General features: G+C 44.8%; 2 protein-coding genes and 1 long non-coding RNA gene across 11 annotated transcripts; 1 reads left to right on the top strand and 2 right to left on the bottom strand.

Annotated features, from left to right (window-relative positions):
* Positions 1 to 20,607: 20,607 nt before the first annotated feature.
* Positions 20,608 to 43,693, bottom strand: LOC108407526 (urea transporter 1). Of its 7 annotated transcripts, none has more exons than XM_037017005.2 (11): positions 43,572 to 43,693; positions 40,247 to 40,302; positions 38,130 to 38,287; positions 35,043 to 35,199; positions 34,321 to 34,510; positions 31,867 to 31,995; positions 30,809 to 31,001; positions 28,164 to 28,311; positions 27,863 to 27,997; positions 24,326 to 24,375; positions 20,608 to 22,695 (listed from the first exon to the last, which is right to left on the bottom strand). In XM_037017005.2, exons 3-11 carry the CDS (start codon positions 38,274 to 38,276, stop codon positions 22,519 to 22,521), a joined length of 1,326 nt encoding a protein of 441 aa, XP_036872900.2. In that variant the 5' UTR covers positions 38,277 to 38,287; positions 40,247 to 40,302; positions 43,572 to 43,693; the 3' UTR covers positions 20,608 to 22,518. The 7 variants fall into 7 exon arrangements, with proteins under 7 accessions (XP_036872900.2, XP_017532410.2, XP_073069078.1 ...); XM_017676921.3 differs by lacking the exon at positions 43,572 to 43,693 and adding an exon at positions 40,990 to 41,199; XM_073212977.1 differs by lacking the exon at positions 43,572 to 43,693 and adding an exon at positions 39,824 to 39,961.
* Positions 42,835 to 134,870, top strand: LOC140843436 (uncharacterized). Its single transcript, XR_012121208.1, has 3 exons — positions 42,835 to 43,507; positions 104,383 to 104,556; positions 134,572 to 134,870. It is a non-coding gene; the product is annotated as an uncharacterized lncRNA (long non-coding RNA).
* On the bottom strand, positions 82,152 to 131,662 carry SLC14A2 (solute carrier family 14 member 2). 3 transcript variants are annotated; one of them, XM_037016974.2, is made up of 19 exons: positions 131,501 to 131,662; positions 126,531 to 126,711; positions 125,352 to 125,541; positions 124,119 to 124,247; positions 120,036 to 120,228; positions 115,956 to 116,103; positions 114,760 to 114,894; positions 113,012 to 113,061; positions 112,334 to 112,508; positions 96,055 to 96,177; positions 94,705 to 94,787; positions 93,867 to 94,026; positions 92,951 to 93,140; positions 92,464 to 92,592; positions 91,571 to 91,763; positions 88,884 to 89,031; positions 88,115 to 88,249; positions 86,970 to 87,019; positions 82,152 to 84,128 (listed from the first exon to the last, which is right to left on the bottom strand). In XM_037016974.2, the coding sequence occupies exons 1-19, from the start codon at positions 131,648 to 131,650 to the stop codon at positions 83,928 to 83,930; spliced, it is 2,763 nt and encodes a 920-aa protein (XP_036872869.2). In that variant the 5' UTR covers positions 131,651 to 131,662; the 3' UTR covers positions 82,152 to 83,927. The 3 variants fall into 3 exon arrangements, with proteins under 3 accessions (XP_036872869.2, XP_036872878.1, XP_017532407.1); XM_037016983.2 differs by lacking the exons at positions 96,055 to 96,177; positions 112,334 to 112,508; positions 113,012 to 113,061; ... (5 more) ...; positions 126,531 to 126,711; positions 131,501 to 131,662 and adding an exon at positions 103,047 to 103,837; XM_017676918.3 differs by lacking the exons at positions 94,705 to 94,787; positions 96,055 to 96,177; positions 112,334 to 112,508; ... (6 more) ...; positions 126,531 to 126,711; positions 131,501 to 131,662 and adding an exon at positions 103,047 to 103,837.
* Positions 134,871 to 141,160: the final 6,290 nt, after the last annotated feature.

The following is a 141,160-nucleotide window of genomic DNA, read 5'->3' as shown; positions in this document are numbered from 1 at the left end:
GTTCATATAGGAGACTGTGTGCTTAAGATGGAGAAGAAACACCAAGCAGACTGCTGAATGTTCAGGTTCCCTACTCCCAAGCTTCCCTGAAAGATGTGTCTAATCTGTCTCTTTCTAGTCTTCACCCTGGAGTTTCTATGAGGTTACTAAATAAAAAAAAAAATGCAAACACATGTGCACATCTTAATGGGAAGAGGGGAAGAATGATGGGAGGGTGGGGAAGGGAGATCAGAGGATGGAACAGAAGCACTCTGGGGTTTGGGGCATCTTGGAGGTGGGAGGTCTGGGGGAGATCTGCAGGGGCCCTTTGGGTGTGGCAGAGGACCTTGAAGAGCATTGGATGTTGGGAAAGGGCATTCACCATAAACTGCCTGATGTGCACTGATAAGAATATAAAAATTGCTAAGTGCCAATGAGGAGTCTGTTTCAGACCTAGTGAGGGTGTCCCAGCTTTCTGTTGCCACCTAACAAACTACTCCAAAACTTTGTGACTTAAATCAATGACCATTTTACTGTATCTTATGATTCTATGGATCAGAGATGAGGGTGGGGCTCTGCTGGACGATCTTCTGCTCCACATGGAGTCTGTGAAGATCACGCAGTGGTCCTCTGATACCATTTTAAAAGAAAAAGAAAAGACCAATAAACATTTTTTGAGCACCTACTTAAGGTGATAGAGAGCTCAGACTCTGGAATGAGGATGGCACTGTCTCCACCTGCATGGCCTTGCAAGAATCACATGGCTTCTCTAAATGTCTGTTGTCACATTGGTAGAATAGAAAAACTTCCTTCTGGGTTTATTATGTGGTTCAGATGAGATTGTGCATATGAGTGCTCGTTAAATCTAAGTTGGTGCTGCCATTATTTTTATTTCTCTGGGAACAATACCTTGCTCCACGTGTGGGGGCACAAAGACATAGCAGGTGCAGTCCATATTCTTAAGCAGCTTAGTGAGACAAGCCCTGCACCACAGAGGGATAATATAATAGTACACGGTAGCTGTGGCAAGTGCTGGCTTATACCAGAAGCTTAGTAGAGGGGAGATACTGTGATCTTTAGAGGACTTCATAGATAGTGTGGTTCACATGAATGAATAGAAGGCAGGCATTGCAGGCTGCAAGGGAGGGGAGGGAGACGAGGAAAGCTGAAGGGACTGGGAAGGAGTAACAAATAAGGTTCTCTGGGGAGCAGTGGGTTAGTTAAGCCTGGAAGGTGAGTGCAGCAAACTGCAAGTTCTGAAATTCCACCCTAAGCCCTTTATCCTGTTTGTCAGTTGCTTCTCATAGTTTTCCTCTGAAATATTCTAAACAGGAGCTGGTTGGAGCCAAAAGCAGCAATTGTAAGCAAGGCATTTCATGGAAGTCTCATGGTTTATTTCAGAGATTCATGTGATTTTTGTGTTCTACTTAACAATGTCTCCATGTTTATTTTTAATATAAAAGTCATCCTTTAAATTACTTATTGAATAAAAAGGAAGGACCTGGCATGTTTTTCTCCAGCCTCTCTTCCTCTGGGCATGTTGCCTTGCCCTGCTGCGGGGTTGCTCAGCCTGGGGCTGTGTGGGGCTTGTGAAGCGCAGGCTGGAATGAGAGCAATGCTCAGGGGCAGCCCAATGTGGGGCATGGAGGCCAGGTAGCAGCTGCTGGAGGAGAGGGCTCCAGGGCCTGAGGTGAGGGCGAACAACACTCCACTATCTGCAGACCCAAGTTCAAGTCCAGATGCTGTCACTTACCGGCTATATGACCTGGCAAAGGTGTAATCATCTTCAATCTCAGGGCCCTCATTATTGGTACAATGAAACTATAACTGCCCACCTTGGAGGGTTGGTGAGATTTGATTAAAGGAGATAAAATACATAAAATGTGTAACAGTTCCTGCACTTAACAGAGACTTAGGGAGTGTGAGTCTTCCTTGCTGATCCTCTTTTCCTTCTTTCTCTCCTTTCCTCCCTTTCTCCAGCAGGATGGAGTGCAGGGAAAGAAGGAATGACCGTGTCTCCTCTTCCAAACCCTCCCAGTGATTTCCCTTGTACTGCTAATAGTCGTTTATCCTATGTTTCAGTTTTCACATCTGTAGAATGGGGAAACATCTGCATGGGGTTATTATGAGGTACAAATGAGGTCATGTATTAGTACTCAACAAAATTAAAGTCATTTAAATTATCCCTAGTGTCCTCCACATTTAAGATAACCCCCCTCTCACCCCATCCTCCATCCCTTTCTGGTTGCTGTCCTCTTTTTAAACTCTTTACAGATTAGCAAAGGTTTTCCAACTGACTGTCTCCACATCCTACTTGCTATTTTCTCCTAATTCCAAGACTTCCTAGCCTTTGCTCCCATCAAGCCAAACTCTGCCTCCTGAGGTCATCAGGGGTCTCCTTGTTCTGGAATCTCACGGACAACCTTTTGGAAGCCTTAGCCGCTATTAGTACTCCATGTTTCTTGAAATCTTTTCTTCCTTTGGATTCTGCAGTACCCACTCTCCTGGTTTTCCTCCTGCCTCTCTGGCTACTCCTTCCCAGCCTCTCTCATGCTCTTTCTTCTGTTGCAGTTTATAGGCTGATTTTCTCTGGGGTCCCATGTTCATCTACTCACACCCAGTGCTCTCCCAGGTAGGGTATTCCACTGACTTAGGGTTTGAGTTTTCATCTGCAGTGCAGTTTGCTTTCCAAAGTCCCAGACCGCTGTGGCTCACTGCCTCCTGGGAGCCTCTCCTTGGCTTCCCCTGCCTCAGCCTTTGCAACCTGTGTTGCACCTTTCAGTGAATGTCATCACCATCTCTGTTGCCCAATACGATCATCCTTGACTAGGCCCTTTGTCTTACTCTCCATGTGAAATGAATCACCACGTCCTAATTCTGTCTCCCAGAGTGTTTCAGAATCCTTCCACTCCAATGCCATTCTCTCGGGTAGACCTCCATCATCTCCTTCCTGGATTACCGCATTACCGGATTGCTTTTACTGGATCACTAGCTTTCTAACTGGTCTCCCTAGCTGGAGTACTGCTCTGCTCCAGCCCACTGTCTACACACAATTGGACTTACTCTCACTACTTCCCACTAGGCTCCAGATACACTGAAGTGCTTGCAGTTCATGCCGTTGGTTGGACATCTTACTTCTAGGCCTTGTGTGTTGATTCTCCTGACTAGAACCCACCAACTCCTCCAGCTCTTCGGTGACAAAAACCTCGTAAGCCTTTGGGACACAGACTTGTTTTGTCTCCTTTGATAAGCCTTCCCTAAAACTGTACTCTTACTATACTCTGTAAGTATCTTTAAGTTCTTGGTCAAACTTGAGACCTTGTGGTACTTTGATTGTTCAGATAGCAGTGAGATATGAGAATGCAGGAAGTCAAGAGGCAGAAACCTGTAGGTCTTTAATTTGCTCTTTATTTGCTGTCTGTTTAAATAGACACCACTCAGAATATTAGGTGCATTGTTTCTAAGCCTTTGTAGGTATGATCCTTCAATGAACCATGCTAATCTGGGCCACAGAGCTGGTATAGTTTGCTTGGTGATGGGGGAAGATGCAGAGAGGGCTGTCGCCAATCCTCTGAGGGTGATTGTTCTAGCAATCGGAGGCCTATTTGGCCCCGTGCCTGTGTATGATGGGGGTCCTGTCAATGGAGCCAACCTGCCTCCAGCAAAGTGCATAGCACATCACAGGCCCTCAGTAAATGTTTATTGAGTGAAATCAGTGAAGCACAAGGAAATTCCAACTGGTTTTGAATTAATGGTCCAACGTGACATTCTTTCTTCATTTGACAGAAATTCTCAAAGTAGGGGTGAAGAAACTACCCATTCCTCAGCAGAGGATGAATGAATGGTATTTTTCTGTAGGCCATTCATGGGAAAGGCAGCAAGAGGGAGGGAGGAAAATATGTTTTGAAAAAAATCGTCCAGTATAATTACTGTTAAAGGCAGACAGTTGGCCCCCAATTAAAAAAATTTTTATGAAGGTACTATTGATATACACTCTTATAAGGGTTTCACATGAAAAAACAATGTGGTTACTACATTGACCCATATTATTAAGAACCGCCCCATACCCCATTGCAGTCACTGTCCATCAGTGTAGTAAGATGCCACAGATCCACTATGTGTCTTCTCTGTGCTACACTGTCTTCCCAATGACCCCCCACACACCATGTGTGCCAGTCATAATACTCCTCAATCCCCATCTCCCACCCTCCCCACCCTCCCTCCCACACCCCTCCCCTTTGGTAACTGCAAGTCCCTTCTTGGAGTCTCTGACTCTGCTGCTGTTTTGTTCCTTCAGTTTTGCTTTGTTGTTATACTCCACAAATGACGGAAATCATTTGGCACTTGTCTTTCTCCACCTGGCTTATTTCACTGAGCATAATATCCTCCAGCTCCATCCATGTTGGTGCAAATGATAGGATTTGTTTCTTTCTTATGACTGAATAGTATTCCATTGTGTATATGTACCACATCTTCTTTAGCAATTCGTCTACTGATGGACACTTAGGTTGCTTCCATATCTTGGCTATTGTAAAAAGTGCTGTGATAAACATAGGGGTGCATATGTCTTTTTGAATCTAAGAAGTTGTATTCTTTGGGTAAATTCCTAGGAGTGGGATTCCCAGGTCAAATGGTATTTCTATTTTTAGTTTTTTGAGGAACCTCCATATTGCTTTCCACAATGGTTGAACTAGCTTACATTCCCACCAGCAGTGTAGGAGGGTTCCCCTTTCTCCACATCCTTGTCAGCATTTGTTGTTCTTAGTCTTTTCGATGCTGGCCGTCTTTACTGGTGTGAGGTGATATCTCATTGTGGTTTCAATTTTCATTTCCCTGATGATTAGTGATGTGGAGCATCTTTTCATGTGTCTGTTTGCCATCTGAATTTCTTCTTTGGAGAACTATCTCTTCATATCCTCTGCCCATTTGTTAATTGGGTTATTTCCTTTTTGGGTGTTGAGGCATGTGAGTTCTTTGGATGTTAACCCCTTGTCAGATATGTTGTTTACAAATATATTCTCCCATACTGTAGGATGCCTTTTGGTTCTGTTGATGGTGTCGTTTGCTGTATAGAAGCTTTTTAGTTTGATGTAGTCCCATATGTTCATTTTTGCTTTTGTTTCCCTGGCTAAAGGAGATGTGTTCAGGAAGAAGTTCCTCATGTTTATGTTCAGGAGATTTTTGCCTATGTTTTCTTGTAGAAGTTTTATGGTTTCATGACTTACATTCAGGTCTTTGATCCATTTCGAGTTTACTTTTGTGTATGGGGTTAAAGAATAATCCAGTTTCATTCTCTTGCATGTAGCTGTCCAGTTTTGCCAACATCAGTTGTTGAAGAGGCTGTCATTTCCCCATTGTATGTCCATGGCTCCTTTATCGTATATTAATTAACCATATATGGTTGGGTTTGTATCAGGGCTCTCTCATCTGTTCCATTGGTCCATGGTTCTGTTCTTGTGCCAGTACCAAATTGTCTTGATTACTGTGGCTTTGTAGTAGAGCTTGAAGTTGGGGAGTGTAATTCCCCCTGCTTTATTCTTCCTTCTCAAAATTGCTTTAACTATTCGGGGTCTTTTGTGGTTCCATATGTTTAGAACAATTTTCTCTAGTTCATTGAAGAATGCTGTTGGTATTTTGATAGGAATTGCATTGAATCTGTAGATTGCTTTAGGCAGGATGGCCATTTTGACAATATTAATTCTTCCTATCCATGAGCATGGGATGTGTTTCCATTTATTTGTATCTTTAGTTTCTCTCATGAGTGTCTTGTAGTATTCAGAGTATAGGTCTTTCACTTCCTTGGTTAGGTTTATTCCTAGGTATTTTATTCTTTCTGATGCAAATATGAATGGAATTGTTTTCCTGATTTCTCTCTCTGCTAGTTCATTGTTAGTGTATAGGAATGTAGCAGATTTCTATGTATTAATTTTGTATCCTGCAACTTTGCTGAATTGGGATATTAGTTCTAGAAGTTTTGGAATGGATTCTTTAGGGTTTATTATGTACAATATCATGTCATCTGAAAACAGTGACACTATGACTTCTTCCTTACCTATCTGGATGCCTTTTATTTTATTGTGTTGCCTGATTGCTGTGGCGAGGACCTCCAGTACTATGTTGAATAAAACCAGGGAGAGTGGGCATCCTTCTCTTGTTCCCGATCTTAGGGGAAAAACTTCCAGCTTCTTTCTGTTAAGTATAATGTTTGCTGTGGGTTTGTCATATATGGCCTTTGTTATGTTGAGGTACTTGCCCTCTATACACATATCGTTGAGATTTTTTATCATGAATGGATGTTGAATTTTGTCAAATGCTTTTCCAGCATCTACGGAGATGATCATGTGGTTTTTGTCCTTCTTTTTGTTGATGTGGTGGATTATGTTGATGGATTTTTGAATGTTATACCATCCTTGTATCCATGGAATAAATCCTACTTAATCATGATGGATGATCTTTTTGATGTATTTTTGAATTCGGTTTGCTAATATTTTGTTGAGTATTTTTGCATCTGTTTCATCAGGGATATTGGTCTATAATTTTCTTTTTTTGTGGTGTCTTTGCCTGGTTTTGGTATTAGAGTGATATTGGCCTCATAGAATGAGTTTGGGAGTATTCATTATTTTTCTACATTTTGGAAAACTTTAAGGAGGATGGATATTAGGTATTCACTAAATGTTTGATGAAATTCATCAGTGAAGCCATCTGGTACAGGAGTTTTGTTCTTAGGTAGTTTTTTGATTACCAGTTCAATTTCGTTGCCTGTAATTGGTCTGTTCAGATTTTCTGTTTCTTTCTGGGTCAGCCTTGGAAGGTTGTATTTTTGTAGAAAGTTGTCCATTTCTTCTAGGCTATCCAGTTTGTTACCATATAATTTTTCATAGTATTCTCCAATAATTCTTTTTATTTCTGTGGTGTCTGTGGTGATTTTTCCATTCTCATTTCTGATTCTGTTTATATGTGTAGACTCTCTTTTTTTATTGATATGTCTGGCTAGGGGTTTATCTATTTTGTTTATCTTCTTGAAGAACCAGCTCTTGTTTTCATTGATTCTTTCTATTGTTTTATTCTTCTCAGTTGTATTTATTTCTGCTCTAATCTTTATTATGTCCCTCCCTCTATTGACTTTGGGCCTCATTTGTTCTTCTTTTTCAACTTTCATTAATTGTGAGTTTAGACTGCTTACATGGGATTGTTCTTCTTTCCTGAGGTAGGCCTGTATTGCAATATAATTTCCTCTTAGCATGGCCTTGGCTGTGTTCCACAGATTTTGCAGTGTTGAATTATTGTTGTCATTTGTTTCCATATATTGCTTGATCTCTGTTTTTATTTGGTTATTGATCCATTGGTTATTTAGAAGCATGTTGTGAAGCCCCCATGTGTTTGTAGGATTTTTCATTTTCTTTGCATAATTTATTTCTCATTTCATACCTTTGTGGTCTGAGAAACTGGTTGGTACAATTTCAATCTTTTTGAATTTACCAAGGCTCTTTTTGTGGCCTAGTATATGATCTGTTCTTGAAAATGTTCCATGTGCACTTGAAAAGATTGTGTATTCTGCTGCTTTTGGGTGTTGAGTTCTGTAGATGTCTGTTAGGTCCATCTGTTCTAATGTGTCATTCAGTGCCTCTGTGTCCTTACTTATTTTCTGTCTGGTTGATCTGTCCTTCGGAGTGAGTGGAGTGTTGAAGTCTAGAATGAATGCATTGCATTATATTTCCCCTTTTAATTCAGTTAGTATTTGTTTCACATATATAGGTGATCCTGTGTTGGGTACATAGATATTTATAATAGTTATATCCTATGGTTGGACTGACCCCTTCATCATTATGTAATGTCCTTCTTTGTCTTTGTTACTTTCTTTGTTTTGAAGTCTAATTCGTCTGATACAAGTACTACAACTCCTACTTTTTTCTCCCTATTAGTTGCATGAAATATATTTTTCCATCCCTTCACTTTTAGTCTGTGTATATCTTTGGGTTTAAAGTGAGTCTCTTGTAGGTAGCATATAGATGGGTCTTGTTTTTTTATCCATTCAGTGACTCTATGTCTTTTGATTGGTGCATTCGGTCCCTTTACATTTAGGGTGATTATCAATAGGTATGTACTTATTGCCATTGCAGACTTTAGATTCGTGGTTACCAAAGGTTCCAGGTTAACTCCTTACTATCTAAGAGTCTAACTTAACTCACTTAATATGCTATTACAAACACAATCTAAAGGTTCTTTTTTTTTTCTTCTCCTTTTTCTTCCTTCTCCATTCTTTATATCTTAAGTACCATATTCTGTACTCTTTGTCTATCCCTTGATTGGCTTTGTGGATAGATAATTTAATTTTGCATTTGTTTAGTAATTAACTGTTCTACTTTCTTTACTGTGGTTTTATTACCTCTGGTGACAGCTATTAAACCTTAGGAACACTTCCATCTATAGCAGTCCCTCCAAAATACTCTGTAGAGATGGTTTGTAGGAGGTAAATTCTCTCAGCTTTTGCTTATCTGGAAATTGTTTAATCCCTCCTTCAAATTTAAATGATAATCTTGCTAGATAAAGTAATCTTGGTTTTAGGCCCTTCTGCTTCATTGCATTAAATACATCATGCCACTCCCTTCTGGCCTGCAAGGTTTCTGTTGAGAAGTCTGATGATAGCCTGATGGGCTTTTCTTTATATGTGATCTTATTTCTCTCTCTGGCTGCTTTCAATAGTCTGTCTTTATCCTTTATCTTTGCCATTTTAATTACTATATGTCTTGGTGTTGTCTTCCTTGGGTCCCTTGTGTTGGGAGATCTGTGGATCTCCATGGCCTGAGACACTATCTCCTTCCCCAGATAGGGGAAGTTTTCAGCAATTACCTCCTCAAAGACACTTTCTGTCCCTTTTTCTCTCTTTTCTTCTTTTGGTACCTGTATAATGCGAATATTGTTCTGTTTGGATAGGTCACATAGTTCTCTCAATATTCTTTCATTCTTAGAGATTGTTTTTTCTCTGTGCCTCAGCCTCTTTGTCTTGCTCTTCTCTGTATCTAGTCTGCTTTTAAAACCTTCCATTGTATGTTTCATTTCTGATACTATGTTCCGTAATGATTTGATCTCTGACCGGAATTCATTCCTAACTTCTTGCATGTTTTTCTGTACCTCCATGAGCATGTTAATTATTTTTATTTAGGAATCTCTTTCAGGAAGATTCATAAGGTCAATTTCATTTGAATCTCTCTCTGGTGTATTCATAATTTTTCTTTGAACCAGGTTCCTTTGATGTTTCATATTTGTATATGGCACCCTCTAGTGCCCAGAAGCTCTACTCCCTGGAGCTGCTCACCTCCTGGAGAGATGTTGGGGTTCGCAGGGGAGTAGTGTTGGTGCCTGGGGGGAGGAAAGAGCTGTTTTCTGCTTCCTAGCTGCTATGCCTGCCTCCACTGCCTGAACCAGGGGGCTGAGCACACAGGTATAAGACTGTATGCTTTGTGTTTTAAGTTGCTGCAGGCAAGGCCTCCCTCTGCCTGGCTGAATGCCAGGGTAGGAATCGCTGTTTTGTGAGCCAGGTGGGGCTGGCCGGGAGGAAGGCTGCGTATCATGGAAGGGGGGCCTTGGAGCTGCCAGCCAGCCAGACGGCTGAAGCGGCTGAAGATCATGTTCCCAACCTGCTGGGCAGTGTGCACCTGGATAATTTTGTCTACCTGTCCTTTATCCAAAGAGCAGTAAGCTCTTTACAATCCTTGCCCCTTTAGTTGTCTTCTCGCTGTTAGGAAGTCTCTCAGATTGCCCCCCCTTCCTTTGTCCCAGAGCAGCCAGATATTGATCCCTCCTTTCCATAAGCAGCCTGCATCTCAGTGTCTCCAGGTATTCTGCCTGTCTTAGCTTTCCAACCCCACTAATCATGAGAGCACCATGAAATGTAGGTTTGTGCTCTCAGAGCAGATCTCCGGAGGTAGGTGTTCAGCAGTCTCAGGCCTCCACTCCCTTCCTGCTCCATTTCTCTTCCTCCCACCAGTGAGCTGGGGTGGGGGAAGGGCTTGCGTCCTGCCAGACCATGGCTTTGGGACGTTACCCTGTTCCGTGAGATTTGTTCTTTTCTCCAAGTGTATGCAATCTGGCGCAGCTCTCCTTCCTGTTGCCCCTTCAGGACTAGTTGCATTAATTATATTTTCATACTGTAAGTGGTTCTAGGAGGAAGCTCCTGCCTCACCTCTCATGGTGCTATCTTTAATCCCAGTTGGCCCCCAATTTTTAATGAGCACATGGTGATAAGAATAAAGACTGTGTTTTCGAGCTCCTCTTGCAGCTATGTGTGGCCATGTGACTAAGTTCTGGTGAACGTGATCTAAGTGGTATTGTGTGGCAGCTTCTAGAAACTTTACTGTAAACATAATTGGTACTTGCCTTTTTCCTGCTTCTTCTGTCTGCTTACTGCTTCTTGAATCACAGGTGTGATGGCTGGATTTAGAGCAGGGTTTCTCAATCTCAACACACTTATGGCTTCATTATTTCTTTGGGATATTTTGGGCTTAGATAATATTATAAGACATGCTGCTGTAAGGACATTTAGCAGCATCTCTGGACTCTACTCTGTAGATGCCAATGGAACCTCTCCCCCACCCTGGGTTGTGACAATTGAAATGTCTCCAGACATAGCCTATTGCTCTCTGAGGGAAAATGCCTTTCATTAAAAACCACTTATCTAGAACAGTTATCTGAGACCAGGAGGTACCCTTGGGAATGATAGAAGGAGCCTGGATCCCTGAGTACTTGGTGGAGCACAGCCATGGACAACTTATCTCCCATCTTTTCCATATAAGAGACTAAAATATCCCTCTAGATTAAGTTACTGTTATTTTGAGTCCATGTCACTTGCAGCTTAACTCTATGCAACTTAAGTCTATGTCAAACTTAATTCTAATTGATTCAGTTGCCTGTTTTTCTTTTGAAATACAAACTATTGAAAATAAAGCTCAATAAAATTTATTTGGTTCATAAGGATACACAAACAGAATGAAAAAGTACTATAAAGGGCCATGGTTTAAGAAAGTTCAACTTAAATGTTCAGGGTTGGTAGATTAGTTGGGACTCTTAGGTGAAAGAGACAGTTACACTTTCTATACTAGCTTAAGCAGCAAAGGTGAGGGAGCTCACAGAATCAAAAGGTAAGGAAGATGCACAGGAATCAGGGAGTATTATGGGGACCTCAGGGACTGGAACCAGAGACTCCAGCCTTCTAGAACACAGTCTCTCTCTTTCTGCCTGCTTCCCTGTTCTCTCCTACTCCAGATGGTCTTTCTCCACACAGTGGGGAACATGACCACTATTAGCCTTGGGCTCACATTTTCTTGTGTTACCAAGAAAGAAAAGAGTTATTTCCCATTCGTTCCAGCCAGAAGAATTGAGATAGGCAGCTGCTTCATACAACCATCTTGAACTGGTGCAGTGTGGTGAGTGTTTTTACCTGGCTTATGGGCCTCCCTCTACAGTCAGGAGTTCAAGGTTTGTGACCAGAAGTGTCAGGGGTGGGAGGTACACATAGCTAGACAAAGGCAAGAGCTATTTTGCTGCCCAGCTCACACCCCACTGTCTTCCCATATACACAATTTCAAAAATGTCTCTGGTTAAGAAAACAGCATGTTGCTCGTACCTTTTACCCACTAGGAGACAACTGAAGTGTGCTGAGTACCCTTTCCCCCTCAGATCTGTAAGTGCTCCTCCCAACCTCACAAAGGGATAAAAAAGTGATCCCCAGCATACCCAGTATGTAACTATAATGGGGGAAGGAAAGGGTAACAATAAAAACCTCCATTGAGAAAGGGGGAAGGAGGACAGGAGATGACAGCCATGGCCCAGAGGGTGGAGTGTCCTGGCGTGTCCGGAGCACTGAGTAAGCGGGCAGACACATTGTTGTCACACTGCTCTGACCATGGGTGAGTCCTTGGTCAGCCACTGTCGCTTCCCTGTGCTGTGCTCACTGGAGCCAATACCAGAGATCACGTTGGCCCCACCTGAGGGGCACTGGGCAGGATTTTCCTGCTGGGGCTGGGCCTTGAGGCCCACTACCTCCTGGCCTGGGCTTTGGGGCCTGGGTTCACCTTAGGGTTCCCATCATAAGCTCCTACTTGTCCAGCCTAGACTGTCGCTGGCAATAAAACTCTCACTGGTAATCCCTGGGGGAGTGTGACTGACCGCTAAATCATGTTTTCATCTGGACCCTGCCTTGCTGTTTTGTCCCTTAGCTCATCTCTCCGGACCTCAGTTTAATGGCTTTGTCTGGTTTTGCCTCAGATCCTCGGACCAGAGGTGATTTGCTTCCTGCCAGGCTCTCCCCTAACATATATGGGGCTGGGGCAAGAGCACAAAAAGAGTTCCATGGTCCACCCACCTACCCACCTTTTCTTCCCCTTCAGCCTGGTCCTGCACAACAGGGCCTCATGCACATATAGGGGCCACTCAGTGCGCACCTCCAAGCTCTGCTCTCCCTGACCTCTGTGAACTGTTTCTTAGCAGCACCATGTGCCAGGGGGTATGTAACCTGGAGGCACAGGGGCCAGTCAGAAGAATGGCTCAAGGAAGGGACCATTCATGAGCCCAGGAAGCAGATTCTGGGCTGTTTGGGTGGGATACTTTGTGATCTTAGGTGCCTGACGTGGTCTAGAAGGGCGTCCCAGGCTCCAGGGGGACATGTCCCCTGAAACCCACGGGCCTTGTCCTTTAGGGAAGAGAATGGCCAGAGGAAGGTCAGATTGGGACACTTTAAAGCATGGGGGATCAGGATAGGGCCTTCCTTGCCCGGGTTGAAATCCAGCACTTCTCCTGTCCCCAGGCTGCTCTTAGTAAGTAACGCTTAACCATGACCCGGGATTGCTAATATATTTTGGCAAGGAGTGAATTTATAATGGAATGTATTTGGGAAGGGCCTGGGGATCAGATATCCCTGTTTCCCTTCCTCCTCCCAGGTAGCTGCTTCCTAGTTGGGATGTTAATTTTAGTGCAAGGACAGACTCAGCTGAGAAGAGGCCTCCACACTGGTACCATGGAGGGGCTGGGACCTCCGAGGGGGCATGGCGAGTCAGGTTACAAGAGAGAGAGACAAGACACTGGAAACTGCTGCTGAAAGCAGCAAATCCTTTCCCTTATCCTGCCTCCTAGTATCTCTCCAGTTCACCCTATTAGCAGAAGCCAACAGGCAAACAAGGAATGTGGGTTGCAGAATCCTGGCATCACAGAGTATAGAAGGGTGCATTTGGAGCTGGGAGACCATAGCTTAATAACCTGTACAGGCAGAGTGCAGTTTTTCAACTCCCAGGGCTTTGTTGCATTTTCTAAAGGCAGGACAAGAATCTCAATGTGCCCATGTGTCCTGCTTTAATGTAAGCCCAAGAAAGTAGCCAGGGCACTCCAATATCCTGACGTTTGCCTGCTAAGCCTTTTCTAAAGCTTTAGCCATGGGGACACGGTTTGGATCACAATATACACCAGCTAATTGTTTTACCCCTTGTAGCAAAGGCTATCAGATTCCCAGGGATGGAGTGGGGAGGTCTTTCGCTAGCTCGCCACCCTGTCTTGACTCAGCCTGTTCCACCTGCCATGTGTGTCACTTGCAATATTCTGGATCAGTTTTGCTTGTTGGTTGCAGGAATAGAGTCTGACTCATTTAAGTGCCAACTGAGTTTACTGGAACAATAGGGGGATAATTCATGATGTGAAAGTGATGGTAACCTGGCCTTGAGGGGTGGGGTCAGAGAAGAAACCAGGATGGCTCTGAGTGTTTTGCAGCCTTTCTTCAAACCACTGTTGTCAATTCCAGCTCCAATTTCCTTCTATCTTGGGATGTTTGCTCAGATTTCAAATTCCTGCAGGGCAGGATCTAATTGGTTCAGTTTGGTTCAAGTGGCTGTCTCCTGCACCAATTCCACAGGCCAGAGGATTGGAGTACTATGATTAGCCAGGTCTGAGCCACTTGACTCCATTATGCCTGGGAGTAGGGTATTGAGGCTGGCAGCCCCAAGAGAACCCCATGGATGGGAAAGAAGCAGATCCCTTAAGGAAAGGGAGGTGCTGTTCCCAGAAGATGGTGGGAAGTTTGTTGGTAAGATAAAAACAGTCAATAACAATTAGGGTAGGCAAGCTTATGGGAAGAGGAAGTAACCACATTCTAAATGGCATGGAAGAGGAAACTGCTTCTTAGTCCACACGGACCACAGACTGCCCTGCTGGCACAGCACCCGGTGACTGGACTCCCTGGTCTGTGCCTACTGGCTTCTCTCTTCACTGTGATGTGCTTGGCAGGGAACTTGTTTTAATCACACATCATTGTCTTTGATTTCCTCTCTATGCCCCTCCTCCTCCTCTTTCCTTCCCTTTGCATGACTACTGCCCTATGCTGGATGACTGCCCTCCTGGGATTTGCCCATCAACACTAATCTTCCTAGAATCCCTTTTCTATAGGATTTGCTCTTGCTGACTATCAGGTGGGAAGAGGCCAGATAAACTAATTCCACCAGGTTTTTAATACCTGAGATCTTAATGAGTTGCTCCTGTCACAGTATAAGGCTTTTTTTTTACTGAGAATTCAAAGGATACATTTTAGGCTGCATTGGGGGCTGCTGGTAAAGGCATCTTAAGGCTTTGGTAGCTCTCAGATCGTACAAGTGTTGGCCTGATCTGGTCCAGGTGTGACTGTGCTGATTCTCATGACAGGCACAGGCACACTCCTCATGTACCTAACACTGAGTCCCGAAATAATGTTTTACATTAAATTACAATCAGCATTAGGCATACAAAGTCTGTCTACACTGGATTGTTTGACCAAATATATACCAGGCTGACATTCAAAAACTTTAGCTGGTCTGGCAAGGGTACTGAGCAATCAGATCCAAGGATGCTGCAGGGCACCTGTGTCGGGGAGCCTTTGAGGGCCGTGCACTGCACGGTGAGGAGCACGACTGTGGGTGGCAGGATACTTCCCATGAGGAGCATGAAGGTCAGAGGCAAGATAAGTGGGACAAGTGTGGACATTGAAGGAGGTTCCCAGGAAAAGAGAAGCTTAAGCCTTCCTCACATGGAGGGAGGTGGAGGCAGGGAGAATGGAGGGAGCAGGGCCTGGGGCACCACAATGTCAGCCTTCTTCTTTTAGCTTTTTTTGTATAAAATTTGGTTAGCTATTTCTAGGTTATCCTTACAGGTGAAAGGAGTGATCACACGTGAGGGTGGGTAAGGTGCCATCGTCTTGACCACGCACAGGGTGGAGTGAGCTTGAGCTGGGAAGTGATGGCTATTATAGGCTGACTGGATAACATAGATAAGTTTTGGGCATTAAAAAAAAATAGATTCTCTGCCACAGGCACTTGCTTGTCTCCCTAACCACCTGCAGGATACAGTGTCTACACCGTGAACATGTAGTAAAAATATGGTGTCCTGGTGAGAGCATCATTTGTTTGGACCTAGCAGTGGTCCTGGAAAGGGTGGTAGTCAGGGGATCCAAGTGAGCTTCCAAAACCAAATTCAGGAGAGCCAGGGAGGGAATCTGTGAATAGCACCTCTTCCAAGAAGCCATCCTCAATTACTCCAACTTCCTTGAGTCTCTGAGTTTTCTGAACCTGTATTTGCTTTTATGTAGGAGAGCACATTAGAATAATCTGTAGAGCCTTTAAAGACTCAGCAGGTCCAGGAAGGCATGGGAACAATTGTAGTTTTACAAAGACTCGTATGCATCTGATAAATGCCTTTGGTTGAGAAATTGTGGAGCATTTATAAGAGATGCCTGGGAATAGAATTTGCAAAATGGAGCCCATGGAAGAAACCTAAATGAGCCTTATTTGCTTAGCATAGTGTTAAAAAATATCTGAATGTGAATGCTTTGGTGGCAGTGCAATCTTTGATTTACCACAGTCCTCACTATTCCCTATGGCCTTATAACCAGGTACTTTGCTTTTTTCACTGCTTGTGACTCACGAGTACTTGTACATCTGTTAACTGCAACCTTCACATGGGCAAATTGGGAGGCAACCCACTTATTCCAATGGTGCTGCCCTAGCTCTGAGTGTTTCTGAGGCTCCTCTTCAGGTAGTGCCTTCAGAATAACTTTATACCACACACAAGAATATCAGTCTTCTCTCTCTCTAGCCATATTATGATTATTAAAAAAAAAAAAGAAGAAGATACCTCCCAAGGAGTAGAGGGTATTCTTGGAAAGGTTTGAAGTTTTACCGGAAATTGACATTTGCAATCTTTGAACTCACGGGTTTGAGATAAAGACCCCAAGATTAGCTAGCTCTGTTTCCACAATGCAACAGAAGAAAGGCTTCTTCCCATTCATTCTCTTTCTAAGGGAAGAATGAATTCTCCAGAGGTTTGAGCTCCAACAGCTTAGGGCCGTCAGAGCTGCCATGAGTCTTTGTAAACCATGAGGAGCCCTGTGTCTAGTCTGGCACTGTCCAGTGGAAATACGATGTGAGCCACAAATGGAAGTCATATACGTGACTTTAAATTCTCTGGTGACCACATTCAAAACGGTATTTTAAAGGTGAAATTAATTTCATAACATTTTATTTAATCCAATGTATACAAAGTGTTGTAATCTTAACATTTAATCAATATAAAAAATTGTTGATATATCTAACATTTTTTTGGTCTTGTAAGTTTGAAATCTAGGGTATGCTTTATGCATAGAGCACACGTCAAGCTGGGCTAGCCTTTTTTCGAGTGCTGCGTATGATCAGTTGTTACCACAGATCAGGCCTCTTGTTGAGATGCCAACATAGGGTCTCAGAGCGTCGAAAGGCCTCCTGGTTGGACTGGTCACTCCTATGGCCAGCCCGTGTGTGCTCTTGGGCCCCAGCATGCACCTGCTCTTGAGCCACTGATTCATATCCCAACCCCATTGTAGCCAGGTTTCCTGGCACTGTGCCAATTTTCCTCTGTGTGTCATTTCTTCCCTTTCAAGTCCTCGCATGTCACTGCGATATAATTCAAAGCTTCTATGGGCTAGGATCCAGTGGACCCAGCCCAAACAGGAAACTCGCTTTCTCATTGTTTATTGGGAACCGCAAAGCAGCAAATGTCAGGCACTTGTTTTCAGTGCTTCATTAAGCTGCAAATGGATTGAAACTCAACTGTTTCCAGTGGGGCCTTCTACCATGGAATGATTTAGAGGCTTTAACTGGTAGGTCAAGAAGGCTAATTAGAACATGAATTGACCCTAATCTCTCCTTGCTCTGATCATTATCATTGGCTGTGTCACCCTTTGCTTAGCATCTTGTTAGTCAGAGGCTACAAAACCTTGTGCAGAGCTGGGGTATCCTAAAGTACTCTGGGAAAATTCCAGTGAGTATTCCACAACATAACTCTGTGTAAAAGGTTTTGTTCTAGGTCTCTGCCCCAAACCTCTTTGTGAATCTCACAGTCTTGTCCATCACCACATGGCTTCCTCCAGTGTGCTGTGGGTACGCAGTTCCCATATACCGCTGTGGCAGATATATGTGTATAACACCACAGGCACTGTTGGCTGCTGTCCAATAGCGATTCTTCCTGCTTTTGCTGCAGTATGGCAGAGCTCACTTGCTACAGTAGATGACAATGCCAGATAAATGCTTTCCCAGACTCTTTTGCAACTAGGAATGCCCGAACTCCTTTGCATGTGACCCAGTTCTTCCAAAAAGTCACAAGTGAAAGTATTTTGGGAGAACTTCTGAGAAGGATTTTCCTCCCTGATAAAAAGAGAGACACAAGAGAGATACTCTCTTGCACTCTTATTGTCCCCTTTTTCCTGATGTGGTTGTGATGTTTGTCACCAAGGTGGCACTTTTGGGACCATGAGGCAAGCTTGAGGATAAATTGGAGTCTTCTGAGGATGCTGAGAATTAGGAGGAGGATGGAAAGAAACTGCATCCTTGACAATGTTGTTGAGCAGCTGCACCAAACCTGGAGCAGAACTTCCTTCTTTTAGGAATGAAACTACTGTTGCTTAAACCCCTTTTAGACAGGTATTCTGTTACTTGCTGCCAAAAGCATTAACTGGTATAGATACCTGGTATTTAACAATACATGTTTGTCTTCTGTTTCTAAGAAGGAAGAAGTTATTGGAATACTTCTTCAAACCTGTTGCCTGGCTACCTCTTGCTCATCCTTGTTACCACACTACTCCATCTACATATTTATTTGTCAGTTCATCTCATAAAGTTCTTGTGAGGTCAGAGTTCATGACCTTTGGTTCATTACCACAGTCCCCATTCCTGTTATGTAATAAATTGTCATTCAATAAATATTCACCAATTACTGAATGACTGGGGAGCTATTGAGGTGGAATCCCTAGAACTCAGCTATTGCCTAGAGATGAGAGAATGAAGTCAAGGATGGCTCACTGTTTCTGGCTCCTAGGTTGGCTCAAGGGTGCCATCTTTCCCCATGAGTCAACACCAGAGTGCAAATAGAATAGTTAAAGAAAATGAGTTTTGTCCTGGATGTGTTGAAATTGAGGAGGTGCTTTTGGAACAGTCCTATAGACAGTTGCACATAGGGTCTGAATTGAAGCTCCAGAAAACTGGCTGGGAAAAATGTGTAGCATGAGAAGAGACGTGATTTTCAGTGCTCTTGTCTCACTGTGGGGCACTACTGCCCAGCTTGTTGCCCAAGCTAGAAACCAAGAAGTCATCCTTGACACCTCCTCTCCCTCACCTCCCACATCAACCCATCACCAAGTGCTGCGGACTCCACCTCCTTTCTCACGCCCATAAACTCCTCTCCATTGGTCCTGCCCTACTGGCGTGAAGCCAGCTGTCTCTCCTGCACTACTGCAGTGGCCTTTTATTTCCTGAATCCATTCCAGTGCCTTTTCACTCACCATATTCCAGTCACATCTATCTTCTCTCTTTGAAAGCACCAATTTCCTTCTTGTCCCAAGGGCTTTATCCACAAAGTTCCCTCAGCCTAAACATCAGGGAGGCCTTCTCTGACTACCCGACTCCCCAACCTTGGTAATCTCGGAAAGTTAACTCTGTTGGAACACCATGGGGTGACTGGCTTTTGGTGATATACGCAGGCAAGTAAAACTTTAAAAGTCTGTGTATCAAAATTAAATTATTAATTAAAATGAGAAATATAACAACCAAGGATCAAAAACTCATGAGTGTGGACAAGTACGTTTTTCCCCTAGAAGGCAAATATACACAGGAGTGCCAAATAGCATGTGAGAACAGGATTATGCAAGGGGCATTATTTGATTGAGCTTAATGATCAAATTTGCTAAACCACGATACCCCAGTGCACCTATTTCCACCACAGAGATCTCTGTTGACACCTATTCCTGGGCTGCCGTCCCCAGTGCTGAAGACCCCCTGCCTATGTTTGCCTCCATCTCCTGAGCTGGAGTGGTTGACTTGTTACCCTATCAGGTGTAAGCTTGCTTTAGTTATGCTAACACCTACTTGGTTAATACTTAGTAAGGTTAAGGTCAGACCTGGGAGCTTTCTTTTCTTTTAGATAATGTTACAGATGTCTGCTCTAATCTATTACATGTATTTTATAATTCAATTTTAAGAGGTGTGAAAGCAGACTATTACAGGACTTTTATTCACTTCTTTAAAAGTCTATTCTTTAGACTTGTTGGTTTAGATTCTTTCAGGATCTGCACTGTTGATTGTTTTAGCAAATGGAACTGTAATCTTGAAGCTACAAGCTTTCTAATGATCTGGGGAGTTGTGGAGGCAGGTTCAGAAAGGAGATTTAACTCTAAAGACTAAAGTCTTTTGGAAGGAAGTTGTTAGATAAGAGGGAAGGCTGACAACATTCATACTCATAAAACCTTGTTCTGTAACTTAACAACCTCAAAAATAATATTGCAAAGCTGTCTGTAAGGAGCCCCCTTTGGAAGTTCCTGATCTGCCACAGAACTTTAACCTTCCATTTCAACATATTTCACGCTAATCAGGTGACATGGGTAACAAGGATATTGGAACCTATAACTCCTAAAAGTATATAGTGTTTGGGGTCTTTAGCAGAAGAGCCTTAAAACCTTTTCTCTGTTTTCTACCTCAGAAGACCACAGGGGACATTTAATGACCAGATCACTCTTGTAAATTTATTATCTTGAAACAATAAGTAGAAGTGATTTTGTTTTGACAGAAGGCGCTCCTGTGGGGCCAGTCCATTGTGGCCTCTTTTTGTTTCCTGTTTGGGTTGTTTTTGAAACTTGTTGGAATAAATTTCATGTTTCCTTTCAAATATGCTCACTGTGGATGAGAGGAGGTGGAGGAGAAGTGCTTCAGGTGGCAGAGACCAGCAGGGGAGCTGCACCCACAGGAGATGGCATTCAGAGAAGTAGCTGTGCTAGAAGGCTGATCCCTTGGGCAGGTGGTGGCCCAGGGCCGTCTGGGAATGCGGGGAGCTGCTCTTGGGGTATTCGCCTCAGAGTGTTAGGACCATGACCTGAACATCTGTAACAGTCCTCAGTAATCCATTCTCATTCCTGAGAGGGGAGAACAACGGGTAGCTGAGAGGATACCCAAGGGGATGGGCTCATAAACTGAAACTGAACACAGTTTGCCTAACTACATCTGGTGCTATTACCAAGAAAGGAATAAGGATTTTAGCTCTTCAAAATATAAGCAGTTATAAGGCATATATGACTTCTAAACAAAATTTACACAAAACTGAGCTGTGAGTATAATTTATTCGTATTCTTACATGGAGATTTGTTATACAGACAATAGGAAAGAATACTAGTGCTTGCTAAGAAAACAAATAAAATACTCAATTTTAGAATAATACTTAGTAACAAAAATAGCTTGAGAAAACTAATGCCATTTAAATTAGACAACGTACAAAGGCTTTTAAATGTTCCTATTTACAAGTCTGTGTGAGTGCAGGAGAGCAGGTGTAATTAGCCCCCTAGGCTCCATTCTGAAGAGCCATTTGGAGGCCCCGGGTTCCGCCATCCCAGGCTCTTCCCGCCTGGTAAGCCTTGGGTTGTCTTGGTGTTCTGTCTCCCTCTCCACCTGCACTCAACTCTTATTTCACAAATTCCCTAATGAGGGAGATTTCAGTTCAAACACTGAAGTTTTAGTTTTTCCACAGGAATACACACGACAGCTGCAAATTCATGGTTTCAAAAGGCTTTAGTCACAGGGTTTTCAAAATTGGAACAATGTTTTCCTGAGTAAAGGAAGATGTGAACTTCTCCCTAAAATATTTGTAGACTTACTTCCCTTCTATTTATTCATTCATCAAACTATGTATTTTACACTGAGCACTGCAAACCCAAGAGGAGAAAACCTTTAGGCTTTAGAGTCCCACAGTGTCACTTCCTGAATCTGCAAAAATCCTGAATGGAGACATTCTGAGGTGGAAGGTCATGAACATAACTTTCCATCACCATCTTCAGCATGTTTGGTTACAGGATCTTTGTAGGACTGGTAACTTGTTAATTAACAACAAACAAATAGAAACCCCAGGAGAATCCTTTACCTGTATTTCCTTTTGGTAGTTCAAATATCGTTGGTTTTTGAGTGAGAATATTGTGAGTGTTCAGAAAATAACGAATTTATTCTTAAAGTAAGAAATTCAACAACTTCTTAATACCTAGAAGCAATTTGACCTTAACTGTTAGTCAGTCTTTATAACATCTAAGACATCCTCTAATGAACTGAAGACATGGCTTTCTAGGACCCTCAGGTGTTAATGGTTTGATTCTGTGCATTTGTGGCATTTACAGAATTAATTTGAGGATTCAAGTAAAAATAACTATGCTGAGTATTTTATAAAAACATAACTTTTCTTTAATATGTAGGAATTGGTTAAGCCAGGAGCTTCCCCTTATTTTACCTCACTGAAAACAAATCCATTCATAAGAGATAATAAACTCTACATTAACAAATTCTTTGTAACATCCAAGAAAAGTGAGAATATGGAATAATTTGGCTTGATAGAATCCTTTTCTCCTGAAGCTCCGTCAGCCTGAGAAAAACACTACCATCTATAAGAGAATGGCACAGACATGGGCAACATTGAGGCGGGCCTGCTGAGGAGCCCATGAGCCAGAGCCGTGATCAGCTGGCACCCTTACAGTGCTTGCTGTGCCTGTTGTGTGTAACTTGCATTGATTTTAAACAAGTCAAACTGCTTATCTGAGAATTCTGCATTGATTTTGATTTTGCGACCATGAATTCCATTCACTTAAGGCTTAGTTGGTTTACAGAGCTTAATTTTTAATATTGTTAACATCATGTAGCCAACTAAACACCAAGAATATCAGTAAGTATCAATAGTTTGCTCTGGTCTGACTGCCTCTTCCGTTGGAGCATTTTGGCTTTACAATATATCACAGTGTTAGTGCCAAGGCCCCACTAGAGATTACAGTTCATAGACGGAGCATGTCATCTGGACATGTCACTCGCATGTTTGAGAACGTTCCTGGAATCTAAAAGAAAAATACAAAATGAGCGTAAGGACAGATCACTGAGGCGTTAGTACAAAAGTTGTTACTAGTGAAAAATAACAGTTTGCTGAGACACTGGCAGTCAGTCAGAAATGACTCGCGACCATGGCTGTGGATGGGAGCTGCTCTCACAAAGGGCTTTCCACCATTCCTTTTTTCTTGGCTTGCAGGTAGAATATGCGGTTTTCTTCAGGATAAGTGACTTTACTGAGGGGCATCCGGTAGATGTTGGGGTTATTCGTGGCCAGCAAGAGGAACAGCAGTGTGGCCAAGCAGAAGGGCCATGTGCAAGACGGCAATCCGGCCTGAGGAAGAAGAGACAAGCCACACACTCACTGGAGATCCTGTCGCGGAGCTGCTTGCACAGCGTACCACCCTTCTCTCTGTTCTTATTCAGCCCAGGGGGACACATCACTAGGGCGTTGCTCTGGACTCTGCTTATGCCCACAAAGGCAGAGTCTAAGATCTCAGGCTATTTAGCAGTGAGATCCCTAATGGTCAGTTATATCTCTATCTTATATATCTTTCCTTTCCTATCCTACATTCAGACTTCCTACATCATCTGTGCAAAGACGATGCCTGGCACACAGAGATGACACTTAGCAAACCACCAATGGCTCCTAACCATTCATCACATATGCATTTTTTGATTAGCTCAGCCCATGGCAACCTCTCTCCTCTTGACTTCCACCCAGACTAGGTAGTGGACTCTATTTGCTTTACTTCTTTTTATTCCATCTCTCAAACAGACTCTAAGCTTCTTGAGGGTAAGTCCCTTTGTGCTGTCCATGGCAACTTATGCAATTCTGAGCACACGCCATGTACTTGGTTAGGTCTGGCCCTATGCATGGACCCCTGGGGTGTGATGGTGCTCAGACCCGACTGCACATCAGAATTCTCTGGAAGAGTTGAAACAAATGTACATGCATAAGCATCATACAAGATCCTAGGCACAGGGCTTCAGGATCCGTATTTTTCAAAATCTCCCTCACTTATGCTGTTTTGTAGCCTGCCCAATCCTGGCCCATGGACCAATGTCTGTGAACCTTTGTTGGGATGGGAAGGGCCCCATTGTTCTAATATTCTCCCCATCATGCCCATAGTGGGGCTCTGGCTTTCTGCCATAAAGATATTATGTTTTCAGAAAGAACCTTCCGAGATGAACTCTATGTGCTTTTGATTGTGTGACCCATTAGCAGCCATGACCACATCAGCATGGAATGAGGTATCAGAAACTAGCCTTGTATCATCTGCCATGGAGGGTGACGAAGAGAGAAAAAATTCAGGACAGGGGGAAATGGAGGACCCTCAAACAGTTGGGGATACTGAGTCCTGAGGGGATGGGAAGGAGAAGGTCAATGGGCAGGGCAGTGCTAAAAGGAAGGACAAGGATTTTGCCTGTTAAATAATTCAGTCAGGACATGGGTCTGAATATTCCGATTAATCAGTGGGGATTTAAAAAAAGACAAGGTATATGAGATGTTACTGACTTGATTAAAAAAAAGAAAAATAACCATCTGGGTCTTTGACCAATTATCCTTTCCTCCATTTCCTGACTTCTCAACTACTACATAGTCCTGGCTTTCTGTTTGAGTGAAAGAAAAGGTCCTTCGGAAGACACGATATCCTTAAGGGGGAAAGTCAACTTGACACTCTGAGTATGAACTTGATAATATGTTATGCAGCCTAAGTTCCACTTCTTTAAATCAAGCAATCTGATATTTTCAGCAAGCCTGGCAGTTGTAGTTTGGACTAAAATTTACTGTGATGCAGGAAGTTGAGTGAGGATGGGCAGGTCCAGGAGATGGAAAGTGGTGGCTCTCACAGTCATGGACCTGCCCCAGGGCACTCCCCAGGTGGACTTCAGGGGGGTTTACTTATCACTGAAAACTGACCGAACATGCTGATGAGAAAGTGAGATGAAAGCAAACTCACCACAGCCATCAGGTTGGACATGCTGACTGCGAGGTAGGCAGTGAACAGGGCTGCAGAGAAAGAGCAGAGAACAACACTTGGTAAGTGGCAGGGTTCTGGGGAGCCGAGGGAGAGAAAAGGCCCTTGAGTGCAGAAGGGAAGGCTGCATGGATTTCAGCTCTTCATAGACAATGTGCATCCCAACAGACCACCCTGTCCTCCTATGACCACCGAGCCATGAAAAAGAAATACAAATGCACCTACAGTTTGCATTCATAAAACAACGCAGCAGAGGAATCCCCTGGCCACGCAGTTTCCGCCTTAGAGGCGGGGCGGGCAGCATTGCCTGGCTCTGCCAGATTTTCTCAAGTCCTCTTCCTGATAAAGCCGTTGAACTAATAAAAGAGCAGCTCTGTGATAAATGTCTGTTATTTATTTACATTGGCTGACAAGGTTAGTCTTTTGTTTGGCAGTGCCAGGGTGATATGGAAAGTTAAAATTTGCTTTGGTGTTTTACATGGGAGGTTTGCTTTATAAGGGGGGCTGGGGGTCTGTCTCAAAGCTATGTCTAGAGAGGAAAAAGACAGATGGTACCCAGTGTGGATGGAACAGGCACTCTCACCCACCGGCGGGGGCTGGGGAAATTGGTTTGGCCTTTGTGGAAGTGAACTTGGCATCTTTTGAAATTCAAATTGCCAGAGCTGGGATTTTGGTATCAGAGTCTGGACTTTTGAGTAGTTCAATATATACTGCCTCTACTGTTACGCTACACCAGAAAAGAAAATCTGATCTAGCTACAGGAAAGTAGGTGAGATAGGCAGAAAAACGGCCCCGAAGACATCCACACCCTCATTCCCAGAACCTGTGACGATGTCTCAAGGGATTTGCAGCTGTGATTAAATTAAAGATCTTGAAATTATCCTGGATTATTTATGTGAACCCAGTGTAGTCACAGGGTCCTCAAAAGAGGAGGCAAAAAAGTTATATCTAGGGAGTAGGATGGAGTATTTTCACCTTCTGCTTTATACTCCCCGATATGGGTGGAACTTTTGTGTTTCATCTTGAGCAATGAGCCTGTAAGAGAGAAAGTAAGGAAGGTATCCCTGCTTTGGAGAGGCTCACGTGCACACATCTTTGGCTTCATCCCTTTCCGTGGTCTGCCAAGCCTCATCAACAGTTCCTGGGCTGGAAACAGCTCTTGTTTCAGCTGTAGGACTTGCTCAGGTGTCCTTGTGCTGGCCCGGACCTCCCTCTCTGCCAGCTAGAATGCCTCTTCTCAATTTTTAGGACTTGCAGAAAAGTCTTCTCCAGGAGGTGCTTCCCGATGACCCTGAGCTGTGCCATCCCCCCAGGGGGTGCTGTGCCACGGGTGTCGCCTTGTTCCGCTCCAACCACCCCCTGGACTCCCATGGGCTCTCCCTCACTCACCCGGCTTCTGCCCTCGCCTGTAACACTCTTTGCTCAGGAACCACCTCTGACCTGATGCTTTTAAAACCCTAGCTCTTCCTTGTGTTGTCTGTGTTGTATCATGAGTGTTTAATATGTATCTTCTCCTACTACCAATACAGAAAAATAAAGGTATTCACCCCAAATAAAGGTCTGAAACCTCAGACTCATCTCAGAATAAAGATGCTAACCCCACTGAGCCCAGGTGGCCACACAATCTGTCTGTAGTTTTCTTTGCCTGAAGTTTGTGAACACATAAGGGAAAATGAGCAAAAAGTTTTGACAGGGCTATTCGGTGAAATAGCTGTGCAGCTTATAAAGAAATTGACAAAATGGCTTGTGGATGGCAATACCACAGCAAGCAGAGTTTTGTTAGCCTTGCTACAGGATCAGAAAATGACCACTGAATGAGGCCTTAGAAATTCTTGGTCCTACCCCACCTCCTGCCCAGTGCAGGAATCCATTCTAAATTCTGTCTGACCCATGACCTGCTGTTTTATTTTATTAAAAAAATTTTTTTTTTGGTTTTACTGGAAGTATAAGTGACACACAATATTATATTAGTTTAATTTGTATAACGTAGTAATTCAACCTTTGCATACATTTTGAAATGCTCACCTTGGAAGTCTAGTTACCATTTGTCACCGCACAAGGTTAACACACTGCTGACTATAGTGACTGTGCTGTACATCACATCCTTATGACTTCTTCATTTTATAAGTGGAAGCTTGTGTTTCTTGATCCCCTTCACCCATTTTACTCCGCATTTCCTCAACTTTCTTCCCCTCTGGCAAACACCAATGTGTTCTCTGTATCTATGAGTCTGGGTTTTTCTGTTTGTTTTTTGATTATACATGTGAGATCATATAGTATTTGTCTTTCTCTGTCTCACTTATTTCACTTAACATAACACCGCCAGGTCCATTCATGTTGTTGCAAATGGCAGAATATTCTTCATTTTTATGGCTGAGAAGTATTCCACTGTGTATATACGTGTGTATATATTTATATGGTCCACCATTTAATAGCAGCCTGGATACCTTGGATTGATTACTCTGGTGATAAACTGACTCTAGACAAATATTTCCATAAGGTTAGAAATAATTCTGCCCATTCCATTATCCTACCACCCCTTTGTCTCCAGGGAGAGTCATCCCCTTCACTCTAGCACATTCTCTTAGATACTTTTACTTGTATTGAATTAGACACCACAGGCTCTGGGTGAAAAAGCCTCCCCTTACAATGGCCTGGGACACCCATTAGCTTTTCAAGTCCAAATCACATAAGATCTGTTTTTACCCAAAGGCCTGAAGGCCGCTAAAGGGAAGCAGAGTAGTACAGTGGGTGTAACTATGGAGCTGTCAGCAAATGCGGGTTCTGGGTCTGCATTCAGCCCTAACTGGATGCCCTTCAGCACATCACTTTCTCTCTCCGGCCTCAGACCCCACGAGTTGGTGTGGAGATGCCCAGAACCCCTTCTAGCTGTGAGAGGCTGAGTCTGGCTAGAGCACGGGGGTTAGAAAGGATTAACACAGCAGCTCTCAAAATGTGGTCCACAGACCGAGAGCGCCAGTGCCATCCAGACCTGGGCAGACCCTCCCCTACCTCTAGCGATGAATCAGGGGCCAGAGGTGGGGCCCAGCGGTTTCTGTGTCTTAATAAGTCTTCCAAGTGAGGCCGATGCACACCCAGGTTTGAGAACAGCTGGGTTAATGTGCTTCTCAAAGGGTCACGTGTAATCCTACTGATTCGCCAGGGGGAATGGCTCTGTATTTAGCCTGAATTATTTCTTATTAGTTTCTTGGGTCAAACGATTAGCATGAAAACACAGGACAAGTCCAGGTTCTATGCCCCAACATATCTGTAAAATGGTTACTATGACTCAACTGGATGTGCTGTCTTCACAATAACTAATGAGACTTCACTCGGTGACCAGTGAGACCTGGTTCGCACAAGCACCAGGCAGACTGCACTTCTCCCAGGAGGGGATGTCACACACTCAGAGGGCAGAGGTCCTGACTGGAGCCCCAGTCCTAGTTTCTCACACAGTCCTTTTTTACAGTTTGTCTTCGATCTCAAGCAACCTTTCCCTCAGAGGCCCGGGATACTCACAGCAGGCGAGAGCCAGGAGGTGGGTTTGCCAGGTGAGCGCCATGAACATTCCCCCAATGGCAATACAGGCCAGAGAGCTGTTGAAACCCCAGAGTCCAGAGTAGATGTCCTCAAACGGAGCTGAAAGACTGAGTCCTATTAGGTAAGACAGGATGGGTCAGGCTGTGGATTGAAGTCCAGATGCTCTGGAAGGAGTCTGGGGGTGGGGGAAGCAGCTCCCTCTGGTCCCCTAGAAGCAGAAAGGCCTGGAGTGCAGGGGGCAGAGGAGTGCTCTGTCTTTGGTCATGAGGGTTTTGCTTACCGGCTGCAATGCCCAGCAAGGACCCGATGGCAGCATGCAGGCACATGAGCGGGGAGAAGAGTAGGATGGCACAGAGGAAGATGCCCCCTGTCCATGGATTGTCACAGCCAAACATCTGACCAATACCCACAGGCAGGGATTTCAGTAACTGCAAAAATGATTTAGAAAATGAGGCTGTTGAAAGAACTGACCAGAAACGCACAGGACACCCACAAAGTCATGTTAGATTGAGCATATCTTATCTTTATGGTCAGTGTTACTAATTTTTAAAATCTTCTCTTTACAGATAAATCTCCTTTGTTCTTCTGCTTTATCCTCAGAGGCACCCAGCCCTTCCCTGGTGCAGGCCAAGCCCTTCCCTGGTGAGACCCCTTCACCCCCGGGCGCTGCCTTTGCCCCGACACTCGGCTTTGGTTGCTGATAAGCACAGGGCGGTGTCACTACCCTCATGGTGAGGTTGGCTGCACCACCTGATGAGGATGGCAGAGACCACAGCTTACACTTCTGTGGCTTTCAACTGTCCATCAGCTCTGAGGCTAGTACATCAATGTCTCCCTAGGGTCAGTAGTAATATCATTATTCCCACACAACTTGGTGGTTAATGCTAAGGCCAGAGACCTGAAATCGAGTTATGTTACCCACAAATCAGAAGCAATTATCAGCAAGCTCATGAACCAAGACCATACTTACACTTCTGTTGTTAACAAAAACATGTATTAATTTAAGCCAAGATACCCTTAGCTTATTCCAATTATCAACAACTGTCAGTTCTCAAAACACAAGAATGCATGTAAACATCAGAATTCTACTTTCTGGCTGAGGCTTGAATTCAGCTAATGTGTTCACAGAATGGCAGTTCTCAGAAAGGTACAGGGTTTGATTCATGCCAGCAAATGATAATTCTTTATAACAACACCATTGGTGTGGCCAGGATGGCATTAGCTGTGTTCCCTTTTGACCAAGCCATTTACGGAAAGATGCCTTCCCCACCTCCCGTCTCCCCCACTCCCTTCTTCTCTAGGTCATAGGTGTATCTTTTGGCAAGGGAGGCAGTGCCTCTGATACAGGGAGGCCCTGTTTTGGCAGGAGGAGATGTCCTTCCCCTTCATGCATTAGGCTGGGTCTAATGCTGGCTGCAAACATTGGTCTGGTGCCTGCTCAGGGCACAGGACCATACTGTGGGTTTGATTATATTCTAAGATGGGCCCTCAATTCTTCCAGCCCTGCTGGATCTTCAAGTCTACACAAGAGCATTTCCTGTTTCTTGTAGAACAGGACACTTGACACAGGCAAAGACTGCTTAGGATTTTATGTCAGAACTGGACAGCAGAACTATCCCCCAGGTAGCCAAGGACAGGAGCATGAGATTGGGGATAAATGTGCCGATGCTGGGGTAGTAGTTCAGGGTGAGAAGAATGAGACCCCACTCTCCCAGCTCAGCACCACCCAATAAACCTTTCCATGATGATGGAATATTCTGTATCTGCGCTGTCCAATGCAGGTGGCTATTGAGCACCTGAAATGTGGCTAGGGAGGTAAGGAACTAAATTTTAAATTAAGTTAATTGTAATTAATTTTGCATTTAAATTGAAAGAGCTACAGGGGCTAATAGCTAAACTGGCCAGTGAGGTTTTAGGTAGATCAATTAATATCATTTTACAACATTATTTTTCATGGGTAGTTGTAATACATTTTTGGTTTTCGGTCTGAGTTCCTTCCAAGTGCTCCCAGTCATTTTCTGGTCAAGTAGCTGAAGAAGAGTTTCCTTGAGCTCCTCATGTTTTGCTCACTCAGCAAAGAGGATCACAAAAGGGGGTCCACAGCCTGAAGGTGGGGAAGCCAGTCTTCTGCACGTCAAAAAAAGGTAAGGCTTCTTTGGTGTTCTTCTGATTTCAAATGTTTTCTTATTTTGAATAATCAAGAAACCTTAAAAAGATTTATTAAATAAACACAAATAGGAAGAGTTGGAATTTGACTTGGTTTAGCCAGGATTTTTAAAATGGTGCTCTCTTTATGCACATCTGTAAAGAGGTACATAGCATATGTCCTATGACAGTCCTCAAACTGGCCCACATCACTATTATTTGATGAGCTTGTTAATACAGTTTCCTAGGCTAAACCCCCAGAGATTATGATTTAGGGAGTGTGAGATGGAGCTTTTGGTATCTAAAAAACAATGATTCTGACCTACCAAAACGTGAGAAACTTGAATTATTGTACGTATTCTGAGATCTACCATGAGAAGAACAGAATAAAGAGGTTCTGTAATGGGATCTAACAGTAAGTTCATTTGATTGGAGGAGGCAGGTCATGGAGGGCTTAACCCTGGGCTGGAGGCTGGCCCCCATCATACCCACCCACCCAAGGACCAAGTTGGAAACAGGGTGTCTGATTTCTAATGGATCTGGACTGTAGATTTAGCACTGCAGATTTTAAGAGGGGAAAAGTTAGCTTTGACCAAATAGTCACTTTAAAAAGCCCTTAGAGCCCAAAACTTTGTAGTAGAACATATGCATTAGATGGCAAGATGAAGGCAGAAGCTGGAGTCTCTAGAAGGTTCTGATGCCATGAACAATTACCCACAAGGACCCTGGGCATCTTCCAGAGCCAGGTGGGTGCAGATGTGAGAAGATAGTGTATCTCACCTGTAGAGCATTGAGGTCAGTCCAGGTGACATTGGGAACCGAGGTTACAGGTGTGAACAATTTGGCTGGAAAGAACGGATTGTAATGCCCTGTGGCCGAAATGTACATTGACAATGCCATGTTGAAGGGCAGAGTGAAGACAGGGAGGTCCCATTTGTGGAAGACGGAGTTCAATGCGCTTGAGAAAACTGGACTAGAAACAACAACAGAACATAATGAAGAATATGGTGTGAAGAGCCAGGCTGACAGGCCGAATCACTTTGCTCATCAGCAGGTATGTTCCTGAGGTGCTGGGCTGGCAAACTTTTCCCAGGATAAAAACCCCAAGCACACCTGGGATAAATCCTGTTCAAGAATAATGCTTGCATAAAGTCCACAATCAATTCTTAGCTTATTTGGCTTTGAGAAAACGATACTCTGGGGTTTCTCACAGTGAGTTATAAAATCCAGGTTTTAAAGATAGTTGTGAAGTATGTAAGACATACGAAATATAACACTATCTACATGGTTACAGCTCCCTGTGCACACTATGTGACCATACGCCCCTCCCTCCCAACGAGAGGCAACCACAGGTTATTCAGTGAATGTGCAGGTTTAGGGACCCGCTGTTGCAGGGAGTGGTTCTCAAAGCACTTTGATTGTACTTTAGAACCCCCTGGGAGCCTTTCAAACTGCCAATTCTCAGGCAACACCCCATTTCAATTGCCACAGAATCTTGTGGCAGGGAGTGGTGAGGTGTGTGTGGAGAGCCCTATGCATCCATGTATTTTAATGCTTTCTGTTTCCAATAGACATAACTTGAATCTAAATTTTAAAAAAATTATTTTTCTAAAAACTGCATTACATAACATAAAACTTACAATTTTAACCATTTTAAAGTGTGTGGTTCAGTGGCATTAAGTACATTGGCATTATTGTACAACCATCAAGGCCATCTGTTCACAGAATATTTTTCATCTTGCAAAAACTAGAACTCTGTACCCATTAAAACATAATTCCCCATTCCCTCCTCCTGCAATTTTTTTTAAAAGGCATTTTGAAAACCAGATACGACTCACCAAGTCATGGACATAGCAGATACAGGGAGTAGCAGCCACCAGAAGTAGTTTCCCTTGTCTGAAAGCACAGCCATGAGTATGCCCACCAGGGTGGCATTGTAGCCCTGGAGCCCTGCTGCGATCGCGGACCTGTGGGCAAGAGGCACAGCATGGATTTGCACATAAATGAGACTTGTAACTTACAGATCTTACTTACATTAAATAATGAGATTATTCTGAGAAATTTAATTCAAAGTCTATAGCCACCAAATACTAGTAAAAACATGAAAGAATAAGATATACAGAGACAAAATACAGATGTGCATATGGGACAACGCCCGGCAGAGGCATCATAGTTTATGGTAGAATTCTAGCATCTAGGGCAGGAAAGGGGAAATCAGCAAGGCAACCCGTTCTGCTTCCTTTAGGCCTTTCCTTTGGAAAGTTGTTATTTCTTTTAAATCACTAAAGTCCTCTGACTTGAACAGAACTTTTACATGAAACCATTTCCTAAGTCCGATTGTCTTGGTGAGAGATGTAAGACTGTTGAAATGTAAATTTACTTTCATAGTGTCTGTGACCTTATGAACATTAATCTTCCAGCACAGCATACATTTTAATCTTCCTGGAGTTCCATTTTGTTGTCTCCAATGCACACTTCCAAGTCATTGCAAAGAAAAACAATTACTTTTGTTTTACTTTGCATTTAATTATGTGCATATTTTGTATCTAATCCTTTCTTGCATCCCTTTTAGCTTCTCAACACTTAACCTTACTTCTAAAGGTTGTCTTATAGGTAGGGTTCTACTCCTGGCCAAAATGGTTCTCATTTCATTATTTGGAACCATAGCCCCATGTAAGCAGCAGAATGATTTCCACAGAATAAGCCCCAAGGCTGACAAGCCCAACCCTCCAGTGCTCTGAGGGGTGGCAACATCTGGTACCACGAAGGGCCAACATTCAAGGATGAAGTCTGAGGGGGTCTGCGGTGTGAAGATGGTGAAGTGAGTGGGTGAGGTTGAGTGCAGGGCTGAGTGGGAGGTGATGCAGACAGTGAGCCACACTGCAGGGGGCACCGAGTGGTGGGAGAGCTTTAACTGGTGCAGGAGTCACCAGGGTAACAGCAAGACGATGTCACGTGACATTCACCTGGGTGAGAGCATTGGAGGGGGGGCCTCCCTGCTCCAAAGTGCTTTGTTTTCCTTAACTAATCCTCTGGGACATGTGGGAGAGGATGTGATTTATACTGGGTTAGTCCAGGAAGTGATACTGCCCTCCAAAACTGGGACTATACATGACAGTGGAGAGCTATGCAAAAACTTCTCTTCTCTACAACTGACTTTGAATTTAAAGCCTGAGTTTGGTCAACAAAAAATTAATTGCAATGCCTACAAGCTGTGGAATGCCAATGTTAAAGCAACAGGAAGATGTATTCACTTAAAACAGAGGATTGCCATTTTAATACGGTCCTTTAGGACTGAGGAAAGTAAAAGAGATTTGAAAACTATCACATGTAAGCATTACTTGTTTTCTAAATAACACCTGATAAGGAAAATGGGTCAACTTTCATGGGAGCAAAACAGTGAAGGAATATTTGATATGGCACACATTGGACCACACCTCCAAACTGGACAGGCTGTTTCTTGACGTGCATTGGAATAGGATTTAACCTAAGAAACAAAATCACCCTCTACAGAGAACTCAAACTCCTCGGACCTGTTGGGAAAGTGGAGAATTTTCTGACTCTTTCCTGAGAAGCTCCTTAGGGCGATTTACAGTGTTACATGAGCTTAGTTGCATAATGGCCATCTACTGGTGATTATGCATCGCTCCTAAAGGAGTGACTAGTCAGGAGCCCTCCAGTCCTCTGCTGGGAGTCAATAATGGCCATCTACTGGTGATTATGCATCGCTCCTAAAGGAATGACTAGTTAGGAGCTGTCCAGTCCTCTGCTGGGAGTCAGCTCATCACTTCTTCAATGACACGTCAATTTCTAAAGTACACACTGTTTTTAATCTAACACATAGTTCAGACGACATACTAACACTTCCTAAGTCAGAGCTTGATAACTTGGAATTTATGGCTGTTCATCATTCCAGAAGCTCAGCTAACCTTTGCACTGTCTATGAAGAATACATTTGCTAAACTAAGCCTGGAAACCAGATATAATAGGATCAGTGGGGTTTTTAAGCCACTAAGACCTAGTCATGAACTCATACCTATTTTTGCCCCAACAAAATGCTGTGGATAAATACTTGATCAATCATTAAAGAAGAATGATTAAATGAATGATCAAAGAAGAGATAAAGGCTATAAATGATTCCCTGACCTCTGACTAAAGGCAAATACAGAGTACTGCGGAGTAAAGGTGGTTTCTTTTGGCAAGGGAGGGGCTTTATCAGTGCTGCCCAAAGTCACCGGCTGGCTCCCATGTTCCCAAAAGTGCCTAGAGCAGGCCCGGATGGCTGTGCCTACCTGTCCTGACTGAGCAACAGGGCCGTCAGGGTGGACACCACTGTTCCCACACAGCCACTGAGAGCCCACCAGGGGTTCTGGACCAGGAGTCCCACCAGAATCAGGATTCCGCTGATAGGGTTGCTGACGAACACCACTTGGGATAGGCCACGAAGAACCCAGTCGACGAACTGGAGCACCTGTGGTTTGTCTGGAAGAGATGAGATTTGCTGGGCTAAGGAGGCAGCCAGGCAAATGGTGCTCCTTTACAAGTCCAAGGCTCACCTTCTGATGAAGAGGAAACTAATTTTTGATACTCCTTAGAGCTTTTTCCCACTGAACCCTTTCCCCTTCAGTGGCACCCGGATCCTTGAAAGCACCAGTTTCTCTTTATGCTCAATCCACACTGTCCTTCCCAGTGCACTTATTCACAATATTCAGAGGAATATACTTTTAAGCCAAAGGAATGAATTTCCAATAGTAAAATTTCAGCTTTTAAGTACTGAAATTACAAGACAGACCCAGGTGCCTTCCTTTAATATGAGCAGGGCCCAGGCCATGACCACTATCTCCATAAAGAAATTTGAAGAGCTTTGCAGGTTAGGAGATAAGAATTTAAAAAACAGAGAGTAAAGAGATAGATCGATGGTAGAAGAATATAACTAAAGAAATGAGCAGAACCAGCAAACCATTTTCCCCAAAGCCACTTCTCCCATCCCTCCAAGGGATGGAAACATAAATACCTTTAATCCAGTTGGCAAATTCTCTCATATCCCCGGTCACATAGCCGAGGGCCTTGGGGAAGCACCTTCTCCCTCGACATGGTGAAACCTGATTCTCACCCTGGTCCAGCTTAACCATAGTGGGGCTGTCCTCCATGGCTGTCTCTTCCTCCGACTCCTTGCGGAAAGAACAGAGCTCATAAATATCCTAGTGCAGAGAGCTTCAGATTGGGTTTGGTCACAGTAGCCACAGAGGAAGAGTTTAAAAGCGCTTCATCTGGACCCACAGGACTAAGAAAGTACCATTTCCCTCTTGAAATATTGTCACAGAGATTATTACCCAAACCCAAATCCTATATGAATTTTGTCATCACTGTGTCTAATGCTACCATGAGAAGGTTCTGGTCTTTAATTTCATAGGGCTCAGTTTCTAGTTCAACAAATATTTGTTGAGCATCTACATCTTGTATTCAAAAAGTCTAGTGGAAAAGACTGAAAAATAGTCAATTATAACATAACAAATTAAACAATAATATAGAAAGAGCTAAGATCAAGTACTTAAACTTCATGCCTCCAATTAAAGGAGACAGACATTAGGTCACACAATGGACTCACTAATGCTGACCAATCAGCTACTTTCTAAGACTAGCAGTGTTTTTAAATTAAATTTTTACATTACAAAAAATGGTTTTGTTTTTAAAAGCTTGTGTTTTGACACAGTCTAAGAAAACTTCCTCATGCACACTCTCTAAGTCAGAGATGGTTTTGACTATGTCCTCACATCGAGCAATGGCCTCAGATTTTCTTTATTTTTGGAATTTGTTATTTAAATGTTTAAAAACAGGTAAGAATAATATTCCACAAAGGTATAGCAACTGGGAAAGGTGGAAGTGGACCAAGCTTTTGAAAGCCAGAGTTGTAATCTAAGAATTGCACACATAAGGACGTACAGGGCATGAGTAGAGCAAGTACGCCTCGGGAAACTACCAACAATATAACCGTGACTTGTGTTCCCCAAGAGACCCTTCACTTCTCATGGCAGACGTGTAAGAGGAAGGCACCAACATTACCCAAATGGCATCCTGCAGACACAAATGAAGGTTTCCTGGTGTTGATGGTAGATACCAAAGAAGAATATCAGTGATGTAAGCCCAGAGGTCAGTAAGGGGAGGAAGACACCTTGACAGTGCGAGAAAAGCTGAGGGCGCAGCCAGGTAAGTGTGAAGCGGGAAGCAACAACCCCATCAGACTCCGGAGGGCACACATGTGGAGCGTGGAAACCACAGGCACGTAAGACATGACCAAGGAAATACCCAAAACCCACGCAGATAAACCAGCTCGTCTTCTCCTGAGGCCAGGCTGTGAATAAGGGGTTCTCACGGCTATTCTGGGCCCCATCATTGTTTCATTTGCCATAGCCTTTAACAGATAATAAAGCTATTAACAGATGATAAAGCTATGCCTTTATAGTTTTGAGTTTTTGCAATCCTAACTTGAGTTTTGCCTTCTACTAATCCCAGTATGGAAATCAATGTGGGAGACTGATTTTTTTATTGAGTAACAGTTACACTTTGATTGGATTATTTCACTGCCCAACTAACCATCCTGCTTTTAAACAATGGCCAACCATTAATCATTACAAAAATTAGAAGCTATTGATGCGAGGAATTCTAGATAGACCAAGCTCATTTTGTCTTGGCAAAATAGTGTTATCACTAGCATTTATTGAGACTGCCAGTGAACCTCTGCATTAAGAAATTCTTATATTGAAAAGTGCTGGAGGCCAGGAACCCAAACTAAGTTTATATGGAGAACAGCTGGCCCCATAGTTAAACATGTAAAACTGTTCAAATTATTAAGTGATTATGATAAATCACCTTTTGTTTCATAACCTACGTGATGGCTATTATTTATTTTCACATACTTCCTTTAAATCTCATAATTGAAAATATTGCTCAGCAAGCCCCTTCCTCAGCTAGGTGACCCATTTTCAAAGCCCTACCAACTTATGAGAGGCACCAAGCTTCAGCCCAGGCAACATGAAGCTCGAATACAACTGTCTTGAGTTTCTGTAACTGAGTAGATGAGGTCCCACAGGGGCAACATGGAATGAAAACATTATAGGGGCATTTTCCGTCAACTACAGAAACCATTAGGTATCTGGGACATTCCAGGGTGAACAAATCATGTTCTCAAAATTTCCAGCATTATATTTATTTATTTTAGAGGCTTTAAAAATATACCAACACCTCAGAGATTTTGGAGATACAGATAGAAAACCTGATATTATCATGGGCCAAACATGATTGAGAACCTGAATGGCCTGAGTTCCCTGCTGAGCCACCCAAAGTTAAATAAAGACTAAACTATTTTTTCCTGAACCAACAGCCCAACATATAGAAAGCTTATTGTGATTTGCCTTCTCCAGTATCCACATACTGGGATGGCTTGTAGGGCTACCAAATCCTAGAGAGAGGGGTCTTCTCATGAGCAGAGCAGATGGATGATGCCATTGCCAACCAGCCAGGAGCCTTTTGGGGGGAACTGCTGTGTACTTTTGGAGCCCCTGAGAGTCCTGGCTTCTTGCTCTGGAACTCAGGCGTGAGAACTGGTTCTGAGAAGCCAGCGACTTGTAGTTTGCCCTAGAATTTTATTCCACCAGACTCTGCATTTCTTAAGGGAACTTTAAGAATCCACACATCCTGATCCTGAAGGGGATGCAAGGCTGTGGGGCAGGGACCTCTACTATTGCTCAAACTTCTCAAATTTACTAAGTTAGCTGTTAAATGTCAGCTAAAAAGACAGTAAAAGAAAATAAAAGGAAGAAACTCTCATAAGATAGAAGCAGGATAAGTTAAAAACCCAGACTACTTTTTCCAAGCTTTTCCATGGTTATCAAAATTCTGCAGCTCAATGGCTGGTGTCTAAACCGAGATGAGTGCCGTGTGACTTTCTGGACCCAGACCCAGGCATCCAGCTCAGCCTAAGCCGTACTGCCCTGCAGAGCGTGAGGACCCTACTTCCCAGGCTCTGCAGAAAAGACACAGCAGAGCTTGGCGCGCAGGCGCTGAGGTTCCCAGAGACGGAGGCTGCACGAGGGAGGCATACCTGTTCTGGCGGCCCGCCGGCCAGGGCCAGGGTTAGCGGGGGGACGCCTCTGTGCGCTGCCTCACCAGCTTTATTTCCAAAAGGGTCTGTCCAAAGTGGACCAGGACGGGCGTCATCAGCGCCGCCAATCAAAGTCTGTCCATTCATCCTTCCTTTCTCTCCATACATGACAAAGGGCAAAAATACATGAATCAGCAGCAGGACGAGCCCTGGCTCTGAGGAGCCCATGAAATTCGAGAGAGGTGGGGGCGGGGAGCACATCCAGTGGGTTCCTGGGGAGGGGAGATGTGGCCCCAGGCAGAGACCTCCAGCGGAGAAGGCAGACTTCTCCATCCAGAGCTCCATCAGCAAAGGGAGACAATGAGCTGACTCCAGACAGAGAATGTTCATTTTAAAGCAGAGGAAAAAGTGGTGGAGACCATCTGCGCGGAGACCCCCACTTGGACTTTGTGCTGCTGCTGTTTCTCCACTAGCAGGAGGCTGGAAGATTTGGAGCCTGTTTCAAAGGCCCCGGGGCGGATGCCGGGCCAACTGCTAGGGACCTCTTGGGGACCAACACCAAGGCAACCATTTCCCTCATCCTGTTCTTCACAAGTTAGAAGTCGAGGCACGATGTGGGCTCCGTGTTCTGTAATGAGGCACCAGCCACACTTGCAGTGCCCAACAAAAGCCCAGGCTAAGAGACTGCTAATAGCACTTTTTCTTGTGTCTGAATGAGAATTGCTAAATATTGGACATCCCCTTGTCAATAAACAATTCTTAGTGGAATTCAACACCTGTGGCTGCTTTTTGTAAACTTTTTTTTAATTTAAACTTTCATTGTATCCAAGGAAATCATTCTTTCTTCAGAAGTCCCGGAGAAATTGTATGTATGGTATTTCTTTTTTCTTCCCCTTTTATTTAATTTTTACTTTCTTTTACTAGCTTGATTTGAAAATCCAAAGTTGTGAGAAATATTACTGACTTGTCTTAAGAAAAAAATCATGTGTGTGTGTGTGTGTGTGTTTATCCATATACTACCTGGTTAATTAAGTACCAGACAAATGTGTCTGAAGGTTGCATTATGTATGTTTTTGTTTGACAAAGAACAGAATTAAGAAAGTCAGTGGTAGGACTCTCATCTTATACATTGTTAAAAAAAAAAAAGAAAAGCAAGCAAGAAAGAGACAAGCAGGGCTTCTCACATTTCCTTAGCCTGAGTGTTTACCCCTTCTGCCCCTGTGTGGTTCCTGCCTTTCCCCCACCAACAAAATCACACACAACATTTTCTTGGAGCCAAGAGACAGAAACATTTGAGAGGTGGGGTTTTAGAGGGCACATAGTTCAAGCCATTTTATAGAAGAGAAAAGAGAAAACTGAGGTCCCGAGTGGGGACCATTCAAGGTCACTCAGCAGAGACAGTCTTATGAAACCGATAAGCCCTGCTGGTTCTTTGTCTTTCAGTCTGGAACCAGGCACATTAATGCCACCCAAGGCTCTATTCAAGTCAAGCAACAGTGAAGGAGCAGCCTTGGAATGCTGGGGTTCTGCAGTGGGGGTTAGGGCTCGGGGATGTGGTAGACACAGCCTGTCCTCATGGCTGCCTTGAAATAACCTTGAGGCTGGAGGTGAACAGCAACAAAGCGCCCTGCCATCCCAGCTTCACCCCATGCCCTGGCTGGGCACAGTGCCTCCTCTGACAAATAAACATGTACCTGTGCCTCACAAGTGAGCCTCCTCTCTGGTATCACTGACACATCCACAAGGCCTTTCTGGTCTGACGTTAACATCCCCAAAATACTCTGGAAGCGGATCCAGCAAAAGGCAGAAAGCACTTTTCATAGCCCAGATCACTAACAGAGAGAAGCAGTACTCATCTTTCTAATAGAAGGTAATATCAAAATTTCAATTCAACCAATATCCCTATTTTATCATACAAAATAAAACTCATTCCACTGTCAGCATCTATTAGAAATTTGTGCAGTTGGAGACACTGAACGTCTCCACGTTTTTATGACTCAAGGATCACTTTTAAAAGTAATACAAAATTTGGATATAGATATAGAAGAAAGCACTTAAACATTCATGCTCAAATATAATAAGCAGACTTTCACCATTAACATTTATTTGGTACTTACAAAAATCTTTATTTTGGGTCTTTTCTGACTGTAAGTGGTGGAAGGTGTTCAGTTTTCTTTAAACATGTAATCAGAAACAAAGAAAATGTTGTCAGCTATTCCTGTCTCCTGATTAAAACACTCTCTCCTTGGAACGCACCACACCTAGGAGCCCTGAGGTCTGAATTCCACACCAGAGCATGGAGCTGAAAGGAAGCTGAAGTGGCTTCGGTGTGGCCAACTGGTTCTCCTGATGGAAATCAAAGACATTCCCTTCGGCATGACAGCACAGCACATGCAGACAGGTCAATAAAACCATAATTCATAATTGGAAAGGGCCATTCCCAGTACCCCACTTTTTTTTTGAGTCATATTGATACATCTCCACCTTTACTTATTTCAAGAACATAACTTGAAACTCCTAGGCAGCATTGATGAACTCAGAGGCATTTAGCACATCAAGTGGACTCCTTGAGCAACCCCTCACCCACAGTGAGTTCTGATGCTGCTCACACCCTGTTTCAGAAATCATGAACAAAGACATTGCTTTCAAACTCCCGGGAAGAAGCCTGTGGCTCTGGTAAATTGCTTTTTAGTCTACCAGAACTCTGAATTGCTGCTTCTACTCAGTTCTGACCGACTGAACCGTATTTCTCCATTTCAAAAAAAGAAAAGGAGAAAGGAGCAAAAATGAGAGAGGACTAAGAAGACAAATCCCTAACAAGGAGCAGTTGGAAATGAATATAAATGAGGAGGGTACTCACACTCCTGCTGGCTCCTGGTGGCAGAAGGCACTGGCTGATAAAACCTTGCTGAGCCCTATTAAAAGGGAGGGTGCATAGGAGGAGATAGTGCTAGGAGGGAGGCACCGAACTCAGAACCCCACTCTGCATATCTGCACGGGCTTTCTCCTCCCACCCCAGACCCCAGTGCCAAAGCAGGCGAGGAACTGGTCCCCAGCCTGCGCCTCACGTCTGTCTGTCTGTCTCTCTTCCCCTCCCTCCCTTCCCCTCTTTCTCTCTCTCTCCCTTTCTCCCTCCCTCTCTGTTCTCGAGAGGGTGCCAACAGCTTTGCCTCCTCTGCACGCTGCTGTCCTGAAGTATTACCCAGCAGTCATCACACAAGGTCATCCTTTTCCTCTCCGTGGGGTTTCTTTTAGCTCCTACCCTCTCCCTGCAATATTTTGGGGAAGACTTGTAACTGGAAAAAGTCAACACAGTGTCACTTAAAACTAAAAGCCAAGGGGTAAATTGCTTCACAGTGGCCTCTGGTGCCTAGCGACGGGGCGGGGTTTTCTCTTAGCCTTGACACACAGCCTCTGCACCGGCGTGAGAATCCAGCCAGGAGCTGCAGGACGTGGTGGAGGGTGCGGAGGACAGGGGCACACCGGCTGCTTTCTGGAAACTAACCTGCCCTTTCCCCACAGTGAGGAGGATACAAAATATAAATGTTTCCCTGGAATGTTCTTTCCAGGTGAGAATCTCAGGACAAACTCTGCCCGTCCTTTAAAAGTCAGGAGGCAAACATTCCATAAAGGAAAAGAAAATTCGAGTGAAGGATCTATTTCTAACCCTTTGTTCTTGAATTTCTATTTTGTGGCTTGTTCTTTGATGGAAGAAATCTAACTAACTCAGGTGCACTTCTAGGAGAACAGAATTAAAAAAACAAAAAAAGAAAGAAAGAAAGACAACCAAGCACAGCCGGCCGAAAGCTGGGCAGATTGTCACGGCCTCTCAGATGGGCCTCCTGCCCGCCTGGCTGAGCTGATAGCCCTTGTCCATGGTCAGCAAGGCATGGTGACTCTCTGGCTCCCCCCACTGGACACCCGCCAAACCACAGGGCTCCTTGTCCTCTTGGCGACCCCTTCCTTCTGGGTCCCCCTGCAGCTCAGGGTGTGTGTGTGTGTCTGGGCCCTGGGAGAGAGACCGACCATATTTCCATGTGCATGATTACAGTATTCAAGTTCAGGCAAATCTCCCTCCAGTACTTTTTTTCCTGGTAAAATAAGGAGAAAATAAACTCCTAGGGTTAACTTGAAGGAGAAATAAGAATCACAACAGAATAGACTGAGCGCCTGGTATGGGAATCAAAGGAATCACACTCGTGTCTCCATGAGTTCTTTGTGCCAATGGGATATAATCCCCCTCAGTAATAATAATGATAAGAATTACACAAACAGCTGAGCATTCACTCTATGTGCTGGGCACTATGCTAAGCACTTCATACACTTGAGTCATTTAACCATCACGAAAATCCTATGAGGTGTGAAAATAAGAAAAAAACAAGTGAGTTCTGCCTTTCCCTAAATCCAGCTGTCTCGGAAAACACTATGGATGCTGTCAGGCTAACTGAGGCCCAAACGAAATGGAACTGGACAGTCACATATTGGCCAGAGGCTACCCACGTATTCTGTGTCCTTGGAGGAGTCACAAAATGAAGTCTATTATCCGAAGCGGTGCCAGTCCCTGAAGTGGTCCTGCCACGGCTGCCGAGCTGGGAAATCAACCAATCAGCTTCAGCTTGCATCGGCCAATCAGGACTACACAGGCTTGCGTCCCTCATTTAAATAACGGACCTGTGTGGGGATCTGAACAGAAACTTTTGCTCTAATAACAACCCCTTCTCCTTGTTTCCTTGTGGTGTGTTTTTGGTTCATAGCCAAGAGCTGTGCCTCCCTGTTTGCAAACATTTTTTTAGCATTAAGTTCTCAATTTCCCTGTTGTACGGAGAGATTTGTTAACAGAGGTAAATACCATTATCCCTATTTTCCAGATGAGGAAGGTAAGGCTCACAAAATTTAGATAACTTGTCCCATGTCTAATACCAAAGCTGGTTCTTTGATGTGCTTGAGCACCATCCAATGTTTCCAACTTATGCCCATTGTTTGCCTTTCATTAATTCACTGATTAACTTAGGGAGCTCAACTGTCAACATGTATTTATAGACTTCATCCTGAACACACCTCCACACAGCACCCAGGCAGCCGCCTGCCTCAGTGGGTGGGCCTGGTCAGGGGCTGAGGGGATGGATTGAGTCTCTCGACTTCCTGGCAGACCCACCTCCTCCTTGCACCACCCCCTGGCCTCTCCCCATCCTTGTAAAGACACACCTGAAGCTTTGCTCACAAAATACAGCCTGGCTGTGTGGTATGAACAAGGTGGCGCAGGTAGGATTCTAAGTCAGACAGACCTGAGTTTTGTTCTTAGCTTTGTCCTTCGCTGACTGTTTCACCTTATGGATGTTACCATCTCTGAACCTCAGATCTCTCCCTGTAAATTGGGGGTAAGTTTACTTCCATTATAAGGTTGTGATGAAATCTGGCAATAATGTATGAAAAGCTCTTTACCTGACACGTGGAGGTGCCACCATTTGGATGTCTGCCCTTCTCAGTCAGGGATGGTTGGTTCTTGACGGCTCCCAGAAGGGTCCCTCCTTGCAGCTGGAACCAGGGGAAAAGCTTCTTCCTGGCTTCAACATCAGAGAGGGGGTAGTTGGGAGCCCAGAAACAACTATTCAGCAAGAACCCTGGGCTGGGTTGGTGGCTGATGAGGCTCACCGAGTTTTTATACCGTGAGACCCCAAGATGCCAGGGTGCTTTTGCCTAGTTGCTGTGGCTTTGGAGGGAATCCCTGAACGGGAGATCATAGGGGCAATCAGGCATCTGATGACAAGCGCATGCATGGCTTCTTAACTGTTTAAAACAACCCTTACTGCATGATTCAATGGCTGTTTCTCAGTTCTTCCTCCAGCACTTCCTGTACATTTGCAGAGTACCATTTGCTGAGCACTTCAGCCCTGACACTGTTTTCCTTTCCCCGCCTCCCCTGAGTCCTCCCCAGTCCTTCTCCCCTGGTTCTTTGGACTCATCTGCCACCCCTGTGTCTGGCTCAATCACAGCTGAACATATGTAGAACTTTCCTCCCTTTTTGAGTTTCTCCATAGAGTTTCTGCCCCTGGAACGTTCTCTCCTCTCTCCCTACCCACTCTACCCAAACATTCACACCCACTTTTCTTTCCTCCTCGATTTGGATTTCCCAGTGGACTCCCGTCCATACTCGTGGGAATGTAAAGCAACTTATGTCCATAATCCTCACTGGACAAGAGACCCATATCCCCCAGCCCTGCAATGTCTCTGGAATTGTCTTTTATTAAAAAAATAAATAAATTTTATGCTGCATAGTGCCACCTGGCCTGGAAGATACTGGATGACAAGATTGGAATCCAATAGCTCTTTTTGTTCATAACAGATCTCTTTCTTTCCAGAAAGGTTTTGAGGAAGTTAATAAAGTATATGTGAGAGGAGGTAAGAACTAGATGAAGAAATGGTGAAGGAGGGGAACAAAAGTGTGGATAATAACATGATTTATTAAATATTTTTTTTCTGCAACATCTTGCATTTGCAGGTATTTCCAAGTAAGTATTATTTGACCCAGAAATTATTCCAATGCTATTTCATTTTTGATTGCCATTGATGTTGATTTACTTATAGGCAGTTTAACTTTACAAATAATTTGCACAATAAGTGTAATGGGGCAGTGCCCACACTTGGGGATTCTATGGGCAAGGGCTGCCGCAGAGGGCTCCTGCAGAGGCTCTTCTGCATCCTAAGCAGAGCTTTTCTAAATGGCAGAGAAGGCGCCAAGGAGAAAACATTCTCATTCTTCTTTTCTGATCCTTCCACCCCCCACAAAGAGAGAAGCAAAGCTGGAAAAGTCCAGGACAGAACGTTCCTCTGAAGTATGTTCTGAGTTGCATGTTTTGGTTTGGTAAAGTCGGACAAAAGGCACCAGATGAGAGACAAAATTCCCACTGACCCAGAGCGCCCCTTGGAGGGCTCCCTTTGTGGTAGGCATTCCCTAGATGTGGAGCCAAGAGGCAGGCAGGCGCACAGCACAAATGTCTCTCTCAAACCTTCACCCCCTACACTTGCCAGGGGACCATGGGGATGAGTGATGCAGGAAGCACTGAGGCACCTACATTTTATCTCTTAAATACAGTCATGCAATTATTCAGTTTCATTTACTAGCTGGTTGTTCCTCCTGTATACAGCAGAAAGGCAAGGGAGTCTAACCCTACCTATGATTTTTATCAGATGCCTTCTTTCCATGCATCATCATTCCAGCTTTTAAATTAAACTCAGGCCAGTGTAAGGCCCAGTACGTAGGTCTCTGGTGTTCATAGCCAGTGTGTAAGGGTGTGTAGGTTGTGTACTGCACAAACACACTATATCTAAGGGGGCACCATTAACATCCTAGACATTTATGTAGTTATTGCAACAAACTCTTGCAGATGGCTGTAAAATGTCTTGAGGAATGGGGTGTGGGGTGCCTTTGCACAGAGGGGCCACATGGGCTAGCAGTGGTCCTGCTGGTGTCTTCATTCTTTCAGGATTGAAACAATTGTTTTAATCCCAATGAGGAACAATAGGGTAAGGGGAAAAGGAGAACCTTTTCAACCTCTGTAGACCAGCTTGAGGGAGGGATTGTAGTGTTGGAAAAAAATGAGTCTTGGGGACTGGCTTGACCCTGTTTCCCTGACCCTCTCTGAAGAGCACGTTACAACTTGTTAGCTTGTGTCCTTGCGGTTAAGATATATTGATACTGGCCACAAGCTTAGGGGGTCCAGCTTTATTTTATAACAGGGTTGGGAAGAGAAGGTGGGATGGCCTGGCACCCCTACTGCAGGTGGAGCTCTCTGGGCCAAGGGACTTGGCAAGGACAGCAGCCACCAGAGGTTGAGTGGCATGGGCCGAGGCCACTCCCAGCCAGTCACCCGGGATGGAGGTTACTCACAGGGGGCATGATGGAGAGAGCCAATATTAATGTCACCAAGAAGTTTCAAGGGATGCAGTGATGTGCCAAAGTGAGGCTGCACCCTGGACCTGAGGAGGTGGCAGCTGGCCCAGGGTCCACACTTGCACCAACTGGATTGTCAGCTGCAGCCCAATTTAAAGGACGCTTTGTAGTTTTCAGAAATGCTCTCTATTACTATCCTCCTGCCTTACACTGATTGACAGCCAAGAGTTAGAGAGGAATTCAGTCTCCTGGCCCTCACCCCTCCTCCCATTCTCCTTTCCTCTTCTTTCCCTACTGGTGGCATCTGCCACGGCTGGGGGCAGGGCCAAAAGCAGAAGGACCTGGAGACCAAACTATTCAACTACCTGTTTGGTCAGCTGGCTTGAAGCTGGACCATATTCAATCCTCAACTTCTTGAGCTATTAACTGAACTATTGTGATTTATCTGGCCACAGATTCATACCAGAGCCTTAGCAATCCTCACTATAATAGTGTTGGCATAAGAAATGCAGTTGTGCAGGGTTGTTACAACAGACATGGAGGAGAATTCCTGTGTACCTCTGACATTGCCTGCTGTTGTTAAAGAATGAAGCTGATTCCCTGCTTTATTCAAAACCAAAATTAAACCCAGTGGAGGAGGCATTATGTATTTTTTGACGCATCTTCTGTTAGAACTTAAAAAAACCAACTAAGCATTACAGCTCCATTATTCTCTGTATATAGCTGTTTGAAAATAAAAAATTCCAATTCTTATTTAAAACTAAGATGTAAAAATGGTAATGCCTTCTCCCAACAGGTTTCAGTTCTGGGTCTTGGTGAAATAGAAATGTGGAAGTAGGGTGGACATGAGGAAGGACAGCTTTTCCTTTGCTGTGTCTCCTTTCCCCACCTGTGTGGCCCTTTTCCTTCTCAGCTCGGGTTGTTTATTTTCTCGCAAAACTTGGATCAAGGCTGATATTTAGTTATACCACGGGGCTTGTGCTGGTTGGGATGTGCTGATATGAGTGAAGTCACAGAACTGAGTCCTAAATAGGTCGATTAGCCCTTTAGCCCCCAAATGCCAGCCATACCCAAAGTGTCAGCGAGGGTCACAAAGTGGGTCAGGGGAGGGCAGATGGATGAGGAAAAGTCCTCCCTCCTTAGAGGAGAACACCTAGGACACAGCTCAGGGTGTGTCATCTTTGAAGACAAGGGTCTGTCAGCTCAAAATCCAATCCATACATGACATTCACAATGAATTAAATGCTGCAGAGTGCAGGAAACAATCCCTTAGGAAATGCAAACTAACACTGAGAAGTGATGAGCAAAGAATATCCCCACGTGGACTCTTAATGCTCCACGCCACTAGGGAATTTGGGCTCCTCCTGACTCACATTTTTGCAGAATCTGAGCTTTATGGAAACTAGAGAAAGAGAGTCAACTGCCATGTAAGTCTCACAACCAATTTCTCAAGAGTTTCTTATCCCTAACATTTTAAAGGGAGAAACTTGCTTTAAATTAAAATCCATTACGGCCTTGAAGGGAGAATAGTTACCTAAAGGAAGCCTTAGGGGTGAGTGGAGGACCCAGACATTGCTCAGTCAGCATCTGAGATTTCTATTTGAGTTGCTGGTGGGCAACCTCAGGTTTTCATCTCCATTATGGTAAGAGGTGATGTACTGAAGTCTCTAGAAAAGTCTGAGGTGGTTTTGTTTTGTTTTTCTTTAAGCAGATTGCTCCATTTGTTTTTTCCCCTTGGTGCATTCCATCTTATTATTAAAAAATAATACTAATCCAATTTACCCTAAGAATGCAGCCACCCAGTTTGAAAAAGACATATGCACCCCTATGTTCATCGCAGCACTATTTACAATAGCCAAGATATGGAAGCAACCTAAGTGTCCATCAGTAAAAGAATGGATAAAGAAGATGGGGTACATATACACAATAGAATATTATTCAGCCATAAAAGAAAACAAATCCTACCATTTGCAACAACATGAATGGAGCTAGAGTGTATTATGCTCAGTGGAATAAGCCAGGCAGAGAAAGACAAGTACTAAATGATTTCACTCATCTGCAGAGTATAAGAACAAAGAAAAAACTGAAGGAACAAAACAGCAGCAGACTCACAGAACCCAAGAAAGGACTAACAGTTTCCAAAGGGAAAGGGATTGGGGAGGGTGGGTGGGAAGGGAGGGACAAGGGGAGAAAAGGGGCATTATGATTAGCACACATAATGTAGGGGAGTGGATACAGGGAGGGCAGTACAACACAGAGAAGACAAGTAGTGATTCTATAGCATCTTACTACACTGATGGACAGTGACTGTAATGGGGTATGTGGGGGGGCTTGATGATAGGGGGAGTCTAGTAACCATAATGTCGCTCATGTTATTTTAGATAAATGATACCCCCCGAAAAAATAAAATAATAATCCTAATCCTAAAAATAGCATCCTAAAACATGGTTTCCTAATGGCGCCAGTGCACTTTTGTGCTGGTTGCCTTCTGCTATACACAGTCCTTCCTCCTATCATCACCCCTTTCCTCTATCCCAGTGTGGCTCCCCATTTCTCTACTCAACCTAGCTTCTAAACTTTCTTGTCCTTTGGACCCACACTATCTTCCTTCCACCCATTCACTCTAACCCATTGTCTAATGTTCGCTAAGTACAGGAGGGTTCATAGATGAACGAGGTGTTCTAATTCCAAAGTTTTCAATTCAGTGAGCTTTTCTCTCTCTGATTCTTCTCCTTAGCTCCTCAATGTGCAGCACCTCTAATGGTGGCTGAAAGTCACTGCCCTTCTCTACCTATTTTCCTTTGGCAAGCACCTCCATCCTATTGCTGCTCCCATCTTACGATATCATTTCATGTTTAGCTGGGAAAAGTCCCAGAGGAGGAATGGAGCTGTACTAGTTCTGATGAGGCTGGCACTTCACCCATCACCTCAGTTGGCTCACGTAATTAGAAGAGGAGCTGGACTAAGCAATTCTGACCCTTGTCTGCACTTTGGTATTACCTGGAGGGCTTTTTAAAAATGCTGATAGTGGTTCCTTCTCTCAGAGAGGCTTATGTAATTGGTTCGAGAAGTCCTCTTGATGATTCCAACATGCGGGCAATGTTGAGGATCACCGGACTCTAATTCCTTTCCCTTCAAAACAAGAAAGTGTGTCATAGAGGAATCAGATGGATCTTGGAGTTTGGAAGGGCATGTTCAAGTTCCTACCAATTATCATGCCCTGGGGAAAATGACTTCACCTTTCCAAGCCTTAATTCCATTTATGAAATTAATGGAGATTAGTAATACCTATCTTGCCAGATACAAAGATTAAAGAAAATCCTGGCACACAATAGGCATCGAAGCAAAGGTAACCTTTATTAATATTTTCTCTAAAACAGTTCCTACCCTTGACTTCTTTATTTCTGCCAATGCTGCCATTCATTATCCCAGTTCATAGGCTCAGTAAATGCTTGCTAACTGAATAACAGATGGTGGATATGCCCATTGTCACTCACAAAGGAGAGGGGAAGGTTAATTTCATTCACTCTTGTTAACATTCTCGAGTCTACAAAGTCTGGTCCACAGACAAGCAGCATTGACATCTTGGGAACTTATTTAGAAAGGAAAGATCTCAGAGCCATCCTGATCTTTGGAATCAGAATCTGCATTTTAACCAGATCCCCAAGGGATACCTAGGGGGTTTGCATGCATGTTAAAGTTTGGAGAGCCCCCATCTGAAGCATCCCTGTCCTTGAGACTTGGCGAAAAAGGATGAATTCAAGCCCTGGAGTGGTAAACAGCTTACAAATTCCAATGTCTTGGTTGGAGACACCACGGTGAGGCCAAGTGAGTCATGGCAGCATTCCCGCTGGCAGCATGGAACATGCCGTCACACGCTGGCAGGGCCAGGTGAAGGCAGTTCTCTGGGCAGAGCCTCAGCATGCCATTAGATTCCACCATGCCTCTCCATCAGGTCCCACCCTTGCCTGGTGCTAATTGCTAATTGCTAGGCTTGGTGAGTGCCCCATGGCACTCAGTCATCATGACATATTTTCACAGGTAACAGGAGGATGATGTTTGCACACATGGGGACAGGCTCCCTCCTGCCCAGGGAGCCTGGCAGTGGGGCCTATACCTGCTACTCACCTGCAGGACTGACACCCCCTGCACTGCAGAAGCAACCCCTGCCTCTGGGGCTTCCTAGGTGGCCCCACCCCTTGGCTGTCCATCTTGGATTCCTTGGCCATTTTACCCCCTGCAGTGATTCCCAGCACCATGCCCCCCACCCCCCACTGCCTCCACTATGCAGCTACTTTGGTCAAAGGCAAAAAAACCCATGTGGAACTACTTGTTGTAGCCTATGTTAAAACAATGGACATTTTCAATTCACTTTTCAAAATCCCATTTGCTATCCCTCCTACCCTAGAGCAGAGTAAATATCCCCCATTAAGATTCACTATTCAAGGGAAGGCAATGTTTAAGGCCAGAGCTGCAGTCACCTGCTTGCACCTCCCAGCAAGTTTCTCTTCACTCACAGCATGACCGTCAGCTGTAATTACATAACTGTGCAAGCATTTGCTTAGTGGAGCTTGCCCTCCAGACTGCAGGCTTCCTGGAGGCCTGGGCTGCTCTTGTTCATGGCTGTAGCCCCAGTTTCATGCTCAGTGTCTGGCTTATAGGCCCTCAATAGCTCTTTAATGAGTGTATGGATGAATGACTGACTCAGGGGACTTGAAGGGTGGGGTGAATTCTTGCACAAAACTGAGAAAGATGTGTCTTTGGTGCTACAATGGGATGAGGGCAGATTTTCCCCAAACACAAGCCCCAGAGCGGTGTACATGTCTAGTACGTGCAGCCTGGAGGCAGCACCCCTGGCACCTGGACTCTACAGTGACCCTTGCTCATCTGCTTCTGCCAAGAGTCAATCAAACATAGGCATGAAGCACCCAGCACTCCAGCTGGCAGGTCAGCCTCCATCATTAGAGGTTAGAGGCTTTGGCTTGCCTCTAGGACTGTCCTAAACCTGGGGTGGGCGGAGTTCCAGCTCCAGGTCCTTGGGGCATCTGAGGCATCCTGAGGGAGGGGAAACGGGAAGGAGGCCTGCATCTTCAAGGCCCCCGTGGTGGAAATCAATGTGATGAGACAGGACAGCCCTAAACCCAACTGGCTAACCTGGGCTCAACCCAAACCCAGGGGGCCTGGGCTCTCCAAAGATTGCATGTGGGGTGTGGCTGGCTCTGCCTCCCTTTACACCCAGGTCATAGGCTGTAAACTCATGATGGCCTTGGCCAGTTCATAGTCATCCTGCCGACCTGGGACTCAGCATCGCTTCTCAGGCTGTAGGCCATGCTCTGAGTCATACCCACTCCACTTAGCTGCTGTTTGTGCATTCCCAATTTCCCACCCTGCTGTGCATCAAGGTAAGTCCTCAGGACTCTAAGGGATTGCATAATGTGTAAGACCATTCTTGCATCCTGGTGCAGCAACAAGACACAAGGGAGCAGTAGTGTCAGGGTCAAGGTCATATATATATATATATATGATCCATGGTCCTGCTGTGGGCAGAATAGCACTTTTTCTTCAGCACAGAAGGGATTTGAAATACCACTGGGCGGCAAGGGTGCCCATCATGCAGTCTTCCAGGCAGGGACAGATGTCTGTCAAGTTTCATCAAGAACTCCCAGACTTTAAGGCTCTCGTAAATGCTAGGAGATGATGTGCAGGTTAAGTGCTACATCGTGAGCAGACACAATTGAAGGCTAAAAGAGCTTGGGCAGTATCAGTGGTGTCTGGCACAGGCACAGGGAGGTCTACGGAAGATATGGGCCTCCTGAGGCCCTGAACATTGGAATGGTATTTAGTGAAGGCAGCAAAAGAGGGAGCAGCCTTTTAGGAAGAAACTTGGGTGTCAGCTGAAAGAAGCTCAGCGTGTTTGTGGATGTGAACCGCCCCGTGATTGCACCAGAGGGTGTGTGCTATGAGTCACAACCCACAAATCCAGCCCCAACTTGAGTCCGCAAGGCAAGCTATGCTCCTTCCGATTTGCATAAGGCATCGAATTGCCGGTGCTTGTGATAGGATACACTGAGCAGGCACTGAGCCCCTACCAAAGGACTCGGCATCAGAGAAAGTGCAGGTAAGAAAAGTACCACCCTAGCAAAGAAAAGATGGAACCTAAGCCTCTGTGCCATTTAAAGTAGCAAAATTATGCTCTAAGTTCTAAATACATGCAGTTAAACTAGAGTGTAAGCATACATTTAAGTAATAATTATACTAAACGTAAGCAAGCATTAAACACATAGTTTTATTCTCCTTCTTCAAAGTTGGGAGGCATAAGCAAAATTTACCTGCTATTTCCCATGCATTTGTTTTTAGGATTCTCTGTAATGAAAGGAGGTTTCAAAATTTTTCTACTACTCAAAAGCATCCCTAAGTGACAGATGCTGGAAAACTGTAGTTCATGAGGATGTTTCTCTCCCTGAGAAGCAGTTTTTAAAGCAGGGCTGACTTAGAATTTCTCTATTGTTACCCCTTCTTCTCCCCACCCAGTTAGTATCCAAAGGTCTGTCTGCTTTGAGATCAAATAAAGACTTCCAGCAAATAAAAAGTGATTGTAGTTATTTTAAGAAAGTGAGGAAAACACCTGCCAAGTCCTTATAATTTTTTTTAAGTTCTTTATAACTTAGGGCTTCTCTTGGAAATGAGGGTGTTGGAACAGACTCTCTGAAGCGCTGCCAACACCCACCCTCTCCAGTTTGGGGGTTTCTTACAGAACTGCTAACAAAGAAGACAGTTTTCCTGCCAAATGAGCTGATGTTTGAGATTTACAGGAAGAGGGATTAAGGCACTGGAAATGACATGTGGGCTTTCTGAAGGTAGCACCGAGGCCTGAAAGAAAAATGGGGTCTGCTTATTGACTAGGTTGGCAGAGTGTCAAAAGCCAGACAGATAAACATATAGAGCTTTAAAGGAGCTGGAGATCAGGAGCAATTGAAGTTCTGTGGTCAGAACAGTGTGATGATGCAGCATTTGGGGAGATTATCTGGGAGTGGTTCATGGGGGTGGGGTGCTGAAGGCCAGGGAGGCTGGCCCTGAGCTCACAGTGTCTGCAGCAGGGCAGGACCACGGGGGAAAGGGCTGCAAAATGAGATAATTTGGGAGGAGAAAGAGATACTGACAGGCATGGGGTGAAGGATGGCTGAGTCAAAAATGGCATCAGGTGTTGGTGAGATTGTGGAGCAACTGGAACTCACATTTGCTGCTGGGTACATGGGTATGACCACTTTAGAAAACTGCCTGGTAGTATCTGCTAGATCGGATACCTGCACACCCTACAGCCCTGCCATTCCTTCCTGGGAATTTGCACAGATGAAATGCATACATACCATCATGCCAAAAGACACATACCACAAATTTCAATACAACATTACTCATAACCACCTGAATGAGAAACAACCCAATTGCCCATCAACAGTAGAGTGGACAAATAAGAGAATGAATGAATGACCTACAACCCCATGCAGTGGTATGAATGCATCTCACAATGTCAATTGAAAGAAGACAGGCACAAAAGAGTGGGGACTGTACTGTTCCATTTATACAAAGTCAAAAACAGGCTACACTGAGAGCGGTCAGGATACCAATCACCATTGGAAGGGGGGCAAGGGGAACTTCTGGGGTGCTGATAATGTTCTGTGTCTTGAGCTGGGTGCTAGTTAGCTGGGTGTGTTCGTTTGTGAAAAGTCACCAAGCCGTGCGTGCACTTAAGCTATGTGCACTTGAATGTAAGGCTGTTACTACTTTTTGATAAAAATTTACAAATGACAGTATGAAGTAATAAAGACAATTGAGAGCCCACTGTGTGATGTGGAGTTTGAGATGCCTGGACAGGCAGGTGGAAATGCCCAGGATGCAGGTGGAGGTGTGAGACTCTGGTCTGGGCAAGAGTCAAGTGCTGGAGATGTTGAATTTGGGGAGGGTTTACACAAAAGTGACAGAAATCATGAGAGCGTGGGTATGTCTTCTGGGAGAGTAGGGGAGCAGTTAGAACCGGCACTGGGTGCTGCTGGTAGGCAGTGGGAAGAATGATTAGAGCTATGAATCAGCTATTCAGCACTTTCCTGTGCTAGAGCCCTTGGCTGGGCTCTGCTAGCTATGATTTCTGTTCTTCAGCATTTCATTTTGATGCGTGTGGGTAAAATTGCAATATTTCCAGAATCTCTTGCCTCGTGAACTGTTGTGGGCTGGAAGAAGGTAGCGTGAGGTGCCAGCCTAGCCTTCCACCTCCAGGGCACATGTGTCTTTGACACTGTAGCTGCCAAAAGCAGAGGGCATCAAGGCACCTGGGCAGGAGGACAGGCCCCACGAAAGGGCCTTGAAGGTCAGCTTGAGGAGGCAGTAGGCAACGTGCTGCCCAATACCCCTCCCTGGAATACAGGGGCCTCTCTAGATAAAGGAGGAATGTGCTGGAATCTGTGCACACACACAGAGCAGTGACACAAATTTGTTGTCCACCGCCTCACGTGGGCTGCTGGGCTTCTGCTTTTCCTGTAAGCACATTAGGTCAGAAGGTCAGGGTGCCATCCCAAACACCTGTGTGATGCTAGGGGCCGAGGCAATATGTCAATAACAGAGCCAGTACATTTCCTCTAATGGAAAATACCAGGGCAGGAGGGACTACCGTACACACCCATGTGAAACATCAAGGCACCTGCAGAAATGCAGAGTAAAGATACATAGGAAGATACACACACACACGCACACACACAAACCCAGACAACAAGGTTGCCACCATGATCTCTTAACCATCACACAGGAAAGGACAAGAGGGGCAAAGTAGCTGGCTGGGGGGAGCAGAAGAAGTTCTCTTCCTGACTTGAGGACCCTCCCTCAGTAGTGGTGCTACCCACCCCTCTGTCCCTAACTCTCATCGGTCCTCAGTGGCATATTACACATGCATCAGTTCCCTCGAGAAGTGCCAGAGGACAAACGGTCCTTATTCCTATCCCAGTGGCTTTGCTTATGTTGTTCCTTCTAGAAAGTTGTTTTTGGGAACCAGAAGGATTGAAATCCTGATTGTGGGGCTTGTGAGCTTGATAACATGTAGATTTGGAAGTGGTCCTGTTAGCTCTCCTCAGCTTCCTTGTCTTTTAAGATGGGGACAACCCCCTCAGTGGTTCCACTGGGATAATATTTGAGAAGTTCCTACCAGAGAGACCAGCCCAGAGCTGGCAGGCACCAAATACTGTGTTGCACTCCATCTCGCTTCCATTAATCTCTACTTGGAATGTCCTTATGGCCAACATGACCTTGCTCTTCAAAGACCTCTAGTGGTTTAGGTAATGCATCTGTCTCCGCAGACCCCAGCTCAGCCCCAAGGCTTGGGAGTGCCCACCATGGGGGCTCGGTTCACTCAGAGCTGGGGTTTCCCTCTGGAAAGGAACACGATGTCTCCAGATCCTCAGAGTGATTTCCTTGGGGACATGTGGCTGCTGTAACTCCTGAAGTGTCTTTGGAAAGTTAGTATCTACTTGCATATTTGAGATCTGCTCATTTTTAAAATTATAAGTGTAGTCAGAAATTCACTTCTAAGTATAATTGTAGATGGGCTTCTGGATGTTGGGAACATTGTGTTTCTTGCTCTGGGTGCTGGTTACATGGATATGTTCACTTACTGGAAATTCATTTATGAACTGTTCACTTATAATTTTTTTCACTCTTCTGGATGTATGTCAAAAGTAGATAGATTCATTGCAGCTGTCTGAGCTCTGCCCTCGACCTCGCAGTAGGCACTCAGGACTGCAGTGGACTGACTGCTGGCTCAGCCCTCATGAGGGCACTGGGTTGGAGTTCCCAGGTTGGCCCAGAAGGATCCTTGGAGAGGTCAATTTTAAGGCCACCTCTGGTGGGCATGGAAACCCCATCAGCATGTCACAAAATGGATAAAAAATGCTAGAGTCGAGGTAAGCACAACATGCCATGGAAATGTGGAGGAAGGAAACTTAACCTTGCCTTTAAACATCAGAAAACTCCTCACAAAAGATGGTAGTGACATTTGAAATGGGTGTTGACTGAATAGGAGTGTTTCCAGTGGAAGATGGAAGAAAGGCCTGGCAAGAATAGTATGAACAGAGACAGGACAGAAGTAAGGTGTACTGGGTCTGAGGCTCAGAAAGTATTTTAATGTGGAAGAGCTGAGTGTGAGAGTGTGTGTGTGTGCCTACGTCTGTGTGGCTGGTGGGAAGAGAGGTTGAAGAAGTGAGCGGCCGCTGGATCTTGAAGCACTTGACTGTCAGACTCAGGCAGCTGGAACCTCTGAAGGATGCTTAGTAAGAGAGTCCACCACCAAGTTCATGGCCGCTACCTGGGCCTCCACTACCAGAGTGCCTGAACAACAATTGTCTACATAGAGTAAGTCATCACAACTCTGATTACGGCATGATTAAGTAAGGACAACACAAACAATGTCTATCTTTTTCTACCTAGTGTGCCCTGGGGCAGAAACCAGTGTGAGTGCGGAGTGCGTGCTCCTTGGTGGGAGGGAGGCTCCTTGCTCACCTGCACTCTTCCGCTCACCGTTGGTGTCACAAACTGAGCTGCAAGGTCCAGACCTAAATTACGGAGACAGAAAGGCCTCTGAGTAAATGAATGTAAGACAACCAAGACTGAACTTAAGTTTGTTCATATTTGTTACTAATAACATTTAAAAATTATTTTTGCGTTCAAGGTGTCTGGCTTCCAAGCAATGAAAATCATTACCGATGGTAGAACTAGTAGCTAGGAGTTGATCAAGAAGCATTACCTTTATTACCTTCTTTAACTGTTAAAAGAACTACGATAACTGGTCTGCACATTTTCCTTTGTTAGAATGAGAAATTTAGGCTCAGAGGCGTTAGACAATTCCTCTGGGCCTCACAATAAGTGCTTGTTTTATCAGCTGGGCACCGTCACGTGATCCGATGTCCCTTTGAGAATCGGTGAGGTCCAGGACAGGTCTGAGATGGGGAGACAACCCGGAGTGGAGCGTCTGCCCTGGTATTGCGGAGCAAGAAAGGGAGACTTGGGAGACTTTTGGAGATGCTCTGGCGGCCTCTGGTGGCTGTCTGTGGGTACCACAAACCAAGGGGCCAGAGTTCGGCGACCACACGTATACACGGGATGTGTCAACATGCAAAGAAGTGGGCAGTGGAGACGGGGAAGGGAAAGGAAGGAGGTACATACATGAAGAGCCATCTTGTCCTAGGTACCTGTGAACCTCTGTCCCAGCCCCCATCTCACTTCAGACAACGGGGCTCCCTCCCTCCATCCTAGGATGAGCAGTGGTTCTCAGCATGCCGTTGGTGCAAGAATCGCCAGAGATCTTGCGAGTGCCGCTTCTGGGCTCCAGCTCCGGAGTTTCTGCTTATCGCGTCTGGAGGGGCCCCAGTTGGCATTTTTAAACCACATCCAGGTGGTTCTTATGCAGGTGGCTCTTGGGTCACACCCTTAAAAAACCACACTGTTTAATATTTAGATTTAAAAAATGTATGCCTTAAAAGAAGTAAAAAGCTAACCTTTTCAAATATTGCCTCTCTCTCACTTACCAACTTTACATTTCCCTGTCTGGCCCTGGAAGATGACTGGTTAGACAGAGACGGGTAAGATTCCTCAAGGGAGGAACAACCTAAGACAGGCACAGTCACAGGGGAGCCATCAGGTGAGAAATTGGGGATCAACAGAGGTGAGGCTTAGAACCTCACCCCTCGCCCCCCCCCCGTTTTGAGAGAAATCTTCTGCATCCGTGGATGTTTTGTTGCCCTTGTCTAGCTTGGATTAATACTTAGCTTACAGGCACACACCTGATCATCTACATTTGCTTTCTTACAGCACTAAACTATGTTTTCTACCTTTATCTTGCATCTATCTACCACTTCAGCATTTTATTAAAAAAATAATAATAATAAGGGAGAAATGTGGGATTCACATATAAATCAAGTATAAAAATCAAACGAATATTCATATTTGACCTGATTGTTTATAGTTCATAATATGTGATCAAAACCAAAAGTTTCTGTGACGACTGCCCTTGTACTGTTCACCATGTAAGAACTTATTCACTATGTAAGAATTTGTTCACCATTTAAGAACTTGTTCATTGTGCTTCAGAAGATCCGAGACTGATGAGAATTAGACTTGGGGTGGATTAATGATTGTGCATTGAGTCCCCTGTACAGAATTTTATTGTTGTTAACTGTTAACAACCATTTGATCAATAAATATGAGAGACGCCCTCTCAAAAAAAAATTATTTTAATATCAATGATCTTTTACAGATTCATATCATAGCCAGAATCATCCACAATAAAGTGAACTATAAGAACAAGGAGCCTGCAGTCTAGCTGAGACCATCCCCTTAACTAGTGGCAGATCATAGCAGTGTTATTTTCCAGACCTCAGTTACCTCCTCTGTAAAACAAGGGCTATGGATGAAATAATTGGTGTGGTTCCTACTCTGTCAGGGACCTATATTCAGTCTCAATGTGTGCATGTGTGTGTGTGTGGTGTGTTTCTTGGCTGCTTCTAAATATAATTTTATTCTAATGGAAAAAAAAATGCATGCCTTAGTAGTAAACTAAAAATGAGGGGCCTAATCCTGCTGCCAGAGGCATCCAGAGGAATTCACTGTCTTATTTCTGCTCTGACCTGGTTAAAGATGAAAGATTCAACTCTACAAAACACACAAACTCCAACCATCCACAAACTTGACAGCTTAATTCTCAAAGTGCAAAGTTAAAACATTTTAGTAGCATTTAAATGAATAAGTCTATATCCCAAAAGAGTGGGTCCAAAACTTGAGTCCTTTGGAAGTTTGTGACCACATAGAAAAAGCCTTCTCTGAAAAAGTAAGGGGGGCGGGAGCCAAGATGGCGGCGTGAGTAGAGCAGTGGAAATCTCCTCCCAAAAACACATAGAGCTATGAAAATATAACAAAGAAAAATCTTCCTAAAATAGAGACCACAGGACACAGGACAACATCCAGACCACATCCACACCTGCAAGAACCCAGCGCCTTGTGAAGGGGGTAAGATACAAGCCCCAGCCCGGCGGGACCCGAGCGCCCCTCCCCCCGGCTCCCGGCGGGTGGAGAGAAACCGGAGCAGTTTTTTTTTTTTGGCGAGCGCTTTTTGGAAGCCTTAGAGGGACGGGCCCCCGTTGCTGGGGAGGCAGGGTGGCGGGACCGGTGAGGAGGTGCCTGGGAACGGCGCCGGAGGACAAAGAATATCCCGCGTTTCTCCCTGCGAGACCTGGGGGCGGGTGCCTGAGACCGGTGCCTGAGGACGGAGGAGGTCGCGCGTTTTTCCCCCTTTTTTTTTTTTTCTCTTTTTGGCAAGCGCTTTTTGGAAGCCTTGAAGGGACGGGGACCCCAGTGCTAGGGAGGCACGGTGGCGGGACTGGTGAGCGGGTGGCTGGGACCGGCGCCTGAGGACAAAGAATATCCCCCGTATTTCCCTGCGGGACCGGTGGGCGGGTGCCTGAGACCGGCACTTGAGGACAGAGGAAATCGCGCGTTTTTCCCCTTTTATTTTTCTCTTTTCTGCGAGTGCTTTTTGGAAGCCTAAAAGGGACAGGGACCCCGGTGCTAGGGAGGCAGGGCGGCGGGACTGGTGAGCGGGTGCCTGGGACCGGCACCTGAGGACAAAGAATATCCCGCATTTTTCCCTGCGGGACCGGTGGGTGGGTGCCTGAGACCAGCACCTGAGGACGGAAGAAATCGCGCGTTTTTCCCCTTTTTTTTTTCTCTCTTTTTGCCAAGTGCTTTTTGGAAGCCTTGAAGGGACAGGGACCCCGGTGCTAGGGAGGCAGGGCGGCGGGACTGGTGAGCGGGTGCGTGGGACCAGTGCCTGAGGACCAAGAATATTGAGCGTTCCTTCCCTGCGGGACCGGTGGGTGGGTGCTTTTTGGAAGCCTTGAAAGGACAGGGACCCTGGTGCTAGGGAGACAGGGCAGCAGGACCAGTGCGCGGGTGCCTGGGACCGGCACCTGAGGAAAAAAAAAAAAATCGCGTGTTTTTTCTTTTTTTTTTCCTTTCTGTTCCCTCTCTCATTGTTGCTGTTGTTGTTTTGGTTTGGAGAGTGCTTTTTGGAAATCTTAAAGGGGCAGGACAGGTCACTTAGACCAGAAGCAGGGAATCTGGGGATCTCTGGGCACTCTAACCCCCTGGGCAGCAGGGAGCACAGAGGCCCCTTACGGAGATAAATAGTCTCCTGGCTGCTCCCCCTCTAACGGGGCTCCACCATTTTGGAGGAACAGCCCCAGCCAGGCCAAGCCCACAGCAACAGTGGAGATAAACCCCAAAGCAACTGGGCAGGAAGCAGAAGCCCTGTCTGCGCACAGCTGCCCAGCACAAGCCACTAGAGGTCGCTATTCTCCCAGGAAAAGGCTACAAACCAACAAGAAGGGAAGCTCTTCCAGCGGTCACTTGTACCAGCTCTGCAAACTATCTCTATCACCATGAAAAGGCAAAACTACAGGCAGACAAAGATCACAGAGACAACACCTGAGAAGGAGACAGACCTAACTAGTCCTCCTGAAAAAGAATTCAAAATAAAAATCATGAACATGCTGACAGAGATGCAGAAAAAAATGCAAGAGCAATGGGATGAGATGCAGAGAAAAATGCAAGAGCAGTGGGATGAGATGCAGAGAAAAATGCAAGAGCAGTGGGATGAAGTCCGGAAGGAGATCACAGATGTCAGGAAAGAGATCACAGAAGTGAAACAATCCCTGGAAGGATTTATAAGCAGAATGGATAAGATGCAAGAGGCCATTGAAGGAATAGAAGCCAGAGAACAGGAACGTATAGAAGCTGACATAGAGAGAGATAAAAGGATCTCCAGGAATGAAACAACACTAAGAGAAATATGTGACCAATACAAAAGGAAAAACATTCGTATTATAGGGATACCAGAAGAGGAAGAAAGAGGAAAAGGGATAGAAAGTGTCTTTGAAGAAATAATTGCTGAAAACTTCCCCAAACTGGGGGAGGAAATAATCGAACAGACCATGGAATTATACAGAACCCCCAACAGAAAGGATCCAAGGAGGACAACACCAAGACACATAATAATTAAAATGGCAAGGATCAAGGACAAGGAAAGAGTTTTAAAGGCAGCTAGAGAGAAAAAGGTCACCTATAAAGGAAAACCAATCAGGCTAACATCAGACTTCTCAACAGAAACCCTACAGGCCAGAAGAGAATGGCATGATATACTTAATGCAATGAAACAGAAGGGCCTTGAACCAAGGATACTGTATCCAGCACGACTATCATTTAAATATGATGGTGGGATCAAACAATTCCCAGACAAGCAAAAGCTGAGGGAATTTGCTTCACACAAACCACCTCTACAGGGCATCCTACAGGGACTGCTCTAGATGGGAGCACCCCTAAAAAGAGCACAGAACAAAACACACAACATATGAAGAAGGGAGGAGGAGGAATAAGAAGGGAGAGAAGAAAAGACTCTCCAGACAGTGTATATAACAGCTCAATAAGCGAGCTAAGTTAGGCAGTAAGATACTAAAGAAGCTAACCTTGAACCTTTGGTAACCACGAATCTAAAGCCTGCAATGGCAATAAGTACATATCTTTCAATAGTCACCCTAAATGTAAATGGACTTAATGCACCAATCAAAAGACATAGAGTAATAGAATGGATAAAAAAGCAAGACCCATCTATATGCTGCTTACAAGAAACTCACCTTAAACCCAAAGATAAGCATAGACTAAAAGTCAAGGGATGGAAAAACATATTTCAGGCAAACAACAGTGAGAAGAAAGCAGGGGTTGCAGTACTAATATCAGACAAAATAGACTTCAAAACAAAGAAAGTAACAAGAGATAAAGAAGGCCACTACATAATGATAAAGGGCTTAGTCCAACAAGAGGATATAACCATTCTAAATATATATGCACCCAATACAGGAGCACCAGCATATGTGAAGCAAATACTAACAGAACTAAAGAGGGAAATAGACTGCAATGCATTCATTGTAGGAGACTTCAACACACCACTCACCCCAAAGGATAGATCCACCGGGCAGAAAATAAGTAAAGACACACAGGCACTGAACAACACACTAGAACAGATGGACCTAATAGACATCTATAGAACTTTACATCCAAAAGCAACAGGATATACATTCTTCTCAAGTGCACATGGAACATTCTCCAGAATAGACCACATACTAGCTCACAAAAAGAGCCTCAGTAAATTCCACAATATTGAAATTCTACCAACCAATTTTTCAGACCACAAAGGTATGAAAGTAGAAATAAATTCTACAAAGAAAACAAAAAGGCTCACAAACACATGGAGGCTTAACAACATGCTACTAAATAATCAATGGATCAATGAACAAATCAAAATAGAGATCAAGGAATATATAGAAACAAATGACAACAACAACACTAAGCCCCAACTTCTGTGGGATGCAGCGAAAGCAGTCTTAAGAGGAAAGTATATAGCAATCCAGGCACACTTGAAGAAGGAAGAACAATCCCAAATGAATAGTCTAACATCACAATTATTAAAACTGGAAAAAGAAGAACAAATGAGGCCTAAAGTCAGCAGAAGGAGGGACATAATAAAGATCAGAGAAGAAATAAACAAAATTGAGAAGAATAAAACAATAGCAAAAATCAACGAAACCAAGAGCTGGTTCTTTGAGAAAATAAACAAAATAGATAAGCCTCTAGCCCAACTTATTAAGAGAAAAAGAGAGTCAACACAAATCAACATAATCAGAAATGAGAATGGAAAAATCACGACAGACTCCACAGAAATACAAAGAATTATTAAAGACTACTATGAAAACCTATATGCCAACAAGCTGGAAAACCTAGAAGAAATGGACAACTTCCTAGAAAAATACAACCTCCCAAGACTGACCAAGGAAGAAACACAAAAGTTAAACAAACCAATTACAAGCAAAGAAATTGAAACAGTAATCAAAAAACTACCCAAGAACAAAACCCCGGGGCCGGACGGATTTACCTCGGAATTTTATCAGACACACAGAGAAGACATAATACCCATTCTCCTTAAAGTGTTCCACAAAATAGAAGAAGAGGGAATACTCCCAAACTCATTCTATGAAGCCAACATCACCCTAATACCAAAACCAGGCAAAGACCCCACCAAAAAAGAAAATTACAGACCAATATCCCTGATGAACGTAGATGCAAAAATACTCAATAAAATATTAGCAAACAGAATTCAACAGTATATCAAAAGGATCATACACCATGACCAAGTGGGGTTCATCCCAGGGATGCAAGGATGGTACAACATTCGAAAATCCATCAACATCATCCACCACATCAACAAAAAGAAAGACAAAAACCACATGATCATCTCCATAGATGCTGAAAAAGCATTTGACAAAATTCAACATCCATTCATGATAAAAACTCTCAGCAAAATGGGAATAGAGGGCAAGTACCTCAACATAATAAAGGCCATATATGATAAACCCACAGCCAGCATTATACTGAACAGCGAGAAGCTGAAAGCATTTCCACTGAGATCGGGAACCAGACAGGGATGCCCACTCTCCCCACTGTTATTTAACATAGTACTGGAGGTCCTAGCCACGGCAATCAGACAAAACAAAGAAATACAAGGAATCCAGATTGGTAAAGAAGAAGTTAAACTGTCACTATTTGCAGATGATATGATACTGTACATAAAAAACCCTAAAGACTCCACTCCAAAACTACTAGAACTGATATCGGAATACAGCAAAGTTGCAGGATACAAAATCAACACACAGAAATCTGTAGCTTTCCTATACACTAACAACGAATCAATAGAAAGAGAAATCAGGAAAACAATTCCATTCACCATTGCATCAAAAAGAATAAAATACCTAGGAATAAACCTAACCAAGGAAGTGAAAGACTTATACTCTGAAAACTACAAGTCACTCTTAAGAGAAATTAAAGGGGACACTAATAAATGGAAACTCATCCCATGCTCATGGCTAGGAAGAATTAATATCGTCAAAATGGCCATCCTGCCGAAAGCAATATACAAATTTGATGCAATCCCTCTCAAATTACCAGCAACATTCTTCAATGAATTGGAACAAATAATTCAAAAATTCATATGGAAACACCAAAGACCCCGAATAGCCAAAGCAATCCTGAAAAAGAAGAATAAAGTAGGGGGGATCTCACTCCCCAACTTCAAGCTCTACTACAAAGCCATAGTAATCAAGACAATTTGGTACTGGCACAAGAACAGAGCCACAGACCAGTGGAACAGATTAGAGACCCCAGAAATTAACCCAAACATATATGGTCAATTAATATTTGATAAAGGAGCCATGGACATACAATGGCAAAATGACAGTCTCTTCAACAGATGGTGCTGGCAAAACTGGACAGCTACATGTAGGAGAATGAAACTGGACCATTGTCTAACCCCATATACAAAGGTAAACTCAAAATGGATCAAAGACCTGAATGTAAGTCACGAAACCATTAAACTCTTGGAAAAAAACATAGGCAAAAACCTCTTAGACATAAACATGAGTGATCTCTTCTTGAACATATCTCCCCGGGCAAGGAAAACAACAGCAAAAATGAGCAAGTGGGACTACATTAAGCTGAAAAGCTTCTGTACAGCGAAAGACACCATCAATAGAACAAAAAGGAACCCTACAGTATGGGAGAATATATTTGAAAATGACAGATCTGATAAAGGCTTGACGTCCAGAATATATAAAGAGCTCACACGCCTCAACAAACAAAAAACAAATAACCCAATTAAAAAATGGGCAGAGGAACTGAACAGACAGTTCTCCAAAAAAGAAATACAGATGGCCAAGAGACACATGAAAAGATGCTCCACATCGCTAATTATCAGAGAAATGCAAATTAAAACTACAATGAGGTATCACCTCACACCAGTAAGGATAGCTGCCATCCAAAAGACAAACAACAACAAATGTTGGCGAGGCTGTGGAGAAAGGGGAACCCTCCTACACTGCTGGTGGGAATGTAAATTAGTTCAACCATTGTGGAAAGCAGTATGGAGGTTCATCAAAATGCTCAAAACAGACTTACCATTTGACCCAGGAATTCCACTCCTAGGAATTTACCCTAAGAACGCAGCAATCAAGTTTGAGAAAGACAGATGCACTCCTATGTTTATCGCAGCACTATTTACAATAGCCAAGAATTGGAAGCAACCTAAATGTCCATCTGTAGATGAATGGATAAAGAAGATGTGGTACATATACACAATGGAATACTACTCAGCCATAAGAAGTGGAAAAATCCAACCATTTGCAGCAACATGGATGGAGCTGGAGAGTATTATGCTCAGTGAAATAAGCCAAGCGGAGAAAGAGAAATACCAAATGATTTCACTCATCTGAGGAGTATAGGAACAAAGGAAAAACTGAAGGAACAAAACAGCAGCAGAATTACAGAACCCAAAAATGGACTAACAGGTACCAAAGGGAAAGGAACTGGGGAGGATGGGTGGGCAGGGAGGGATAAGGGGGGGGAAGAAGAAGGGGGGTATTAAGATTAGCATGCATGGGGGGGAGGGAGAAAGGGGAGGGTGGGCTGCACAACACAGAGAGGACAAGTAGTGACTCTACAACATTTTGCTAAGCTGATGGACAGTAACCGTAATGTGGTTGTTAGGGGGGACCTGATATAGGGGAGAGCATAGTAAACATAGTATTCTTCAGGTAAGTGTAGATTAAAAATTTAAAAAAAAAAAAAGAAAGAAAGAAAGAAAAGGGGGATTACTCCTTAACAGGATAAAACTATTGGTAAATCAAAGATCAACGCATGCTTTAAATATCCTTAATGTTGATCACTTAAAGGGTGTCAGATGATCAGCTATGGAGGTACTCTTTTCTGATAATATTCCTTTCTCTTAATTAAAAAAAAAAAAAAAAGCAGTTACTGTGTGCTGACCTCCAATGAGTTCTGCACAGTGGTATAGAGGGCATGTCAAAGTGTGGGCAAAGGGTCTGTTTGTTTCTATGCAGAAGATCAAGGCCTAGCTTGGATACCCAGAAAATGAACTAAGATACGATATGAGGAGGAGCTTCCGGCATCAGCACTCTCTGGAGGACTCGTGTCGGGGGATGATCATCAAAAAGCCTCCACAGGGATCCGGACGATGCTGCAGTTGTGGCTGCATCCAGCCCACCATCTCCTGGACTTGCCATAAGAAGGAGGAGGGAGATGTCTAGGCTGGCATGTGCATACAGTGAGACAACGAATTTGACTGGATCTGTACTGTTGGAACTCAACCAGGAGTTGGGAGGGGTGCAAGTTGTAGCACCCCAAAATCTCATGACTATAGACTATCTATGGTTAAAAGAACATATGGGATGTGAACAGATCCCAGAAATGGGCTGCTTTAATTTGTCTGATGGTTCAAGTACAGTTGGAAAATATCCATCATATCATAGATAAATTTTCACAAATGCCTAGGGTGCCTAAATGGTTTTCTTGGCTTCACTGGAGATGGCTGGTAATTATAGATTTGCTTTGTTTATGTCACCGTATTCCTATTATGTCAATATGTGTGTGCAAATTAGTTAGTAGTTTAAAACCTATACATACTTAAGGTACTATACAAGAAGATATGTCAAAGAAATAATCAATCCTCCCAAGTTTCCTTCATATGCTACATCTATAGCTTTTCTTCTTCCTTCCTAATTACAAACTTTAAATAGAATTCGTGCCTCATATCGAATTTACCGAGTATCATAATTCCTCCAGGTGGTAAAGATACCTCGAGACAAGTGCTGGGCATAGAAGCCACAGGGCATAAATCTGCAAAGAAGTAAAAAGCTAACCTTTGCAAACAATATGGCTTCTCTCTCACTTACCAACTTTACATTTCCCTGTATGGCCCCGGAAGATGACTGGTTAGCCAGAGACGGGTAAGATTCCTCAAGGGAGGAACAACCTAAGACAGGCACAGTCGCAGGGGGGCCATCAGGTGAGAATTTGGGGATCAACAGAGGTGAGGCTCAGAACCTCACCCCCCCTGCTTTGAGAGAAATCTTCTGCATCCGTGGATGTCTTGCTGCCCTTGTCTAGCCTGGATTAATACTTAGTCCATAGGCACACACCTGATCATCTGATCATCTACATTTGCCTTCTTACAGCACTAAACTATGTTTTCTACCTTTATCTTGCACCTACCTACCACTTCAGCATTTTATTAAAAATAAAAATAATAATAATAATAGGAGAAACGTGGGATCAACATATAAATCAAGTACAAAAATCAAATGAATATTCATATTTGACCTGATGGTTTATAGGTCATATTGCATGATCAAAACCGAAAGTTTCTGTGATGACTGCCCTTGTACTGTTCACCATGTAAGAATTTATTCACTCTGTAAGAATTCGTTCACCATGTAAGAACTTGTTCGTTATGCTTCAGAAGATTGGAGACTGACGAGAATTAGGCTTGAGATGGATTAATGATTGTACATTGAGCATTGACCCCCCTATACTGAATTTTATTGTTGTTAACAACCATTTGATCAATAAATATGAGAGATGCCCTCTCAAAAAAAAAAATAAAATAAAAAAAAAAAAAAAAAAAGTAAGGGGAAAGATTTATTAAAGCACTTAACATTGAAGTCTTTGACAAGCCTCCAGTACGAAAGACATTTAACTTTATTTAGCTTTATGTACCTGGATTTTGTTAGATCATATGACTTTTTTTCTTACTATTTTCCTGGTTTTTGGTTTCATATTTATTAAGTCCATGATGGAAATTTGGGAAATACCACCCTAGAGCAATAGGAATGTAAGCTTAAGATTTTTCTGTGTTCTGAAAACAATGCCTGTAAGTGGGAAAGAATAGTCTTTTCAAGAAATGATGCTGGGACAACTGGATATTCACATGCAAAACTCTGAGGACCCTTACCTAACACTGTGAGGTAACACTCTATACAAAAATTAACTTAAAGTGGAACAAAGACCTAAATACAAGAGCTAAAACTAGGAAGCTCTTAGAACAGTTTTTGTGACCTTGGGCTAGGCAATGGTTTCTTAGGTATCACACCAAAAGCACAAGCAACAAAAGAAAATAATAAATTGGATTTCATCAAAGTTACAAACTTTCATGTTTCAGAGGACACCATCAAGGAAGTGAAAAGACAACCCATAGAGTGGTAGAAAATATTTTCAAGTCACGTGTCTGATAAGGGACTTGTATTCGGAATATAAAGAAGTCTTACAGCTCAACAAAAGAAAGGCAAATAACTTAATTTTTAAAACTGGCAAAAGATATGAATAGATATATCTCCCAAGAAGATACATGAATGATCAATAAGGACATGAAAAAATGCTCAATGTCATTAGCCATCAAGAAAATGCAAATCAAAACCACAATTGGATACCCCTTCACACCCACTAGGATAGATAGAATAAAAACGATAGGTAATACTAAGAGTTGATGGCTATGTGGAGAAAATTGGAACCCTCATGCATTCCTGCTGGTGGCCATGTAAAATGGCACAATCACTTTGGAAAACAGTCTGACAGTCCCTCAAAAGGTTGAACATATAGGTACCTTATAACTCAATAATTCCATGCCCAGGTATATACTCTGGTGAAATAAAAACATGCAAAAACTTGTACAAGAATGTTCACAGAAGCACTATTATTAATAGCCCCAGAATGGAAACAATCCAAATATTAATCGATGAATAGACAAAATGTGGTATAACCATATGACAGAATACTATTCAGCAATAAAAAGGCATGAATACTGATCTATGCCACAGCATGATGAACCTTAAAAGCATTCTGCTAAATGAAGGAAGTAGTCACAAAAATTTCCATATTACATTATCTCACTTTATAGTTTCCAGAACATTGAAACATGTGTGACCCTCACAGCAACCTCTGAGGAAGGCAAAGCAGGGATTATCACTCAGTGAGAAAACAGGTTCAAGGACAGGAAGCATCTTGCTCAGGGTCACAGTTAGAGATAAATGGGACCTGGACTGAGGTCTCTGGACTCCACATATAGTGCTCTGTTCACACCTCTGAGGTGTCCTTCAGTGGTCACTGTCTCCCTGCAGGTCTCCACATCGCTTAACGATGTTCAATAGCTCGAAGCCGCTCTGTTTAGCTCCCTTGGCCAGAAGACCCTAGTCAGGGCTGGTGATGCTCATCAGCCTCCTGTCTTGCCGGCCTTTACCAAGCTAACATTCCCAAGTCGTCACTATCCTTAAGCCCCACTCCTGCTCAAGAGCCTCCTAGGGCAGCTGTGGGGGTTTGGGTGTGAATTCTGGCTATGAGATTTATGAGCTGGGTATCTGTGAATACATCACCCAAATTAGAGATCCCGGGGTACTTGATCTATAAAATGGGAGTGAGATGTTCAAGTCCACAGGATTTGCAAAATTTAACTGAAATGTTCCATAAAGCACTTGGCTTATGGCTATATCTGCCTCCCCTGATCCCACTGTTTGACACCGCATCAAATCTGAGGAATTCTGCTTAGCCTGCCAGGCCTTAGAAACCTCTTCCAAAAGCTGCTTAGAGCACACAAGGGTCTGCATCACACAGTTTGGCAGCTGGTTATCTTCCAAAGAGTTTTCTGGTCTTAATCACCTCTTGCCTTCTGGGTCAGTTGGTCAGAGTGTGGTCCTGGATTGCACAGTAAAGTCAGAAAAGCTGGGGTTTTATTTACAAAATCTAGACCTACTGAATCAAAATCTTTTGGGGTGGTTGTGGTGGAAAATCATAAACCTACCTTTCTCATAAAGTCTCTGCATTTACTTAACAGCCAGAGACCCACTGAACTAAATCCAAGCTTCTTGAGGCCAGGAGAGGTCACAGGGGCTTTGCTCCTACTGCATCACTTAGCACAGGTTTAGGTACCTAATAAATATTAAGGTCAGTGCTTGTGTAATTGAAAAGAAGGTATGTCTGGGCTTATTAGTTCTCAAACTCCATCCACAGCAGAATCCCTTGGAGGGCTTGTGAAAGCAGAAGCTCGCCCCTCTGCCTGCAGAATCTCTGATTCAGTAGATCTGGGGCTGGAGAATTTGTGTTTCTAATAGGTTCCCGGGTGGCGCTGATGCTGCTGGTCTGGGGACAACATGCTGTCTCCAGAGAATTTTGGCCTGGAGACCAGCGGCATCCACATTACTTGGGAACCTGTAAATTGGGGAGTCTCAGACCCCACCTGGAACCTACTGACAGAACTGGCATTTTAACAAGATCCTCAGGAGGTTTGTGTGCACGTGAAAATTCAGGAAGCACCAGAGTTTCATTCATTTGATCCTCCCCGCAAACCTCTGAGGCAGTGCTGTTCTTACTCCCATTTCTCAGGGGAGGAGAGAGGGAGTGGCTGGGTCAGAGTCATGGAGGGACACAGCCGGCAGCAGAGCTGGCTTGGAATCAGCTCTGCAGACAACCCCAGGCCTTGGCCTTTAACACTCGTAGAGTTTCCCTTTCGCCCTGGAAGCCCGCCCAGCACCCCTTTCTTTCTTCAGAGAATAGTCCTAGGATCTAAATATTCTCTGAATCAGCCCAGCCATGTGCTTGGGCCCAGGAATATTTCATGTCCGTGTGATTATAAGATGAGGCCCCTGGCCTCAGAATTCAACCTGTTGTTGGGAAATAAGACCCAAGCAGATGAAACAGGTGATACCAGACAACAGAGAATGACCTGTTCTGTTGTAGGGTCAGTACCACATTTATGTTCAAGCTACAGTTCCCTTAAAGTATACGGATGCTATTATGAAATCCATGCCAAAGGTACATTGAGGTTCTCTGGGGGAGAAATGCACAAACCATAATTTCCTAAAGTTATGCCCAAACCATATTGCAACCCTTTCCCAGGGTCAGCAGTAACTGTGGTCCCTATAAGCTCTTTGAGCGATTTAGGTCCTGCTGTGACTGTGGGAAGCAGGGTGGGCAGGAGTCACAGAGGACACAGGGCTGTCTGCAGTTCTGCTGCTGCTCTTGATGGGATGGCAGCTGCTGGTTCGGCCCCCAGGTCAGGCCTTCAAACTCTAGACTCACCCGATGACCAGCGTACAGCCCACTGTCACATGGCCCCTCGGGCAACCGTGTCTTGGGCATCTGCATGAGTTCTGCTCCCGTCATGTCCTGAGACCTCCTCTCCAATCTGCCTCCTTTAGTCCAGGCCCTCAGGAGAACTGGTCTCAGTCACTCAGGGTGCTTGTGAAGTATGCAGATTCCTGGTCCCTTGCCCCTACAGAATCCCCTCCCAGAATTTTGAACCAGTATATCCATTAACTACAGACCTTTTGGAATTAACTGTTAAAGTAGGGGTCCACCTGGCGATGGGGGCCAGGGAAAGATGTGTGGTCTGGCCCTCACAGAGCTCACTGCGTGTGGGGAGGGTGGTTTTCTGAACAAGTTGTGTGACGCACTGTACAGGAAGCCAAGCCATGGAGGTCTCCCTGCTCACATCCGCTCATGTTTGGGGGAAGTCCTGCTGAAAATATGTTCCAGTGAGATATGAGTGGCAGGGGCAAAGGTCAGTTGCTCTTTTTGCATGTCTCCAGTAGAGTGTTTTGCTGGTTGATGACAAGTAGGGTCTGTCTTTGTCTCTCCTTTGTTTCAGCTGGGAAACTCAGGAACGTTTTGCTCACTGGGTATCTTCCCAGCTGGCTCCAGACCCTGCACCGTGGAGCCCAGGAGTGCTGGGCCTTCACCTTACTCTGGTTTTGCCGCTACCCTTGAGTACTCACCTTGCTCTTAGTGAGGTCCCTTTGTGGATACTGGAGTGTCACGTTGCTGTCTCCTGCTGTCATGGGTGAGGAAGGAATTTCAAGAGCAGAGGGAGAACTTTGATGCTGTTTCCATGGCAGAAAGGGCTCCAGTCTTCAGCGAGAGCTCAGGGCAGAACTGGAGACGTGATTTACAGGGCCGAGCCCAAAATGCGAGTGTGGGTCCACTTGCTTAAAAATTACTAAGAATTTTGTGATGGTGACAGAAGAGCATCAAGCCAAATGTGAGGCCCGTATAACTGCACGGCTCCCCTGCCTGTGAGGCTGGCCCTGGTCCAGTGTGCTCAGGACGGGAGCCAGGACAGGCTGCACCTCACTTTGATTTGCCAATAACTTCCCTGTGGGAGGACTGGGTGGTCTGTGGAGGAGAAGGAAGGAGGTAGAACTGGAGGATAGAAGGTGGAGGAGGGATGCTATGATTTCTGGACAGAGCTTGGAGAGCCACTCCGGAGCGACTGTGGGCGTCACTCTCTCGCTGCACCAGGGGATGAGGCTGGCGGGCCGGGATGTAGGAATCCCCATCCCTGTCCACGAGGGGCTGACGGTCTGTTCTTGTTTGTGGCTGGGGCCAAGGAGCCAAGGTGCGCTCCCGGGAGGATGGGAGGAGGTGGGAGCTCCTGCCCCATCCCAGGCTCCCCATCCTGCTCTCCAGATCCTCCCCTCAGTCTCGGGTCCTGTGCTCTCTGTCATGCTCTATGCCACGGTTGCCCCAAACTAGCTGGGCAACAATGTTTCTTGGGGAATTTAAAGACAAAAACAACAATCAGATGAGCAGAGTAGGATTCCGTAGGTCTTTAGTGGAGCCAGGAGCACAGCTTAATTAGTCCAGTTCCATAGTTAAGCACTTCATGACAGCAAGCCAACTCTAAGCCCAGGGATAGGAACAACCACCCCTTGACAAAATAACCCTAGCCGGGGCTCCTCCCACTTAATAACTCCAGAGAATCTTCTCCCTACAGCCTCCCTCCTTCCTACCTTCAAGGGCAAGAACCAGAGCCCAGAGCCGATGGGCTGATGGCACCGAGTGCCTCTCCACCCCCCACCTCCTATTGCAGACCCATCTTTACTTCATGTCAGCAACCCCTGGGGAGCTTTGAAAACTACCCACTGCTGGGTGTCTGCCAACCTCACTGCCCCCTTGCCCTCCCCGCCCCTCGCCCTGTGATGGGATGGGGCTGTCAGGCCACCAGGATGTCTAAATGCTACACTGCCTGGTGTCCTCGCCTCCATTCCTGTGTCCCTTCTTGCTGCATCTGCTCAGGCCACCCTCTGGATGAGAGTCTCTCCAATATTCTTGTGACTCAGACTCCTCAAGAGCAGGTGCAGGAAAGGAGTGGGAACTAACCCTGTCCCTGCTTGGCCCATTCTGGCCCCACCAGGCAGTTCCTGGAGAGGTAGAGCCTCACCCCATGCCGGAAACCGCCTGTTGTTTGCCCTCTTCCTGTTAGGGGACCACCAGGCCACCCTCTGCTTGTCTGTGTCCTGCTTCCTCCGCCGTCTTTTATCCAGCATGCAGATTTTGATGGAGTTCCCTTTCTCTCATTCTACCTGCCCACTTGTCTGCCCACCTGCGGCAGCATTGCCATGGTCACTGCCTCCCGACCCCTTCCCCTTTCTATCCCCACCGCGGGGACCCTGGCCCCCACTCCATACCTGCTCACACGGCACCCCTGCAGCTGCTGCTCTCTGTCATGCCTCTGCCTGCAGGTGCCCGAGGCGCAGGGAGGCAGACCCCTGGCAGAGCAGCGGTGTGGTGGGGCTGCTGAGGCTGCTCCCTCTGCCGGCAAGACCTTGCTCGTCTGCTCAGCCTGCTGGGCGGGTGTTTCCTGTCAGTGGTTTCATTTTTATTTCTTTTTTTTAATTAAGGTATTATTGATATACACTCTTATGAAGGTTTCTCGTGAAAAAGCAATGTGGTTACTACATTTACCCATATTATAAAGTCCCCACCCATACCCCACTGCAGTGACTGTCCACCAGTGTAGTAAGATGCCACAGATGGACTGTTTGCCTTCTCTGTGCTACACTGTTTTCCCTGTGATCCCCCACACCACGTGTACTAAACATAATACCCCTCAAACCCTTCTCCCTCCCTCCCCACCTGCCCTCCCACACCCCTCCCCTTTGGTAACCACTAGTTCATTCTTGGAGTCTCTGAGTCAGCTGCTATTTTGTTCTTTCAGTTTTGCTTTGTTATTATACTCCACAAATGAGGGAAATCATTTGGTACTTGTCTTTCTCCACCTGGCTTATTTCACTAAGCATAATATCCTCCAGCTCCATCCATGTTGTTGCAAATGGTAGGATTTGTTTATTTCTTATGGCTGAATAGTATTCCATTGTGTATATGTACCACACCTTCTTTATCCATTCATCGACTGATGGACACTTAGGTTGCTTCCGTATCTTGGCTATTGTAAAAAGTGCTGCAATAAACAGGGGCGCATATGTCTTTTTGAATCTGAGAAGTTGTATTCTTTGAGTAAATTCCAAGGAGTGGGATTCCTGGGTTAAATGGTATTTCTACTTTTAGTTTTTTGAGGAACTTCTATATTGCTTTCCACAATGGTTGAACTAATTTATGTTACCACCAGCAGTGTAGGAGGGTTCCCCTTTCTCCACATCCTTGCCAGCAGCATTTGTTGTTCTTAGTCTTTTTGATGCTGGCCATCCTTACTGGTGTGAGGTGACATCTCATTGTGGTTTCAATTTGCATTTCCCTGATGATTAGTGATGTGGAGCATCTTTTCATGTGTCTCTTGGCCATCTGAATTTCTTCTTTGGAGAACTATCTCTTCATAACATCTGCCCATTTTTTAATTGGGTTATTTGCTTTTTGGGTGTTGAGGTGTGTGAGTTCTTCATATATTTTGGATGTTAACCCCTTGTGGGATATGTCATTTACAAATATATTCTCCCATACTGTTCTGTTGATGGTGTTCTTTGCCATTCAGAAGCTTTTTAGTTTGATGTAGTCTCATATGTTCATTTTTGCTTTTGTTTTCCTTGCTGAGGAGATGGATTCAGGAAGAAGTTGCTCATGCTTATATTCAGGAGATTTTTGCCTATGTTGTCTTCTAAGAGTTCTATGGTTTTATGATGTACTTTAAGGTCTTTGATCCATTTTGAGTTAACTTTTATGTATGGGGTTAAACAATAATCCAGTTTCATTCTCTTGCATGTAGCTGTCCGGTTTTGCCAACACCAGTTGTTGAAGAGGCTGTCATTTCCCCATTGTATGTCCATGGCTCCTTTATCATATATTAATTGACCATATATGGTTGGGTTTATATCTGGGCTCTCTAGTCTGTTCCATTGGACTATGGGTCTGTTCTTGTGCCAGTACCAAATTGTCTTGATTACTGTGGCTTCGTAGTAGAGTTTGAAGTTGGGGAGCATAATACCCCCAGCTTTATTCTTCCTTCTCAGGATTACTTTGGCTATTGGAGGTCTTTTGTGGTTCCATATGAATTTTAGAATGATTTTCTCTAGTTCGTTGAACAATGCTGTTGGTATTTTGATAGGAATTGCATTAAATCTGCAGATGGCTTTAGGCAGGATGGCCATTTTGACAATATTAATTCTTCCTATCCATGAGCATGGGATGTGTTTCCATTTATTGGTATCTTCTTTAATTTCTCTCATGAGTATCTTGTAGTTTTCAGAGTATAGGTCTTTCACTTACTTGGTTAGGTTTATTCCTAGGTATTTTATTCTTTTTGATGCAACTGTGAATGAAATTGTGTTCCTGATTTCTCTGCTAGTATATTGTTAATGTATAGGAATGCCACAGATTTCTGCATATTAATTTTGTATTCTGCAACTTTGCTGAATTCAGATATTAGATCTAGTAGTTTTGGAGTGGATTTTTTAGGTTTTTTAATGTACAGTATCATGTCATCTGCAAACAGGGACAGTTTAACTTCTTCCTTGCCAATCTGGATGCCTTTTATTTCTTTGTGTTGTCTGACTCCCATGGCTAGGACCTCCAGTACTATGTTGAATAGAAGTGGGGAGAGTTGGCATCCTTGTCTTGTTCCCGATCTTAAAGGAAAAGCATTCAACTTCTCGCTGTTAAGTGTAATGTTGGCTGTGGGTTTGTCATATATGGCCTTTATTATGTTGAGGTACTTGCCCTCTATACCCATTTTGTTGAGAGTTTTTATCATGAATGGATGTTGAATTTTGTCAAATGCTTTTTCAGCATCTATGGAGATGATCATGTGGTTTTTGTCCTCCTTTTTGTTGATGTGGTGGATGATGTTGATGGATTTTCAAATATTTTACCATCCTTGCATCCCTAGAATAAATCCTACTTGATCATGATGAATGATCTTTTTGATGTATTTTTGAATTCAGTTTGCTAATATTTTGTTGAGTATTTTTGCATGTATGTTCATCAGAAATATTGGTCTATAATTTTCTTTTTGTGGTGTCTTTGCCTGGTTTTAATAATAGAGTGATGCTGGCCTCATAGAATGAGTTTGGAAGTATTCCCTCTTCTTCTACTCTTTGGAAAACTTTAAGGAGGATGGGTATTAGGTCTTCACTAAATGTTTAAGAAAATTGAGCAGTGAAGCCATCTGGTCCAGGGGTTTTGCTCTTAGGTAGGTTTTTGATTACCAGTTCAATTTCATTGCTGGTAATTGGCCTGTTCAGATTTTCTGTTTCTTTCTGGGTCAACCTTGGAAGGTTGTATTTTTCTAGAAAGTTGTCCATTTCTTCTAGGTTATCCAGTTTGTCAGCATATAATTTTTCATAGTATTGTCTAATTCTTTGTATTTCTGTGGTGTCTGTAGTGATTTTTCCTTTCTCATTTCTGATTCTGTTAATGTGAGTAGACTCTCTTTCTTTCTTGATAAATCTGGCTAGGGGTTTATCTATTTCGTTAATTTTTTCAAAGAACCAGCTCTTACTTTCGCTGATTCTTTCTTTTGTTTTATTCTTCTTGATTTCATTTATTTCTGCTCTAATCTTTATTATGTCCCTCCTTCTACTGACTTTGGGCCTCATTTGTTCTTCTTTTCAACTTTCATTAATTGTGAGTTTAGACTGCTTATATGTGATTATTCTTCTTTCTTGAGCTAGGCCTGTATTGCAATATACTTTCCTCTTAGCATGGCCTTTGCTGCGTCCCACAGATTTTGCAGTGTTGAATTATTGTTGTCATTTGTCTCCATATATTGATCTCTGTTTTTATTTGGTCATGGATCCATTGGTTATGTAGGAGCATGTTGTAAAGCCTCCATGTGTTAGTGGGATTTTTCATTTTCTTTGTGTAATTTATTTCTAGTTTCATACCTTTGTGGTCTGAGAAGCTGTTTGCTACAATTTTAATCTTTTTTTATTTACCGAGGCTCTTCTTGTGGCCTAGTATATGATCTATTCTTAAAAATGTTCCATATGCACTTTAGAAGAATGTGTATTCTGCTGCTTTGGGGTGTAGAGTTCTGTAGATGTCTGTTAGGTCCATCTGTTCTAATTTGTTATTCAGTGCCTCTGTGTCTTTACTGCTTTTCTGTCTGGTTGATCTGTCCTTCTGAGTGAGTGGAGTGTGGAAGTCTCCTAGAATGAATGCATTTCATTCTATTTCCCCTTTTAATTCTGTTAGTATTTGTTTCAGATATGTAGGTGCTCCTGTGTTGGGCACACAGATATAAATAATAGTTATATCCTCAGTTGGATTGACCCCTTTATCATTATGTAATGTCCTTCTTTGTTTCTTATGACTTTCTTTGTTTTGAAGTCTATTTTGTCTGATACAAGTACTGCAACTCTTGTTTTTTTCTCCTTATTAATGGCATGAAATATCTTTTTCCATACCTTCACTTTTAGTCTGTGTATGTCTTTGGGTTTAAAGTGAGTCTCCTGTAGGCAGCATATAGAATGGGTCTTGTTTTTTTTTTATCTATTCAGTGACTCTATGTCTTTTGATTGGTGCATTCAGATCAGTTATATTTAGGGAGATTATCGATAGGTATGTATTTATTGCCATTGCAGGCTTTAGATTCATGGTTACCAAAGGTTCCAGGTTAACTCTTTGCTATTTAAGAGTCTAACTTAACTTACTTACTATGCTATTACAAACAAAATCAAAAGGTTCTTTTTTTTCCCCCTCCTTTTTCTTCCTCCTCCATTCTTTACATATTAGGTATCATATTCTGTACTCTTTATCTATCCCTTGATTGACTTTGGGGATAGTTAAATTAATTTTGCATTTGCTTAGTAATTAGCTGTTCTACTTTCTTTACTGTGATTTTATTATCTCTGGTGACAGCTATTAAACCTTAGGAACACTTCCACCCTTCAAAATACACTGTAGAGATGGTTTGTGGGAGGTAAATTCTCTCAGCTTTTGCTTATCTGGAAATTGTTTAATGCCTCCTTCAAATTTAAATGATAATCTTGCTGGGCCTCATTGCATTAAATACATCATGCCACTCCTGTCTGGCCTGTAAGGTTTCTGTTGAGAAGTCTGATGATAGCCTGATGGGCTTTCCTTTGTATGTGATATTTTTTCTCTCTCTGGCTGTTTTTAATAGTCTGTCCTTATCCTTGATCTTTGCCATTTTAATTACTATATGTCTTGGTGTTGTCCTCCTTGGGTCCCTTGTGTTGGGAGATCTGTGTACCTCCTTGGCCTGAGAGACTATCTCCTTCCCCAGACTGGGGAAGTTTTCAGCAACTACCTCCTCAAAGACACTTTCTATCCCTTTTTGTCTCTCTTCTTCTGGTACCTCTATAATGCAAATATTGTTCCATTTGGATTGGTCACACATTTCTCTTAATATTCTTTCATTCTTAGAGATCTTTTTTTTTTCTCTGTGCCTCAGCTTCTTTGTATTCCTCTTCTCTAGTTTCTATTTCATTTATCATCTCCTCCACCATATCCAATCTGCTTTTAATACCCTCCATTGTGCTCTTCAATGATTGGATCTCCAACTGGAATTCATTCCTGAGTTCTTGAATATCTTTCCATACCTTCTTGAGTATGTTAATGATTTTTATTTTGAACTCCCTTTCAGGAAGATTCACGAGGTCAATGTCATTTAAATCTTTCTCAGGAGTTGTATTAATAATTTTACTCTGAACCAGGTTCCTTTGGCATTTCATATTTGTATATGGCACCCTCTAGTGCCCAGAAACACTAGTCTCTGGAGCTGCTCATCCCCTGAAGCAATGTTGGGGGTTGCAGGGGAGTGGTATTAGTGCCTAGAGGGAGGAAAGAGCTGTTTCCTGCTTCCCGCTGCTATGCCTGTGTCCACTGCCTGAACCAGTGGACTGAGCACACAGGTATAAGCCCCTATGCTTTGCATTTGTGTTGCTGTGGACAGATCTTCTCTCTGGCTGGCCTAACGCCAGGGTAAGGTTTGCCGGTTTGTGAGCCTGGTGGGGCTGGCCGGGAGAAAGTTGCAGTAGGTTATGTATCATGGAGGGGTCCTTGGAGCTCTGTAGCCATCCAGGGAGCTGGGGCACCTGAAGATCATGAAAGCTCCCAACTTGCTGGGCAGAGTGCACCTGGACAATTTTGTCTACCTGTCCTTTCTCCTGAGCAGTAAGCTCTGTGCAGTCCTTGCCCCTTTAGCAGCCCTCTTGCTAAGGGCTTCCTTGTTAGGAAGTCTCTCAGACTGCCCGCCTTTCTTTTGTCCCAGAGCAGCCGGATATGGATCCCTGCTTTCCACAAGCAGCTGGAAGCTCAGTCTCCCCATGAATTCTGCCTGTCTTAACTTTCCAACCCCCTAATCACGAGAGTATCACATGAGCACCATGAAATGTAGTTTGTGTTCCCAGAGCAGATCTCTGGAGCTAGATATTCAGCAGTTCCAGGCCTCCACTCCCTCCTTGCTCTGTTTCTCTTCCTCCCGCCAGTGAGCTGGGGTAGGGGAAGGGCTTGGGTCCCACTAGGCCACAGCTTTGGTATGTTACCCTGTTCTGTGAAGTCTGCTCTTTTCTCCAGGTGTAGGCAAGTCTGGTACAGTCCTTTCCTGTTGCTCTTTCAGGATTAGTTGTATTAATTATATTTTTGTATTATATATGGTTTTAGGAGGAAGCCTCTGTCTCATCTCTCATGCTGCCATCTTTAATCCTATTCTGGTTTCATTTTTCTTTATCTAGTCTTCTTTGGGGTATGGGGCTGGGACCCAAGGGCACTGAGAAAGAGGAGGGCCTCACTGTTGTGGTTCTCTGCCTCTTGTGTGTGCCTCTTCTGCCTCTAGGCTCCTGGAGCTTCTCATTGCATCTGGCTTGGGCCCCACCCCTTATCAAAGCTCATTTGAGGATAGAGAATAGAGAGGGTTTAACAGCCTCTAGGAGTGACTGATTGGAGACAGGTAGCAGCCCAGGACATAGAAACCACAGTTGTATTCAAACTTGACTGCATGTTGGAATCACATCAGAAGCTGGTATAAGCGCGGAAGTAGGGTGCTGCCTTCAGTCATCCCTTGCTCTTTCTATGCACTAGTTTACAAACTCTTGTGCATATAAGAATCATTTGCAGTGCTTATTAAAGAACAGATCTGTGGGCTTCAAGCCCTAGGATGTTGATTTAGTAGATCTGGGTGGGCCCAAGAATTGGAACTTCTAACAAACTCTTGGATCATTGTCTTGCCAATGGGTTTCAGCCCCAGGCAAGTTCGCTATGGATTCAATGTGACCAAAGAAAATGACAGCAAAACGTTCTTTGGGGTGAAAGGGTTTATTACCCGGCTTGATCTCCTGGCTGTAGGTCGAGTACTAGCATCTCCGCCTCCGCCCAGAGCACTGGGCCAACTCTCTATATAGAGCAGTAATAGCTTATTGCCTAAAGGTGTGGAAGCAGTAGCCTAGCAACAGGCCAGTTACATCATCAGTGGTTTAAGTTCAGTGAGGGTCCTGTTCATAGGAACCCCAACTTCCCCACAATCACACAAATGCTGCTGGATCAAGGTCCAGACTTTGATATCATCGCACAGTGGTGGTTAGTCCTGGCTAGATTAGAATCACCTGATTCTGATGGCCAGGCCCTACCCCAGACCAATTAAATCATCAGCCTGGGAACAGGTATTTTTTTAAGCTATTATAGTTGATACCCTAAACTTTCTTTTGGTCCATATTTATTTAGTATTATCTCTCCTTGCATCCTTTTGTATTAAAATATTTATGTCTTTCTGTTTTAAATGTGTTTCTGTGTTCAGCAAAGTGTTCTGACTTTTTAAAAAAAGTACAACCTGAACGTTTCTGTCTTCCAGTGGAAAATTAAATAGTTAACATGTCTTTGGGTCAATTACTGTCATATTATGACTGGTTTCTGCCTTCTGTTTATTTTTTGTACTTACTCTTTTTTTTGTGTGTGGGGAACTTTCTATAATATTTTTTTCTCCTTTTCTGCTTTCTTTTGGAAAGATGGACTTTTCTTCTGATGAAAAATTACCATTCTCATTTTTTTCTCATGGTGGTTGCCCATGATTATTCCTTTCTGTGGACTTTTTAGACTTACCAACTTTTGTACAAGCTGAGTACATGAACAGGCTCTCCTGCCTCTTTTATACACTCCCTACCCCTGCCATCATTTAATATTCCAGTTCTAGACTGTTACAGGTCTATTTCTTCTATTCCCCCCATTGGTCCTAATGAGCAGTGAACACTCCCAAGGTATTTGATCCCCCTTGTGGCACTTTTTGGATTTGTTTTTCTCACTTGGATGCGACATATTCTTAGTGTGGGACTCTGCACAAATCCTCTGAGCTTTTTCTATGCCTGAGAATGTTTGTTATTCCCTCAGATGTATGGAATGGCATCCATGCAGCATTGCTGGATTGAATATTTCGGCCCTACTTTCTGAGTCTTTGGTTAGGAACTCTGAAATTGTTTTCTCTTTTCTTCCCACCAAACTGACTTGGCAATGGTGTGTGGGTAAACCAGCTGTCTGGGATTAAAAAAAGCTCAGATTTTGTACTTTGCTGATTTCTAAGTGTAACTATTCCCCCATGGCTGATTTGAAACCATGGGTGTGATGTCACTGAACGGCATTAGGAGAGATATGCTCGCTGATGCAGTCAGCTCTCAGGAATCGCTGTTGAGCAGGCTCCCTCCCTCTGTTGGAGCCCAACTGAAGTGCTGGAATGCACCTCTGAAATCCTGTGGACATTGTACATTTTCATAAGTCAAATTCTTTTATCCCATCTATTTCCACCTTGCTTGTTATCCTGGGCTGACTCAATTTGCTTTACAGGTGAGGATACTGAAAAACTAGAACAGCTGAAGGGATTTGTTAGTGGTCAGTAATCAGAACGGCATGCACGTGGAGAGTTTCCTGCTCTTCATAAAACCAGATTATAACACTTTGGTGGAAAAGGCATGAAAAATGGTATTTTAATAGTTCTATGTCATCACTTAGAGGTGCTGGGGCAGCTGAGTGAGATGTGAGCATAAACAGCCTTCTGGTGAAATACCCGGATGCTTATTCTTCAGAGAGTAATAATAATTCCATGGTCATTAAAATATAGTGTGAGACCTTCTTGGCCTCAAGGTGTGATCACAAACTCAGAAGTAGCCTCTGGAGTGTGACTCGTTCCCCTTTCCTATGTGGGGGATTTGTTTCCGCAGTAAGTGTTCCATTTTCCTGGAGAAGTTGTAATTGGCTAGATAGGATCTGGAAGAGAAACAGGCAGCTGAGTGCCCTTGGCCTAGCAGAAGATGGCTGGGCTCTCAGGGCAGACAAAGGAAAGAAAGGGGAAGTGTAGACACCAGCTTCTTGTAGATAATAGGTTTGGATCGGATGTAATTCTTTCCTATGGTTATATTTATAGAGGGTCTGTCTCCATCCCCATGCCTCTTTCCCCCATCTTATGCCCTCACCCCATCATGCTAAACTGGAAGTGTGTGGATGGGAGGGTCCTATACCTGGTTCAACCCAGTCCAGTGGAGTAGGGGTGGGAAGGCTGAGCTACATGGCTTCCCACAAAGGGGTCCTGTAGTTTAGGAGCTCAATGCTATAACCAGAGTAATGAAATAACAAGAGTTTCTGGCCATTCAAGGGGGATTGGATTTGTAATTTTGGGGTACAAGACTGAAAGACTATCACCCTAAAAAGTTAGGTGCATTATTAACAACCCGCATTTTGACTCAAAAGTAAACCACCACAGTCATTTCTATATTATTCTTTCTGGAAGCAAATCACACTCTTCTCATAACTTTCTACCCATTCTTAACTCTTTTCAGACACATGCTTGACCATGGAAAAGCCCTCAAATGGGCAATGTGTGAATAATGTAGGTGAGCCCCACTTTAAAAAAACACTGATACCAACTTACAAACTTAACCATATAATGAGAGAATGTTTATGAATACTACAGAAAGAAACACATTGGTTTAAAATATGATTTGAATGTTGAAAAAAATCAGATTTCATTTTATGACATTTTCAGAAATATTTCTGTTATGTAAAGGAAGGTATATTGGCATTTATAGTTGATTTACATTTCTAACCTCAGGTCTGGAGAACATCTTCTCATTTTTCAAGAATAAATCTCCTTAGAACATTAAAAATTTCCTGCCTCTTCTCCAGGTAACCCTGCCATCTTTTACTTAACTCAAAGTAATTACCTGTTGGTCATGCTGATTTTGCCAGTTTATGGGAGAGAGGGAAGAATCGACACATCTGAGGTGGAAGGGACAATAGAGTCCCTCCCTGTCATGAAACCAGTGAGATATGGAGGCTCTGAGCAGGGAAGGACTCACCGGATGCGTTAAGAGTTCATTAGCGGCAGAGCTGGGGCAGAACCATCCCATGGCCTTCCAGGCTAGTGCACATTTTCTGACTGGGCATTGCTCCATTGCATACCTGAGCTGGATGGCCATGCCCAGTGCTTGGTGGGTTCTCTTTACGGATAGGGCTTATTTTGCAGAAGAGAGCTAATTCCCCTCAGAGGGAGTGCTTATGGAGTGAGCTAGGGATAGAAAGCCTGAACTAACCATATCAAAGATGTGTTGTCCATCTTAGAACACAGAGGTCCCTAAATGCTGACTAGGCACATATTTACACAGACAGAAAGAGTGGGTGAGTGGCCTTCAGCCTGGGCACCTGGACATCCAGCTAAGGCTGAATTTACAGGGGCATGTTTTGGAAAGGGCACTTTAGGAGACATCGTAGGCCTGGTACTTTGTTATGGTCGATGCTCTTCTGTTTTTCTCCTGGGACAGGTAGTAGATGCGGTTGGCCTCTGGGTAGGTGACTTTGCTGAGTGGGAGCCTGTAGATGGCAGGGTTGTTGGTTGTCAGGAGCAGGAAGGTGAGAGCTGAGAGGCAGAAGGGCCAGGTGCAGGGTGGTAATCCAAACTGGGGGAGAGTGGGGACATAAGGAAGCCTTGGTCACACCAGATGCTTGTGCCTGTTTCCTCAGTCCTTACCAATCACCTACAGCCCTGCATAGAGGAGGGGATGCTTCATGGGCATTGATGGGAATAATACATAACTTAAAACCACGCCAGTGGCATCTGTCTGCATTGTAACAGGTAAACACACATTTTTCAAAATGCAGTCATTGGAACCCTATTATAATATGCCTTTATATGGAAGACATGTTTTGTCTTGGGGTGACTAGATGGGTCTAACTCTAGGAATACCTCTAACTCTAGAACTAGGGTCATCCCCACCTTCTCCCATGACCCCTGTTGAAGGACTGGCCTTCACAGCTATTTGGAAGCTCAAGATCTTTTCCTCTGGTCACAGCTGATTGGATTAGAGAATGGCACTGGACTGGGTGCAGCTTTCCATAGGCAGATAACCTGGGAATTGAACCCCTCTCTGTACTAAGAGGCACAGAGGCTGTCCAGAGACTTTTGATCTGAAAGGAATGGACAGTCAACCAGCGGCCATTTGGGGGCTGTGTGCAGTGGCAGAAGCCACTGCAGAGGCACAGGGAAACAGCTGGCATGTGCAGAGCAGCCAGGTGTGACCCCTCACCCCGACGAGCCACAGGTGGGGGGCAGCTGATCTCAAGGGCTCTCCCATTCCCATCTCCTTTTCTCGTGCTGTTGACCTGTTTTCTATGCCTTAGGATCCCCTGAGGCTCTTTAGTACCCCTCCCCATTCTTCATTTGGGACAATGTGAATGGTCAGCTTGCTGACGAGGAGCCTGCAGACTCACTACGAGGCAGACCAAATCATAACCCTCCCTCAAACGGCATTTTCTTATAGGCAGTAACCATCTCACATAATACCATGGGGGTAGTGATGCCAGTCCTGGGTGCATTCTAAGGTGACACTGTTGGAAGGCACTTGGGAAGAACAACGACAGCCAGAAGTGTGGCCATAGGAGTACCCAGGAGTGATGAAGTCCACTCAGTGAGTCTGTCCAGTACCTTGCTAAGAACGGAGGAGTGTGCTTTGGGAAGCATCTCCTCTGAGTCCTACTGTGGGAAGTCATGGGTTTGGAGTTCCACAGACCCTGATCCAAATCTCAGCCCTGATCACCTTGTTATAGTTACTTCATTTTTCTTGGACCTAATTCCTCAGTAGTAAAATAGGGATAATAGTATCTACTCAGAGAATTGGTACCTAGTGCATACTAAGTACTCAATAAATAGTCCCCGGTGTCTGGTCAATATCATCAGGTCAAGGGTGGTGTTGTTGAAGACCTGGGGCTGCACACCACGTAGCAGTTAGAAAGCAAAAGAGCACAGCTTCTACGTGGTGTGGGCTTGACTGGTCTCATACGTATCACTCAACATTTTTATATCCTGTTCCTCAGGGAGACTGCAAGTTTCTTCAGGGTGCGTTAATAGCCTGTACTTTTTTGTATCCCTGAGAGTGGTCAGCACAGTGTCTTAAACATACTGGGCATGCAGAAAGTGAACTTGATTTTGTTTTGAAAATGTCTACATTGAGTGGTATAACCTTTCACTTCTCTGCATGCAGAGGAAAGGGTGCATCAGCCTGTAGAAAGGTTTATGACCAGGAACCAAGGCCTTCCAGTCGCTTGTCCAGGAGCACATGGCACATACTCATTGGGTGGATGACTGGGTGAAAAGGTGGGTGCAAGAAGACATGGGGAAGCTGGAGCAGAAGGGAGCCTCAGGGGCCACGCTCCTGCCGCTTGACTCATGTGTTTCCGACGGCCAGCTGTTCAGCCTGGGCTCTTCAGGGTGAGGGCTCACTGTTTTACAACTTCATTCACTTAGCATTTCTTGAGCACCTACTAAGGGCAGGGTAGTGTAATAGATACTAGAGGTAAAGATAAGACTATGACTGGGCCCCTGTTCTGAAGGAGCACATGGACTGAGGTGGAAGGGATTGATGTATACTAGGCTCATCACAGCACTGTCTCGAATGTTGCAGTAAGTGTGTGAACAGAATCTGATGGTGCCCAGAGGAGGGACTTAATCCACCGGGGGACATAGGATAGTATCTGGGAAGGACAATTCTATGCTTAGAAAATTTCTTTTTATGCTAAGTTCAAACTGCCCAATTTTGCTAAGTGTGAAGGAGGAGCTTAGAATGGTATGAGTAGAATGCCCACCACCATTCCCACCTGCAGGACCACTGGGACTTTTCCTAGTGGCCTAGCGAGGTGTGCCCTTGAACCCTTATCCAAGAGGGGGTGCATCTATGTGGGGGGTGGGGGCTGGCCATGTGGCTCCTCCTGGCCTCCCACACCACCCAACACGGGGGCTCAGGCAAAGGAGGAGCTCTAGGACTGCTGCACATGCCCGGGGCCACCAGCCCTGGCTCCTCTCAGCCTTGGCCCCTGTCATCCCTGAAGCCTCCTGTCTCCCCTCATGACCCCCTGACTCTGTGCTAGCTGTTGTGGGATGAACAAAGATTTACACTGGCCCACAGCCCATTGGGCAAACCATCTACAAATGTACAAACAAATTTAAACAATAAAGACTTCAAACTCAGTCTAGAGGATGACACAGCAGAAATAATTTGATTTGCAAGAAAATGCTCCTTAAATTGTCCTTCTATAGAAGCTCCCTTGGCCTACTGGCAATGGGATCTCACAGACCAACTGCTGACATTTAAAGTTGGAGGACTAGCTTCATCCGACGATAACAGGAGCCCAGGCAAGTGTTACTATGAGACGAGAGGGATGAGGAGGGGTTCGGGTCAGCTTTGGGAAGCCCAGAGCACACCAGGAAGGGCTCTGTGGCACGTCCCTAGCCCGCATCCACTCACCACGGATAACACGTTGGCCAGGGCGGTGCCCAGGTAAGCTGCAAACAGGGCTGGAGAAAGAACCAAGAAATAATCCGGTGACTAAAAGCACCTTGTGCCCAGTCTATATATTCTCTCCCCATGCATTTTATGCCACAAATGCTATTTCTTAGACTAAAATAAAAATTGAGTTATGCTTCCATTACTTGGCAGCTTTAAAAAGTGTTAAATTCCACACAAATGCCGGCACAGCTAAGAGCAGATGAACTTTGTTAAAAAGGGCCAAAATTGAACTGTTATGGTTCTCTCGGGTCCCACCACCTTGCATTCTGCAAAGGAACATTTAGCAGCATAAACCATAAATGAAAATTTTATTATACAGCCAAGGCAAGCAGATCCCAGAACTCCCTGTTGGAATATTTTATAACAAGTTATTAATATAATATGGGTTTCCAGGGAGGAGCAGCTTTCTGTAAGCTTGAGGAAGACCAAATATGCCTACTGCTTTGTCTTGTAGGCTCAGCCTGCAGAGGGCATGGGCATGGCCAGCCTGACCACTGGGAAGAGCCAAATGCAGTAAGAGGTGAGGCCCTGTGAAAATGTGCCAGCACAATTAGGCTTTGTTTCTGAACCTTCCGTTTCTCAACTAAAGGCATCCCAATTGTCCCTAGCATATTAACAACAGTAAGCCATTTATTAGAGTTACCGTGCCCAGCTGTAGTGATCCCAACCCCAGCCTTCAGCATTCCTACAACATAAGTATTATTTGAAGGGCCTGTGGCCAATGTTTAGGTGCTCAAGGTTAATCTCTGTATCTGATGTAATTCCTCTGTTCTGGATATCAAGATTGGTCGGGGTAAGAGGTGCTCTGTGGGTTAGATCCAATCACCAACCATGAAAGGAGGCAGGTCATGAATGACAAGCAACCACCATTAAAAGATTGTCTTCGTGAGGGTCAACACTTGGTATTCCATGAAAATGGTTTTTAATGTGTAATCACTAAACAACCATTGACAATAATTTTGAATAAAAACACTTGTATAAAGCAAACAACCCTCCCATGTATCTTTGGAGGATCAGCAGAATTTTCCTAGGGTGGTTTTCCTTGCAGGGATAGCCATGGGCATCACTCATGGTGGAAAGAGAACTCCCCAGGCAGTACCTACCGCAGGCGATGGCGAGGAGGTGAGTCTGCCAGGTGATGACGTAGAACATGCCTCCTATGGCGATGCACGCGAGCGTGCTATTGAAGCCACACAGGCCAAAGTAGATGGAGTCGAAGGGCGTTGCGATAGTGAGCGCTGCGAGAGAAGGCAGGCATCAGTGCTGACTCTGGGGGGCCTCAGGGAGCACACCTGCTGGTCCTGAGACCCACCACAGTCCTTAAAGCCCAGACCAGCTATCCTCTTGGGTGTTAAAATCAAAGAACTTCTGATTTTATTCAAAGGAAAAACATCTGAAGCAAACAAATGACCATAGAGCCACATGAGTGTTAGTGGTGGAGCTGTTATGGGTAGAAGACCTTTCTGAGTAAGACTCTGAAGTCTGATTTAAGCTGTCCTGGAAGGTCCTCCCCCTGCCAAAAAAAAGAGGACTTCTCTTTCTTCATTGATATTTTCACATTCCCTAATGGAGTCTCTTCATTACAGATAAGACTTAAAATATAAACATGCCTGGAAGAAACCCTCCTCAAACTTTAAATTTATACTAAGGTGTAAAGGACTAATACCAAAGCCCTTTCCTGAAGGCAGCTTTCACTCAGGGAAGTGTGAGGGTACTGGCATCCAAAGTGGAGAAACAGGTATAATGGAAGGAGGGAAGGTTTGCAGGAATAAGCAGGGAGCACCCTGAAGACACGTCACCGTTTGCCTTGGAGGTGCTTCCAGGCACTAACATCCTCATGACCATTAATAAGGGGGACGTGATGACACTAACCTGCCAACATCCCCATGGTGGATCCAACTGCAGCGTGCAAACAAATAAGAGGTGATGATATGAACAAAGCTATGAGGAAAATGCCTCCAGTCCAGGGGTTATCGCAGCCATACACTTGGCCGATGCCAATGGGGATGGCTCTCAAAAGCTGTAGGTGCAACAGGGTCACAGGCAGTTATGGGGGCAAAAGAGATGACTTGAATCTTGGCTGAAAAAGATTTGGTGCCCAACCTTCCACACTAACATTTTGCAACAGGTTTCTAAGATTTTTTTATTCAAATAGGTTAACTGTAAAAGGAACACACACTTTGTTTTAAACTCGAGTCCTTAGAACAGTAAGGGGTTAGGACGTTTCTTTTGTTTAGAAACATGAGTGTAAGTCACCAAACCCTGGGTGAGAAGAAACAAAACTTTTCAAATGAGGATTTATTTATTAGAAAAGTACTAGATGTCTGATCAAAGTTGGGGTTTAAAAACTCTCCTGTAACATTAAAACCCCCCCCACAAAATTATGACCATAAGGCTAAATACTAGATGAAAAAATAGTCCTTTGTGTAGCTAAGAACATGTCTGGGCTGAGGTTTTGTCCGTTTGCCTGGGTAGAGCAGTTGGACTGTTATCTACAGATGAGTCCCCGAGAAGGCGGCATCACGGTGCCTGCTCACTTCATCGATAAGCTAAGCAAACGGTGACTGACACACAAGCACCCTGCCTGCATGAGGCCTCCATGCACCTCAGGGCAGTAGAGTCTGTCTGCGAATGTTACAGGACATTCTCAGGGCCAGAGTCCACTGCCTTGTGGACACTTGCACATATATTCTGGAATCCGGGGAAAGGTTACCGGGAATGCAGGCTTCCCCAGTGACTGGGGTTGGGGCCTGTGTTTGGAAGGTTGGTCACAGGCCCTTGTGCCAGGCAAGTGCATAAGGAAGGGGCTCTGGGCCATGCTGGGAGGCAGTGGGGTTCATCTCACCCCTTGGGCAGCACCTGAGAAGCAGAGTCCTGGGGTCAGGGTGCCTGTGTTACAATAAGGCAGTTCTCTCAGCACACATCCTCTGAGAAGACTCTGCCCCTGTGGGTCTGCGAGGACAGGAGGTGACTGCAAGAGCCTGTGGGTTGGCCGAGGAGGCCGGCCATCCAGGCCCAGTGTCCTTACCATGGGAGCAGAGAAGAGGATGGCAGCTCTGGCACCAGCAGGTGAGGGAAGGGTGGGCAGGCAGGAGAGCCTAATGCAGACAGTGGCCCCAGGCACGTGGATCCCCAGCTGCTTGCTCCAGAGGGCTCTCCGCTGGCCACGGGAGCAGAGGAACCCACAGGGCCTCAAATTGTTGGGACCTTTAGATCCTGTCTGCCGTTTACCACTCATTTCCCCCAAACTCAAGGCTCTAATTGTAATGGTCAGAAAGACAAAAACCTATTAATCACTGCCATAGTCCATTCAATTGGCCAGAGAGTTAGTTCTTAAAGAACGACCACCAAAAATTGAAACTTTTTTCCTGGAACTTTGGGGGAAGTATTTGTACAGGATTTCCCAATGTTTTTCATTTCTACAAAATGCTTTGTTATCTTTTCCATTGAAAATGTGGCATGGAGAATGCAAAGTATCTTAAACATGCCTTTTCTAACAACATTCCCCATAGCACACCAGTCACAGAAATTTTGCTTGCAAAAGGCACTGATGAGGTAAAGACCATGAAAGAGAAGCCTAGGGAGTGTGCTGGCACGGTGACGCTTCTCGCTCTGGCTCATGAAGGCCCAAGCCCCCAGCCCCACACCTGCAAGGATGGGGCTGATGGAGATATTTCTCTTCCTAAATAATGCTTCCTAGTGCACATGCAGGGCTCTTTCTCCTATGCTGGCTGTTGCATACTATGATAAGCTAAGAGAAACCAGGCATCGTCATTTCTGGAAGATCTTTTAACAAGCCCCAGTGGCTCTGTGATAGGATGCTGAATGGCCAGTAACAAAGGTCCAGGTGAGCCCCAGACTGTGGGGTCATTCAGCATAGCAGGAAGCATGAGGGCTCAGAAAATGTGCCTTATTAGTGATCTCAGCAGACTTCCAGAGGCCAGCATTCTATACAGAATACTTGTAAAAAGCTTTAAGAGCTCTGTTATATATATATATATATATATATATGTCCTAATGGAGGAACACCTGTGCTTTAACAGGTGAACATGTGACCAGAAGAAAATGGAATCCAGTCTGGAGGTTGCAACGGAGATTTCTTAAGCCGATAGATGGTCGTGTCATGTGTGCATCTTTAATGATTCAATGAGGTTGAGTGGAAGAAAATATACAGCACAACCTGGATTAAAACTGGAATAAAGCATCAAGAAGACTTTTAAGAAAAAGAAAAAAAGAAAGAGCCCGGAATTAGCAGTCAGGAGAGCTCTAGTCTTAACTTTCTTCTTCACCAATTAGTGTGTGACCTTAGGCAGTGTCTTAGCCTGGCCTCTGTTTCTTCCTCTGTGCTATGACAGGGTGGCACCAGAAATGGCCTGTGTAGCTCATAGAAAGGGAAAAGAAAAGGACGTGGCTAATGGGATACTGTATGTAGAGTGCCTTACACTGTGTAATTGTCAACAGTTACTTCTCATGAATGTTTCTGATGCTCTAAGTAAGTGAATGCTCCTTTAACATCGAGTTTGGGCAGATGCTACCCTTCTGCCTTCCATGATACCTACCAAGGGCACTTGGACCTCTGACCAGGTGATGTTGGGCACAGAGGATGCGGGCTGCAGCAGCGTCGTGGGAAAGAAGAGGTTGTAGTGGCCGGTGGCTGCCAGGTACAGGGTCACTATGATATTGAAGGGCAGCGTGAAGACCGGGAGGTCCCACTTGCTGAAGATGGTACCCAGGGCGCTGGAGAGGATGGGGCTGGGGGCAGAAGCACAAGAGATGTTGTTCAGGAGGTTCCCAGCCCTGACACGGAGGGCAGGAGTAGGAGCTCCCTGTGCCTTTCTGGAGAAAAGCAGCCTGCTGGGCTCCCTGTCTGGACGGCTTCGGGGAGTGATGCGGAGGGGAATCGCACCCATTCATTCCAGAGATGTTTGCTGAGCAGCCGAGAGCACTGCGCCTCATGGCCAGAGTGCCCTGTGATTTCTGGAGCTGAAGGGGACTTGAGCCTGGCACTCCGAGGGCTCTGCCCAGTGGCTGGGCCTTCCGGCTACACTCCGAGGTTGTCCCAGTCTGGTCAGGGGGTTCAAGGACAGGGTAAAGCTGGCAGGGGGAAGTGTGGTGGGAGGAATGAGAAGGGTTCCAGGAACAGAGAGGACCCTGGGGTTTGGCTCTTAACCTATGTGGGCCTCAGTTCCCCTACCTGTGCTCTGGCAGTGTAGGACCAGAAACTCTTGTAGATCTTAAAGAAAGAAGAGTAGAGGATGGTAGGTAATGAGATGATGTCTATACATCACCTTGCACAGTGCTGATGCTGTATGAAGTTAATAATTATTTCCAGTGGGTGTTTCTGATGCACAAGCTAAGCAAATGCCCTTTCAAAGGGAGTTTAGACAGACAGCCAGGGAGCTGGGATGAAAGGTTAATGGCCTCGCACCCACAGCTTCAGAAGCAAACTTACCACGACATGGACATAATGATGACAGGGAGCAAAAGCCACCAGTAATAGTCGCCTTTGTCTGAGAACACAGCCATCAGCAGCCCCACCAGCACCCCGTTGTAGCCGTGTAGCCCTGCTGCGATGGCGGACCTGGGGGCAGGGAGGAGGGCTGGTCAGGGGGCCTCCCCTGGTCAAGTGTCGTGGCGCTGCCTCCTTGATTTTCCTTCTGGGTCAGATTTTCCTGAGCAGGGGCCTGACTACACACACCTTCAAACAGCCTGCGCCTCCCGGAACAGAACAGGAATGCATCAGACCCTCCACATTCCCCTGGACAATGTGCAGCTGTTAAAAAATGACCAGGGAACAGTTGTTGTCAGCCATGGGTATCCTTATTCTGAGGGGTTTCCTAGCTGGAAGCTAAGCAGTGAGGGGATGGAAGGTGGTGAATGGTCCTCACAGCGAGCGACCTCTGACCTCAGGCTCTGACCCTGGGTCTCCTGCAACTTACTTGTCCTGGCTCAGGATGAGGGCTGTCAAAGTGGACACCACGGTGCCCAAGCAGCCTGAGATGGCCCACCAGGGGTTCTGCACGAAGAGACCGAGGATGATGAGGATGCCACTCAGGGGGTTGTTCACGAACATCACCTGAGATGTGCCCCGGAGGACCCAGTCGAGGAACTGGAACACAGGGGATTTGTCTGGAAGGAACCAGGGCTGGAGGTCAGTCAATGCTCAGGTGTGACCAGCCTGGGAAAGCTCTGGTGGGCACGTGAGGCTGGGAGGGAAGCTCTACATGAAAAGTAGGTTTGCAGAGTGCCAGCCTCCTGCTGCCACCTGCTGCAGAAGAGGGTGAACTGAGAATGCAGGAGGGCACTCGACTGTCCAGAAAACTCTTCAGACCCACTGCCTGCTCATTGTGGTCTTTAGACTGTTTTTTGAGCAGTGTAGTAAGGTACCCTGAACTATCTGCCTCTGTGAGAGTGGCATGAATTTTCAAGAAGACGGATCCAGAAACAAAGCCCTCCACACAGGGCTTCAGACCCATGGCCTGAGCTCTGGGGAGATTGCTAGAGGGAACCTGTTGGGATGGTACACGCAGTTCTCCCATGAGCCAACCACAGGGTGAGCATTTTTCTAGAATTCTGACTCCGAATCCCAGGGATAAAATACCTGACTGCAGTGCTCCAGTGGGATGCTTGAGAGAGCAAGACTCTCAGGTTCGGAAATGAGAGCTCGCACACTTACACGTATTACATCCCAAGAGACTGTATGTCTGTTGTAAAGCCAAATTCTTACCTTCTCTGAAATACCATAGAAACAGAACTCAATCTAGTCTCCAGAGAACTCAGGCGATGTGTTTTCTGGGGGACGACTGGAGGTGACTTTTCAGGGGCTGGGCCAGGGCTGTTCTCACAGAACTGTACCTTTGAGGCCCTCTCCGCACTCCTTCATCTCTCCTGTGATGTAACCGAGGGCTTTGCTGACTCTCTTCTCACTGGCAGCCATGGAGCTCCGAATCCAGGATGTCTTGGGAACGTTCGTTTCCACCTTTATCTCAGAGCTCTCCTCCATGGTGTTCAGATCCTGTCCAGGCACAAGACAGGGGTAAGAAGCTCCCATATCCAGTGCTTCTCACTGAGAAATGACATTTGTGCCCCCAGGGACAAAGCTAAGATTTGCATTTGGTGTTTAGTGAAACTGCTATTTAACCTCTCCATGTTTCTGTAGGCTAGACTATCTTTTGTTTGACATATTACCCCATTTAATAGGCACAACAACATTGAAATACAACAAAACATATTTGTCCTCAATCTATGGATAAGGGCTCAGGCATGGATGGAGAGGTTCTCATTGATAAGGTCAAACAGTAGAACGGATATTTAACTACAGAGCTTTAGATTCTTTCTTTTTAACTGTTACTCCACCATACCACACTCTTTGCAGAAGAAATTATTTACTCCCACAGCATGTCTAGTCTTTAAAATTGAACTGTTAATAAAATTAAACATGTAAAGATTGTTCTTGAAGATTGGCGTCAGTTTTTTTCTGGTTTGAATTTAAAGGAAGATGAATAAAAAATAATTCAAATAAAAGAAATACGAAACTTTATAAACTATGAAAAATGGACAGTTTTATCTCAGATAATGATGTTTCTGGAAATACTAATTCAAGAAGTTTGCCTAAATGGGAGGACATCTTTTCTGGACCTCTGCTTCCTAATATGCCGCCTGCTCCCCCTTACGTGGGCCCCTAGCGCCTCACCAGCAGCTCCACAGTGGGCTTCCTGTATTGACAGGGAGCAGCGTCTTTGATTTGTCTCTCCTGGTGCTCGCCTTTTCCAAACACTGAAGGTGGAAGGAAAGAACATAGTAAGTTGGGGCACGAACTGATTTTAGCAGCAACTGCTGGTTGTAGTAATAAGACAAGTGATACCCACATCGTTACTTGAAACAGATTCTGGCATGTCCTTGTAATACTAGAAAACTCTCTTGTAAAGTGGCTCTAAACATATTTTTCATTATTGCCAGATAATTTTTAAAGATGACCTATTTCAGCAGTTTAAGCAACGTAAAGGCCCTTGAAAGATTCCATCTTGATGCTCTGGTTCCCTCCTGTGGTCAATTCTGAGGATGGCAGGCTGAGCTCTGAAATTTGAACTTTCAGACTGAACTGGCTTTTCCTAGTTTGCATTCATGAGATTTCGGGATACCTAAGCACTGCAAGGGATGCAAAAATGGCACTGTGCCCCCACTTTTGAAGGAGCAGAGTCTACAAATACCACTGTGGTTGGGAGATTACCCTATGCAGGGGAAAAAAATTAATTCTGGAAGCAAATTAACTTTGGAAGTGTAGGAAGCAAAGAAGATTCTCGGGACTTAGAATTAAGTGTGTGCGATATCCCAAGGACCCTCTGCTTCTGTCTGATGCTCCCGTCTGTCTGCCAGCTTTTCATTAGTTTCCACTGATGCATGTCCCAGACTCCTTTGCATGGGGCTTTCTCTCTTCTGCCCGACCTCAGCCTCCAACCACTATGATGTTTGGAGGCAGGCTGTTAACCTTTCCAGGCAAGCCGGGCTTTCTTCCTCATCAGGCCTGGAGCCCCTATCAAATACAAACTCCTGGGCTAGAGGGGCCCTTGAGGTGCTTCGAATCCCTCTGCACCTTGTATGATGTTTTCCCAAACCACCTCAGCCTGTCTCTCTGGCATGGACCAGTGAAGCTCAGATGAACTGGAGCAAGAAAGTCACTACTGCCTCTTCCCGGAGGCATGTGATGTTGTAAAAAGGACACTAATTCAGCAATCAGTCGTATCCTTCTGCTATGCCTCTCACCAGCTGTGTGACTCTGTGCAAGTCGGGTGCCCTCTCTGGAGTTTGGGGGGCAGAACTAGATTGCCTTTCCACCCTGGCTGTTCATGAGGCTGCTCCAACCTTGCATCTGATTGGGGACATCCCCCATCCCGCCACTGTGTCTGTGGTCAGAGGTCACATGTGATAAGAATCAGCCTGACCCACATGGCCCTCCCCACCACTGTGTGAGGAGGGACTGCCACTGTCCCCTTTGGAGATGAGTAAACCAAGGACTGCAGAGTGAGGGGGAGGAAGCACACACCTTTGCTCCTCCTGCGAATGGATGACCACTCGATGTGGAACACACTCCTGGACTTGGGGAGCACAGCCCCCGAGCCCTCATTGGCCTTGGGGCTCGGCAAAGCTGGCTGCTCCCCACTGCCGCCTAGCCAGGGGCAAAATGAGAAGGTCAGTGTCCCACCCTCGTCTGCACCCCCTGAGCGCAGGCAGAGCGCACAGGAAAAATCACACACAGAAGCTGGAAAGGAAAGAGAAGTGGGCTCTAAAGCTGGAATAGTGATTGCATTGGTCTGTGCATAAAACAGCCAGCTGCTCCACTCCTACTGTTAGAACTTCCCCCTTTCCCCGGAGAAACGATCTTGCAGACACATACAGAGGTGAATGAACCAATTTGCCTTATTTTCCCAGCAAGGAACTACTCCAAGACCTACTTAACCGGGCCTTGGGCTGGCAGAGAGCAGACCTAGCTGACTACCATGATCATTCTTCTGTCGGCACCTTGGCCTCCATGTGCGACAGGGAGTATGTATTTGTGTGTGTGTGTGTGTGTGTGTGTGTGTGTGTGTGTGTGTGTGTGTGTGTCCTTGAGGCTGGTTGCACATTAGAATTGCCTGGGTGCTGCAAAAAATTCCTGAAACCCTACCCCAGACCTGTTAAAAAAAATTAAACTTTTTAACGGCCCGCTATTTAAAAGATGGCTCCAATGTGCAGCTTGGGCTGAGAACCACTAATCTGGGTTCTTGCTATTCAAAGTGTGGTCCCCAAACCAGCAGTCAGCCTTATCTGGGAGCTTGTTAGAAATGCAGAATCTCAGGATCTACCCAGACTGACAGAATGAGAATCTATATTTCAGCAGGATTCCCCATGATTTCTGTGTACATTAAAGTTTGACACCACCAATTTATGGGGCAGTAAGTGCCCTGAGGCTGTACCATCTGACATGGCAGGACCTTCTCCCATGGCCCCAGGCCCCAGGGCACATCTGCCAGGCTGGAAGAGCCCCTCTGCTAGGCTAGTGCTTCTTATTCCTCACATGCCAAGTGTTGGCTACCCCACCCTGGGCAGAGCAATGTTTTTACTTTAGTGTCATAGACTCAGAACTGCCTGGAACTTTAAGATCACAGTCTACCTTCCATGACCAGAGACATCAGCTTACTCAAGTCACACAGTTCATTAATCACGCACAGCCAGAAGCTGCACCCAGGTCTCCTGACTCCTGATTTGCTGCTCTGTAGATGGCTGCAAAAGGTCTCTCACTTCTCACGCTCTGGCCTTTCCAGTGGCACCCAGATTCTGCTACCTGGTTACAGCCCAGGCAAGTTGAGCAGGGCCCATATTATTATGTGTTCTAAGTTGAAGTCTCAGTCGCAAAAACAAGGCCCCAAAGCATCTTTCTTTCCCTTGAAAACAGATTTTCAATATGTTCTTTTTTTTTTGTCCTTATTTGGGGTGAATGGGAGAGGTGGCACCAAATACGGCCTGACAGTGTTGGTTCTGGGACTCACATGGGTCGTACTGGAGTGCTGGGCTACGGACCACCCAGGAAAGTCACTGCCCCTCCAGCTGTGTGGGCTAAGAGTTGAGAATGAAAGGTGGGGAGAGATGCCACAAAGAAGATTGGAGACAGAGCAGTGAATTTCCTGAGGCTGTGAAAATACTTTGAGCTAAGGTGATAGCAATTTACCACTACCTTTGGGACAGATTCTCAGGACTTTCAAATGGATAAAGGCAGTTTCAAGAATATCATGAGCACATCTATCAAATGTTCTAGGAATAAATGTTCCATTGTTGTGGTGGGGAAAATGGAAATAACAATAACACTGCCAGGAACCAGCATCCCTCATTTCTGCATGGCATTTTCCAAGTCAGGTAATTGCATCAGCAGTTTCCCCCACTGCAGGCAAGGCTCTCAGAAAGAAATATTCACACCCCGCAGGCAGACCTTGCAAGTCCACTCTATAGATGATAGATAGTTCAGAGGGATATCTGCCATTTCTTTTTCATATTGTGATGACGAAGAGATAATGCTTGCAAAATGCTTTGGAAAATAATTCTGCACTTCTCACATATAGGGCACCTCGTCAGCAAGGCCACGTCCCTCAGAGGGCATGTGCCCCTCTGCCCCAGGCAGGATGGCCCCTTACTCCAGGGCATGCCTGGCAATGTACACCTATCTGCACCAATTTTTATCTTGCCGAGTGTCAAGTATGTGGTCCTGTCTGTCACCTTCACAGGATGGTGGGGTCCTTGACAGCCTGGGTGTACCAGGATATATTGGCACCCGCAGCACCTAATGGGGGCCTTGTATACCATAGCCACCAGAAGTATTTGTTGAATAAAGTAATGAGGGATAGTTAGACTACACGTTTTAATTTCTGAATGGCAAGAACAACTATTGGCTATTTCTGAGGGTGAACTCTTTTTAAAAATAATGTGTCTCATTGTAAATGTTAAATGCTTGATAAGTATTGAAGTGAAGGTAAAAGTCTTTCATAGGTTGATGAAGGGAATAGCTCAGTTATGTAGGGTTTTGGAGGCTGCAGGGTAAAAGCTGATTATTTTCAGCGGTACTTGTATGAAAGAAGGGAAGCCTATAGGTGGTGATAGCATGAAGGGCCAACCAACCAGAAACCCAGGGATCCTGCAGGAGTGGCTGGAAGAACTCAGGTAACGAGAGAGAAGGAAACAGGCCATGGAAGTGGGGGTCTTGGTTGATGTGATTTCTTTTGGTAACCAAGATATTAGGTCTGTTCTGTGCAGCCATGCCCCCCCCTAAGCTGCTTGGAGGTAGGGCTGGGTGTTTTATGGTCGAAAGTGATTTTGTTCACAATAACTCACTTACTTCGGTTTTTTTCAACATTTTCTTCCCCTTAACATCATGGTACACATAGAAAATAATATGTGTGGTATGGTGCAGTAAACAGAGAATATTGTTTATGGCCAGAGGGCTGGCCATATGAGTCCTCACCTGGCTACTTAGCCCGGCTCTGTGCTCTGGCTCACAGGTTAGAAAGCTCTGTCCTTGATATCTGGGTAAACCTTAGCAGCTGAGTAACTCCTTGGCATGCCCACCTGATGTAGGAGCGGCTGGTGTCTCCTCCAACAAGCCTTTTTAAGTGTCCCGTAGCCCCATACTGGGGGCCGTCCAGAGCCATTGCCACTGTTCTGTGTTTCAACAGGCAGGAGTCCAGGGATGTTTCCTCCCGTTGACTTAGACAGGAAAGAACAGTTCTGAGCTACAGTCATTTGTTCAGGAACACTCTTTCTGGAGAGCAGTGTCTCATAGCACCATGCTCTACTGACTTCTAATGTACAGAAAATGCCAGCGGCTCAAATATCAGGGGTAGAAAAGATTTTGTAGATGAACCCACCTGTCAAATACAGTTTTGAAACCGACTGCCATTTCTTTTAGAGGAACTGAACAAACACAAACCATGCATGACATCTTTCAGAAGAGGAAAAATGATCTAGTTTATCTTCCTGAAAGTCAACCTTTACTCAAACAGGTCCACACCTATATACTTTCTACAAGTTGTCTTTCACAGGTTTCACTGCATCCTGCAGGTGGATTGGTGCTGTCCATGTATCACTTGCAATGCCCGACATACGGAGCACCTGGAACCTACCATCGAGATCCATTTGTCCTCCCTCCCCAGCTCCTTGGGCCTCATATTCCTCCAACCTATCATTTGCAGACACACGCACATTGCACAAGGCAATTTCCTAGCTACCATGCCAGAATGACTTTTTTGAAGTGACACATTGTATATAATTTCATTTTTTTCTATATCCAGTTGTACAGGATAACACTTTAGCTACAATTTGGGCATATGTTTCCCCAGGTGGAAGCTAAACTTTGCACTGTGTTTTGTAATTTATTTCCAGGGCTACTGTGTGTGTGTGTGTGTGTGTGTGTGAGAGAGAGAGAGAGAGAGAGAGAGAGAGAGAGGGAGGGAGAGAGAGAGAGAGAGAGAGAGAGAAAGAGAGAGATGATATGGATGACTGTGGGTGGTAAATGGGGTGGTATCTTTTTCTGTGAAGTTGTGTTTAGTTGACATTTTCAAACATCATTCTGTAAACTATTAGAGACATTGAATATTAGAATTGGAAAAGGCTCTTCTCATTTTTACAGATGGGGAAACTAAGGCGTAGAGTAATGGAGTGACTTACTGGCTGCCACACAGCTGTCGACAGAGCCAGGTGTACATGGTCTATTCTAGGTCTACTCTGTCTCTTGCCTTCTAGTCTAAGATTTATTTCCCTAAACCTTATTTCCCACTGTAGAGTTATGTTTAGTCTATCAATTCAACTCTGCTTTTGACTGTAATGGCCTAATTAGGTATTCCAGAATCCATTTCTCTTTAAACAGTGGCTCTTTTTCCTTTGGGAGATTAAAAAAAGAGTCCAAAATCTACCTGAGCCTTCCTAATATACCTGGACTGGGAGGTGAGGCATGAGAAAGATGGATAAAGATGGAGGCCAGGTCCATGGGAACACTTGGAGATAAATTATTTGGAGACTGAACTTTTTCATTAGCCAATTTTTAAAAATTTTAAGAAGGTGGGATGTGAGTCACTGTAATCCTGAGATAAGAGAGACCTCTTAACTCTTTCTCTTCTTCCCCACATAGTTTACCAGCTGGCCAATAGACTTGCCTAGAGATTGTTCTGTTTTGTTTTTGATGTCTTTGCCTCACTCAAGGAGCAGACATTAATAAGCGTGAATGCGATGGTACCTCATTTAAGTTCATGCTTTAACCTCATTTATGAGGGCAAAGGTCAGAGGGCCCCATCTATAACTGGGGTAACACCCGACTGAACATATTCCTCCAGAACGGCTGGCACCCTCCTTCCCCTGTTCTCACCCCAGGCTATAGCCTCAGAATTGCGTGTCTATACTGTCGAGATCCCTGATTTTGACCTCTCCGCTTTCAATCTATTCTGTGCTTCAACTGCAAGTCCAAACCATATGTCATTCTCTTATTCAACAATCTACATGATGCCTTATTGCCAAAGCGTACTGCTCAAACCCCTCTGCCCAGCTTTCCAGAAGTTCCACAATATGGCTAACTTCATCATCCATATTGTCCTGTCCCTTCCCAACATACACCCTTCCTGGCCCACTCTGGTCTCATCACTGGCCCTCTGTGCTTCCTTCCTATTTTGCCTAATTACTACCTAGCCTTTGGGTGCATTCACTTCTTCCATGAAGCCTTCCTTGGCTTACCTGGATCATTCCACTCCCACTGCATTTGCAGAAGGCACTCTAGAGCACACCTTTTGAAGTTAGGGCCATGGTGGTTTTATACTGATAGTCATGATGTATGTGAACAGTACTCAATAAATGCTTTTCTATCCAATGAAACTACTTGGAATTATCAATCCCTGCTAACCAAGTGACATTTGAGTCTAGGCATTGGCAGAAGGAAACTGAGGCCCAGAGATAAGTGGTTTATCTGAGGCCACACAGCTAGTCAGTTATGGATCCTGGGCTTGACTTCCTGGTTTTAATTCTTAACTCCTGCAATGTAGGTGTTTTACAGACAGTTGGAGCTTTCCCAAATGATATCAATGGGCTTGTGACTTTTTCATATAAAAAATTATGAATTATTTCATATCCCAAAAGGAGTAATAAAAATTACTAAAAAACTCTCATAAACCAAACCCCCAAACCAACAAAACCTCACCTGTGTATAATTACATTTATGACACTCAATGAGAGTCTAAGGAAAATTACAGGTCACTGTACACCAGCTTCTTCTCTTGTGGCAACATTTCCATACTTCATTTTCCCTGCTACCCTCTTCCCATTTACTTATGGCAAATATAGCTCATTGATCATAGCACTCTTGCCCAATGAGCTTTAATGCAGCCCAGAATCCTTCTTAACACAATGTTCCAGACAACCGATACCAACTACTCAGAGTTGACACTTGAGAGTGAATTAATTTTTTCCCCTTTAATGTTAAAGGAAGGTGTGTTTGCTACACAGGTTTGAGAGAAGGTGTATATCAAGGCCAGAGTGTTAATAGCAGGCAGAGGCCTGGCCACAAGCACTTAGAAGCCTCACAGAAGAGCTTTCCTTCAGAAATTCACTAAGGCTCATACCCTTTGGTGCCAGCTTTGGAGGAGATCACATACCTTACAAGGCTGTCCATGCTCTGATCAGATAACTTCAATATCTTGGAATTGCTATTCCTTATGGCACAGCTATCTGCCTTCCAGAAACACTTCCAGAAATCCACTCTTGATAGCTACACAGAACATGTCCACCGTAATCTAAGACGATTATGTGACAGAGGGGCACCAAGGAGACAGGTTGTCAAACTGGAATGTTAAGATGTTTGTGGATATGGAGATGGTCTAGTTCTATTGGCACGTCTGCAGAAGGGATACAAGACCTGAAAAGAGAGTCCAAGATGCCTCAACCAGGTGCCTCCAGCCTGGAAGCAGCGGGTAATGACTCCAGGGAAGAGGGTTTTCAAATCCACCTCATTAACATCCCGTGGTTCAACTCAACTGAATGGTGCTGCCTTGGGAACCACACTGTGGTTCAGAGTATGATGTTGGAGCTGTGGGTTATGGAGTTTTGGAAAGGATGACAAATAATATGGAGGCTCATCCAGTGGGCAAGTAGGGTGGTAAGGGGATTGAGAGCTGATGGGTTAATCTGGTTCCATCAGCAGGTGGGCAAGAAGAGCTCAGGGCTGCGAGTTAGGACACTGGACTTCTGTCGAGGCTCTTTTATTACTTGGACAGTTCCCTGAGCCAGCCAAGGTTTCCTCATCTACACACTAAGGGGTTTCGACTGTAACTTTTTAAGAGTTCTTCCAGCTTGAAGCTTCCAGAATCTTAACTCTTTTTGGAATTTTTAGTGGCGTCCCCACCCCAGGAGCAGCTTGCCCAGATAAGCTGCACCTTGTTTTCTTCTCTTCCTTTGGACAAGCAGATGGTCTTGTTGGGTCCTGTTGGGTAGGGGATCTACAGTTCACTTATCTTCCCCAGGGCCTCTTACCTGGGCTCCTTGTGATTTCCTGCACAGGGCGGAGGAATCTAGACCATCAGGATTTGGGAAGAAGCTTCTTTCTGGCCAGGCAGAGTTTCTGGTCCTCAACTCCAGGTGCTGGACGCCTCCCTAAAGCAGCACACCTTCACTTCCCGGAACCCTCCGGCCCCCTCTTGCTGACTGTACGCTCACGTTGCATTCCCTAACCCTGTGCCTGGCGCATGCCTTCCAGTCGAGGAAAGGTACCATGGGAGAGGAGGGAGGGGAAAGACGAATGCTCCTCCTGCAGCTTGCAGGCTCTCCCTGGACTTCCTGATGAAAGATCACTCACTAAACTGCCTGAGGAAAATGTGCTCTGGCTACCATGGTCCCCCTACCTGGTTTAATCAGGGAGGTTTCCTTGAAAGGGGCAGAACGGGGTACTGTCTAGTAATGGCTTCCCTCTCCTGCCTCAGATATTGTCTCCCAGTTACCCAACTCAGAATGCTCCCTCCAGGATTTGCCTTTAGAGCAATTATCTAAGCGTTGTGTCCTCAGGGGACCAATTTGCCTTCCAACTCAATAAACACCTCTAATTCCCAGAGCAGACAGGGACAGACTGGGGAACACTACCGCCATCAGCGTCTCGACAGAAACTTCTGCACATCCCAAGACTAGATGCTGTCTTTCTGGTTCTGCGGCAACTGTCAGACCTTTCTTCCTTCTCACTTTTGCTGACTGAGGTCCTGGCAACTCACCACGGAACCCTCTCAGAGCAAGGGCCTGACCTAACCCCTGCCTCCAGAAAGGACTCTGAGGCCCATATATTAGGGAAGGCAGCCCTCCCAAGTCCCATGGGGCTGTGGGGTCGGGTGGGCTGGAGTCTGGGGAAGGGGGGCCCAATCCAAACATGTTGTGCTTGGCTTTGTGGTATGGTGGGTCAAGCATCCCCTGCTCTCTCAACCCCCCACCCCCCCCAGACTTGTGTTCTCTCTTTCTACTCCCTCCACAAATGCTCGGTGACAGGGTGTGAGGTGGCCTGCCCAGGTTCAGCAACAAACTTCACACGGAGGAAATTAGCTACACCTGAGCAGACAAACAGCCCACTGACGTCAAAGGCCCCCTTCCCACCTCGCCAGGTGTTTGGGAGCTGCCGTCGAGGGGTCCTGGTCACGGAGGGCCTTCTGAAAAAAGAAAGCAAACAAAGTGGGGGAGGAATGGGTGGGCCCCACATTCCAGGGAGAGGTGTGGGGCTGCCTGGAGATCCGGTCCCTGTGCTGGGCCTGCTCCTGGGGTTGCCAGTTCCGGGCCCGAGGCTGTCTGCTGACCCTGCCCCTTGCCCTCCTGCTCTCGTTTCTCCTCACAGCTCCTGAACGTCTTGTGGTGCACTCACTCCACCCTAGAAGTAACAGGGCGGATGCCACCTGACCACAACATGTAACCAATTTGAAAAGACAGGAAGTGATTACCCCTGTGGAGCCCTCTGGGAAGTTCATGTGTGTTTCATAAGCTGTATGGAGCCGTGGTGCTTAGAAGTGTGGTGAGTAACTGTCACACACAATAGACTTGGGGGAGGGCAGTCAAGGGCCATCCTGGAAGGTGGAAGACCGAAATGGATCTTGGTCCCCACAGGTTCTACCAAAGGCTGCAGTTCAGATACCAACAGCTCCCCAAGAGGTCTGTCTAGCCTACAGATTATCTCCCTGAAGGCTTGGTCAGTAATAATTCACTTCAGAATTGTTTTCTTCACACTGCTCATGGCTCCCTTCAATTCTACGTTTCCAACCTTGCAGAGAGAGCAGGACTGCTCTGACAGCTAGGAGCTGAGCTTGGGGAGGTCAGATTCCTCCAGGGGAAAACACCAGAGTTAATGTGGGATCAATGCAAGCCGAGCTAGAAATTCTCCCAGGAGCCACTTCCTTTATTTCACGCCATTTCAGAAGCCTGTGCAGCTGTAGGAAAGGGCTGGTTATCAATTTATAGAGGGTAAGAAGGTCTAGCGGGCTCCCTGCCTCCCTCCTTGGGGCCTTGGAATCCTAGTGCCACTAGGGACATAAGTGCTCTCTACAGATTCTTCTATCTTCTGTGAATGTCAAGAGGCAGGAAAAGCCAGGCAAGTAAAAAAATCTCACATAAAAAGTGAATGCCTTTCAAGTTTCCAAATGAGACTGTGGTTTATTGAGTAGAAGTCATACCCACACTGAAACTGCCAGCCCTTGAACTAGTTTTAGATGATAGCTATCCCCAGGCTGTCACAACCTTTATGACCCAAGGTAACACAGCTCAGACTCATACAGTAAGCACAAATAAACTGGGCACATGAAGTTGATGTAACCATACATATGGGCCAGGAAGATCAGGTTTCCCAATGGGGAAGCCTTGAAGGACTGACCTGAAGAATTCCCTGACAAGGAAGATGTTCAGGGGCAAGGCACAGTTGAGTGACACTGGCCCCTTAGGTTGCACCCACAGAAGCAAACATGGAGCTTTTTGGTAAACTGATCAAATGGCTAAGTGGTCAAGAGGTAGGAAAAGCTGTAAAGGCAGTGATGGATGTTTTTGGCACATTTGATCTCCATGTTCTTATCTTTTTGCCACCTTAGGGATGCCTCGTCCTCATTCCTCTGTAAGAACTCAGGGCCATAGAATCACAGAAACTGGGAGTTGAAACAGAGAGGCTACAGTGGTCATCTGGTTAACTCCATCCAAAGCAAGAACCCCCGACAGGCACCCAGCCACTGCTCCTGTTCTGCCAGAGCAGGGAACTCAGGGTCTCACAAGACAGCTATTTCTCATACAACTTCCATTGTTAAAAAGCATCCTTCTCTACTGATTAAAAGTCCGCCTGCTCATCACTCCTACTCAGTGGTCCTTGTTCTATGCTCTGAAGTAATGTTGGGTAAGTAGACTCCTTCGTCTACATGCGTCATCTCATGCTGCAACAGCCACGGCCCTGACCATTTCTTCTCTTCTCCAAGCCAAATACAACAGCTTCATCATCATACCTGATGAAACAAGGGGGCTCCATACCTCATTCACGCAGCGTGGCCTCATCTTAGCATGCCTTCTCTTGCCAAAGACATCCTTAAAATATGCTACCCATTTTTTTTTGTACTCTCCCCTCCTTTTCCTTGTAGCCTATTCTCAGAAATGACTTATTCAACATAAGATGCAAATGATTGATCATGCTTACTAAGTTACCTTCCCAGGACTGTTTACATTTTAACAGGTTCCCAACTTTACACTAAAGGGATGGCTGGGAATGTTTGAGCAGCAGGTGATAGCAAGGAAGAGGACAAGAAGAGAGGAGGTGCAGAAATTTTTCTGGGTCCCTGATAACCATCCTTGATACTTTACCTGAACAGCAGACCAAAACAACCAGATAATTCATTCAAAATAATGAAACATGTGCTGTGAACTTAATGTGGCTTAGGCAATCTGTGATGCCATCCTCATCTTCACCTCTGGTGAGACTACTCATCTGGCCAGGAAAATTCCCATAAAATGAATTCCTTGAAGGCAAGAACTGGTCTGACTCTTTCCTGGTTTGTTGTTGAGCAGGAGCCTGAGTAACATATTAATAGTTCCTCATACATGTCTTCTGAATGAATGAGTGAATGAGGTCAGGACACAAGGCAGAGTTTTAGGGGCTAGCTCATGAAAATTGGCAAGCGGCCCTGGGCAACCAACACAGAGGCCTATCAGTCACAGAATAAGGGGAAAGGGCAGAAGTCTGGGGCCATGGGTTACCAGAAGCTGTGTCTGATTTCTGGAGCAAGAGGAGATAGACCATAACAGAAACTAATACGAAAAGTCAATTTTAGTCCCCAGTCCAAAGATTTTCTGAAAGGAAAAACATGATTTTTGAACTAAAAAATTCAACTTATCTGTTGAACTGAAGGAAAGGAAGGTTACTGTTAGGATCTGAATCAGTGGCCTGGAAGATCAAATCAAAGGAAAAATCTTAGAGCAGAGAAAAAATACAAATGGTAAAAATTATGGAGGAGATAAGCAACTTGGAGCAGAGATCCAGGGAGACTTAACATGTGGATAATAGGCATCCCAGAGATAGAAAAAAGAAGATATGGAGGGCAAGCAATAATCAAACACCTGCTAGAAGAGAAGTTGTTGAGCTGAGGAAAGACTTAAGTATGTAGATTGATGAGAAAAGACACACACTTGAGCTTAGCATCATAAAATTCCCAAACTCCAAATACAAGGAGAAAAATCTTAATATTCTAGAAGGGAAGAATAAGTTATTTACAAAGGAAAAATAATAAGATTGACATCATATTTCTCATTTGTTCACACCTGGAGGCCAGAAACGAAGGGACAACATCGACAGACAGCTGGGAGGAAAGGATGCATCCCAGGGACACAACCACAGCCAAAATGTCAATCACTGGCCAGGGGAAGGGAATTCTGTAGATATACGGAGTCAGAGAGCATGTCACCCACATTCTCTCATATATTATTTAAACAAGATACTTATGAGGGATTCTAAACAAGTAATAAATGGATCAGAACAAAGATTATGAAACAGGAGAAGGTGAAGAATAAAGGAAACAGTGATATGAGGTAACATGTCCAATAAATAGTTAACTCCAAACGGATAAGGATTGAATGTGTGACAGAGGGGCTAAGTAAGGATGCTTGTAAAAATAAGAGGCATATTGCAAGGGAAAAAGAATTGACAATGATAAATGATCTTAGCAAGATCTAGGGGTGGGAGATACTGGAAAGTAAGTGTGTATTAAGGATGGGGACACTGGGGAGGAAAACAGTGAAAGTCATATGAAGGCCTTAGTTTCTCAGGGTGGAGAAGGAGCACTGGAGAAATGGGGTATTTTGGTAGAGTAAATTATTTGGCATCCTGTTTTTAAATAATAATAGAGAAATATATTTTCAGCCACGATTGCTGGGAAAAGGGCAGCAACCACTAGGAGAAAGGAAAAGAATAGGAGACTGTCCAAATAAATAAAAGGAAGAAAGAAAAAATAGTACCGTAACTAAACTTGAAAAATGAGGGAAGTTGAAAAGCAAAAGCAGTAATGAAAAATAAATAGTAAAAAAGTAAGATGGAAGAAATACAACAAGGATATTGATTGTTACATTAAATATGAAGAGGTTGAATTATTCTATTTAAATTACAGAAATGCTAAAATTTGGTTAATATAAAACATTAAAAAATAGTTATAAAATAATAGGGTTAAAAGAGAATGATAAAGATTAAAATAAAGGGACAAGAAAATACCAGAAAGAAAGTAGGTGTGACAACATTAATGTCAGATAAGTTGGTATGAGGGTAAAAGCACTAAAGAGGATAAGAATGTGTAGTTTGTAATAGTAAAACTATAAAATCTATGAAGAATCAATGACAGTCATAGTCAATTGTCACCAAATAATGTACCTGTTAAATGTGTGAAACAAATGTTTTAGAAATGCAAAGTGAGTTTAAAGAACCACACAATTATATTTAAATTTTAATAAATGCTTTTCAGAATTAAGATCCCATAAACAAAAAATAAATAAGCACATAGAATTGAATGATGTAATTAATAAATCAATTTAATATGAATTTCCTTCAAATCAAAAATTTACACTTCACAAGTCCAAAATCAATTAAGTACTTAGCTACAAAGAAGAATTCAAAAAATTTAAAAGAGAGTTTTTACAGATAGGCATACTCTCTGTTCATAACACAACAAAACTAGATAAAGAAATTTGAAAAATATCAAAAGATCCTAAACGCTGGAAATTAAGAAACGTATTTTAAAAAAAATCCTTGAATCAAAGAGAAATCAAAACTAAAATTACAAACTATTTAAAAACTGATGAAAGTATAATACTTTATTCCAAAACCTATAGTACATAGCTAAAGCTGTACTCAGGGGAAAATTTGTAGGCTTAAGAATACTTTTGTCATTAAGGAGAAAGATCTAAAATGAAAGAACTTTATATCAATTTAAAAGCCCTAGGGAAAAAGGAACGTTGAAATAAGCATTAGGAAAAGAGGAACATTGAGGTAAACCATGAGAAAACAGGGAAAATGAATCAATGAAATAGAAAACCAAACAAAACAAGTAGAAAGGACAAATAAATCCCAAACTGAGTCTTTGAAGAAGTCAATAAAATGCATGGACCCCTCACAAACCCGATTAATGAAAAGAGGGGGCAAAATTACATAAGATTAGAAATGAGAATGGAGACAAAGCCACAGATCTAGGAAAGAGTGAAATTTTTGTATGAGAACATTATGAGTAACAGTATGGCAACAAAAATTTAAAAAACTAAAGAAAATGGATTATTTCCTAGCAAACAAACTCTCAAGTGTGACCAAGAAAAAGAAAACTTGACTATACCAATTGTTATAGAACAGATTGGAAGGATGCTTTGAGACTGATCATTTCGAAATACAGCAGGACAACACTGCTTCACAGCTGACAGTAGAACTCATCCATGTAGTAGGAGAGAAGATGAACACAGGAGATGAGATGTGGGTAAGGGACAGTGGCGAAGGGGAGTGGACTGTGATAGGGAGAGAAAGTTTAATACAGCACCTCTTCTAAAGCTGCCTTCTCCCTAACATACATTCTTACTCTCTGTAATGACTGCTGCTTATGTTCAGGGGTAACTATTAATGTCCAATTATCATTTGTACAGCCAAGAGCCAAGATATGGGCAATAGCAGAAAAACTGCCAGGACTTGGGTCCCAAAGTCCTCTCCTTCTCTCCTGGTGGTCTGCTCCTTGCAACCTCATGTTAGTGGCAAGAATCTTTAAGGTTAGGGCTGCTGCCTCTGAACATCAGGGGGTCAGTGAGAAGGGGAAGCTCTAGTGAAGGCAGAATGAATTTACTCTGGGGGGCTCTCTAGTCCGTGTAAGACTAGCTGGGCTACTTCAGAGGACATCTGGGCACCTGTCCATGGCCTGTGGGCAGGGTGACTGCAATGGGCCAACTTTTACTTCTGCACCAACCTTATCTATACCCATGAGAGAGACACAGCATCTTCCCACCAACCTGGCTTAATGAGATTTGTTCTGCTCCATTTGGGACATACTATAGATTTTCTGCCACTTAGTCCAAAAAGATGTTTTTAAAGACATTTCATCACTCCTGTATGAGTGGCAAGCTAATTCAGTGATTAACAATACTGCACCCAGGCAGTTCTTTCACATTTCTAATGAGTAGATAATTTATCTTCCTATTTCTACACAAATATCTGGCCATCTTGACCACAGTGAATTAGAATTTCTGGAGCCCTGTGTTTTTTCCAGACTTGCTGAACATACTTTTTCCTTTTTCTGAATAATGTTGCTTTTATCCATTTTTCTTCAAATGTGGTTAGCGGCTTGTGATACAGTTAACATTAAATTTCTAAAAGGGATTAAAGTGGGAACTTAGAGAAAAACCCCCAGATACCTGTGCCCAAAGTGGGACCTTGTAAATTACTAGGAAATGGGATGAGCAAAGAAGGGTGGGGAAGAGATAAATCTTGTCCAAGTGAACTGAAAGGACTTTTCATAGTCAAATAGTTTTCATTTCCTGTAGAGCCAATAAAAAGCACAGCTGAAAGTCCCCATCAGATCTGGTTTTGTTGGGGGGAAAGTCTCCAGGGCCTAATGGAGAGGAGAGGGGATTTCCTAGGGCAATGTCCTATGATGAATGAAGAGGTTTCTGATTCTGTTATCTCTTGTTAGAATACTCTGGGGGTCTCCCCTCCATTTTGGGTAGCTGAGCCCCCTCTGGAAGCCTGACATGGAACTGAAGGAGCCCCTGTCCTTCGATATGGAGAGATCCATGGATGGTGGGACCATCTGACTTTCACACTCCTTTCCAACCGTGGTATTCTATGAGCTCCCTGGTCTTCCTGCTGGAAAATCCTGCATCAAAGGATCACAGTTTTCTTTTCCTCCCATGGTAGTATGCCTGCTGGCAGAGGTGAAAACAGTGAGGGGGTGGAGGAGGGTGAGCCTCAGGAGAGGTTCCCAGATGGTTTGTGGAAGGAGGCCCGGTTTACAACCACACTCCCTCGTGCACCACACTGTATCTGTCCGGTCTCTGGAAGCTCCAGAGCAGGTCTTCCTGGTTCAGTCACACTCATCTCACTTCCTAAGAATCTTCCCACAGTGACCCAGCATGTCAGTGCCTTTGTGCCTATGTCTGTCATAAAGAACATCCTTTGGGCCTGCCCCCTGCCCACCAGCTCCTGACTCTTATGATGTTGAACATCTGTGTCAGGCACTGGCCAGCGCGGGCTTGTGGGCCACATCCAGCCTGCTCTAAGGAACACAACCATGCCCTTCACTTACATATTGCTTTAGGCTGTTTTATGCTACCATGACAGAGATGAATATTTGCAAAAAAGACTGTATGATCTATAAAACTGAAAATATTATAGCTTTTTCAAAGATATTTGACCCTTCCAAGAATATTTTTGCTGACCCTGATCTATATATAAATAAAGACTGAATGTAAACTAGTGACTATAATTGGGAAGACAGATTATGAAATTCATGGATAATGGTCCTTCTATTTGGGCTGACCATTAGCTTTAAGAATCATAGACCTCATAACACTTCCAACACCCACAAGCAAATAGGAAACGAAATAAATTCCCCAGTTTTTCATAGACTTGAGCTCAGGTATTTTCCTCGACTGAAATCTCTCCTCCAAGTTGCTGGGTTGACCTACACTAAGAAATGTTTATGCTTCACAAGGAAGTCACATACAACATTCTAATTTGTTATTTCTTTCCTACTGTGGAATATCATCTTGCCCTTTACTGTGACCACTGAATGTCTGACTCCCACTCCTGTCGGTGCGAAGTTCCTTTGTTATGTAAAGCTGTATGTGCCCATTAGCTGTTAGCTCTGTGCACGGAATGTTTGTTTCCCCTGAATTTCCAGCCACTCTGCGTCTGCCTAGGAGCCACTCAGCAAGTTCAATTTTACAGTATCTATTATTTAGTTAAATGTGCCAAGAAGATCATCTCTTAATTACCTTCCCAAAAGACCATATCTAAATACTTTTGTTTGAAGTCAGTAATATTTAAAAATCTTAACTGTGTTAAGAGCCTTACTTCCAACTCCAGCAAGCTCATTACCAACTTCCTCTAATGCTGCACAATGGGCAGTTCTGGTGATCTGAGCAGAGAGAGAATCAGCAGCAGGGAAAGGGAGTTACAGGTATGTTTCACAGGTGTGAGGAGAGACAAAGAAGGTGAGTGTTACAGTGGATTGACCCAGAGATGAGCCCACAGAGAGCAGACACCACGGCCAGGCAAAGAGCAGTTTTGCCTGGAACTGGCTAGTCACCACTGGGCGCCTTCTCTTCTTCACTGCTTTTCACTGTCAGGTAGTAGGTGCGGTTGGCCTCTGGGTAGGTGACTTTGCTGAGTGGGAGCCTGTAGATGGCAGGGTTGTTGGTCGTCAGGAGCAGGAAGATAAGGGTAGAGAAGCAGAAGGCCCAGGTGCCTGCTGGCACACCAACCTGGAAGCAAAAGCAGTGGGGTCTGCAAATGTTCTAGGCTCCAGGGACCATGAGGGAGAAGCATGTGGCAGGGCCTAAGGACAGGGACTCTCGTCTAGGGGTGGTGTTGGTTTCTGGATTCATAACGTTGAAGTCATTTGTCTAGGGATTTGAAGTGTTGGTACCTTTAGGCATAATCAGAATCTTTAATGATGGAGCTGAAAATTGGCCTGGGGGTAATTTCCCATATCTAGCCAAACACAAGTACCTCCCCCTGTCCATCCACCTTCTCCACTGCTGGTTACACCTCTCTCTCACACATACACACAGGCCACCGCACAACCAGAGGCCCATATGTGCAGTCACCAGTCCTTCTCTGGACAAAGCCCGGATAACCCTTCACAGAGGCACTGTGTGGAGTACCAGCTACCATAACCCACACAGGACTCCTCCATGACACCCCAAATGTCCTGAAGTCCTGGTTGGGGAAGGGCGCATTGTTGTTTGGGGGAATCCCAACTTACCACTGACATTATGTTGGAGAGGGCTGCTCCCGTGTATGCACAGAACAGGGCTGTGGAGGAACCAGGACCATGGAGTCAGCTTCCCAGGGCCCACGCCAACCCCTCCCCAAGAGCAAGGGTGCCATCCTGTCTCCAGCGGCTCCAGGGTCTGCACCACACAGTGGACACCCGGACTGTTTGCCTGGTGTTATCTTTGCAGGTAGGAGTGGCCTGCCTCCCACGACTGTGTGTTCTCTGAGGGCAGAGACAAATGCTTATGTATCCTTTTACCCGCTTCTCACTTTGATGGTGGCCTTGACAGAGTAAGGGGTGAATAAGCATCTTTTGCTTTTCCATACTGACCTTGGGGATGGTCTGGCCCAGGCTGGATGAGCATTTACCCAGGGGCTGGCTGAGTGGTCAGACGCTATGAGCCCCCAGTGAGGCTGAGATTCTGAGTGGTCATGATGGGTCGTATTGGGCCTTACCAAGTCCCATCAGGCTGGAGCTTACTGATTCTCTGAGCTCATCTCTAGAAGGCAGGTATCTGGGTTCACCCATAGAATATGGGCCCCCAGGACAGTTAGGGGGGCACATGGACACCCCTGGTACCTCTGGACAAGCTCCTTCTGCCCCTGCACCTTTGTTCTTTTTGTTCCTCTACCAGGGATACCTTCCCTCCCTCTCTTTGTCTATCCAAATCCTACCCTGAAAGTTTTGGGATAAACCTCAGCTTTCCCCCGAAGCCTTCCAGATGGTTTTAGCCACAGGAATCTACCACTTCTTTGAAGGCCAAAGGCAGTTACAGTCTGAGCCTCAAAATATCTGGCACTTTTGACTTGATAAATATTTACCAAGCCCACTGTCTCCATGCTGGGCCTTGTGCTGCGAGGTACAAGCGGCATGGATGTCATTTATAGTCTCCACCCATAGTGGGGGAAAAGCCAAAAGAAAAGCTCTTCTGGGCACTATTCTGTCCTTTACTTGTCTCCAGTTTTGCTTGTTAAAGTCCTGCAGTTTCCAGAGAATGTAAGCCACTCTAGGAAGGGAAGGCTGGTGGCAAGATGGGACTGGGGTTCGAATCTTGCTTCTGCCATTAACAGCTGCATTCAAAGGCAAGTTCATTAGTCTCTCTTCATCCCATTTCCTCATCTGTAAAGTGGGGCTGACAATCTATGCCTGTAGTAGTCTTGGGGGCATTAAATGAGTTCATATGTTTACACAGCACAGAGATTAGAGCTGGAGGGCAGTTGCAATAAGGACTGTGAACGATTTCCCTGGTCTGGGGTGGGGGCACATTCTCTATGGACTGTATGGAAACCAAGCTGCGTTATGATTCTCTGGGACCTCAAGTGGCCCCAGGTATGTCATCTCTCTGGGTCTTTTTAACAGCCTTTTTAGACATCACAACCTGAATAATTGTGCAATTACTTCTCGTCTGCTAGATGTGGTCACCACTGTGTCTTCCAGGCCTGGCCTGGAGGGGCTCTGTAAACAGTTGCTGAATGAAGAGTTACTAAGAGCAAAGAGGCTGCCACTACCACATGAGGAAATGCATTTGTGGTCTCCTCATCAGCTTCACACTGTGTAACTACAGCAGCAGAGGAGAAGCCTCAAATCTCACAGTATTAGGACCAAGCCCCTGGTCCTTCCATCAGTGCTGCTGAGCTCTGAATCGTGGTTGCCACGGGTCTCACATGACCAAGGGGGTGGGGAGGGGAGGGAGGACTAGCCGAGGGACTTGGTTGCCAGCTTTCCCAAACACCTACCGCAGATGAGGGCCAGCAGGTGGGTCTGCCAGGTGAGGGCGTAGAACATGCCCCCGATGGCGATGCAGGAGAGCACGCAGTTATAGCTCCAGAGGCCCACGTAGATGGTCTTGAAGGGTGTGGCCACTGTCAGGGCTGTGGGACAAGGTGTGGTGTTTCTGGCTGGATCTGGGTCACAGCACAAAGGCCACTCCTTGGCTGGGGCCAGTTCTCAGGGTGGCCTCATTCCTGCTGTTCCCCAAGCCCCCTGCCCTTACCCATTGAAGGGGCCTCTACAAATGGCATCTGGTCCCTGGAAACTGACAGTGAGAAGGTGACAGTGGTTTCCAAACTGCTCCTCAGAGATGTCACACAGAGCTGTGACTGCTTTCTGGCTGAGCAGAGGCCAAGGTGGGGCTTTCCTCCCCACCCCTTTGGCTGGAGCAGCTGCATTTTTAGCAAGAAAGATTTCAATCGAAATGACTTCTGCTTCACATGGTTGAGGAAAAGTATGTAAGTACACATACTTATGCATGGAGATGGAGACACAATATAGCAACAGCGGTGGGATGTGAACAATTGGCGAATCTGGGGAAAGAATTTATGGGCGCCTTGTACACTATTTTTATTTTTGTAATTTTTTAGTATTTAAAATTACTGCCAAATCATTTTTTCAAAGTTCTGCTTCCAAGATGTTTTCGAAAAATATTGGACTAAGTCAACAGGCCCAATATACTCCAATTTCTGACTCTGCTGTCCACATATACATATGTAAATGTGTGTACATACATGTCTATACATGCAGAAACAGTCACATTTGCCGAATGGCAATCCAGGTTTTGAGAATTTTTCTTCTTTGAGAATTTTTCTTCTTTGAGCTTACTGGGCATTTCAAAGCACTGGGTCATTTTACACCCCTGGTTGGTGTATTCCCATATTGCTCCCCATCTCTCTGGGCCACCCTCTCTTTCTCCTCTAGCTTCTCAGCGTCCAGCAGCTCAGTTTACAGGCCAACCAGGTCTTTAGTTTCTTGCATCTGCTCACAGGTCTTTCTACTGCAATCTGCTGGCTTTGGAAACTCAGGAAGGAGAAATAAGTCCCTGCTGCTGACTGTGTTTAAAAAATGCCAGTGAAGATAATAAGTCTAGAATATTTTCTGTGTGCTGGGGAGAAATGATCTGAGGAAAATTATCCCAAAGACAGGGACCCTGTCCTACCTGCTAACATCCCCACGATTGAGCCAATGGCTGCATGTAAGCAGATGAGCGGTGAGGAGACGAACAGAGCCACCAGGAACACGCCTCCTGTCCAGGGATTGTCGCAGCCGTACACCTGGCCAACCCCGATGGGGATGGCTTGCAGCAGCTGCAAAGTCAACAGAATCCGGGTCACTGGAGCAAAGGCCCATTGTGCAAAGACCCGGCCTCAGGGTCAGGATTAAGCCATTCGTAGTGGAGGTAATAGGCTGGAACGGCAGGCAGGCTGTGCCCTCCAGTGTGTAAGAGAACTAGGGAGGCATAGGCTGGAACAAATAGCTCCTCACTCTGCCACCTAGCAGGCATCTGGCATCCCTCATGCAGAGCTGGGCAGGGCCCCCCAACACAGGGGCTGGGCACAGGTGCCTTTGTTTTGAGAGGAGGAGGTTTGGGGAACAAGAGCACACCTCCTCCCTAGACTGTCATTGGTGGTTTCAGGATTTCCTCTAGACCTGAAATCCTAGAAATATTCCAGGAATGTTGGAAACTTTCTCGGCAATTTTGATGGATGATTTGACCAAAGGTCACCCAGGTCCTTGGAGGCCAAACCCAAGCTAAGACCTGTGAGTGTGACTCCTGATCTACTGGTGGCTGCTGTACATTCAGTGCTACCCTGGGTAATGTGGGCCCAGGAAGGAGGAGGCATGTCCCCAGCTCTCAACGTGCGCTGGCATTGCAGAAAGGTAGCGGGCAGAGCATCTGGAGAACAGAATGAAGGTCAAACATCCCAAAGGTTGACAATCATTTGGTGAAATTGGAGATGATTCATTTGGCAGTGATGGCAGATGGCCTTTTGCTGTCCAAGCTGCATCATCCATGTTTTGTCAGTCCGTTGAGGGCAAAAAGAAAGGAGGTGAATTGGCAGGCTAGCCAAAATGCTGGCCTGGGAGTTGAGCGCTCCAGCTTTCAGGGCGGCTTTGTGAGAGCCCTTTGTGTGACAGCAGCTGGTGTAACACGTCCTTATTCAGGGCTCTGGTGCCCTCCTGTGTAACATGAGGAGGATGCCTGGCAATCATCTAGCTTTAAAATTCTGCAAACTCTTTCCTCTGTGACCAGGTCACATGACCTCTTTGAGGACAGGGTTACTTTATGGCCGGACACATAATAGGTACTTAATAAACTCATATTGATTAGTTCAGTGGTTTCCAAATTTTGCTGTATATTGGAATCAGCTGGAGATCTTAAAAAAATATTGATATAACTGGTGTGGGGCATGACTGGGGCCTCAGAGGATTCTAATGTGCAACACAGTTTGGGGACCACTGGGTTAGTTACAGTTAATCTACCATAGATGTTGGGAGCTCACTGCATTTCTCCGTGTGGATGAAATTTTGTACTTTTTCACAACTTGATTTAAGTCTGGAGTCAGTCTGATATTATCAGCGAATAGTGTTTGAGGAAGCCAGACAGCTTTTAACCTTGCCCTCTCTTATCTCTGGATGGGTGGCCTTTTAATAACAGAGCCCTGTTTGGGCCAGAGCTTATAGACCTGTGCAAGGAATGATGGGGTGGGGCCCCATCTTATAGAAAGGAACCAGGAGATGCTTTGTACCAGTCCAGGGAACTCAGCTTAAGTGTGGGCAATAGGCAGGAAATCTACTCAATAAACATTCCATGATTTCCCACCATCTGGGGAATGCAGGATGCCTAGGGGATTCCACCCTCCCCTCTAGGAACACAGGTTTTAAGCCCAAGCAGTCAAGAATGAGAGGAATGAGGGAACAGGTTCCCTTGGAGTGGAGCCTGGGGTTAGAATGAAGCCTCCTCTGCTGGGATCCATATTTTAGCTTAGTGACCACTGGCCCTTGGGCAGCCTGCCCTCCTCTCCATGCTGCTCTCTAGGCCACCACGGACACCCTGGTGCAAAGAGCAGTCAGGTGTGCTGTGGAAATTTCCTGAGCACCAACCTCCATGCTCTGGACAATCCTAGAGTAACAATTAAAGAAAACGGAAGTCATTCCCCCACACCATTTTAAAGAGAAAGAGGGAAATGGCACTGATTCTTTGAAATATGGATCTGGATGGTGTGGAAGAGGAGCCAGTTGTCAGAGCAGTGATGCAGTGGGACGCTCAAGAGGGTGAGCTTGGGACTCAGGGTTCGTGGATTTGTATCCTAATACTTTTCAGTTGCTTATTTTGAAGACAAGAGGCAGCTCTTGTCTGTGGCCCTCTCCACTCTGGCCCCACCTCTGTGCCAGCCTCACAGTGTGGGGTGGGTGGGGGGCTCGGTGGGCCCTTCTCTCAGCAGTGCAGCAGGCCCCTGTGGCCGTCACTCAGACCATGCTTCATGGGTCGGGCTCAGGGATGGGGGTCTGTGCCCCTAAGGCAGTGTGCCTAATTGATCACTGGTAATTCTATCAAATTCAGAGTTTTGTCTCTGCTCCTATTCGAGCCACTTTCCATCTGAGAGGGTGGGCTTTCCCTTAAACGCAGGGCTCTGTGTTTGCTGTTTTCTTGCATTCAGGCCCTACCTTGCTTGGGGTCCCACTCCAGCCCCAGCCCCAGAAAAAGCTTTAAAAAAGGTTTTGCGTCATTGACAGCAGCCTTTGCCACTAGGGGCTGGGGAGCCTTTCCTTCCCTGATAGGCTCAGGGTCAGAGTGTGGCTGTCCCCAGAGCACCTGTGCTGTCCGTCCTGCCCGGAGCGGTGCCCTGGCGCTGAGCACCTGGCAGCAGGGCCACATCTGGATGAGGGGCTCGGCTGGGAGTGAGGGCTCAGAAATCAGATGGCCCAAGTAATACTTGGGAACATAGGTTGTGTTTTCAAATATTAAAAAGGCAAATGCAGAAAAAATATTCTGTATTACTCTAAAAGCAGAGTTGTACCAATAGGTGAAAGATAAAGGGAGGTGGAGTTCTGAGGCCCGGAGGGAAGACACTCCAACACCTAAAGGAGACACTGATGGAGAACAGAGGACACCACCTCACCGCGATTGTTCCAGTGGAGGACGTACATCCCGCCCTGCACTAGGGGCATGGTGGTTGTGGTGGTTCGGAGCTGGGCTCTGAGTCAGGCTGGGTTTTAAGCTCAGGCACTAGCTGCAGTTTGACTTTGTATAGCTTACCCTCTGTGTGCCCTACTTTTCTCATCTGTAAAATGGGAATAATGAAAGTTTTTAGAATATGGGGTTATTTGGAGGGTTAAATGACTTTGGAGGGCGTGGGATGGTGTCTGATATATAAAAAGCTGGCCTTAGTATTAGTTGTCAGTTATCTCTATTGTTCATAAAGGAGGCCCAAATTGTAGAATTCTATACATTTCGTCTTGTGTTAGATTTTTCTTTCTCTCTTTATTCCTAATGTCTAGAGTTCAGTGAAATGGACGGGTATTAGATTTGTGATAGTAGGATTCAAAGCAGGGTTTCTCAGCTCTGGCATTTTTGACATTTTGGACTGGACAGTTTTTTATTATGAGGAGGGGCTGTCCTATCCCCCGTAGGGTGTTTAGCAGCATCCCTGGCCTCTACCCACTAGATCCCTCCAGTCTTGACAATTAAAAATGTCTGCAGACATTTGTCCTCTCCAGGAGGGCAAAATCACCCTGGTTTGAGAACCACTGATATGGAAAGTACATGTAAGCACATGAAAATTCACCCTGACTTCTATTGATAATATCTTTAAAATCCTAATTTGAAACATTTATTTTAGTATTTTTCCCCTTCACCCAACTATGCATCTTATTTAGTATTTTTCCCTCAACCAATCATTCTGTATGGCCAACTGAATACTTATTTGTACCCTTGTTTATTATGTTTCACTGGGGAGAGCATAGGCTTCATGGAGGTAGGGATGTTGTTTTATTCTTGGTGTATTCTTAGTGTCTGATAAAGTGCCTGGCACATACTAGGTCTTCCATAAGGGATTGTTGAAAGAATATTGGCAGCTGGCAGTGGCTCTTTTCTGTCCTCTTCTCTACTAAGACTCATCACCTGGTGAACATGCATCTAGAGAGACTGAGAACCTGGGCAATCCACAAACTGGTTAGTGAGAAGGTCTGTGGTGGAATCAGGGGGTCCCAAATCATCTGCCACTGGGTAATTTACCAAAGGCATCTCAATCTCTGTCCAGGTGATGTTGGGCACTGAAGACACGGGCTCCATCAGTGTTGTGGGGAAGAAAAGGTTGTAGTGGCCCATGGCCGCCAGGTATAGGGTCACTGCGATGTTGAAGGGCAGTGTGAAGACTGGGAGGTCCCACTTGCTGAAGATGGAATTCAAGGCACTGGAGAGAACTGGGCTGAAGATGGAAGGGATAATGGGTTAGTCACTGCAGTCATCCTTAGTTCTCCACTGTCCCATCAGCCCTGGCTACAGTGTTATCCACTCTCCCCTCTCCTTGGCACTAGTAGTTCCCTTTGAGACTAGTGGTCCATTGGTCTGGGATTGGGAATAGGTGTTCAATTTAAGACTACACCTTGGAGAAACACATTTAAAAAGTATTATAATTTGCTTTGAACTTTATAAAATAATTAAAATATTTCCTTATTTCTAAAATCAAGCAGACTAAACAAAATGCAATCCTTTCAAAATATCACATATTGCCTTTGGATTATTAAGATGTACAATGGTTACTATCCTGGCTGTGATGACTTTTGAGAGGTTGCCCTGGCACATAGATCCATGCAGGCTTGGATTCAGTCAAGTACTCTGAGCTACTCTGGGAACTGCAATGTGAAAATGGAACCTTCAGTTCTTGATGTCCTCTCCCTTCTTGCCTCTTCTTGGCCTATTCCTTGGCAAGAGCATGAATTTTGGAGACAGAAGGAGCCCAGTGCAAATCCTAATTCCTACACTTATAGGCTGAGTGAGCAATGTTCAGTAATTAATCTTTCTTAACTTTAGTTTCTTCTGGAGGAACCAGCTGTCCCAGACAGCAAACACCCTATTCCACACACAGTGAGCTGCAGGACTAAACATGAACTTTCATGATCGGGTTCATTGGACTACTTTAATTAGTGACCATGCATCTCACGTGGGCATTTAAGGTTGCCTGAAAACCCTACTATACATCTCTAGCAAATCAGCTCTCCAACTTGCTGAGAAAGCTATTTCACATTTTCTTCTCCTCAAATCTTTACTGTCTGCTTCCCTTTTGTTTCAGCTAACCACTTGGCTTTACTTCATTAAAAAAACAGAAATCACAAGATGAGCAATGCTTTGTATTCTGAACTGTAAGATCCACTCGCCGATTGCCTTGTTCATATAACGCAAGTGTCCCTGCTTGTCCATCAGGCCAGTTCTTTTCCTTGTACCTTGGGATCCAATTTGTCTCAAAGACATCACTCCTGCAATTCTCTCCTCTCTCTCACTTGCAGCTTCAATTTCTCCTTCTCTCTAGATCATTCTCATGAGTGTACAACATGCTCTAGTGTCTCCTACCTTTAAAAACCCTCCTCCTTTAACCTGCTGTCCCCTCTAGCTGGTGCCCCAGGTCTCTGCTCCCTCAAAAGTATTGTCTATCTTGCTATGGCCAATCCTGCTGTTTCCATTCTTTCCTAAACTCACACCAATCTGGTGTGTGTTCTTCCTACACCACAGAAATGGCTCTTGCCATTTCACCGAAGACATTTATCTTGTCAAATCCACGGTCACTCCCTGCCCCCTTAATTTGACAGTTGGACCCTCTGATTGAGTGGCAACACCTATCAGGGTTCCCATGACACTGCATTTTCTTAGCTTTCTTCCTGCTTTTCCTACAGTTCTGTCTTGGGCCTTTCTTCAATCTTCTTCTTTTTTTGGTGACATCCCTCAGTCCCAAGGATGAAATATCTTCTGTATGTTTATGCCTTGCAAATCTTGATAATATAACTAAATTCCAGATTTGTACATCCAACTACCTTTTCAACATCTCTACTTGTTAGTTAGTCTAAGGTTTAATAATGCCCAACAGAACTTTTGATTTGAATCCTGTCTCCCACCACCAATCTGTTTATCTCTTAGTCTTCTCCATCAACCCAGGTACTCAGGCAAATTACAGGAGTGTACTGAATCTTCCTCCTTCACTCCCTCATATTCCACAGCTTCCCAGAAAGTCCGTTTACCTGTATCTTCCTTAAAATATACCCCGAGCCCAACCACTTCTCACCACCTTCCTGGATATCACCCTCTCCCACCACTCTCATCTCTCTGTGGTTAAACAGCTGACCCCTAGCTGTGCTTCCAGCATCCACTCTTGCTTCAGTTAAAATCCTTTCTCCACACTGCAAGAGGTCATTTGTTTAAATTTAGACCATATCCTGTTACTCCTCTGCTTAAAACCCTTAAACTGCTTCCAATCACAGCTGTAATAAAAATGAAAAGGCTTACTGGATTTACAGTAAGATCTTACTGGATCTACGGACAGGGTCTGGCCTTCACCTATTTCTGCCCGTGTCCCCTGCCGCTCCTCCTTCATTCACTGGGCCTCAGTGTCACTGGTCTTGTCTCTTGAGCACATCACACTTCCCAGCTGGGGTCTTTGCACAGGCTGCTGCCTCTGTCTGTGCATCCATCACCCAGATCTTCAGATGGCAGGTGCCTTCTTATCATTTAGGTGACAGCTCAAATGTTCCCCTCTGCAAAGTGACTGTCCCTGACCACCCATGTCTGGAATCACTCTCTGTCCATTTGTTCTGCTTTGCTTTTCTCAAAGCGCATATCGTATCTAGAAGTGACCCTTTCAATGAACTAGTTTGTGAGTTTATTTCTATCTTGGCCAAGCAGAATGTAAGCTCCAAGCAGATGGGGACTCTTTGTTATTAACAACTAGCCCCAGCATCTGAAATAGTCCCTGCACATAGCAGGCCCTCAGCAAATATTTGTTGGTTAAATCGGGAAAATGGCTCTACTTATACCTGTCCTATGAATTGTATTTCAAGGACTACCTGAATGGATAAGTGAACAGACTGGACTAGCAGCACAGAGCTCAGCCCAGAGTGTGTGCTGAATGATCTTTGTTGGTCTTATAAATTGGGAAGTAGGGGCGGGGGTGGGAACATTGTAGACAAACTACCGCCCAGTGCAAAGTGGCTGAGGAGGTTAATCTATGTGGTCATAAACCAAATGCATGCACATGAAGACAATTCTCCTATTCCTGGTATGGTGGCAGGCGGGGGCATTGAGGAAGTCCCTACAGAAATGACTGCTTTAGCTTTTTATCCCGATAGATTAAGAAAGTCAGAAACCCTAAGAAGAAACATAAAATGCCCAGAAAGCTTTATGTAGTAAATTATTTGTATGTACTACTAGGAAGTATTGGAATAGTACTTAAAATTGAAATTTTAGTAACTCCAGACTTCGAAGCCAGAGAAAGACATGTATTTATTTCTTAGAGATCTTAAAAATCAGTCAGCATGTCTGAGAGTGGTGGCACACAAGGAATGGGGGACATGAGTTCCCCACAGACTTCTTGCCAGTGTGTGACAGGGGGCATCATACGGATACCCTCAGACTCTGCAGACCCGCCACAGATCCACATGAACTAAGGGTCACTGTGCCTAGGACACCCCTGACCTCAGTGAATATTTGTTCCTAAAACCTTTCAGGTTGACTTTTTTATTCTTCTGCAAAATGAGGTGATGGTACACCAAAATCTCAACTGATGCTTTTTGTTCCAAGATTCTGTGTTTCAAATATAGACATTTTGTTCCAAGAGAGCTCCGATTCTATCTCAATTGAGTTTTCAGCTTTTGGGTCTTAGTTGGGCTATAGGATATATGATTCCCATGTAGCCTGGAGTTGACAGTAGTGCAGACCCTGGGTTCATTATCAAGGACTTTCATAACGTATAACCTAGGGCCAGTTAATTAACGTCTGTATGCCTTGGTCTTCCCTTCTGTAAACTGGGGATGATAACTCTGTCTTGCTTAGCACTGTGCCTGGCACGCAGAAAATACCTAATAAATGTTAGCCTTTACTATTAAGCCTATAATTCAAGGATGATTATTAGCACAGTAAAAAACATGTGGTATTTGCAGCTTTAAAGGATCTCTGTTAATTTCAAATTCAAAAATGATCCCCTGTGTGGCTACTGAACTCATGGATTTTCACTGTGCCCAGCAAGATAAAGCAGCCTGACTATGAAGACACTTGGCCCCAGTGTAAGACATCGGGGAGCTGTGGGTTTGTGAGCAGAATGAGGTGTCTCACCAGGCCATGGCTGTGAATGTCACAGGAAACAGAAGCCACCAGTAATAGTCTAGCTTCTCAGAGAAAACGGCCATCAGCAGCCCCACCAGCATCCCGTTGTAGCCGTGAAGTCCTGAGGCGATGGCGGACCTCGGGGAAACAGAGGTATTCACCAGTGCTTATCAGGCCCTCCCTGCTGGCCCTTCCAGAAAAGTGTCCACTGAATCGATGAATGTGGGGCAGTTGCACAGCTGCCAGCACTGCTCTGGATCACACACACATGCACACACATACATTCCCCCAACACACATGAAACAAAACATTTCACAAATTAACACTTACTTTTCCTGCATATGGATTACTTTAATCTGTTTTATTTTATACTATTATTTGAATTTTTAAAATGCTGTTGACAATTAATTCACAAATGGGTTGGGGACCACAAAATCGAAGAACACTAAGAATATGGACACTCCCAAAGGTCTCTGATCATCAGAAGCACCAGGGGAATCTTGTTAAAAATACCACCTCCCAGATTCACTGAATGGGAGTATCTCTGGGAGGGAGGGGCTACAGGTGGGGCTGAGAAGCTACATTTCTTAACATTTATTCCAGGTGATTCTGGCCATCAGGAAAGTTTGGGAACTGTTGGACTAACTTATGGCGAAGTCTGAGGAGGTGGTCCAGTTCTGTAAAATACAACCGGTATGAGCGGACTTCGTAGCTACCAGTGCAGAGCTGGCCCATCCTCCAGGCCTGCCTCATGCCTCCAGGAGCTCAAGCTTGTTCCCCTTCCTCCACGCTGCGTCCGCACTGCCCTCCCTTGCCCCACCTAAGTGCATGTTGTAGCTCAAAGGCTATGTTCTCTAATCTTTGCAACACTTGGTGATTTCTGCCTTCTCCAACCTTTCCAGCCTGTACTGTCTTGTGTTCTGATACACTTCTTGGCTGTTAATTTCTTCTCCCTCAACTCGACTGTAGGCTTCTTAGGGAAGAACAGCTTGTGTTCCTCTGTACCTACCTGCCTCCAAAGGAGTGTTTCCAGAAGGCTCCACAGTCAGATTGAGCCTGGCGCTCTCACTTGCTGCGAGCACAGGAGTAGTTTAGTTCTGTTAGGACGTCCAGCAGCCTGTTCAAAGCTGACCCTCAGGAGACTTTGGGTTGGCTGGCAGTATAAACCTGGCTGATTGCTCAAGTACACACTTCTCTACCTGTCTACCCTAAGACCCCAAGACCCCCCAGAGAGGGACCTACCTGTCCTGGCTCAAGACAAGAGCAGTTAAGGTTGAGACCACTGCCCCCAGGCCTCCGGCAATCGTCCACCAGGGATTCTGGATCAGGAGCCCTATGAAGATGATGAGCCCACTGAGGGGGTTGTTGACGAACATCACCTGAGCAGTGCCCCTCAGCACCCAGTCTGTGAACTGGAGGGCCAGCGCCTTATCTGAAAGAGAAAGGCAGAGCCATCAGCAGGGGCTAGCCTGGGCTGCCCTGCTGGACCCCTGGTTGGCATAGAAACCAAGGCAAATAGGGGTGCAGGGCACGGGACATTTCCCCTCCTTCAGCCTGGCGCCCGGCCTGGGCCTCTGCGCAGCGAGGCAGTCAGTCTGCAGCGGGTGTTCGCTTTCCCATACAGGCTGAGGCACTATGCTGAGACCAATTTAATGATGTTCCAGCCATCAGCTCAGTTGGTACAGAAGCCCCAGGAGCATTCCAAAGGGAAATTCATTGTTCCAAGGGAATGGCTGGGAGGGAAGGAAACTCTCTTTGTATGTAGCGCTGTATGACTCAGTGGAGGGCTTGTACCTGAGGAGCAAAGAAAGTTGTTTGAAGACAAGAAGCTGAGAAGAAATGATTTTAACTCTGCTGTGAAATCAGTATGGAGTTAGGACTTGGGGGGAGCCAGATCTAGAAGAGGGGACCCCTCCCTCTGGTTTGGTTTCCAGGACAACCTAAATAGGTGGGGTGGGGAGCAGGCTGGGTCAGGGGAAGTAGGAGTGTTTGCTTCAGATTTTAGTTTAGGGAAACTAGGGGAAGAGAGATGTTAAAAGGAAGGAACCCTGTAATGCTGTGGAGAGTGATGCCAATATTTTTTTTGTATATCATAAATGGCTGCGCAACAAGTAAAGGAGTGGCCACTTAGCTTATTTGGGGGGTGGCTTATTTGTTGCTAATGTGGTTGTTGTATATCTGTTCTATGTAGAAGTGAAGAATTTGCAAAGAAAGAGGATCTGGGAAATGCATTTAGTTCTCAAACTGAGAATTCTGAGTTAGTCAGGCACATCACGCCCTCCAGGAGCCAGGTCAGGGTGGGAATGCGTCAATTGTGGGGGCCCTCCTCGTGGGGAGTGAGGGAGCAGCTCCCTCCACCCACGCCAGAGAGAGGGAGGGCTGTCTCCCTGGCTTGGCTACTTCCTCCGGGCAGCTGCCTACCTTTCAGCCAGCTCCTGCACTCCTTCATCTCTCCCGTGAGGTAGCCCACTGCTTGGAAGAGGCTGAGGCCTCCCGGGCCGGCAGAGCCCTGGCGGGCTGCTCCGCTCTCTCTCCTCTTACTTCTTTCAGTGGGCTTTTCAATTTTCACAATGTGGCTGTCTTCACTGGATGATTGAAGATCCTTTCAGGAGAAGCCATGACAAAATATCAAATAAGATACTTGGAGAGCAGGGGCATTTGGGAATAAAGATGGGTGTCAGGTTTTTTGATGAAGGATCATAAGGCAAATGTCCCTGTCTAATGCCTCCCAGAGTGTTCCATGTAGGCCTGCTTTTCCAGGTCTGTACACCTTCACAGCACGCTTGTGGGGCCATCAGTGCCTTTTGGCAATTTGGCATGCCTATGGACTTCTTTCTGGAATAATGTTTGGAAATGAATAAAATAAATAAGATTGCAAAGAAAACCAATTTTATTGAAATGCATTTGTCGCAGTATGTTTTAAAAAATCTGTGATATACATTGAAGTAGAGCAGATACAGTAACAACAGTAATTTCAAAGTACTGACGAGTGAACATGTGGGGACTCTTCACCCCCAACTCTGGACTTTATAGTGCCTTCCTAGTGCCAGAGCTCACCAGGGGATCACCTGAGGTCTTTACTGTGACTGCCTCACAGCCCAACTACTCCTTTTGTCTAATCCTGCTGTCTTTACTCCTCTACAAATGTTGACCCCAAGGGTATACCCCAATAAATTTCTTACATGCAAATCTCCATCTCAGAGTCAGCTTCCTAGGGGAACCCATTCTGTGACAATGGCAGTATCTCGGGTACTACTAATAAGGCTGTTGCTCATTGCTTATTTACAAGAAGCAGCTTAACAACAAAGCCCCAAAATATATGAAGAAGAAACTGGCAGAACTGAAGGAGAAAAAGACAATTCAACAAAAATAATTGGAGACTTCCATACTCCACTTTCAAAAATGGATAGAATAACTAGCAGAAGATCAACATGGAAATAAAAGAGTTTAACAACAGGACAAACCAACTAGACATAATAGATAACTATGGAACACTCCATCTAGAAATAGAATGCACATGCTTTTCTAGTATACATCAAACCTTCTCCAGTATAGGCCATAAAATTAGTAAAATATTCTTACTGATAAAAAAAATTTAAACAATTGAAGTCATACAAAATATAATATGATCTCTGACCACAATGGAGTGAAATTATAAATAATAAAGAAATTTGGGAAATATGTGGAAATTGAACAAAACAATTCTAAATAATTAGTGGATCAAAGGGGAAATCAGTAGAGAAATTAGAAAATACATTAGGATGAATGAAGACAAAAACACAGCCTATCAAAACTTATGGGATGCAGCTAAATTAGTGCTTAAGGGGGAATTGTTAGGTCTAAATACCTATGCTAAGAAAAGAAGAAAATCTCATAGCAATGACCCAACCTTTCACTTTAAGAAACTAGGAAAAAATATGGTGGGCTAAACCCAAAGCAAGTAGAAAGAAGGACATAATAAATATTATAATGGAAATAAATAAAATAGAGAATAGAAAAACAATATAGGAAGTCAATGAAATTAGAAAGTCAATGAGACTAAAAGTTGGTTCTTTGAAAGATTAAAATAGACAAACTTTTGGCTAGACTGACCAAGCAAAAAAGAGAAGATTAAAATTACCAGAAATGGAAGAGAAGACATTACTAACTGGAGTAGTAATATACTAAGATCAACAACTAAGAAAAAAAAGGATTATAAGGGAATGGAATTATAAAGATATGAATTATTATATGCTAACAAATTAGATAAACTTGATGAACTGGATAAATTCCTAGAAAGATATAAACTACCAAAACTTGCTCAAGAAAAAAAAAATAGAAAATCTGAATTGGTCATAACAAAGTGAGGCAACTGAATTAGGAAAAACAAACAAAACATTTCCCACAAAGAAAAATCCCAGTCTAGATGACTTCACTCATGAATTCTACCAAATGTTTAAAGAATTAATACCAATCTCTTCCAAAAAATAGAAGAGAAGGAAAACTTCCTAACAATTCTATGAGGTAGAAACCTCATATGCCCAAACCAGACAAGACATTGTAAGAAAGAAAACTAGAGATCAATATGCTTTATACATATAGATGCAAAAATCCTTAGCAAAATGCTAACAAACCAAATCCAGCAACATAAAAAAAGAATTATGGTCAAGTGGAACTTGTTCTAGGAACTCAAGATTCTTTCAACATATCAAAATCAATCAATAATACTAATGATTAATAATTAGTAATAATAAGAGAATAAAGGGAAAAAACCCCATGATTATCTCAATAGGCACAGGAAGACCATTTGAAAAATTGCAACATTTCCTGATGAAAACGTTCAATAAACTAAGAATAGAGAGGAAATTCCTTAACCTAATAAAGGGTGTATACTAAACACACAGCTAATATCATACTTAATGGTGAAAGCCTGGGTGCTTTCTTTTAAGACCAGGAGCAAGACAGGATGTCTGCTCTCATCACTTCTATTCAACATTGTATTGGAAGTTCTAGGCAGAGCAATTATGTAAGAAAAAAACAAACAAAAGGGAACTATACTGGAAAGAAAGATTTTAGAGTTATCTCTATAGATGGCACACCCTTTAATATGGAAAATATTTCGAATAATCCACAAAAAACTATTGGACATATGGGTTCACCAAGTTCACAGGATAGAATATCAATATCCAGAAATCAACTTTATTTTTATACTCTGGCAATGAACAATCCTAAAATAAAATTAAGAAAACAATTCTAGTTATGATACTATGAAAAAGAATAAAAGATTATGGAATTAATTTAACAAAAGAGGGGCAAAACTTGTGCACTAAGAACTACAAAACATCATCAAAGGAAATTAAAGGCCTAAATAAACTCAAAGATATTCTATGTCTATGACCGGAAGACTTAATCTTGTTAAAATGGCAATACTCCCCAAACTGACCTGTAGATTTAACAGAATACCTATTAAAATCTCAGTTGTTGTTTTTTTTTTTTTGCAAAGATTGACAGTCAGAACCTAAAATTCATATGGAAACTCATGGGTCTTAGAATGGATAAAACAAAACAATCTTGAAAAAGAAGAACAAAGTTGGAGGACTCATACTTCTTGATGTCAAAACTGACTACAAAGCTACAAAAGCTACAGTATTCAAGATGGTGTCACACTGGCATATGGATAAATTCTAAGTCAGTTAAATAGACCTGAGAGTCGGGAAATAACCCATACAACTCTGGCTAACTGACTTTTTATTGGAGTGTGAAGACACTTTAATGTAGTAACGATAGTTTATTTAACAAATGGTGCTGGGACAAATGGATATCTGGTTGTAAAACACTGAAGTGGGACTACTTAATATCATATACAAAAATTAACTTAACATGGATAATGGACCTACATGTAAGTGCTAAACTATAAAACATAAATAAAAACATGAGTAAATCTTTGCAAACTTGGATAAGAAATGGTTTCTTAGATATGACACCGAAGTGTAAGCAATCAAGGAAAAAATATACCAATTGGACTTAATCAGAATTAAAAAACCTTGTGCTTCTAAGGATGTTATCCACAAAGTGAAAAGACAACCTACAGAGTGGGAGAAATTATTTCTGAATAATATATTTGGCAGGGGTCTAATGTCCAGAGTATAGAAAGAACTATTACAACTCCACAATAAAAAGAAAAATAACCTAATTACAAAATGGGCAAAAGATTTGAAAAGACATTTTTCTAAAGAACTATACAAGTGGCCAGTGAGCACATGAAGAGAATGTTCAACACCATTTCTCATTCTCAAAATCACAATAAAGTGCCACTTCACTTCCACCTAGGCCATAATATAAAAGACAGATAATAACAGGTTTTGGAGAGGAGCTGGAGCGGCATGGTATGTATATAGCTGGTGAGAAGTACACTGATGTATTTGTTTTGGAAAACAGCTTGGCAGTTCCTTAAAATGTTAAACATAGATTTACCATATGACCCAGAAATTCCACTCTTTGGTCTATAACCAACAAAACTAAAATATGTGTCTACATAAAAACTTCTACACAAATATTCATAGTGGCATTATTTATAACAGTCAAAAAGTCATAACAATCCAAATGAATATCAACAGATGAATGGGTAAACAAAGTATGATATTCATATAATGAAATGTTATTTGGCCATAAAAAGGAATGATGTTCTGATTCATGCTACAATATGGATGAACCTGAAAACATTATGGAAAATGCAAGAGGCCAATCAGAAAGGCCACATATTCATATGATTATGTTTGAATGAAAAATCCAGAATACACAAATCCATAGGGACAGAAAATCAATTGGTGGTTGAGGTTGGGTGAGGGTGGAGTGAGGAGTGACTGCTAATATGACTGGAGTTTCATCTTTAAGTGATGAAAATATTCTGGAATTATGTAACAGTGATCCTCATACAACTTTGTAAATATGCTAAAAACCAGTGAAATTTAAAGGGGTGAATTTTATTATGTAAATTATATCTCATTTTAAAAAAAACCTATAGTGGTTTTGTGTTCCTCTCCACTGTATCAGTTCAGGGAGTGCTACAGGCTGGCATCTGAATGAAGGCCTTCCTTTTGGAGATAACAGGCCAATTCAAAGGGAGTAGATCTAAAGGGGAGAGTTTGGAGACTAATTGGAAGACTGGTGTGTGAGTGTGTGCCTTCCCTATTTGTCCTTAAAATCAGGCCACACACAGAGCCACATTTTCTCTCGTAGCCCAGGTGGACCAGTCATGGGTGTGAGCATGCACTGATGGTGGGGCAGAATCTCCTGGGCCCTGGCCCTGGCCTGGCATTCTGTAACGCTGCCTTGAGAAGCTGGGCAGGCAGCATCTTTCCCTCCTTCCACTCTCCTCTCCTAGGAAACATCCCAGGAGGGACATTTCTCACCTTTTCTTCAGGCATTTCCAGCAGAGGCAGGGCCGGGTGGGTATCCTGGGGGCTGGAGGGCCAGCTAGGGCTGGTAGGCTCTGACTCGTAGAGTTTGTATTTGTTAGAAAGAGGCTCTACCCGGAGAGGCCTGCTGTGTGGGTCAGACATCTCCTTCAGAGGGCGGCTGCTCGTCGGTCTGGTGGAGGGAAGAAAAAGACAGGTGAATCAGGATGGGGCCAGAGGGACTTGGCTGAGGCTGTATGGAGGCTGGTCCTGACACCCAACATCTACAGACCCCACAGCTTGCTGCCAGAGGGGCGGGAGCCATTCCTCCATCCACGTGACTTTACCTTCCAAAGTCCCCCTTCTTTAAAGTACTGAAGAAAGTTCATTTCTGGGGACCACCCAGTTAGAATAGCTGTCTTTCTTCTTTCCCTGATCACTGAAATAGTTTCTCACTACCTTTCCTACTGCCCATTGTCATATCTTACTGTGGAAGTCAGTTGTACTTATTATTTCCCCTTGATACATGCACATAGATCTGGGTCTTCCAACCAAGTAGGGATCTAAGAGAAATTCCCTTTCCTAATTGCTATGGAGTCTATAGTGCTTACAGTTGACCTCCAGCCCCCTGCTTTGCCCTTTGCCCTCAGTGCTCTTTCCAGCTCCTTCCCTCTTTCCCTTCTCCAGGAACAAAAACAGGCTCTGGTATAATCTACTGGAGACTATGGGCACTGGCCTGGAGGTACTTCCTGCTCTATGTGGGGCCCCTTTGCCATTCACAAAGGGGACCAGCAGGTTCATGTCTGGACTCGCTTTTAGAATGACCTCTGTCCACGGTCTTCAGTTTCTTGGGATAATCTGGCTGCCCCCGGTAGTGCTATATTTTTCTCCTTCCTTTCAGTCATCGTAGCCATTCTTTTTTGGCCTCCTCCAGCTCAGTATGTCTTCATTTACTGTTTCGCTGACAGGTGGTTTTGTACCTGCACGCAGTCTCTTCCCAGCGAGATGTAGCGTTCTCCCCATAGCTCCTCCGCCTCTCCTGAGTTGTAGGATAGCGTATCTTAGGGCAGTGATGGCAGATCCCCAGCCTGGGTGCTAGCATACCTCACGCTTACCTCTGCAGACACTGCTAAAGGATTACACAGTACTCTTCTAGAGGGGATGAAGGCCCCCTTTCTGTCTCTGATTCGGTACCACTTCCCTCAGCTATTTCCTCTCCTGCTCCCACTGAGAGCAATTCTTGCTCTTCCATGTTGCTTCCAGACCAACATTCACCTTGCCTGTGTACAAACTCTTCTTCCTGGAGGCTTGTGCCACTCCTCTAACTGCTCCCCACTGTGCCACCGACTTCCTGGGCATTCTCTCACTGGCGGAGATTTTAGAAGCTACTGAGCATCGTCTTCATCTCCTCTCAGGTGCATCCAGGGGCACAGCCCTTTCACCTCTTAGAGGCTTCCCGCGCTGTAGCTCCAGCAGCCCCCCTCCCTTCCCTTCCCTCTTAACCACCTTGGATTTTTGCGGCCAATCATTTTATTTCTTTCAACTCCTTTGCTTCTTCCTCTCACCCTCTCTCATGCTTGTGTGATCAAACCCCAGCCAGCTTCACCCAACCGTCCATCTTTTCCATCCTTTCCTTGAGCAACTGGACATTGCTAGAGAAAAACTGCATAACCAGGCAGGTTGCTTTCACTTTGAATTCAGGCTCACCATCCTCAGATGAACACTTGGCACTTCCCTTTCTCTCTCAGCCAGCCCAGTGGGTTTCTGTTACGACTGCCCTTGCTGCGAGACCTCCATGTTGGCAAACTCAAACATGCTTCTGGAATTCCACAGAACTGACTGTGCTTGCTTGACAGACTCTCCCCTCCTTAGCTTTTTAAAAAAATTTTTTTATTTTGGTATCATTAATGTACAATTACATGAGCAACATTATGGTTACTAGACTCCCCTATTATCAAGTCCCCACCACATACCCCATTACAGTCACTGTCCATCAATGTAGTAAGATGCTATGGGGTCACTACTTGTCTTCTCTGTGTTGCACAGCCCTCCCTGTGCCCCCCCACCCACACCATGTGTGCTAATTGTAATGCCCCTTTTTCTCCTTATGCCTCCCTTCCCACCCATCCTCCCCAGTCCCTCTCCCTTTGGTAACTGTTAGTCCATTTTTGGGTTCTGTGATTCTCCTGCTGTTTTGTTCCTTCAGTTTTTTCTTTGTTCTTATACTCCACAGATGAGTGAAATCATTTGGTACTTGTCTTTCTTGGCGTGGCTTATTTCACTGAGCATAATACCCTCCAGCTCCATCCATGTTGTTGCAAATGGTAGGATCTGTTTTCTTCTTATGGCTGAATAATATTCCATTGTGTATATGTACCACATCTTCTTTATCCATTCATTTACTGATGGACACTTAGGTTGCTTTCATATCTTGGCTATCGTTAACAGTGCTGCGATAAACATAGGGGTACATATGTCTTTTTGAAACTGGGCTGGTGCATTCTTGGGGTAAATTCCTAGGAGTGGAATTCCTGGGTCAAATGCTTTTTCTATTTTGTTCCCTCCTTAGCTTTTACACTTGATTCTCCCTTTGGCTGCTCCTTCACACTCTCCTTGGTTGGCTCTTCCTGTAAATACGAAGATTTGGCAGAGCTCTGTTCTAGACCATCTTCTCTTCACTGGTGCTCCTGCCCAGGAGATCTCGGCTCTCATCATGCCTTTATCTTCCATCTCTATGCCTGTGACTCCTAAATCTAATATTTCCAGTCCAGTCTTGAGCACTGGACTCATAGTCTTAATTGTCTACTTCTTACTTGCACATGTATGTTCCAGAAGTAGCTTAAAGTTAACATGCTGTAACAACTCATTATGTTCCCTTCCCAAATCCTGCCTCCTCCCTCAAAGGTGCTCATCCCTGGAGAACTCTCCTCCTCCAAGCTGTTCCTTCAGAAAATCAGGAGTCAAACTTAATCCTCCCTTCCCTCTCACTCCCTAAATCCAGTAGTTATATCACTAAAATACAACTCCTCTTTCTTGTGCTGCCATCCCTCTGATAGAGAGTCCTTTTCTCTATTCTGACCCTGCAGGAGGAGGTTCAGGAGTCCCTGCAGGGACTGCCCTGCAGGGGTCATGCAGAAAAGGCTTAGAAGAGAGCGAAAGCCAGCCAGCCTGAAGATGTGTGCTTCTCCGATGTGCTCTCTCCCTCTGGTGGCCAACAGGAGATACAGCATCCCAGCCCATTAAAAGACTCTTTCCGAACCACCCAGATGAAGAGGGCAATCAGGGATCTAGACACATGATCTGCATGGCATCACACATCTGGATGAACTAGAAATGTCCTGGGGAGACCTTGTGTTAAACTCAGTATCTGTGAACTCCATTAAAAGTTCAGTTGACAAATAACTTATTTCCATACTTATTTCATTAATGCTAAAATGTTATCAGTTGTAAGATGTATCATTTTGGGTATCACTAAGGAAGAAGAAAATACTGCCAACAAAAATTGTAAGATTCAGTCTGATTTAAGAAACGTTAAATATGAGAACAATGTATATCATATAATCAAGGAAATACGATTTTTTAGTGAAAGGGGATCAAGCAGGGGTTGACCTGGGTATATTTGTGAGACTTAAAGCATTTCTAACCATGAGAATTAAAGCATTTAATTTTTCTTTTGATGAAAAATGTGCATATATAGCATGAGCCCTTAAAGAACGGGCCTGTTACCTTGCTGATTTCTGTATTCACACTGCCCAGCAGAAAGCCTGACACGTATAGGGCCTCTGTGCCTGTTTAATGAATTGTGGAAAGAATGAAGGATGGCACAAGGGCAGCCATCTCCAGAGTACTTCCCAAAAGGCACCTTTCTCTCTGTTTCTGGGTCCCTCCTGTATTTGGACAACATTCCCAATTACAGACGGAGAAATCAAGGCCCAGGAAAGAAAACTAGACTCACTTCTCACATGGATATAACTCTCTGCACTTTTGGCAGCAAGCCTGCTGGCCTGTGATGGCCACAGGAAGCAGGGACCCCCCGAGCCCAGCGGCTTGCTGCAGAGTCAAGGTGAGACCCAGATCCCAGCCCGGCCTCCCTCTGTTACTCCAGCTGCCTGGCAGGGCACAGCTGGGGGATGCAGGGGAGGGGTGGCTGCCCTGGAGCCTAGGACCAGGCCCTGGGCTCAGTGTTCTATTTCATAAGCCCACGTAGCCTCAGCAGGAACAACGTGATTGCTTCTCCTCTGGGAACACGGCGTTCCTCTGCCATGCGAATGTTTATACTGTTCGAATGGGGGAATTTTGGCTTTGGGGTAGGGTTGAGATGTGCAGCAAAATGGCCTTGTGAAGAGAGGGTTTCTGGGTCTGGAAAGAGCACAGGCTATAGAAGCTGAGATGCCCAACTTCACTCTTCTCTTGGCCTCTGGTTTCTCTCTCTTTAAGGGCAACATAGGATTCTTAGGATAATGAAATTGCTGATTTGGTTCTTGGCACATAGTAGGTGCTCAGGGATTTCTAGTTTACTCTTTTCTTGTAGCTCCCAAACTGAAGGGAAAGATAGCTAGAGCAAGCAGATGAAGTACAAGCTGGCTGGTCTGAAACAGAACGCCTTTGAAAAATTTCCATAAGGCGTAGGCCACTTGTTAAAACTGGACGTGAAATCCCTGCCCGAGCCACGTCCCGTCTGAAGGCAGCAGGCCTCGGAGGCCATTCCCAGCTCAGCTCTGAGCCAGTCCATTAAACCTGCTTCCAAGAACACATAATTATCTGCTTGGCATGCAAACACTCTCCTTGGCTGCCCGTACCTCCTCTTCGCCCTTAGAAATATGGACAGAAAGGGCTACTTGAATCGGTCAGCCTCACATCCCTCCGATTTGCCAGGCCTCAAATGTTCCCTCAAGGGGGTTCCCAAAACAGAACTGCTTTTCCATCTTTTTGGTCAGAAAGCTTTCTATTGAGTACCTACTGGGTGCCCTTGGGCTACCCCAGAAGGAACAGAACTCTCCTAGGAAAGCTCTGCTGGAGCACAGGGAGAGGGGAGAGAATGGACCTGAGGACTGTGGGGCAGAGGGTATGCGAGGCAGAGGGGAGCAGGGCCGCTCTGGGATACAGAGCAGTCCCCTCACCTCCCAGCCTGGAGGCGCCAGGGCCCAGGGTCTCCTGTGGGGACTTGGCTGAGCACACAGAGGGAGGAGAACAGTCTAATAAGCCAAGGAAAAGCCTAAAAAAATACATCTGTGGCTTGTGCCAGGAAGTCCCAGTGTGGGCCCAGCAGGAGCGTGTGGAGGGGGGTCAGCAGGCAGTAAAAGACAAAGCAAGGGGGGCAGAAACCAGACTGTGAAGGGTTCTCAGTCCCTATATTTGGACCCCAGTTCTTCTTCCAATATTTAGAAAACGTGGCTCTGGCTCTATGGTACTGATTTTGAAATTCTTCTCCTGGCTCTTTCCTCTAAAAGACTATCTGTTGCTAGTAGCAATACAGAAATAAGCCCATGCTGAATGGGACTCTTTAGCACATTTTGCTGTCATGGGGGAAAAAGGGCTTGTGACTAGAGGGGTATCTTGAGCTGTTGGTGTAATTAGCAAAATCAAAGCTCCCTCCTTTCCTGTGGCCTGTTGGGTTTAAGTATCCAGTGAACTTGTCAGTCTAAGATGGCCTCATTTACGTCACCTCTGTGCAGCCGAGTTATTGAGGTCGCAGCAGCCCTAGAGAAGGAAAAGTGATAATCAGGTTTTCCAAAATATTTGTTGAATTGATTAATTTTGTCCAAGACTTTGCAATTGATGCAATAAAGGAAAATGACAGTTTTCATAAATTTCTACTACCTTAGGACTGAAAGGGATGTTCTTTGCCTCTCTCCAATGATGGAGGAATCTAATCTTTAGTGCCTGTCTGTTGTCTGTTGTCCCATGACCCCATGAGGCAGGCTGTTCTCATTGTGAACAGTTCTGATTACTAGAACTTTTGGGTCCATGGAGCTGACATCAAGTCCCTGGGACTTTCACCTATTGCTGGTCCCAGTTCTGCCCACCGCACCTGCACAGGGTACGTGTACAAGCTTTTCCACAGGAGAGCACTTCAGAGATTAATCCTAAGCCTTCCTTTTTCCAGGGCAGGTCTTTTGACTTTCCTTCACTTTGGCTCAGCAGACAACGTCCCCAGCCTCTCTGCCACCTTGCTGCTGGGTCACAGAGACAGCAGGAGTAAAGGCAGAGGCATCACTCTGCAAGGACTTCGCTGAGTCAGCTGGGTCCCTGGGCCAGGGGCTCTGCTGATCCCTTAGCCAAGTGGACAGCTGTTCCGAAAGGGAGAAGTCTGTGGTGTACATCCAAGTGGGTGCTGGAACGGGGACAGAACAGGCCCATGGGCTGGTGGATGGTACCGCAGGGAGGCTGGGGAGGGGATGAAGCCAGGGAAGGCCTGGTCACTAGACAGAAAGAGCAGAGGAGCAGAGGAAGAGGGCTTGGCCCACCACTGGGCTAACGTGAGGGGTGCTTTCTCAGGGCTGGGCTGTGGAAGAGGTTGGCTGAGTGCTTTTTCCTTGGCTGCTCCAGCCCAAGGAGTGGGCTGAGGGGAGCCTGACTCACTGGGCCAGAGGCAGGCCAGGCTGACCGGGAGTCAGGTGGCACGACCTCCTCTGGGCCACCTGCAGACGGTGGGGTTAGAGGCGGCTGGTGGCCAGGGCACCTGGGGCTGTGCCTTTCTGGGTTCTCTGAGGGCCAGGGCTGGACTCTGCCTGGGGCCTGGCAGAGGAGTGCTGACCCTCAGCTTAAGGGCTTAGAAGCCCCCCTGGGGGTGGGGTTAAGAGCAGACCTCCTTTGAGCTCCTTTTCAGATATTAGCTTATGTTTGGAAGGACATTCAGAACGGTCACCACAGCCTTTTCAGCCGCCACTTTTAAAGTGAGTGCCACTTTGAAATGCTATGTATTGAGCCCCTGACTCATCACATCCCCAAACAGCAATTACTAAGCCATCCAGTTTTCCTTCCAGGGCCTCTGTCTGCATCAGTCTAATGTCTCCCTTGGACCAGGCCCTCCCTCCAGCTCCCAGTTAGTCTCCTGGACTTCAGGTTCCCGATTCCTCTCTGCCTTGTCACTGGTGATGGATAAAATTATCTTAAAACATGACTCGGTCATGCCACTACTCAAAAAGCATCTGTGGTGTTTCATGTCTGAGTGGCAGGTTGCACTGGGCATGGTGCTGTGGGCCTGGGGGTGGCTACGGCCTGGAGCGCAGTAGAGCACAGAGCTCTGGAATGTTAATTGCACTTGATGGGAAATACTTATATTGCTGTGTGTTTAAGGAAACATGACTTATAAGCAAGTAGAATGCAAACACTTTAATTTTTGAAACAAAAATTTTTGGAAAATGATTTTGAGTGTGTGTCTCCAGATGATGTGGGGGAATGTTGTGCCACCCCCATAAGCAGGGCTACCTGGGGGAGAAAGGAAGCAGGGGAAGGTGGCACCTGCTCGCTCTCCCACTGCTGCCCAGGGTTGGGCTGATTCCTTTTTCTTTGTAGCATGTGCCCTGCTCCAGTCAGGAGGCCTCTGGACCCACCACGGCCTCAGGCTCTGCTCTGCCTCTAGGTGGGCTATTCTCCTCCCTGACCCTGAGCAAGGCCCCAGCCCCATCCTGGCCACAGTGCCTCCCTCACCACCCAGGGGCACTCTGACCTCTTCTTTGGCCTGTGTGGTGGTTAGAATCTATTTCACAGAGCAGCAGTCACATGCCTTCTCACACATGCACACTCATACTCATACATATACACACACTCATACACTCACACATACATACACTCACACACATGCACACAAATACTCATACATAAACACACACATGTACTCACACATGCACACATACACACTTATACATACACTCACATACATGCACACAGACACATATACATACATGCATACACATATACACACAGAAGAACAGACATACATACTTATACACACACATATACAGTTACACACATACACATAAATGCAGACATCATATACATATTCACACTCACACATACATCTGCACTCACACATGCACACAAATACACACTCATATGTTACACACACATACACACTATGAATTGTGCAAATTCTACACTGTTTTGAACCTACATGCAGGTAACATTTACAAAGCGCCATCGTTTCTATAACACATTTGTTTCTCAAACGATCCCATGGTGGCAGGAGGGAGGCCTGTTCCATTTCACAGGCCCAGAGAAGTGAGGGCACTTGCCTGAGTGACCAAGAGGTGACATGGTGCTGGGACCGACCCTGTTCCCTAAGGCTTGGACCTGGACCCTTTTCACAATGGCACCACTGGCCTCCTTGCCACGGCCTCTGGGCTCTTCCCTGAGGATGCCCTCCTCTCATGCAGCCACCAGGGGCTGGGGGCCTCCATTCTCCCTGGGGCCTGGATCTAAGTCATTTAGGTTTTTGGTCTTTGGATTGAATGTGTACAAATACATGCTTCCTTTCTGGAACTGGGCCACCATGCAAAGCTGGGACTTGCCATGCCTGACCTGGGGTGGTGTGCAACACTGTCCTTCTGTTGGCAGGGACACATTCTACTCTTGACCTCTCCATGGACTTAGTTTGTCAGATCCTTTAGGCCCTGAGTTACCCTCTATTTACAAGAAAACCTTGATAGGTTCCCCCCCCCCCCCCCCGAACAGATTTTATCTGCTAAAAGCAACGATTACTAAAGTGGGAAGGCAGGGCTGTCCCTGGGAGGACATGGAAATCAGGACAGATCCCACAGGCACTGTCCCTGGAGCCTCTTACTCAGGTAAAACTTAGAATCAGGTGCATTTGGAAGGCCTTCTGCAGACAGAGTGGAGGTATGCAGAAGGGATGGAATGGGGGTCATGCTGAGTGGGGAGAAGGGGAGGCAGTTAATGAGCTGGTGTGAAATCGCGGGTCTTTCTTAGCAGCAGCTGAAGAAGGGCCCACCCAGGCTGGGTTCTCCGAGCCCTGTGACCCATGTGCCCCAGACCCCCTGCCTTCTGATGGCGCTTCTCAGCATGCTGTGACACGCTTGGGGGTCATCATAGGCATTGGCTTTCTCCCAGTCACTGACAGCTTTCAAAACTGACCTCACAGAACCTGTTTTCCATACACGATGAGCCTGAGCTATCGTTTTAGTCTGGCGTGATGCAAAAGCAACTGTGCGAGGAGGCAGTGTTGTTTTCAGAGCCCCTTCTCCTCCCCCTTTAGCCAGATGTGAATGCTCTTTCCTTTAAGCCCTGAGAGCGTAAGTCTCATTTAGGGAGCTTTAAAATGGTCATCTTCATCTGGGGAGCTTTAAAAAGTGCTGATGCCTGGGCTCTGCCTACAGAGATTCTGACATCAGTAGCTGCAGGTGAGCCTGGGCCTTGGGATTGTGCAAAGCTCCTGGGTTGATGGGAAGGTGCGGCCTGGACTGCAGAGCACTGACCTGGATCTCTGTGCACGTGTTCTTACAGCGCACAGTCAACTCCCTGGCCTCTCAAGGTGAGGGCTGAGGATGGCTGCAGTTCTACACGCAGCATCTCAGCTCCATTTTCAGAAGCAGAATCTGCACTCAAGCAACACCCCCTGGTGACTCTGGTGCTCATTCAGGTCTGAGCAGCCCAGGTGTGGGGGTCTCAGGGGCAGCTCTTGCTGAGAGGTGGCCTCTGGGTGTGGGGTGTGGT

This window comes from Manis javanica, chromosome 9, assembly GCF_040802235.1.
Source record: "Manis javanica isolate MJ-LG chromosome 9, MJ_LKY, whole genome shotgun sequence".
Taxonomy (NCBI): Eukaryota; Metazoa; Chordata; class Mammalia; order Pholidota; family Manidae; genus Manis; species Manis javanica.
This window is presented reverse-complemented; position numbering and strand designations above follow the sequence as displayed.

Excerpts from the sequence above, each read along its gene's own strand:
- LOC108407526 (XM_037017005.2), bottom strand. The coding sequence starts at position 38,276 with ATGAATGGACAGACTTTGATTGGCGGCGCTGATGACGCCCGTCCTGGT. Across the intron at positions 35,200-38,129 it reads CCGGCGGGCCGCCAGAACAG|GAGTCGGAGGAAGAGACAGC; the intron begins GTATGCCTCCCT and ends TCTTTCCGCAAG. Across the intron at positions 24,376-27,862 it reads CCTCCTGGCTCTCGCCTGCT|CCCTGTTCACTGCCTACCTC; the intron begins GTGAGTATCCCG and ends CTTTCTCTGCAG.
- SLC14A2 (XM_037016974.2), bottom strand. The coding sequence starts at position 131,650 with ATGTCTGACCCACACAGCAGGCCTCTCCGGGTAGAGCCTCTTTCTAAC. Across the intron at positions 94,788-96,054 it reads CATTCGCAGGAGGAGCAAAG|TGTTTGGAAAAGGCGAGCAC; the intron begins GTGTGTGCTTCC and ends TTCCACCTTCAG. Across the intron at positions 94,027-94,704 it reads AGCCCACTGTGGAGCTGCTG|GATCTGAACACCATGGAGGA; the intron begins GTGAGGCGCTAG and ends GTGCCTGGACAG.